The following is a 136,148-nucleotide window of genomic DNA, read 5'->3' as shown; positions in this document are numbered from 1 at the left end:
GAATCCACTGTATATTGTGTTAGTGCTTGTTATAAGCATTTATGAACCTTTATTATGTCTTATCATAAGGCTTATAATATGTTTTGTTTCTCTATCTCTCTGTTTTGTATTTTAATGAGCAATGATCCAAATGAATCATTACGATGTATTTAACCTTTATTTAGAACCAGTAAAGCAACATGGGTAACTCTTCTTTTCCGTGTGAGCTGGTCAGAGGAAGATGCAGCTCTCCTCTTCAACGTGTCTCTTCGGGATTTCCAGGTCATATGCAATCTAGTAGAGGGGGAAATCGGTCATTCTGAGCTGATGAGTTGGGAGGAAGTAGTGGGTCAGGCTTGAAAATGTGTCAGTAAATCCCATTGCATTGTTATTGTCTAGTTTCCAACATTTATTTTAATGGCTAGGCCCACATGTTGACGTTGTAGTTGATGTTTTTATACTTTTCTCAGGTACAGCTTAAGACTAACATTAACTGCCTTTTCACCATGAGGGTGTAGAGGAAGCATCAGATTCTTATGGTTGGTCAACAGGAGCGCATCCTCAGGGAAAGACACATCCTCATGGCAGCACATAGTCCATTCATCGTGAGGTATGCTCCCACCCACCAGCCTAACATACCTCAATATGATCGCGGGTTATAGGCATTGTACCTTAGGCAATGTTCCCGCGTTCGCAGAGATCCCATTTAAGGGAAATGCTGCATATATCAGATCAATCGGAAATTGACTTTAAAAACCGCAATGCCTTTAACCTACGATTGGATTGAAGCCCTGCCCTTATTTTAGACTGGTGAACTCACTATATGGTTATCAACTGGACAATACCTGTGTCTTCTTTGCCACCGCTAGGCTACACCGTACCTTCGGAGATGCGAAGTGCTTGTACATGCTGGCCGAAGCTTGTCTAGGTGGTGAGCTTTGGAGTCTACTGAATAACAGGTACTGCTAACGGCAGTACTGTCTACATATTATGTTTGTATATTTTACAGTATGGATTTTATAACTGAATTGATAGGATTTGAATACTTCTCCTAGGGAACAACATCGGAATATCCCATGAAACTTTCTGATCACTATTGTGCTCTTGCTTCTACATTTCAGAGGCTCGTTTGATGACAGCAGCACATGTTTTTACACTGCCTGTGTTGTTGAGGCCCTCATCTTCTTGCACCACAACGATATCATCTACAGGGACTTGAAGCCTGAAAATGTAGTTCTGGACCAGTGCGGATATGCCAAAGTGGTAACTTAGAGACTACAGTTCCATTTGATGCATTTTTAATCCACCCAAGATGAAGAAAGGGGGCATCCTTATAATAATATAGTAATTGTCAATTTCGTACATAGATACACAAACAAATACAGTACGTCCAAAGGTTACAGTTATATTATCATACATAGAACTGTTTCACTTTGGAAAATCTATGTTATAGATCCATTGAGATACCGAAAATCCATATTTATCACGTTTCAGGTAAGTCCCAGATGCAGACAACTTTGAATGAATAACAGTTTATTAATCCAACAGGGGCAGGAAAAAGACAGATCAAGGACAGGCAGGGGTCAGTAATCCAGAAAGGTGGGGCAAAGGTACAGGACGGCAGGCAGGCTCAGGGTCAGGGTTGGCAGAGGTCAGTAATCCAGAAAGGTGGGGCAAAGGTACAGGATGGCAGGCAGGCTCAGGGTCAGGGTTGGCAGGGGTCAGTAATCCAGAAAGGTGGGGCAAAGGTACAGGATGGCAGGCAGGCTCAGGGTCAGGGTTGGCAGAGGTCAGTAATCCAGAAAGGTGGGGCAAAGGTACAGGACGGCAGGCAGGCTCAGGGTCAGGGTAGGCAGAAAAAGTAAAAACCGGAAAAACTAGAAAACAGAAACAATCAAGAGACAGGAACAGAGGGAAAAACGCTGGTAGGTTTGACAAAACAAAACGAACTGGCAACAGACAAACAGAACACAGGTATAAATACACAGGGGATAATGGGGAAGATGGATGACACCTGGAGGGGGGTGGAGACAATCACAAAGACAGGTGAAACAGATCAGGGTGTGACAATATTCATAACTTGACTGTGCTTTGCCTTTCCTAGGTGGGGTATGGTTCTGCTAAGAAAGTGGGCTTGGGAAAGAAAATGTAGACGTTCTATGGCACGCCTGGCTATGTTGCCCCTGAGATAATCCTAAACAAGGGCCACAGTGTATCTGTAGATCTCTGGTCTCTGGGCGTCTTCGTGTTTGAGCTGCTGAGTGGAAGGTAATATTATTAAATAGTCTATTTCTCTCCAGAGTGTTTTGTCCCATTTTTGTTCTCTGTCATCTCTAAGTCATTCTACTTGATGTCCCTTCTCAATCTTTACCTTTCCAGTCTCCCATTCTGTGGCCCTGATCCTATGAATACGTTCACAGCTACCATCCGTGGGATTGATCTGGTTGAATTCCCTAAAACCATCAGTAAGAGTGCCTCAAATCTGATCAAGAAGCTCTGCAGGTGTGACACAGCTAAGCCATACAACAATGACTGCATACAGACATTCATTGTATCATACTACCTCAGCAATTAGTTGTGTGTCATAATGTCTCTCTGTCCTGGTCTCTCAGGAACAACCCCGCAGAGACTTGGGAATCATAGAAATGACTCCAAGGACATCAAGAAGCACAAGTAAGATGGCTGAAATGGGTTCCTGAGTGGTGCAGCGGTCTAAGGCACTACATCTCAGTGCAAGAGACGTCACTGCAGTCCCTGGTTCAAATTGAGGCTGCATCACATCTGGCTGTGATTGGGAGTCCCATAGGGCGGAGCACAATTGGCCCAGCGTCGTCTGGGATTGGCTGTGGTAGGTCATCATTGTAAATATGAGTTTGTTCTCGACTGACTTGCCTAGTTAAATAAAAAAGATGGAAACATCAGACTGTGGCACTGTCATCTATATAGCAGCAGGTTTGTTATCTTGTTCTTTCTTTCAGGTGATTTGAAGGTTTCAACTGGGAAGGACTTCACAAAGGCACAATATCTGATTATATGTAAATAGACAAATACATAATTTGAGCTTCATCATGTGAATACATTCAACATTTGGTTGTTAAATCATAGGATGTTTTAGAGCAGTTTAATTAATAGAACAATGTAATCACCTCCAGCATGTTTTTAGTTGAGATACAGTGTGACGCGCTTTACTCGTTCAATAGCTTTTTCTCTCACGATACTTTTTTTCAAGCTGACGTCAGTCAAAGAAGAGGGGTGGTTAGGGTGTAGCATGGGGTAACACTTTGGCATGTGGTGGCGGGTGAGTATTTCGCTTCTCATGCTGAAGTAGGGGAACACAATTTGAAGAACATTGGGTGATCTACATTTTACTCAGGTAAGAGGCGGTAACTCGAGACTTGTAAAACTATTTCTTTAAAGGTATTGGGAAAGTTCTGTACTCGCTACAAATCAGCTACAGTATGTAATAGTAACGCACTAGTAGTGACACTATTATTGGATACAAAGTATCCATCGTGGCTTAAGTGCAATACACTGTTATAACCTGTTCATCATTTCCATTCGATACAAGCTTTGAAACGTTTTGACGATTTTGAATTGTCCTGCTGCATTTTATGTCAATGGAGATAGAGGTGTCGGTTCTGAAGATGATGCATGTTGATTTATATATTTGGCATGGATGGGACAGAAATACGATTTTCGACCTCACCTCACCGACCTCACCAAAATGGTTTTAGTTTTAACATTGTGGCCTTTTGTTTTGTATGCTACAGCATTGGGCAAAACTCCAATATCTGCACAGTAACTAAAAAACACACTATTCTAAACTTTGCAATGCATGGTAAAAAAAAAAAGTCAGTTTCAAGGAAGGATATATATGTACTTCAGCACGTCTCTGTACTTTTAACTGTAGTTTATGGTGTGAAAAAAACTGCACAATTATGTGGTCGTTCTTTTCCCCAAAACAAACGTAATTTCTATACGGCTTGAGACCCATGGCATTTGGCCAGCTGGACCAAACCCATGTATAGCTTGAGTTCTTTGGAATTCCTAATTTTGCAGTTCATGCTGTACAGTCACTATAAATAATGTCTGGCTGCATGTCCCCATGTGTCTGCTTTGAGTTTGTTTTTGCAAGGGCTTTGTGCCTTTGCCGTAATCTTGAAGGCTATGTCTGTCTATGGAAACCACGGGCAACGTGTTGAAAGTTGTTCCATGTTGTTTGGAATGCACAGCCTGGGTAGGGCTGAGTTGGCACACTGGTAGTGATGGGTCGTTCGCGAACGAACTGCTGTTTTCGAACGGATCTTTTTGGTGAACGTCGGGAACGGAATTGTACCTGTGACAGAGTCGTTCATTTAGCTCCCTGATTTGCAAACTGCTACTGCTGCTTTCTGTGCTCCAGACAGCTATTATTTTTAGATAAATTACAAAAAACATTATCTGAAGATGGCAATTCCTCACTGCAGGAACACGTAGTGAGGAGAGTAGTGCTGAGCGATTAGTGCTTTTTGAGGTCGGTTCGATTTCGGTTCAATTATTAATAAATAAAGATTTTCGGTTTCGATTATTATTATTTTTTACATTAAATGCACTATGCATTATGTGGGATGAATGCTGTAGCAACACAGAATAAAACAATTAATTAAAGTCCCATGATGGTAGTGACTGTCCATGACTGCTTCCCTTATTACCATCAGTTATTGTCATTACTATGCAACAGGGTTGGTTATGGTTCCATTTGCCAATGCATAAATGTGCATTCGATGTTTATGTATTCCTATTGCTTGGTTGAATTTACATATCTATTAGATGTTATGCCATTGGCCATGTTTGCAGTCTGATCATGACATGCACTACAGTATTCTATTTTCCTATTTACAATGTGTACGAGTTCACTATACATGGCCTGATATATACAGTGCAATCGCAATGTATTTGGAGCCCTTCCCTTTTTCCACATTTTGTTACATTACAGCCTTATTCTAAAATGCATAAAAATAAAAAATCCTCATCAATCTACACACAATACCCCATAACGACAAAGCGAAACTGGTGTTTAGAAATGTTTGCAAAAAATAAATACAATTACCTTATTTACATAATTATTCAGACCCTTTGCTATGAGACTCGAAATTGAACTCAGGTACATCCTGTTTCCATTGATCATCCTTGAGATGTTTCTACAACTTGATTGTAGTCCACCTGTGGTAAATTCAATTGATTGGACAAGATTTGGAAAGGCACCCACCTGTCTCTATAAGGTCCCACAGTTGACAGTGCATGTCAGAGCAAAAACCAAGCCATGAGGTCGAAGGAAATGTCCGTAGAGCTCCGAGACAGGATTGTGTCGAGGCACTAAAATAATTATTTTAGGGCACTAAAAGAATTCTGCAGCACTGAAAGTCTCCAAGAACACAGTGGCCACCATCATTCTTAAATGGAAGAAGTTTGGAACCACCAAGACTCTTCCTAGAGCTGGCTTCCCAGCCAAACTGAGAAATCGGAGGAGAAGGGCCTTGGTTAGGGAGGTGACCAAGAACCCGATGGTCACTCTGACAGAGTTCCAGAGTTCCTCTGTGGAGATGGGAGAACCTTCCAGAAGGACAACCATCTCTGCAGCACTCCACCAATCGGGCCTTTATGGTAGAGTGGCCAGACAGAAGCCACTCCTCAGTAAAAGGCACATGACAGCCCGCTTGGAGTTTGCCAAAAGGCACCTAAAGGACTCTGAGACAATGAGAAACAAGATTCTCTGGTCTGATGAAATCAAGATTGAACTCTTTGGCCTGAATGACAAGTGTCACGTCTGGAGGAAACCTGGCACCATCCCTACGGTGAAGCATGGTGGTGGTAGCATCATGCTGTGGGGATGTTTTTCCGCGGCAGGGACTGGGAGACTAGTTAGTGTCGAGGGCAAGATGAACGGAGCAATGTACAGAGAGTTCCTTGATGAAAACATGTTCCAGAGCGCTCAGGACCTCAGACTGGGGCCAAGGTTCACCATCCAACAGGGAAACGACCCTAAGCACACAGCCAAGACAACGCAGGAGTGGCTTCAGGATAAGTCTCTGAATGTCCTTGAGTGACCCAGCCAAAGGCCGGACTTGAACCCAGTCGAACATCTCTGGAGAGACCTGGAAATAGCTGTGCAGCGATGCTCCCCATCCAACCTGACAGAGTTTGAGAGGATCTGCAGAGAAGAATGGGAGAAACTCCCCAAATACAGGGGTGCCAAGCTTGTAGCGTCATACCCAAGCAGACTTGAGGCTGTAGTCGCTGCCAAAGGTGCTTCAACAAAGTACTGAGTAAAGGATCTGAATGCTTATGTAAATGTGATATTTCAGTTTTCCATTTTAGAATAAGGTTGTAAAGTAACAAAATGTGAACAAAAAGGTCTGAAAACTTTCTGAATGCACTTTATATATATATATATACAGTACCAGTGAAGAGTTTGGACACACCTACTCATTCCAGGGTTTTTCTTTATTTTAACTATTTTCTACATTGTAGAATAATAGTGAAAACATCAAAACCATGAAATAATACATATGGAATCATTCAGTAACCAAAAAAGTGTTAAACAAATCAAATTATATTATACACTGCTCAAAAAAATAAAGGGAACACTTAAACAACACAATGTAACTCCAAGTCAATCACACTTCTGTGAAATCAAACTGTCCACTTAGGAACCAACACTGATTGACAATAAATTTCACATGCTGTTGTGCAAATGGAATAGACAAAAGGTGGAAATTATAGGCAATTAGCAAGACACCCCCAATAAAGGAGTGGTTCTGCAGGTGGTGACCACAGACCACTTCTCAGTTCCTATGCTTCCTGGCTGATGTTTTGGTCACTTTTGAATGCTGGCGGTGCTTTCACTCTAGTGGTAGCATGAGACGGAGTCTACAACCCACACAAGTGGCTCAGGTAGTGCAGCTCATCCAGGATGGCACATCAATGCGAGCTGTGGCAAGAAGGTTTGCTGTGTCTGTCAGCGTAGTGTCCAGAGCATGGAGGCGCTACCAGGAGACAGGCCAGTACATCAGGAGACGTGGAGGAGGCCGTAGGAGGGCAACAACCCAGCAGCAGGACCACTACCTCCGCCTTTGTGCAAGGAGGAGCACTGCCAGAGCCCTGCAAAATGACCTCCAGCAGGCCACAAATGTGCATGTGTCTGCTCAAACGGTCAGAAACAGACTCCATGAGGGTGGTATGAGGGCCCGACGTCCACAGGTGGGGGTTGTGCTTACAGCCCAACACCGTGCAGGACGTTTGGCATTTGCCAGAGAACACCAAGATTGGCAAATTCGCCACTGGCGCCCTGTGCTCTTCACAGATGCAAGCAGGTTCACACTGAGCACATGAGCACATGTGACAGACGTGACAGAGTCTGGAGACGCCGTGGAGAACATTCTGCTGCCTGCAACATCCTCCAGCATGACCGGTTTGGCGGTGGGTCAGTCATGGTGTGGGGTGGCATTTCTTTGTGGGGCCGCACAGCCCTCCATGTGCTCGCCAAAGGTAGCCTGACTCCCATTAGGTACCGAGATGAGATCCTCAGACCCCTTGTGAGACAATATGCTGACACATGCACATTTGTGGCCTGCTGGAGGTCATTTTGCAGGGCTCTGGCAGTGCTCCTCCTTGCACAAAGGCGGAGGTAGCGGTCCTGCTGCTGGGTTGTTGCCCTCCTACGGCCTCCTCCATGTCTCCTGATGTACTGGCCTGTCTCCTGGTAGCGCCTCCATGCTCTGGACACTACGCTGACAGACACAGCAAACCTTCTTGCCACAGCTCGCATTGATGTACCATCCTGGATGAGCTGCACTACCTGAGCCACTTGTGTGGGTTGTAAACTCCGTCTCATGCTACCACTAGAGTGAAAGCACCGCCAGCATTCAAAAGTGACCAAAACATCAGCCAGGAAGCATAGGAACTGAGAAGTGGTCTGTGGTCACCACCTGCAGAACCACTCCTTTATTGGGGGTGTCTTGCTAATTGCCTATAATTTCCACCTTTTGTCTATTCCATTTGCACAACAGCATGTGAAATTTATTGTCAATCAGTGTTGGTTCCTAAGTGGACAGTTTGATTTCACAGAAGTGTGATTGACTTGGAGTTACATTGTGTTGTTTAAGTGTTTGTCACGCCCTGGCCTTAGTTATCTTTGTTTTCTTTATTATTTTAGTTAGGTCAGGGTGTGACATGGGGGATGTATGTGTTTTTGTAGTGTCTAGGGGTGTTGTATGTGTATGGGGCAGTGTCTAGTGTAGTTGTCTCGGTAAGTCTATGGTTGCCTGAAGGGTTCTCAATCAGAGACAGCTGTCATTCATTGTCTCTGATTGGGAGCCATATTTAAGGCAGCCATAGGCATTAGGTTAATGTGGGTAATTGTCTATGTTGAACGTTAGTAGCTTGTGTGTGCACTTTCGTTTATTAGCTTCACGGTCGTTTATTGTTTTGTTCGTTTTGTAAGAGTGTTTCGTTTCGTGTTACGTCTTCGTCTAAGATGTATTTCTCTCACGCTGCGCCTTGGTCCACTCATTATCCTCAAGACGATCGTGACAGAATTACCCACCAAACAAGGACCAAGCAGCGTGATTCAAGGCAGCAGCAGCAAACGCAGGATTACAGGAATTGGGAGGAAATTCTGGACAGCGGAGGACCCTGGGCACAACCGGGAGAATATCGCCGCCCCAAAGCTGAGCTGGAGGCAGCGAAAGCAGAGAGGTGCCGGTATGAGGAGCTAGCACGGCAGAGCGGCTGGCAACCCCAAAAAGTTCTTGGGGGGGGACTCTCGGGGAGTGTAGCTGGGTCAAGTAGGAGACTTGATCCAGCTCCCCGTGCTTACTGTGAGGAGCCGAAGATGGAACCAGAGCCAGTCGAGGTGGAATTGGAGGTGAGTAAGGGGAGTGAAGCTGAGACTGTGGATGAATTAATGGGGAAATTGGAGGAGAGCGAAATGAGGGAAGTGCTGTTGTGGAGCATAAAGCACCGCATCCTCTTGAAGGAGCGTGTGTGGGATTTGATGTCACCGGGAACAGCTCTCCATACTCGTCCTGAGGTGCGTGCTAGCTGTCTGGTTAAGACAGTGCCTACACCACGCACTAGGCCTAATGTGCGTCTCCAGAGCCCTGTACGCACTGTTCCTTCTCCCCGCACTCGCCCTGAGGTGCGTGCCCTCAGTCCGGTACCACCAGTTCCGGCACCACGCACCAGGCCTATAGTGCGCTTTGAGAAACCAGTGTGCCCTGTTCCTGCTCCCCGCACTAGCCCTATGGTGCGTGTCTCCTGCCCATTACCACCAGTGCCTACACCACGCACCAAGCCTCCTGTGCGTTTCCAGAGTCCTGTGCGTCCTGTTGTTGCTCCCCGCACTAGCCTTGAGGTGCGTGTCTCCAGTCCGGCACCACCAGTTCCGGCACCACGCACCAGGCCTACTGTGCACCTCAGCAGGTCAGAGTCGGCCGTCTGCCCAACGGCGCCTGAACTGCCCGTCTGCCCAACGGCGCCTGAACTGCCCGTCTGCCCAACGGCGCCTGAACTGCCCGTCTGCCCAACGGCGCCTGAACTGCCCGTCTGCCCAACGGCGCCTGAACTGTCTGTCTGCCAAGAGCCTTCAAAGCCGCCCGTCTGTACTGAGCCTTCAAAGCCGCCCGTCTGTCCTGAGCCTTCAGAGCCGCCCGTCTGTCCTGAGCCTTCAGAGCCGTCCGCCAGACAGGAGCCGCTAGAGCCGTCCGCCAGCCATGAGCCGCCAGAGCCGCCAGCCAGCCATGAGCAGCCAGAGCCGCCAGCCAGCCATGAGCAGCCAGAGCCGCCAGCCAGCCATGACCAGCCAGAGCCGTCAGCCAGCCATGACCAGCCAGAGCCGTCAGCCAGCCATGACCAGCCAGAGCCGTCAGCCAGCCATGACCAGCCAGAGCCGTCAGCCAGCCATGACCAGCCAGAGCCGTCAGCCAGCCATGACCAGCCAGAGCCGTCAGCCAGCCATGACCAGCCAGAGCCGTCATCCAGCCAGGATCCGCCAGAGCCGTCATCCAGCCAGGATCCGCCAGAGCCAGCCAGCCAGGATCCGCCAGAGCCAGCCAGCCAGGATCCGCCAGAGCCAGCCAGCCAGGATCCGCCAGAGCCAGCCAGCCAGGATCCGCCAGAGCCAGCCAGCCAGGATCCGCCAGCCAGTCCGGTGCTGCCCCTCAGTCCGGAGCTGCCCCTCAGTCCGGAGCTGCCCCTCAGTCCGGAGCTGCCCCTCAGTCCGGAGCTGCCCCTCAGTCCGGTGTTGCCCCTCAGTCCGGTGTTGCCCCTCAGTCCGGTGTTGCCCCTCAGTCCGGTGCTGCCCCTTAATCCAGTGGGGTTAATTTGGAGGGTGGCCATTTGGAGGAGGCTACCAAAGCGGGTATTGACAATGGTGGAGTGGGGGCCACGTCCCGCACCCGAGCCGCCGCCATGATGGGGCCCACCCCGGACCCTCCCCTTTCTGTGTCAGGTTTTGCGGCCGGAGTCCGCATCTTTGGGGGGGGGGGGGGGGGGGTACTGTCACGCCCTGGCCTTAGTTATCTTTGTTTTCTTTATTATTTTAGTTAGGTCAGGGTGTGACATGGGGGATGTATGTGTTTTTGTAGTGTCTAGGGGTGTTGTATGTGTATGGGGCAGTGTCTAGTGTAGTTGTCTCGGTAAGTCTATGGTTGCCTGAAGGGTTCTCAATCAGAGACAGCTGTCATTCATTGTCTCTGATTGGGAGCCATATTTAAGGCAGCCATAGGCATTAGTGTAACTCTGTGTTGTTGTCTGTTCACACTGCTATGCTTTATCTTGGCCAGGTCGCAGTTGCAAATGAGAACTTGTTCTCAACTAGCCTACCTGGTTAAATAAAGGTGAAAAAAAAAAAAAAAAAAAAAAAAAAATTAGGTTAATGTGGGTAATTGTCTATGTTGAACGTTAGTAGCTTGTGTGTGCACTTTCGTTTATTAGCTTCACGGTCGTTTATTGTTTTGTTAGTTTTGTAAGAGTGTTTCGTTTCGTGTTACGTCTTCGTCTAAGATGTATTTCTCTCACGCTGCGCCTTGGTCCACTCATTATCCTCAAGACGATCGTGACAGTGTTCCCTTTATTTTTTTGAGCAGTGTATATTTGAGATTCTTCAAAGTAGCCACCCTTTGCCTTGATGACAGCTTTGCACACTCTTGGCATTCTCTCAACAAGCTTCATGAGGTAGTCACCTGGAATGCATTTCAATTAACATATATGCCTTGTTAAAGTTAATTTGTGGAATTTCTTTCCTTCTTAATGTATTTGAGCCAATCAGTGTTGTGACAAGGTAGGGGAATATACAGAAGATAGCCCTATTTGGTAAACGACAAAGTCCATAGTATGGCAAGAACAGCTCAAATAAGCAAAGAGAAACAACAGTCTATCATTACTTTAAGACATGAAGGTCAGTCAATGCGGAAAATTGTAAGAACTTTGAAAGTTTCTTCAAGTGCAGTTGCAAAAACCATCAAGGGCTATGATGAAACTGGCTCTCATGAGGACCACCACAGGAAAGGAAGACCCAGAGTTACCTCTGCTGCAGAGGATACGTTTAATTAGAGTTAACTACACCTCAGATTGCAGCCCAAATAAATGCTTCACAGAGTTCAAGTAACAGATACATCTCAACATCAACTGTTCAGAGACTGCGTGAATCAGGCCTTCATGGTCGAATTGCTGCAAAGAAACCGCTACTAAAGGACATCAATAAGAAGAAGAGACTTGTTTGGAAGAAGAGACATTAGACCGGTGGAAATCTGTCCTTCAGTCTAATGAGTCCAAATTTGAGATTTTTGCTTCCATCCACCGTGTCTTTGTGAGACGCAGAGTAGTTGAACGGATGATCTCCGCATGTGTGGTTCCTACCGGGAAGCATGGAGGAGGAGGTGTGATGGTGCGGGGGTGCTTTGCTGGTGACATCATCTGTGATTTATTTAGAATTCAAGGCACACTTAACCAGCATGGCTACCACTGCATTCTGCAGCCATACACCATCCCATGTGGTTTGCGCTTAGTGGGACTATCATTTCTTTTTGAAAAGGGACAATGACTCAACACCTCCAGGCTGTGTAAGTGCTATTTGACCAAGAAGGAGAGTGATGGAGTGCTGCATCAGATGACCTGGCCTCCACAATCACCCGACCTCAACCCAATTGAGATGGTTTGGGATGAGTTGGACCGCAGAGTGAAGGAAAAGCAGCCAACAAGTGCTCAGCATATGTGGGAACTCCTTGAAGACTGTTGGAAAAGCATTCTAGGTGAAGCTGGTTGAGAGAATGCCAAGAGCTAACCCTAACCCTAACCACCCTTTAACCTAACTCCTAACCTTAACCCTAACCCCTAGTTTAGCTAACATTAGTGAGCTAGCTAACGTTAGCCACCTAGCTAGAATTCATAAGATATCATACGTATTGCAAATTCGTACCATATGGTACATTTAGCAAATTCGTACCATATTGTACTTTTTGAACATTCGTAACATATTGTACGTTTTGCAAATTTGTCCCATACAATATGAATTGTAATCCGTTACACATCATTCAAAATGGGTGATGGACATCCACAAATTAATACAAACCATACGAAAAATAACATATCATACTAAATATAGTGTTTTGGTTTTACGTATAGAATAATCCAAAATGCTCTGAGACCAGGTTGCTAGAGGAGAAATCCTCATTCTGGTCTACGCAAATTTTTTCAATGTGTTAAAAATACTTCACTTTTTTTGGAAGTGGTTTAATTTCATGTAAAAAATGTATTCGAACTCACATTTCACGGTCTGTCATAATAGTAGACAACTTTTTAGCCTTTACATTAGATATGTTCTATTTTTCATGTTTTTTCATAATTTTTTTAAATTAAGCACTACTAAACAAAGAGCCGTTTGCGAGGGGAATGAATGGCTCTTTTAGGTGAATGGAGCCAAAATATCTGGCTCACCGATAAGACTCGAAATGCCCATCACATACTGTCCTGTCTCTCTCTCTGGTACAGTACAGTTAGACAGGGGAGCTACAGCTGTAGGATCTTAATTCGAGTCAGTTTGCTACAGCAGGATAATAAGCAATGCAGGACATGTGAATTATTATGTTGATTATAATTCATTATTATAACATTTTTGTTGAGGTTGCTACATTTTTCATAAGGGATAATATAGTCAGAAATGTCTGATTACAAACTTCAGAAGCCTTTTTAAACCTCAAATATACAAACATTTTTAAATTTCCAAATTAAGATCCTACATCTGTAAGGTAACACTGGACAGCTGAAGTCTAGTTTCCATTCATGCAGAGTGGGCTGTGCTGCTTTAGTACACAGGGGCTGTCAGAGTGCTTGTTTGTTTCAGAGAACAGGTTACTTTGGAGGAAGACTCTTGGACACTTGTCAGATGAAAACACAGTTGATTTGAAATGGTCACTGACTTGTCATGTTATGTTTGTTTTATTTACTGACCAGAGGAAAAACATGAACTCAACAGGAGTCAAATCTAATTAAAGATTAGAGCTGTGACGATAAACCAAAAATGTGCCTGTCAATCATGTCAGACAGCCACAGCCCTCACAGCTGAACCTGTGAGTCTTGTGTGCTTCTGATTGTTTGTTTGCAAGTGTTTCTTGTTAATATCATTCCAAATACTGCAGTAATGTTTTGATATAGTCAACAAGTTACTTGGCTATATAAAATATCCTTATTGGGGAAAGCAAAAATATATTAATCACTGAAAAGCTCCATTGCTGAAAGCTCCTCCACCACGCACTTGTCTGGTTGAAAGCCTCCTCTCCCACCCTGCCTCCCGACACAAGCCTCTCCCAACTGCCTGGACCCCACCTTTCAGTCTGCTACCGACTACCCAGGTCTGCCCCCCCTGTCTGGTACAGGTACCCCTGCCACTTGCCCCCTTCTCCCCCGAGCTTCGCTCACCACTCCAGCACCCACTTACATGCACACACTGTGGTCTCTGATTCAAATTGTATTCTTAGCCTGTGGACTTATGTGGACTTTTACTCTGGAACTTGTATGCATTTAGATTTTTATTTTATATTATATTATATTGTTATTTTATTGTAGCTTATTTCTTGTAGCTTAGGCCTATTTGTGATTAGTGTGCAACTACCTAGTCCTATAGACCGGAGTCTTAGAAAACGTATGGTTATTTCTCACGTTGATCGATAGGCTACAAACAAACATGTTGCTGTTTCTGTTGTCTACCCTTGACTCTTACACTGAGGATGATGCATTTAGGGCCTGATACTAGGCCTGTGGCGGTCACAAAATCGGTGATTGTCAAAATCAGCAAATAACTGTCGGTCTCACGGTAATTGACTGCAAATTAACAAACACATTTAGCATCTCCTGGCTCTTGGAACATTTACATTTTTAAAAGTCTAATAATTTCATGTAATATAGCCTACACCTTCACAATAAATCCATTCCATTCTTTATTTTAGACAGATCTAAAGAAACATGATGTGAAGACAATGGAGTCTATTTCAGAAGAACAGAATAGCATACTCTGAGTTGTCCTTATGTTAGGTCCTGATCTGGCTATGCCATATGGTTGTGGGCTACACTAGTTAATTTAGCAGGCAAGATTCACTTAGAATTCTGTGTAATGATTTTATATTATTTTATAGTATGAATAATACATATGAACAAAGCTGAATAAAATAAAATATATATTATATATTTTCTCCAAACGATGAGGGAGTGCGCACATCCGGCTATTCTGTGTTGAGCGGTGAACAAAGAAATAGGTGTCTCCTATACGCTTAATTTAGAGTTATTACTGTAACTTTAGTTGTTTCACAAACGTTGGGCTATATGTTTTGATTTTTAATACATCATGCAAGGCTGCATGATGCAACTCTAAATGATGGTTTGAAAAAAAGTTGCTTGAAAGGCATGAGCTCTGCTTTGTTTTTTTGCGCAGGCTGTACACACTCCAATAGTCTCTCATTCACAATTTGACAAGCACTTGATAATACCTCGAATTTCCCGGTGGCATCCCCTTTGTGTGGCCATAATGCACCCTAAAAAAATCCATGCCTTTTGCTGCCCTTCTCCCTGAGTGCTGCCTGCTTCGAAGCACCACGTGATCTGGTCTTTCTCACAGGCTACAAGTGAAGACAGACACATGCAGGATGAAACTGCGCGCGTCCTTATCCAATTCCAAGGTGCATATTGAAGATATTGAAATAAATTTGCACATTTACTTAGTAGGCCTAACGAATAGCAAAAGCTCTAGCCTATGTCAATCTACTATCCCCCATAGAACAAAAGTTGACCTATTATATTCTGTGTGAGAAATAAATATTCCAAACATAGTCTGGGACAGTTGTGGGATGCGATTGTTCCCAAATGAATACGACCACTAGCATCAAAAAAATGTTTTTACGTAATGAGTCTGAAGCAACAGATGAGAACGTTTAGCTTAAAATGTTGATAAAATATTAGGCTATTTCTTCACATATAAGTGCAGCAATGCGCACACGGCAGTAGGCTATAAGTGCGAATGTTCCACTAGTGGGAATACACAATTATCAAAAGTGCCCACAAATGTGATTATGCATGTAATGCTTTTATTATAAAGGTGCATTTTTATGGTGAAAATTATCTTCCCAAACTTGAAACTCACTCGCTGCTTATTTATTGCAGTTAGGCTCTACACCCCTTGTAAAGCGGATTAATGTGCTTAATTTTAAGAAGTTATTTGGACACTGTAGTTGTCATACAAACCTTTTCAAAACATATAGGCCTATGGGCTGGGCTACATGAGGTGTGCGGCTATTATATATATATTTTTTTTTAAATATGGCATTGTTTCTTGCCTTAAGCGGGCATCATTCACAAGTGATAATACAGTTGAAGTCGGAAGTTTACATACACCTTAGCCAACTACATTTAAACTCAGTTTTTCACAATTCTTGACATTTAATCCTAGTAAAAATCCACTGTTTTAGGTCAGTTAGGATCAGCACTTTATTTGAAGAATGTGAAATGTCAGAATAAAAGTAGAGAGAATGATTTATTTCGGCTTTTATTTATTTTGCCACAACTTTGGAAGTATGCTTTGGGGTCATTGTCCATATGGAAGACCCATTTGCGACCAAGCTTTAACTTCCTGACTGATGTCTTGAGATGTTGCTTTGATATATCCACATCATTTCCCTTCCTCATTATGCCATGTATTTTGTGAAGTGCACCAGTCCCTCCTGCAGCAAAGCACCCCCACAACATGATGCTGCCACCCTCGTGCTTCACGGTTGGGATGGTGTTCTTCGGCTTGCAAGCCTCCCCCTTTTTCCTCCAAACATAACAATGGTCATTATGGCCAAACAGTTCTATTTTTGTTTCATCAGACCAGAGGACATTTCTCCAAAAAGTACAATCTTTGTCCCCATGTGCAGTTGCAAAGCGTAGTCTGGCTTTTTTATGGCGGTTTTGGAGCAGTGGCTTCTTCCTTGCTGAGCGGCCTTTCAGGTTATGTCGATATAGGACCCGTTTTACTGTGGATATAGATACTTTTGTACATGTTACCTCCAGCATCTTCACAAGGTCCTTTGCTGTTGTTCTGGGATTGATTTGCACTTTTCGCACCAAAGTATGTTCGTCTCTAGGAGACAGAATGCGTCTCCTTTCTGAGCGTTATGACGGCTGCGTGGTCCCATGGTGTTTATACTTGCGTACTATTGTTTGTAGAGATGAACGTGGTACCTTCAGACATTTGGAACTTGCTCCCAAGGATGAGCCAGACTTGTGGAGGTCTACACATTTTTTCTGAGGTCTTGGCTGATTTCTTTTGATTTTCCAATGATGTCAAGCAAAGAGGCACTGAGTTTGAAGGTAGGCCTTGAAATACATCCACAGGTACACCTCCAATTGACTCAAATTATGTCAATTAGCCTATCAGAAGCTTTTAAAGCCATGACATCATTTTCTGGAATTTTCCAAGCTGTTTGAAGGCACAGCCAACTAAGTGTATGTAAACTTCTGACCCACTGGAATTGTGATACAGTGAATTATAAGTGAAATAATCTGTCTGTAAACAATTGTTGGAAAAATGACTTGTGTCATGCACAAAGTAGATGTCCTAACCGACTTGCCAAAACTATAGTTTGTTAACAAGAAATGTGTGGAGTGGTTGAAAAATGAGTTTTAATGACTCCAACCTAAGTGTATGTAAACTTCCGACCTCAACTGTATGTAATTCACAAGTGATAAGCTTATTGTCACCCATCAGACTATTCTTGATTTAATCTTGTCTTTACATATACTAAATAATATATGTGTGAAATTCGTTTTGATTTAGAATGGACCATTACCATGCACCTGTCTCGAAAACAGGGGCACGGAAAAAAGACATATAATCTCTGCACTTAAATAGCGAATGGAGGACACTTTTCCTGTGGTTCATTTTCATGCCAGCCAGGTAGGCTATACTCTTGTTGTAAAGACAAGCAATGTGCTTAGTATTAGGAAAGTTGATAAGTAAATATAGTAGGCCTAGCCTATAAAAAACTGATGGCATCCTCCTCTTTTTAATAGAGGCCATCCCTCTGTTTTCTCACGCAATTTCATAGCCTATAGAAATGTAGCGCAACATGAGCTCATGGGCTCTCATGAAGTGTTTGATTAGATTATATTTGCATTGATGTCAGAGTGATTAGAGGGACAATAGAGTGCTGAGTACCAGGCAGTTAGCAAGTTTGGTAGGCTACTAATGACCATCAGCAGCATCAGAGCTTATACAGCCACCGCAACAGCTCTACCCGATGCCCCTTAAATGCAGAGAACTTTAAGTGTTTATTCCATGTTGCGTTCTGGGAGAAATCATGCACTTGCCCCACTATCAATGACAAAGACTTTGGCATTGATGGCTACAATGTTTTTGGGTCAGATTGCAAATCTAAGGGTGGTGGTGTTGCTGTATACATAAAATACATGTTTTTGGCAACCATTCTGACTTACCAAACCCAAGCAATTTGAACATCTGTCTTTAAAAAAAAATCTTTGCACATTCTTGATTATTTTTGGCTCCTGTTGTTATAAACTCCCATCTGCTATTGCTGGCTCTCTGGATTGTATTTTTGAATTACAAGTCAGAATTTTGAACAAATTTAATTTCAAATTACTTTACCTGTTGTCCTCCGATTTCGTCCCGATGTCGGAGGTAATCTGATACAAAATATCCACAGGGAAGTGTTATCAACCCGACCTTCAGTACGCTGGTCTGCATATCGTTTGTATTTCCAGTTTTTATTTTCAATACTGATGCAATTCGCACGTGACAAACACTTTTACAATGTGGCCGAGCCTAACCAAACACTTCCAGCTGATTGCGAGGAAACGTGCTTCGGTCGACTACATTCGGTTACAGTTTACATATTGCGCATCACGTGCAATGCGTCAACAGATAAAAAATACAACAGACAGAACTTACTGGCGCTGCAAAATGTCGGGTAAACAACACTTTCCTGTGGATACATTATCTCCACCTCCTACCGCCAAAAGTACCAACATGTACAACCGGTAAAGTAAGTGTAAATATAATTTTATTCAACATTCTGCCTTGTAGAGACTATTGCATATTTTTTACAGCGACTTGTTTCTGACTGATAGTCATGGTATTTGGTATTTTATTAAGATCGCCATTAGCTGTTGCAAAAGCAGTGGGTCCACACGAAACATGAAACATAATACAGAATGACACAATACAGAACAACATTAGACAAGAACAGCTCAAGGACAGAACAACATACATTTTTAAAAGGCACACATAGCCTACATATCAATGCATAAACACAAACTATCTAGGTCAAATAGGGGAGAGGCGTTGTGCCACGAGGTGTTGCTTTATCTGGTTTTTGAAACCAGGTTTGCTGTTTATTTGAGCAATATGAGATGGAAGGAAGTTCCATGCAATAAGGGCTCTATATAATACTGTACATTTTCTTAAATTTGTTCTGGATTTGGGGAAAAGACCACAATGTCTTTTGTGGCATGTCTGGTGGAATAAGTGTGTGTGTCAGAGCTGTGGTGTAACATGATAACAGTCTGATGTTTAAGCATGGGTGTCCTGAACCTACACTGGTTGACATCCAACTCTGATCAACTCAAGTATCTGCGTAACAATGTAACAAGGTTGAATGTAAAGTGTCCTCTAAAATCCTCTTTGATTGATCATATTTTAACCAACACTCCACATCGTTTTAATGATTCTGGTGTTTTTACAAATTGTATAAGTGATCACTGGGCAGTTGCCTTTGTAAGGGATGGTAAAATTCCTAAACTACCTCCACGTATCATGAAAATGAACTGGAAGAAGTTTGATACTCAGGGTTTTCAACATAGCCTGGAATAGAGTTGAATTCAGCCCTGATGAATTAGCCTTTTCTTACTTCCATAAAGCATTCCAGGATATATACAACAAGCATGCCCCTTTCAAACGGTACAGAATTAAGGGCAGAGATAACCCTTGGTTCTCAGATGAACTATCTGAAATCATAAGGAAACGGAATGCTATTTGGGCTAAAGCAAGATGGTCTGATTCAGCTGATGATTGGATGGTTTTTAAATGCCTTCGGAATTAGGGTGTGGCTATGACAAAAACATAAAGCAGACCTCTACCTCAAATCTACTGCTGATAATATGAATAATCAGTATGAATAAAAAGTAGTGAAAGGTTTAGAATGCAAAAAATATATACAGCTCACTTAACAACTGCTGGTTGACCTTTATTCTGAACTCTTTTAAATCAAAATGTTCTTGATGCAGGTAGATTATTTGATAGGGTTAAAGGTAAACATGAGTACCCTGTGTAATTACCTAACACTCCCAAGCACTCCTTCTCGGCCTTCTCTTGTCTGAGGTGCGTAGAGCCCTGAAAGCAATTAATGTCAAAAAATCCCCTGGCCCTGATGATCTACAACAATAAACTGCAGACATCATTGTGCCCCTTTTGGATTTTATGTCCATATTGCCCAGCTCTATTATATATGTTTAACCTTATTTCAGATAGGTCCTTTTAATGAATACACCATGGACGTCTAATGATGGTGGTAGGAGTGCTGCAAAGGCCTCCTGTGTTCTTTGAGTGTGTGTTGACTAGAAGGGGGGTCTCTGCTCTGCTCTGTCTGCTCCTGGACAGTTCATCATCCCAGCAGCCCTAAATCGTGATGCATAGCTTGGCTCCTTTCTTCCTCTCCATTGCCTTCCCCTTCCCAAAACCTTCATTGTGACTGTGTTTTTCACGCTTAATTTGGGAATCACAGCCAGAAAACACCAGTGCATTTCACTCTCTCTCTCCCCTTACTCTCTCATTCACTAATCTCACGTTAGTATTGTTTTGTGGTGGCTTTTGATCACTGGAAATCTGGAAAACACTGCTTAATTTCTCTGCTTGATGAGGAAGTCCCTTACCAACCACATTCCCCCGTGCACCTCTCTCCTGTGGAACGGAGCCCCAGGTGTGTAGATAAATACGCCCCTATGTTATTTTAGTGCAAAGACAATGAGGATACCGATAGTGGATGCAATACTTTCCACAGACAAGTATTGCATCATCAAATATTCTTATTTACAAATTGTGTGGTTTCTGTTTTTGTCTTAGTGTTGCTCAATTTTTTATCTCTCTGCCTGCCAGCAAGAGTGAATATGTTTGTCTGTTATGTCTGTTAAATATTTGTTACTTCCTTTTGAAACTCTAAGCTGGTGCCTTACGGCAGCTTTTAATGCGTACCTTACTGAGCAGTATAGGTGATTCATTCCAGATTGTAGTGTTATATCTATACGTTACAACACAGCAAATATACATGTTAGAGGCCTTTAATCCCTCTTAGATATATAATTTGCTTAGTAACTGTTTGACATGTCTCCATTATTCTCTTTCTCTCATTTCTGTTTGGGAGTAAGTGCCAGGGAAGCACAATAGTCTCTGTCTGGCTCTGACAATAGCCATTATAAATGGGACTGCAGGAGGAAAGGAGAGAATACTAAAGTCTAGATAAAGAGAGAAAGATGGGAACATGGGGGGTATACTCTTCTCAACAAACTATTTTTCTTCATGTGTCATATGAAAGCCCATTTATTTTCTCTTTGTATACGTCAAAAGAGACATGGGGACCTTCCAAACTCCATCTGCAACTTTTCAGCAGGTATTGGCTTCTATTGTAGTGCAACACTTGGGCCAATTGTTGTCATATTTTTTATTTTATCAGCTAACAGCATTCAAATGATTTATTATTGTGGATGCTGGGCACAGTATGAATTATGCGACAATATCGACAGAGCAATCTAAGCATTTTATTTGAGTATTTTATATGTTCTGGCTTGATATTGTGCATTTGGAGAGGTCCTAGAACCTTTAAGAACTTTATGAAAAAGTAATGAGAAAAAGAATGATGGTCATTTTATTTTCCAGGGGCGTGTGCTGGGACATGGTCGGCTTGGTTTAAAGACTGAAGGAGAGGGGGTGACATCACTCTTTATCCCCTTTACTTTTGGAAGAAGAGGGAGGAAGTAGGTGAGAGGTTGAGGGGTATGGAGGAGGGGGTTTTATTTGGTGAAGTGAATTCCATGTGCAGATGGAGAGGAAGTGGAACGGTGGGCAAACTCATATTTTGGAGGGACATAAGATATTTTAGAAGACAGGAGGGTGTGAAAATGAAATGTTTTAGTAGATGTAAGTTGGTTTCACATTTCTTTGGGTTAACGTATTGTGGCCAGGATTTTTTCTCTCACACTGGTTTGGTTGTGAGCAATTACAGACTGGCAGGGAAACATGAGGGTGGACCTACTGGCCACCACACTGTCCCTCCCCCTCACCCCATCTCGCCACCAAACTCTGTTACTGTATGCATCTATTCTCTCGCTCACTCTCTCTCTCTCTCTTTTCTCCTCTCTCTAGCTCCATTTCTGTCAGTGGACACAGCATGACAGAGTAACCTCAATAGTGCCTCTTTCTGTTTAGCCAATCATGATTACATCTGAGTCCCTCTCCCCTATACACCCCAGCCATTCATTCTCTCCTCAGTCCCCCTGTCTGTCTGCTGAGCCTGAGGGCCAGTGTGCTTCAGCTGGGCTTTTTTAAATTATCAAAATGGGATGTTGTAGTATTTAGTTTTAGTGGCCAAGTTTGTTTGTTGTAATTTTGTTGTATTCATTTTGTATTGTATAGGATTTCAGTCACTTTAATTCTTATTTGTACCATAAAGATTGACCTCTCTCAGCCCCTCTTGTCCCAGAAACTGACATGTTGAATGCTATTGTATAGGAGAGTTTAGCTACTCTTTCCTGCATACAGCAGATGCTTTATGTTCTGTTTCTAAAGTACAATAGCACCTCAACAAGTTTGTTGAGAATTCCTGGATGTAATTTCTTCCCCTTCACGGATCCCCCCGGTACTGCTGCTCATTCCGTTCACCAGCTCCGGAGGTCTACGTCACCGGCCTTCTAGGCGTCACTGAACTGGATTCATTACTACCAACCCCGGACTGTCTTGTGTCATTACGCACATCTGGTTCCCATTCTCCCAGATTAGTATGTTATATATGTGCCCTCTGTTACAATGTCCGTTGGTCCTGGAGTACCTGTAACTGTTGTATCGGCTTCCATGCTACGTGTATTTGTACACTTGTTTTACGGGTCTCGTCCCGTGTATTATTTGGAGGTTTACTACACGTCGCTCTTTTGTTTGGGTGGAGAAAAAAACCTATTACGTATTCCTGCGCCTGTCTCCAATCATTAGACAACGTGACAGAATAACCAACCAAATAAATGGAGACAGCAGGGAAGACTGAGCTATCGACCATCGTAGAGACAGTCCAGCATCACAAAGACTGTCTCTCCAGAGCAACCATCCTGTGCTTGGAGGGGAATGTGCAGTCCCTCCAGTCTCCAGCACCGGTTCCGGCACCAGCCCCCACACCACGACCTGACTCTGTCCCATCTGAGCCGGGCCGCAAAATACCCCTGTCCCTCCCGGGGCATGTACCTCGCTCGACCTGTACCTCCCTCGCTACGCCGAGGCTGTCTCTGGGAGAGACAGGGTTGCCACCGTCATCTCAGCACTGACCGGACGGGCCCCGGATGGGGGGGGGGGGGGGGGGGGGGGGGGGGCACTGTCTGGGAAATGGGCGGACCCAAGGTCAAGTACTACGAGCGCTTCACCCTCCTCTTCCGCTCTGTGTTTTATCATCCTGTGTAGGGCCGAGAGGGGGGTGAGCGCCTATTCCGCCTACGCCAGGCATCTAGGACCGCCTCGGAGTTCGCCCTGGAGTTCCAGACCATCGCGGCCTTCACCGGATGGAACGAGTCGGCTCTGGTCACTGTCTTCCGCAGCGAACTGCGGGAGGAGGTATAGATGGAGTTAGCCTGCCCTGATGACAACCTGTCACTCGACCAGCTCATCAGCATGGCGATTCATTTGGACAACCTCCTGCGGTCCTGACAAAGACCTGCACGGAATCCGGAGCCCATGGCTACACCTGCTCCGTGGCCAGAGCTGATGGAGGTGGACTCTGCACGTTTGTCCTAGGCAGAGCGTAGGAGGAGGAGGAGGAATCTGGGCCTCTGCTCCTATTGTGGAGAAAGGGGTCATTTCTCCTAGACCTGCCTTCTATCCATAAATAGGCGAGGAGGTGACAAGCCAGGGAATTCTCCTGCTCCAACCCAGGTAGGATGCAAGATCTCCCCACCTTTTCTGTCAACTCAACCAGTGTGTTTTCCCATTACATTCCCTGAATACCCTAGCCCCTCACTCCCGTTAGCTCTGATTGATTCCGGAGCTGCCAGGGATCTTTTAGATAGCGCACTGGCCACTGCATTACGCATTCCTTTGGTTCCCCTACAGTCACCCATTCCCGTTCGAGCCCTGGATAATCATCCAATAGGGACAGGGCTCGTACATCACTGTTCCCGTTTATCTGCTGACCCATGACACTCATTTAGAACAGATCACCTTTTTGATTATATACACCCCACGCACCCAGTTGTTTTAGGTCTCCCCTGGTTGAGTTGGTATAACTCTGTTATTTCCTGGTCTGAGAGGAGACTGCTGGGTTGGTCGCAGGAGTGTCAGGGGAGGTGTCTCGTGGTGTCTGTCAACACCACTACGGTGGAAAGTCCGGACCACGCTCCTCAAGTGGAGTTACCAGAGGAATACCAGGATCTGCACCGGTGTTTCTCTAAGACCCAGGCTACACGCCTGCCTCCTCATCGCCCCTGGGACTGTGCCATTGACCTGCTGTCTGACGCAGCCCTCCTGAGAGGACATGTCTATCCCCTCTCCTATGCGGAGACCGAGGCCATGGAGACCTATGTACAGGAGAGCCTCCAGCATGGTTTTACCCACCCCTCTATGTCACCAGCCTCCTCAAGCTTCTTTTTTGTTAAAAAGAAAGATGCGGGACTACGCCCCTGCATTGATTATCGAACTCTGAATAAAGCCACGGTAAAGTTCAGCTATCCTTTACCCATCATCCCAACCATCATCAAACAAATGCACGGGGTGCAGTACTGCACGAAACTGGACTTGAGGAGCGCCTACAATCTGGTGCGCATTCATGCAGGCAACGAATGGAAAATGGCCTTTTCCACGACCACGGGCCATTACGAGTATCTCGTAATGCCCTTTGGCCTGCCTAATGCTCCTTCAGTCTTCCAGGCCTTTATTAACGAAGTGTTTTGGGACATGCTGGGACGGGGGGTAGTGGTTTATATAGATTACATTTTGGCCTATTCTGCTGACCGCGTCCAGCATGTCTCGCTAGTCAGGTCTGTGCTGGGAAGACTGTTGGAGCATGATCTTTATGTTAAACAAGAAAAGTATTTGTTTTTCCAGCGGTCCGTGTCCTTTTTGGGCTACCTCATATCCACAGAGGGAGTGGAGATGGAGGAGCAACGTGTCAGCGAAGTCAGGTCATGGCCCATCCCCAACAATGTGAAAGCAGTCCAGCGATTCCTGGGTTTCGCCAACTATTTCCGGAGGTTCATCCAGGGCTTCAGCACGGTGGTCGCACCTCTTACCTCCCTGCTGAGAGTTCGGTCACCAGTGGCTTCGTTGGACGGCGGAGGCAGAGAGGGCGTTCGAGACACTGAAGGCACGCCTCACCACTGCTCCCGTGCTGGCACATCCCAACCCCTCACTTCCCTTCATCATCAAGGTGGATGCCTCTGAAGTAGGAGTCGGGGCAGTGCTGTCCCAGTGCACCGGAACCCCTCTCTGCGCCTTCTACTCCAAGCAGCTGAGCCCCGCCCAGAGGAACTACGACGTCGTGGACCGGCAACTCTTGGCGGTCAAGAAGGATCTGAAGGCACTGGAGAGGTCCAAACACCCTTTCCTGGTGTGGACGGACCACCACTACAACCTGGAGTACATCAGGGCAGCGAAGAGGCTAAACCCGAGACAGGCCGTTTAAAGTCCTGTGGAGGGTAATGAGGTAACGTACTGTTTGCAACTCCCAGCTGATTACCGCATTAACCCAACTTTTCATGTCTCTCAGGCCAGTGGTGCCTGGTCCCCTCGCTGAGACTGGACCCAGTGACACCCCGCCTCCTCCTCTGGACATCGAGGGAGGTCCGGCGTACTCGGTCCGTGAAGTCCTGGACTCGAGGCGTCGGGCGGGGTGTCTCCAGTACCTCATCGACTGGGAAGGGTATGGCCCAGATGAGCGATGCTGTGGACATCCTGGACGCTTCGCTGACCAGGGATTTTCACCGTCGGCGCCCTGATCGACCCGCACCGCGTCTCTGTGGTCTCTGTGGCCCGGGGGGGGGGGGTACTGTCACGGGTCCCCCCGGTACTGCTGCTCATTTCATTCACCAGCTCCGGAGGTCTACGCCACCGGTCTTCTAGGCGTCATGGAACTGGATTCATCACCACCAACCCTGGACTGTCTTGTCTCATTACCCACACCTGGTTCCCATTCCCGCTGATTAGTATGTTATATATGTGCCCTCTGTTACAATGTCCGTTGGTCCTGTGAGTACCTGTGCTGTTGTATCGGCTTCCATGCTACGTGTATTTGTGCACTTGTTTTACAGGTCTCGTCCCGTGTATTATTTGGAGGTTTACACATCGCTCTTTTGTTTGGGTGGAGAAATTAAACACCCTATTACGTCTTCCTGCTCTTGTCTCCAATCATTAGACAATGTGACACCCTTTCAGTGTTACCCTCATTACATTTCTCTCATTCATTCAGGCAAATACACTCATTCTTTCTCTCTCATTTGTCTTTCTCTCTTTTTCTCTCACAGCTATGCATTTTCAGGAGTGGTTACAGTCCCTTCACTCCAGTGGGGGGGTTCGGGGACCTGTGAGGGAGGACTTCTGGAGCCTTCTCCCCTCTCTCCCTTCGTCATCGTCTTTCTCCCTTTCCTCCCTCTCTCGGTCCCCCTCCTCTCTGCTGGGTATAGGGGCTCTGGCCTCCCTCACTGCATACTGGCTGGTGACCCGCCGTCGGCCCATGCAGCCCCCCTGTGATCTCAATGCCCAGTCTATCGCTGTACAGGTGAGAGCATTATGTTCTGTAAGCTTTAAGTAGCAGCTGAGTGAGATTAGTACGGGTTATATTTATTCAGAACAGTCAAGTGCTCGTTAGTGTTATGGATAGTAGTTGTATTCATCATAGTGTTTTGGATTTCAGTTATAACTAATTAACATTGATTACATCCCAAGCCCTGTTTATACCTGGTTCTAACATGTGTTCTTTGTCCACATTCTGATTGTGCCAACATTTTTAAACAGGTGTAGATGATTAAGACGCATTGATCGGATTGTGATCAAATCTTCCTGACCACCCTCGGAGGTAGTCCTACACCATTGTCTGGATACCTTGCAAGTGTAGATGGATCTGGACAGTGAAATCATTTAAATAATCTTTATCCCGCCCTCTAAAATCATTGACAAGTGACGCCATTGACTTATGGCATCAATATGTGTTAAAATATTTCAATAAATATTATTGAGAAAGCATATTGTCAATTAATTTGCATACAGGGAGGGACCAGGATACGCAGTCACATTGCGGACACAGTGGATGGATAAGAGACACATTTTACTGCCATGTGTAGGTCCCACGGCTACAATGTGGGCACAATCAGAATATAAATAAGATCAGGACAAAGGACACGTTAGCCCTCGGTATAAACAAGGCTAGAGCTGAATAGGGAGAGTTTTTATGCAGTCTGTGTTGCAGGGAGAGCCCAATTGGAGGCGTTCAGCTTTGCTCAAGGACGATGCCCTGTTGGAGTTCTACTATGATGACACCAGGACAGCCTATGACATGTTCCAGAGAGGTCTGAGGGTGGCAGGTGAGCTAGCCGGACACAGTGGACTAACAGGCTCGTTAGGAGCAGACATGGACTATTTACCAGACATGCCAGAGTGTACCTGATGAGACTGTGTTGATGCACAGGGGACGGCCCATGCCTTGGCTTCAGGAAACCTGGGGAGCCTTACCAGTGGATCTCCTACACTGAGGTCTGTGGATCTTTGGTCATTATTACTATTTACAAGGAGAATACAAGTATACAATAAGTATACAAGCATACAAATATGCTCAAGCTCTATTCAAGGATTGTATTATTGTTTCTGTCTGATTGTTCTCTGTTTTAGGTGGCTGAACAGGCACAGGTGCTGGGCTCTGGGCTTTTGGGCAAAGGCTGCCAACCAAACCCTGAGCAGTTTGTTGGAATATTTGCCCAGAACAGACCAGAGGTACAGAAGGCTACACATTCCTTCCCTATTATTTTTATGTAGTGAAATGCCATGATGTTTAACCCTAAGGCTTCCCTGTCTGTTAGAGCACTGTCCTTGTAGAGACTCCAGCAATGTAGTGACCAAGCATCAGTTAGGAAGGAGTCTGGGATCTGTCGTTCTAATAGTGTTGCTCTGTCTCCCTCTGTTGGTGGCAGTGGATAATTTCAGAGCTGGCCTGCTACACTTTCTCTATGGCAGTGGTGCCCCTGTATGACACACTTGGAGAGGAGGCCATGGTGCATATCCTCAACCTGGGTAAGGCTGGAATACTCTGCTACAAAAGACTGATGTATGGGGAAATGTATATATAAATCAGTACACTCCCATACCACTGGCCTATAACTATTAATGTTGATTGTCGCTGTTTCACCTCCTAGCGGAGATCTCACTGGTGATCTGTGACAAGGAGGAGAAGGCAGAGTCCCTTCTGGGGAATAAGGAGAAAGGTGCAACACCCACTCTCTCCTGTCTGGTGCTCTTTAATGACTGCAGTGATGCCATAGTGGAGAGGGGCAAGAACTGTGGAGTGGAGATCCTAGAACTCACACAGCTCATGGTGAGAAGAGGGTAGCTGCAGACAATGTAAAGATGATGAATTGCTAGAATAGATGCCGGCTTCTTTAGTTGTGACATTGGATCAACACGAGAGAAGTCCCTTTCCATGGGGTTAGATTAGAAGACATCTTGATTACCACAGACTATCACAGTGTGACATGACCCTGCATATTGCAGGTACTTGGACGACAGAACCTCAAAGATCCTATGGTGAGTTTTCCTCTGAATGTTGATAAGGTCTCATTGACAGTTTTTGTTGCTTCACTGCTGTTTTTGATCCTGTTGTCATTCATCTGTCTTTTTGTTGCAGCCACCGAAACCCCAGGACCTAGCAGTCGTGTGCTTCACCAGTGGAACCACAGGTACCATTTGTTTTTATAGATCTCTGTGTGAGTCCTCATGTAGCCTACCCCCACTACTCTGCATGTTAATCATATACTAAAGCATTTACCCACGCTACTAGAGATGTGCCCATGGGGGCCCACTGACAACCTCTCATTATGTTATGAGATGAATTCTTGTGCTGCACAGAGCCGTGCAGTAATGCCCTCCTCCAAACTAAACTGTGTTCTGTTTATTTGGCCAGGAAAGCCAAAGGGAGCCATGATCACCCACGGCAACATCGCCTCCAACTCCTCCTCTGTTATTAAGATCCTGGAGGTCTGTTCTGGCTCCCTCTGTCTGAAATTCAGAAGGAGTTTCATGGCTAGCTCCATTTTCTCTCTATTTATCTCACTACATCTCTCGTTCCATCTCTCAATCTGTTCCTGTGATAAATGGGATGTTTAATAGAAATAGTTGACCCATTATTTTCCTTCTAAAAGATACTCCACATCTAATTGCTGTTGTAAAATCTAGATTGCATATTCAATTGGTATGCCACCTCTATTATCCACTGTGTAACCGTTGTATGTATCAATTCTTTCTCTCCATTTCACAGGGGTCATTTTTTATTCGGCAAGAAGACGTGTCAATCTCTTACTTGCCTCTTGCCCACATGTTTGAGAGGATGATTCAGGTAGCTCACCCTCTTTTGATTACAATAATAAATGTATGTGTCTGTCTTGGGGACTCAGGGCATGTCAGACAGTTCTTTAAATGCTCCTACGTCTGTCTCAGGTGTCCATGTTCTGTCATGGGGCCAGGGTAGGATTCTACCAGGGGGATATCTCCCTGCTCATGGACGATATTAAGACTCTGAAACCCACTTTCTTCCCAGTGGTGCCTCGCCTACTCAACCGTATCTACGACAAGGTCAGTCCAAATCCTATGATACCAAACATACTTTTTTTTTTTATATAGTATTTTATTTTCTATGCTCTCGTGTGTGAATGCGTGTCTGTGTGTAGATCTTAGGCTCTGTGACGTCCCCATTGCGCCGGGCAGTGCTGCACTATGCAGTGAGAAGGAAGCAGGCTGAGCTCAGCAGTGGGGTTGTACGTAACAACAGTCTGTGGGACAGGCTGGTATTCAACAGGATTCAGGTCAGTCACTGAACACATTGAACGTGGCCCAACGTCTCCCCTTTTAGAAAACTCTATTTGTTAGACGTAATGGGATTCTATTTGTTTTCCATGCATTTCAGGATAATTTAGGAGGTAATCTGAGGTTCATCCTGACTGCCTCGGCCCCCATCTCCCCCACCGTGCTCTCCTTCCTCAGGGCCACCCTCGGCTGTCTGGTGAGAATGCCTGCCTGGAGCTCAGACTAAGTGTGTGTGTTTGTGTTTATTTCTGATGGGAGTGTGGGTATGTGAGGTTTGATGATGTGGAATGTTCCTGCTGCTCTGTGCAGATCTTTGAGGGTTACGGGCAGACTGAATGCACAGCAGGCTGCACCTTCTCCATGCCAGGAGACTGGAGTGCAGGTAAGGGGTTGACTCTCTGACAATGGGGAAACTATCCAAGTATATCTGGAGACGACTAGTCCGTGATACCCATGTCTGCGTGTTGGTTATACTCTGAAACTCTGTGTGTCTCAGGCCATGTTGGCGCTCCCCTGCCCTGTGCAATGGTGAAGTTGGTTGACATCCCTGATATGAACTATTATGCCAAGAATGGAGAAGGAGAGGTGAGGTGGTTAAAAAGCATAATGGTATTACGGTGCTATTCTACAACATAGTGAGTCAGAGATAGTTACCCAGAAAAAGTTTATCCCCCTGGCTGTTGAGTATCGTATGTTATATTAAAACCCATTTAGTCACAATAGTGAGATTTTTGGGGGGGGTAATTTACAGGCTCTAGAGAAGTTAAAATTGTATTTAACAACAAATAAGTCATATTATGCATTATAAAGGTGTCTAGTATGATTCAGAGAAGTTTCGGATGATTTCTCAAAATGGTCACAAGACCACAAGCATCTAGAAGGCGTACTTTTACAGATGAATTTGACACCAGAATTCTGTATTCAACAGTTTGAAAAAACAAATTGGTGAAATGTTTTAATATGGTCTTTGTAAATGTAATGTTTAAAGGGTTGAGTTTACATTTATGCCTTCATTTTCAATAGAGTGAATCCATGATGCTCATGGCATATGAAAATATCTTAGCCCAATGGGAAAATACAGTGGCTCTAACTTTATATACAGTGCATTCGCAAATGCAATTTTTCCACATTGTTACGTTACAGCCTTCTAAATGTAAAAAATAAATAAAATGAATCCCCCTTATCAATCTACACACAATACCCCATAATGACAAAGCAAAAAAGGGTTTTCTACATTGTAGAATAATAGTGAAGACATCAAAACTATGAAATAACACATATGGAATCATGTAGTAACCAATTTTTTTTTAGTATATTTTAGATTCTTCAAAGTAACCACCCGTTGCCTTGATGACAGCTTTGCACACTCTTGGCATTCTGTCAACCAGCTTCACCTGGAATGCTTTTCCAAGTCTTCAAGGAGTTCCCACATATGCTGAGCACTTGTTGGCTGCTTTCCTTCACTCTGCGGTCCAACTCATCCCAAACCATTTCAATTGGGTTGAGGTTTGGTAATTGTGGAGGACAGGTCATCTGATGCAGCACTCCATCACTGTCCTTCTTGGTCAAATTGCCCTTACACAGCCTGGAGGTGTGTTGGGTCATTGTCCTGTTGAAAAACAAAATGATAGTCCAACTAAGCGCAAACCAGATGGGATGGTGTATCACAGCAGAATGCTGTGGTAGCCATGCTGGTTAAGTGGGCCTTTAATTATAAATAAATCACAGTGTCACCAACAAAGCACCATCACACCACCACCTCCATGATGGGAACCACACATCCGTAGATCATCCTTTCACCTATTCTGCGTCTCACAAAGACACGTCAGTTGGAACCAAAAATCGCAAATTTGGACTCATCAGACCAAAGGACAGACTTCCACAGGTCTAATGTCCATTGCTCGTGTTTCTTGGCCCAAGAAAGTCTCTTCTTCTTATTGGTGTCCTTTAGTAGTGGTTTCTTTTCAGCAATTCGACCATGAAGGTCTGACTCAAACAATCTCCTCTGAACAGTTGATGTTGTGATGTTGAACTTTGTGAAGCATTTATTTGGGCTGCAATCTGAGGTGCAGGTAACTCTAATAAACGTATCCCCTGCGGCAGAGGTAACTTTGGGTCTTCCTTTCCTGTGGTAGTCCTCGTGAAGCTGGTTGAGATAATGCCAAGAGCGTGCAAAGCTGTCATCAAGGCAAAGGGTGGCTACTTTGAAGAATCTAGTGTACATTTTTTTTTAAAGTAACACTTGAATGAGTAGGTGTGTCCAAACTTTTGACTGATACTATATGTATATATGTGTGTATGTATGTACAGTTGAAGTCGGAAGTTTACATGCACTTAGGCTGGAGTCATTCAAACTCATTTTTCAACCACTCTTGTTAACAAACTATAGTTTTGGCAAGTCGGTTAGGACATCTACTTTGTGCATGACAAGTAATTTTTCCAACAATTGTTTACAGACAGATTATTTCACTCATAACTCACTGTGTCACAAATCCAGTGGGTCAGAAGTTTACATACACTAAGTTGACTGTGCCTTTAAACAGCTTGGAAAATTCCAGAAAATGATGTCATGGCTTTAGAAGCTTCTGATAAATGATGTCAATTAGCCTGAGTCAATTGAAGGCCTACCTTCAAACTCAGTGCCTTTCCCATGACATCATGGGTAAATCAAAAGAAATCAGCCAAGACCTCAGATTTTTTTTTTTGTAGACCTCCACAATTCTGGTTCATCCTTGGAAGCAATTTCCAAATGCCTGAAGGTACCACGTTCATCTGTACAAACAATAGTACACAAGTATAAACACCATGGGACCACGCAGCCGTCATACCGCTCAGGAAGGAAACACGTTCTGTCTCCTAGAGATGAACGTACTTTGGTTCGAAAAGTGCAAATCAATCCCAGAACAACAGCAAAGGACCTTGTGAAGATGCTGGAGGAAACGGGTACAAAAGTATCTATATCCACAGTAAAACAAGTCCTATATTGACATAACCTGAAAGGCCGCTCAGCAAGGAAGAAGCCACTGCTCCAAAACCGCCATAAAAAACCAGACTACGCTTTGCAACTGCACATGGGGACAAAGATCATACTTTTTGGAGAAATGTCCTCTGGTCTGATGAAACAAAAATGGAACTGTTTGGCCATAATGACCATCGTTATGTTTGGAGGAAAAAGGGGGAGGCTTGCAAGCAAAGAACACCATCCCAACCGTGAAGCACGGTGGTGGCAGCATCATGTTGTGGGGGTGCTTTGCTGCAGGAGGGACTGGTGCACTAGACAAAATAGATGGCATCATGAGGGAGGACAATTATGTGGATACATTGAAGCAACATCAGTCAGGAAGTTAAAGCTTGGTTGCAAATGGGTCTTCCAAATGGACAAGCATACTTCCAAAGTTGTGGCAAAATGGCTTAAGGACAACAAAGTCAAGGTATTAGAGTGGCCATCACAAAGCCCTGACCTCAATCCTATGGAAAGTTTGTAGGCAGAACTGAAAAAGCGTGTGCGAGCAAGGAGGCCTACAAACCTGACTCAGTTACACCAGCTCTGTCAGGAGGAATGGGCCAAAAATCACCAAACTTATTGTGGGAAGCTTGTGGAAGGCTACCCGAAACGTTTGACCCAAGTTAAACAAATGAAAGGCAATGCTACCAAATACTAATTGAGTGTATGTAAACTTCTGACCCACTGGGAATGTGATGAAAGAAATAAAAGCTGAAATAAATAATTCTCTATTATTCTGACATTTCAAATTCTTAAAATAAAGTGGTGATCCAAACTGACCTAAGACAGGGAATGTTTACGAGGATTAAATGTCAGGAATTGTGAAACTGAGTTTAAATGTATTTGGTTAAGGTGTATGTAAACTACCGACTTCAACTGTGTATAATAAAATATGGTTTACATGTTATTGTTACTAATGGCATAAGATTTGCATAGTGACATTTGGGAACAAATGGGTTAATTTGGGAACAAATTGTGACATTTGGGAACAAATGGGTTAATTTGGGAACAAATTGGTTAACACTGTTCCTACCTTTATGCTTTGTTAGATCTGTATCCGTGGCCACAGTGTGTTCCGGGGTTACCTGAAGGATGAGGAGAAAACAGCAGAGGCCCTGGATAGTGATGGCTGGCTGCACAGTGGAGATGTGGGCCAGTGGTTACTGGTGAGCTGGGTTACAATATAGGACAAAATATGATCACTAGATACTCCAGTCAGTCAAGTCATATACATTTGCATGTGAATGTGTGTTCGTATGTTTTCCTGTTAGAACGGGACACTTCGCATCATCGACAGGAAGAAGCACATCTTCAAGCTGTCCCAGGGAGAGTACATTGCCCCTGAAAGGATTGAGAACATCTACATGCGTTGTGTCCCTGTGCTACAGGTCTTTGTGCACGGTGACAGCTTAAAGGTATGAGATACCGGTACTCTTATATTCACTATCAGAGGATAGTCCTTTTTTTGGGACATACCAGCATTCACACTGTTTTATGTTTTTTTTCCAGTCTCACCTGATTGGTATTGTTGTGCCAGACCCAGAAGTGTTTATTGATTGGGTTAAGGAGAGGGGAATCATTGGATCCTACAAGGAGCTCTGCCAGCATCCAGTATGTGACGTCACCGTAGCTCACACAATAGGTCATCTGCAACTTTACAATGTGTGCCGTTGTTGGATTGTATCAACTCAACAGGTACAAATTGAAATCTTGTCTCACTACAGGATGTGAAGAAAGCAGTGTTAGAAGACATGACAGCCATGGGGAAGGAAGCTGGGCTGAAGTCTTTTGAGCAGGTGAGGAATCAAATCAAACTATTTGTCACATGCACCCGAATACAACATGTATATGGTTAATTACAAGCCCTTAACCAAAAGTACAGTTCAAGAAAGAGTTAATAAAATATTTACCAAATAAACTAAAGTAAAAAGTAACACTATAAAATAACGAGGCTATATACAGGGGGTACCAGTACCGAGTCAATGTGCGGGGGTACAGGTTAGTATAAGTAATTTGTACATGTAGGTAGGGGTGAAGTGACTATGCATAGGCAATAAACAGTGAGTAGCTGCAGTGTAAAAAAACAAATGGGGGGGGGGGGGGGGGGGGGGGGGCGCTGTCTATGAAAATAATCCAGTGGCCGTTTGGTTAATTGTTCAGCAGTCTTATGGCTTGGGGGTAGAAGCTGAACCTTGAAGCTGAATACTTTCATACATTGACTTCGTACTTGTAACAAATGGTGCCATGGTATATGAAGACATAAAACATGGTGTAACAGGAAACTGAATACAACAAAGACAACACTGATAGTTTTGCCATCTCTTTCCTCACTGTCAGCTGAAGGACCTGCACCTGCATCCAGAGATGTTCAGTGTTAGCAACGGCCTTCTCACCCCCACTCTGAAGAGCAGACGAGTGGACATCCGCAGGGTCTTCCAGGAACAGATCACAAACATGTACAGCACAACAGCCATCTAGTAGACCTCAAACCAATGTAATACACTCACTCCACTGACATTTACATGAACTGTATGTTTCCTGTCACTAGACAAAGATATGCAGTTTGCTGGATCTCACTGTCTATAGTACTAAAAACTGAGCATGTAGCCAAGACAACAGACATTTCTACAGTACTTAGCTCAAATACTATCAAACACATTTGGTACGGTTTCGGGGAATTTCAGTTTGACTCCACTTTCAGTTCGACACCATGCTGCTTCTTGTACATCAGTATGTTAAATGTATTTTCATTGTTTACATATCATAGACAGGAACAACATTGAATGGGACCAAACCATTTTTGCTCCAATGTTGTCCACGCAGAAAACCTAGCCATAGAAATAGCTACAGCTCCACTGTAGAGAGCAGTGGGCAAGTAGACACTACCTGGGCCTGTTAATGGCCTCCTGGATCACACTTCCGTCCTTCTGATTAATATAGAGAATCTAAACCTCTGGGAGGCTGCTTTTGAAGTGTACATTACTTACTCTGATTCTAGATATGACAGTCTAGTGTTCTCAGTGAAACAGTGAATGAGTTACAGTAGCTCATTCCAAATCAGACCACCATCATTTATCCAAGGTTATATGAGGGATTAAAGTGAAATGTTACCCTTGATATCATTTATGTAGTTACCATTAAATAGTCAATTTGTAAATGGTAAGTATATTTTTAGCGGTAAACATTAAGAATGCTGATGAAATAGGCTCACTGGCCACTATTTTAACTAACAATTACCAACCATGTAGAAATATTCTTGTACGTTTCCCTGAATAAAGAAATGATGATTGTCATTATTCAGTTTTATTTAGTTGAACAATGAAGGAAACCCTTCTTCCAATCCATGTATTGCATGATTGTTCATAGAAAAAGTTGAAAACAACATCTAAACAGATGGTAACATAGCTCAACAAAAATGATAAAACCCACTCTTAACAGATTACATGTCAAGTTTCTCACTCAATAATAATGTTAAATTAACTAGAACCAGGCCTGTCAGAAAAGTTTAAAAAATCTACGCTAATTTAGTCAAATGCATTTTGTGCATAGCTGTCCACAAAGAAAAGGCAAGAGGTTTCCCTTAACATGAGAAATTGACAAAGAACGTAGATATGGTCAAATGAACAATGAACTGTAAGTGCCACTAGAGGGAGCAACAGCATTGGTTTTGGAAAACAAGTCCTCCAAACCTATGCGAAGAAGAACAAGAAGGGTAAAAGGACCATCTCAGTCTAAGACAATGTCAGATTATTCCTTAGCCTTTCAGAAGCAGGGGACGATTAGGCAAAAGCCAAAGAAAAATGTTGACACTCCTTTATACAGGCACCATCACAGATCTGAAAAATAATGACATTGACTTATGATATCCATAGTCAGGAAGCTGGAGTGGCTAGTGTTAAATACTACAGGTAACTTTCAATATCATTTTTACCTCAACAAATATGTTCCTGGTCCACAATACACAGGCTAGATCAGTGTGCATAAACCCTGAGGGGAAATATAGTGAATAACACAGAAATGGAGCGATTCAAATTAATGTAGCTTTTTGACCCACCAACCCGAGTCACATTTCATCCTCTAGTCCGCTTACAGTACTATCCAATTTGCTTCAATAAATTAATTTCCTGGTATACATAGACTTGATGAAATGCATGTTTTGGTACATACCTTGATTTGGAAATGACTAGAAAACGGATTCAAACTGAGTATGCAGCTTTGAGAAGAAAGGTGTGACCCACAGAGATCTTATAAATCTATAGTACTATTTGTAATTCTATGGTGTGAACCACAAATTAGTTCTTAGAAGAACGGTTTCATTACACGATTTAAAAAATATATACATATTGGCTTATGATAATAGCATTTAGCTGATGGCTTGGTAAATGTGGCAGTTAAAATTCTTTGAGTTGCTCTCAGTGTTTCTTTAGATGTTAGGAAAGGGTCAGGTGAGTGAATTGAGAGAAGAGTGAAGGAGAGAGAGAGAGGAGATTAGTGCAAGAAAGCTATTAATGATTAGGCTATGACCAAAGCGGTCCATTTTCACAGTGAGAAGGATCCTGAAAAAGATAAATCCATTCACTGAGGTGTGAAAGGAGGCAAGGCCAGAGGTTTAGAGGGAGCCCTTCCCCTTCTTGGTGCTCTCACTCTCTCAGTCATCAGCGACAATGGACAGAGCACGCAGCTCATTCAGCTTGGCCTCGTTCTCCCTCTCCCTCTGCTCATCAGTCAGCCCTGCCTGGTCGATCTGATCCGTCAACTCACTGAAGATATTGTGCATCTCTGTGAAGTACACCACCTGAAAGAGATAAGGAAAGAGTGGAATGGTTAGGGAAAGGGTCTTACGTTAACTGTTTACTTACAACATGCAGAGGCTGGTCCTGGTCCTACAGCCCTTCACCTCCACTAATGAAAAGCCATTCAGAAGTAAAGGAGTGAGCCCGGAGAACTAAAACAAACCCCAGAACATCAGTGGGTAGTGACCCTGCCTTTTCTCTTCCAATCTGAACATGAGATAGAGTGTTCGCTGAAAGCTTTCCTGACACATCCCACCCCTGCTTCTTCCCCCAGTTCATGAGTCAGAATCCCAGGAGAGATACTTTGATGATTAATAGACTTTAATCACATTACAATACTCCATAAGAGTGGGCCGAGAATGAAAGTACTGGGAAATACAACCCCTTGAAACCCACACACATTTCGATATTTATTCATGCAGCGATGCATATGCTACAGTGCACTTAAGGGGGCATTTCTGATTTATTTGCAAATGTGCACGTTTGTTCTGTTCTATATAGAGGTTGGAATAAAATAATAGCTGCTGCTGGCCGATTATGGGCGTTGATGGGCTGTAGGCCATAACAGAAAATAAATAGAGGCCATTTCAGATAGGAAAATGAAGATCTTTCCTGGGTAGACTAGGGAGAAGACTGTTAACCACATGCTACTATAAGAGCTTTGTCACAGGATGCAATATGTAGCCATTTTCAACTAATTACATCTGAACTGTGATCAAAGGACATTTAATTCAGTCCAAATGTCTTATCCACATGATGTGTGTGCCAGTGGCAGCAAAAGTTATATTAACAGAAGCTCTTTAGTTGGCTAACCGGAAGAGGAACCCGGTTTGAAAGGCCTCTGTGTGTTTATAGCGAACTCTGCCACCTAGACCACATCAGTGGGCCATGAGTATTAAGTTACCGGTGTATGTGGGGGTAAAGTGGATATTTTTCATTTGAAAAGTGGCTTGGTGAAAAAGCTATGGAATACATGTCAGTAATAATGCACACACAATCACTGTGTCCGTTCGGGCGTGAACATCCTTCTTGTCATCCAGTCTCTACAATTATCCCAGTAAGTCTACATGGACCACATATGAAAAGAAGCCAAATTCAGACTATTATTTGTAAGACCTCCGTGACGTATTTTTGAACAAACGTCCAAATACACACCCTTGTCCTCACCCTAGCCCTGATTGACTAAATATTGATTTAGACAGAGAGCTACGCCGGCTCATCAGACCTCAACTCTGATTATTTCACTAACAATATTTCAATAACATACAGTACGTTGGAGAAAAAGTAATAGAAATTTGGCATCCAATATGATCCCATCTCTATCAATCTAGTCTATCAATGGGCTCAGGTGCAAAATAACTCAATCATTATGACAGTAGCGTGTGTCAAAAGAACATAATTTCTTTCAGTTTGTACAAGTAGTACAGAACACCGTAACCAAGAACAACCACCGGGAATCCACACTCAGACAATGGCTCAATTATCCAGCATCTGTACAGGTGGACAGGCACATCCGATCACAGCAGAGCCGAGCAGAGCATTGCTTCCCATTCACAGCCGTTTCATGGAACTAGTGGTGTTCGAGCCTCAGAACAAAGAGAGGCATTGTGAGGGTGCTCTGGGAGCCATGCAGCATGTCCGGGGGAGAGAGAGGGGGAGTGGGAGTCCAGACTGCGCTTGCAGGGCCAGCTGAGGGGGTCTGGCCCGGACCCGAGGTCCACTGGGCTGCTGTGCTGTGCTGACTGACCACCCAGTAGCGGCTGTACTGGAGGAGTGGCTGTGTACGCCAGCCCAGCTCTGGAGTCTGTCCCTCTGACCCAACTCCACACAACCCCCCTAATTCACACTGCTAGGGTTAGAGATGAGCTATCTGAGCAAGTTTGAGTCATCAGCGCTCTGCCTCCATCAGAGGGCCCTCATTACTGTTTGAAGCTGCTTCAGCAGTGAGTCAGTCTGTTTGCAAATGACTGAGTAGTACAGGCTTGCTCCAGTGTCCATAGAGGACAGTGCACTGAAACAGGGACAATGTAACAGTGGGAAGGCCCAAAATCTGTACCCATTAATTTTCATCCACAACCAGTCTCTATTAAATCCAAATCTTATAGGGAATGATTATGCTTGTATAATCATCATTCTAGGAAGAGATAATGACACAGGGCTACTATGAAGGAGATAATCCTGATCAGCTAACAAGATTACCAGAGACCTAATGGCAGCTATCAAGTCCATAGAGACTACTTCCAGTGACACCATCTCCTGAGCAGTGAAGATTAGGCTCCGCTGCTGTTATACCCAGGAGGGCTCCATTCACTTAGTCTACTAGTAACAATCATCACATACAAGCCTACCCACCTGCTCTGCTATCATAGGAACGCAGAGGAACGTACAGAACTCCGTGTCACAGAAGACATCACTTTGGATTGATCAAAGGGCACACATATCCTTTGAACCCCCTCTGGGCTTGCCTGGCAGTATCATTGACATGTGGGCTGAGTCTGATAGGCAGCCGTCTGTCTGCCAGTGTTTTTGGGGGCGGGGCGCCAGCCTGGCCTAGTGACGTGGCCACTTCTCAATCTGATTAGGCGTGTGTCAGTCTTTAACCATAAGAGGAAATGACACGGCGGGGGGTGGGGGTAGGGTACGGAGCGTGGGCGACAGTGGCGGGCACTCGGCTCAGCTGCTGGGCTGGTTATAGCGAGGCGGGCTGACCGGGCTCCTAGGTTAGAAAGAGGCTGGAGCAAGACGGACAGACAGACAGACAGACAGACCTGGGCTTCCTGGGCTAATTAGGAAGGCGTGGGGCCGTCACTGGGGTTAATCACATTAAGACTGGGTGGAGGGAGACAGGGAGGATTACACGCACTCTCTTCTACACTACCACTCTCTCTTGCTCTGATGCTGGTCAACAGACGGCTAGGGGCAACACTACACCCAAATAAACAATCTATTAAAACGACTCAAATAAAACCCATTGGAAACTATTTGAACTGGGATTGGCAAGTTGTGAACAGGTTTTGTGTGTCAACTGAATGCTTATACCTAGGCCTTATAATTCATAACTGTGCATGCATGCATTATAAAGATGGCTCACCAGTGTTAAACTGGGTCGGTCACGAGTGTGCACCCAATCATACTATCTATAGCTCACCTGTGCCCGGATGAGTGCCTCAAAACTGGGCTGAAAGTAGTCGATGCGGCTGTGGTAGAACTTGGGCATCTCATCCAACAGCTGCTTGTTCTTGGATTCAAAGTCCTCCCTGACTGGTCTCAGCTCCTCCTTGGCCTGGACAGATTAGGGCAAACAGAAGACCGGTTGACACTTTAGCATACATACCTAGGGCTGTGGCGGTCATGTCAGCCGGTGATTGTCAAGCAAATAACTGCCGGTCTCACAGTAATTGACAAACATATTTAGCACACATGGCCTACAAGCCACTGATGTAGATCTTTGGAACATCTAAACTCAGCAAAAAAAGAAACGCCCCTTTTTCAGGACCCTGTCTTTCAAAAATAATTTGTAAAAATCCAAATAACTTCACATATCTTCATTGTAAAAGGGTTTAAACACTGTTTCCCATGCTTGTTCAATGAACCATGAACAATTAATGAACATGCACCTGTGGAACAGTCGTTAAGACACTAACAGCTTAAAGACGGTAGGCAATTAAGGTCACAGTTATGAAAACTTAGGACACTATAAAGGCCTTTCTACTGACTCTGAAAAACAACAAAAGAAAGATGCCCAGGGTCCCTGCTCATCTGCGTGAACGTGCCTTAGGCATGCTGCAAGAAGGCATGAGGACTGCAGATGTGACCAGGGCAATAAATTGCAATGTCTGTACTGTGAGACGCCTAAGACAGCGCTACAGGGAGACAGGACGGACAGCTTATCGTCCTCGCAGTGGCAGACCACATGTAACAACACCTGCACAGGATCGGTACATCTGAACATCACACCTGCGGGACAGGTACAGGATGGCAACAACAACTGCCCGAGTTACACCAGGAACGCACAATTCCTCCATCAGTGCTCAGACTCTCAGCCTATTGCGGACAGAGGCTGGACTGAGGGCTTGTAGGCCTGTTGTAAGGCAGGTCCTCACCAGACATCACCGGCAACAATGTCGCCTATGGGCACAAACCCACTGTCGCTGGACCAGACAGGACTGGCAAAAAGTGCTCTTCACTGACGAGTCGCAGTTTTGTCTCACCAGGGGTGATGGTCGGATTCGCGTTTATCGTCGAAAGAATGAGGGTTACACCGAGGCCTGTACTCTGGAGCGGGACCGACTTGGAGGTGGAGGGTCCGTCATGGTCTGGGGCGGTGTGTCACAGCATCATTGGACTGAGCTTGTTGTCATTGCAGGCAATCTCAACACTGTGCGTTACAGGGAAGACATCCTCCTCCCTCATGTGGTACCCTTCCTGCAGGCTCATCCTGACATGACCCTCCAGCATGACAATGCCACCAGCCATACTGCTTGTTCTGTGCGTGATTTCCTGCAAGACAGAAATGTCAGTGTTCTGCCATGGCCAGCGAAGAGCCCGGATCTCAATCCCATTGAGCACGTCTGGGACTTGTTGGATCGGAGGGTGAGGGCTAGGGCCATTCCCCCCAGAAATGTCCGGGAACTTGCAGGTGCCTTGGGTAACATCTCACAGCAAGAACTGGCAAATCTGGTGCAGTCCACGAGGAGGAGATGCACTGCAGTACTTAATGCAGCTGGTGGCCACACCAGATACTGACTGTTACTTTTGATTTTGACCCCCCCTTCGTTCAGGGACACATTATTCCATTTCTGTTAGTCACATGTCTGTGGACATTTTTCAGTTTGTCTCTCAGTTGTTGAGTCTTATGTTCATACAAATATTTATATATGTTAAGTTTGCTGAAAATAAACGCAGTTGACAGTGAGGACGTTTCTTTTTTTTTTTTCATTTTAGAAAGTCTAATAAATCTATCCATGTTATATAGCCTACACCATCACAATAAATCCATTATTTGTTTTAGACTGGTCTAAAGAAATATGATATATAGAAAATTGTTTATTTCAGAAGAACAGAATAGCATACTCTTGAGTTGTCCTTATGTTAGGCCCTGATCTGGTTATGCAATATGGCTGTTGGCTACACTAGTTCATTTAGCAGACAAGATTTGCTTAGAATTCCGTGGCATTATTTTATATTATTTTGTTGTATGAAGAATACTGAACTGAAGAAGAATTGAACATGGCTGAAAAAAATAGAAAGGATATTCTCTCCAAATGATTTGAGGGAGTGCGCACATGCGGGCGGCTATTCTGTTTTTGGCGGTTAACAAAGAAACAGGTACTCCTATATGCTTAATTTAGAGTTATTTATGCATCTTTAGTTGCGATTGGGACATTCTAAGGCTATATGATGAGACTCTAATGATGATTTGAAAAAAGTTGCATTAGCTCTGCTTTGTTTCTTGCACAGGCTGTACACACTTCATCAGTCTTTCATTCACAATTTGACAAGCACTTGATAATGCCTTGAATTTCCCGGCGCCATCCCCTTTGCGTGGCCATAATGCACCCGAAAAAAATACATGCCTTTTGCGGCCAGTGACTGTTGTGCCCTTGGGCTGAAAATAATAATTATAATTCCCTTCTCCTGGCTGTGTGCTCCAAAGCACCTCTCACCTCCACGGTTCTGTCAGATAGCTAAATTCTTATTAGCCAATGCCCGTCACATGATTGAGTCTCTCTCACAGGCTACAAGTGAAGACAGACACATCGGGGACGCAACTGTGCACGTCCTTATCCGAGGTGCATGTTTAAGGTATTGGAAGAACTGTCCACATTTACTTTTATCAGCCAACAAGATGAGTAGGCCTAACGAACAGCAAAAGCACAGAGCATATAGAAATGTTGTGCAATATGAGCTCATGGACTATCATGAAGTGTTTGATTAGATTTTCGATCACATTTGCATTGATGTCAGAGTGATTAGAGGGACAATAGAGTGCTGAGTACCAGGCAGTTAGCAAGTTTGGTAGGCTACTAATGACCATCAGCAGCATCAGAGTTTGTAGAAGTCTAATTAACATGACTAAACATGACTTTAACTGCCGTCATGACTCGTGACCGCCGGTGTGGAGGTAATACGGTCACCGTAACAGCCCTATGCATACCTCATAATCACTACTGGGGCTCAACCATAACATATCAGCTACGTTCTCAGAAATGTAATCCGTCAACAACAGTGAAAAACAACAGGAGAATGAAAATGTCTTCCCACAGAGAAGAATAGAGAAAAAAGAAAAAGCCTAATCACGATCACAAGTGAGGAGGAGTGGGTTATGTGGGAAGAGTTGGCTGTGTGCAGACCACGCCACCGCTGATCAGGAACGTGTGTGATGTATTAGTGGGTAGTCTGGTGGGCATTAAGAGATGATATCTCAATGAATAGGCAATGATATCGTGTGTGCTCGAGAGGAGATATAACATATGTAGAACAGAATCACCTGTGTGAAGTAATATTTATCTTAAGTAACTCCCCTGTGTGTCTGTCCTTTGTTTGTCTTTAAATGGCATGTTAGTGTTTGGTCAGAATCATTTCTCTAAGAGCTGTGAGATTCAAAGGCCAGGGACATAGGGGGCCTCTTGACTCTTTGTGCCACTGACAATGCTTTTCTCGATATGTGTGGGTGGCCACCCATGTGAGGGTGTGTGAGCCCAGGCAGCGCTGCATTGATATCTGTGAATGCTGCCCTGGAGGTCTCAGCGAATGTGTCTACAATACTAAATGACGTGCCCGTTTATGTGCAGCAGTGCCTTTTCAAAAGGCAATACTTGACAGCCTGGTCGCTTGTGTGGGTGAAAGGAGTGCACATGTACAGTTTGTTCATATCCAGTCAGCATTTGTACCTTGTTCATTTATTGATTGTATTCAAAACACTGACACCATGCAAGGCAAGAGCTTAAAGCCTGACTTCTGTTGCTCAACAGACAGATTTCAAGTGGACAACACACGTGCCAGCAGCCGCTTTTAGCACAGTTCTGTTACATATATAGTGTACCTGGTGTAGTTTGACCATGATGGGACCTGTCTTCTCCTTCTCTTCATACTTCTCTACCTTGGACTGTAACCTCTTGTAGTCCTGTAGAGCTTGCTCCCTTCGTTTCACGGCCATGTTGAGGCTGGGGAACACACTGCTGTACCTGAGACACACAGAGAATGAGATCTAGGCGCAGAGACTGACAGAGATACTGCTGGACCACATCATGGAGACAAAGTGACACTGCTTTGTACCGGAGATATACGTGGACATAGGCCTAACAAGAAACGATACTGCTGTGTGAACATAGACAGGCAAGAGCCCTGTCAGAGGAACAACTGCCTATTAACAGACAATCTGAATGATTCTTCCTACTTAATGCAATGTGCTCTCAATTCAGACCAATACATCTAAACCAATCATGCCAACTGAACCCTAGATGTTGTCTTGAAATAATAAGAATGTGCATAGAAAACTGCACTTTAAGAAAAAATCTTTAAAAAAATCTATGCTTTTTCTGAACCATTGAGAACTTTTTGAATTGGGGTTTACAAATATCTTTCAGAGGTGCTTGTGTGAGGTCACCTGGATCGATACGCATGTAACACAGAAAAGCGCCCTCAAGTAGGAGACCTCAGTGTAGACTAGATACACTGTCCTTGGTTGTTAATATTGAATTACTCTAGTGCAAATGGCATGAAACAATTCATTCGGTTTCAATTATGTTATTCAAAATGAAAATACATTCTTTCAGAGAGAATCCTTGTCTTAGGTACTAAAAATAGGAAACACTCATCTGTAACTTAGCAACAGGAGTCCATGCCTCATCCTGGGACTTACTTTGCTCCAACACACTGGTTCTGTGCGTTCTGCTTTTACTGGGAAATACAGTGCAGAAAAGCAGCTACGCCACTTCATTTGCAAGAGATTAATATTTTCCAAACTACAAAACAAATGGTTGCCAACCTGTTTAGTCAGAAAATCTAACCAAGTGTCACATTTGAGAGCACTTTAATATATTTTGTGTGATTATATATAGGCACAGTAAGACAGGTGTCATATTCACCATGCATGTTTAATTACACAGGTCTAATGCAAGTTTCATAACCTGATGACATTGCTTTGTTTTTCTATTAATCATCTGAGATGATTTCATACAGGCTGCAGATAGCTATAGCGTAGTTCCTTGGTATGCTACTCTCACTAGCGTAAAGTGTGCCAGTGATTCACTTTTTACTCAAACAATGAGCCAATCTTCCTTTCCCTCTACTTACTATGCAACAGGTGAAGGGAATTGACAATGGACCTGACAAGAGGTTGTGAAATCCAGTCTTCCTCAACACAGAGTAGAGTAAGCCCTGTGAAGGGGTGGGCCGGTGGGAGGAGGGCAGTGTGACGTGACCTGGGCCTCAGACAAGGTGTGGATTGTTTCCCCACAGGAAGTTGAGAAGGGAGCGGCCCTGTATCATTTTGGCGACGTCACAGAGCCCAGCCCCACAGCCCACGCTCTCCCTCCATTTATAAAACATCACTTTGGCTCAGTTTACGGCAGGCAGGCAGCGCAGAGTGGATGCCTTCCTCTAGTAGTTTACTATCTGCCTCTTGCTCCAGTGTAGTGTTCACATACTTCGAGTGCCAGGGGATTATGCAACCACCCTCTAGGCACGAGTGCACTCTGAAACAATTCCATTGGTCCATGACATTACACACCACACCGGCTCACTAAAAAGGCACAAAGGCTGATCGCATTCTCCTCCACCAGAGCACACCACCTCTGCACGGTGTCATGAGGTGCCATGATGTCTGATGACTACAGCAAAGCAATAGAGTAGTAATGACAGCATTTAGGTCACTTAGTCACCCTCACACATGATCACATTGTAGGTAGGCGGTATCTGGTAGTGGCGACAGTCAGTCCTTCCTCTTAATGATGTGACTGAGAGAACACCTGTGTGAGCCGATACAAGGAGTTGATCCCATCCTTCCACACTAATGATCTCCTCACTGTCCCAATGCTTGTATACCTAGAGGTAGAGCTCCAAGAGGATGCCAATGTGTCCGTGTTGTGCTCAGACTGTCTCAAGAGGAGCTCTGTGGGAGCCTGTCTGACTCAACTGTAACTCAGACATGTAGTGGCGTGATAGTGGCTGTGTTTGAAGGTCACTGTACACGCTGCGTAATGATAGTTTGGGCTGGATCGCTGGCTGGGTTGGACATTTCCCTAGATGTCTCTGGACTGACGTCCACATACTGACCGGTCAGCTCCAGACCAGCCTATATTTACTCCAGCCTTGTCTAGCCCAGGCTCTGCTGGACCAAGGGCGCACTACCACCGTCTGTGTGACTGGTCATTTAGGGTGTGGTGGCTGGCTGAAAATAGCAGGTGGACGAAAATAGCAACTGGTCGAGAGAGCTTGTTTATGACAAGCTGATCCACAGCTGGACCGACACAACCCGACAGTCAGCCAAGCCCCAGTCTGGACCAACCAGCCCAGCTGGAGCTGACCAGAGACCTGGGAGGAACCTTAGTCTGGCAGGCTCACTGACCGCTCCACTTAACACCGTCAATTTCACATTACTAAAATAACAAAAAGGTATCTCTAAGAATATGTTGACCTCCCATATCTCACTATGAAATGAGGGACTAACAGTTAAAGCCAAGATTACTCATAAATGATGCATATTTTGTGATTGAGTAATGAAAATATAAAGTATACGGAACAAAAATATCAACGCAACATGTAAAGTGTTGGCTCCATGTTTCCTGAGCTGAAATAATAGCTTATTTCTCTAAAGTGTTGTGCACAAATTTGTTTATATTCCTGTTAGTGAGCATTTCTCCTTTGCCAAGATAATACATCCACCTGACTGGTGTGGCATATCAAGAAGCTGATTAAACAGCATGATCATTACACAGGCGCACCTTGTGCTGGGGACAATAAAAGACAATGCAACAGATGTCTCAAGTTCTGAGGGTGGCATGCAAGTGGCATGCTGACTCCAGGAATGTCCACCAGAGTTGTTACCAGAGAATTGAATGTTAATTTCTCTACCATAAGCCGCCTCCAACGTTGTTTTAGGGAATTTGGCAGTACGTCCAACCGGCCTCACAGCCGCAGACCACGTATAACCACGCATGCCCAGGACCTCCACATCCAGCTTATTCCCCTGCAGGATCGTCTGAGACCAGTCACCTGGACTGCTGATGAAACTGTAGGTTTTCACAACTGAAGAATTTCTGCACAAACTGCCAGAAACCGTCTCAGGGAAACTCATCTGCATGCTCGTCATCCTCACCAGGGTCTTGACTTGACTGCAGTTCGGCGATGTAACCGACTTCAGTGGACAAATGCTCACAATGTTGCAAGGATCTGTACACAATTCCTGGAAGCTGAAAATGTCCAAGCTCTTCCATGGCCTGCACTCACCAGACATGTCACCCATTGAGCACGTTTGGGATGCTCTGTATTAACGTTTATGACAGCGTATTCCAGTTCTTGCCAATATCCAGCAACTTTACACAGCCATTGAAGATGAGTGGGACAACATTCCACAGGCCACAATCAACAGCCACATCAACTCTATGCAAAGGAGATGTGTCGCGCTGCATGAGGCTGCTACCCAAGAGAAGTTACTGGAAGTTACTGGAATTCGAAATTGCTTCAGTTTTACGTCTTTTGTAAGGAACAATATTTTCCAGTTTTCACGCCAGATACTGACTGGTTTTCTGATCCTAGCCCCTACCTATTTATGTAAGGTATCTGTGACCAACAGATGCATATCTGTATTCCCAGTCATGTGAAATCCATAGATTAGGGCCTAATGAATTTATTTCAATTGACTGATGTCCTTATATAAACTATAACTCAGTAAAATCTTTGAAATTGTTGCATGTTGTGTTTATGTTTTTGCCGTTTGTTGGGTCTTGTGTAGGCTAGGCTAAGTGTAAAAAGGGTAAAGACAGAGTATGTTAAATATGTGCCAGCAGAACCTCCGTTTTTATAGGGTAGGTTTTCTCCACCGCAACATGCCTTATGCTTTGACTCTGTTAATGGAAAGTGAGAGGACTAACGCAAGCTAGATAACTGATCCACCAGATATAAAGAGGCAAGCGCAGAAACCCCCCCAGATAAGGCGGGGGGGGGGGGGGGGGGGGTGTTGGCATGAGTCTAGACTGAACATAAAAACATACAAATAAAAAAACATTTGTGATTAAAACGTAGACTAGTTTATAGGCTACGTCATTTTGAGTCACCCCCTTAAACACATCTAATTGCTACTATTTCACAACAACAGAAATCCAACAGCACCTTGAGTAACTCCCAAAGCAGGCTAAATTAACCAGAGTGTCGGGGAAGTCCATTTCCCAGCCTTGCTAGCTTAAAGGAGCAGTGCTGGTTTGCCCTGCCACTGCTTGGACCAGAGCAAGCCTTTACGACAGAGCTGCCTTCAGTCTTACCCAAAAGAGCAATGGAGCAGAAAGGGTTCGGCTAGGAGGCCCAGATAACAGCAACGACTCATGCCCACACACTCCCCCTCCCTCCACATAAACAGACTGATGTCATTCACTGATTCCGCTGAATGGATGGAGAGCGAGACAGAGAGAGGGACGGAGAGAGAAAAGGGGGGAGAGAGAAAGAGTTAGAGGTATGGAGACAGGGAGAGAGACAGATAAAGGGAGAGACTGAGGGAGAGGGAGACAGATAAAGAGAGAGAGAGAGGTGAGAAGAAAGACTGACCTTTTTGAGCTCATTATTTCCTGGATGTGTTAATACAGTGAGTGTTAATGACCCTACTAAGTGTGGCCTAAATGTGAATACACACCGGCCGGCACGTACACACACAGCCCATTGAAGGGACAAATAAAACCCCCCATTAAGAGACTTTCCAGGCTCGGACCATTCTCTGCTCCATTTAAGATTCCACACGTTCTTGCAGATCGACACAAAAACAACAAAAGAGTACTGAGACTTCAGAAACAATGGTCAACATTCAGTTACTGGTGGACTAATGGAAGCTTAATGTATGGTGGCGTAATAGATCAGTCCTCTATACTTCGATGATTAATTACATTACGCTGTGCTTCAACGCCATATACAGCAAAAGGGCTGACGGCTTGTATTCCCCATCTTAAAACATTGTTTATGCATGCAGGACTAAACCTACTACTTCCTGACCTATTTCAATCTCATATAAGTGAGAGGCTAACTTCATCTGGCCTCAGAGCCCATCCTGTTAGTTCAGTGACTCCCCACAATGTGTTTGTCCAATGCGGTATGTGTGTACTGTCCTGAGACAAGTCCTGCTCTCCAGCCAATCTCCTGCCCTTGGCCCAGGAAGCTGGGCCCTCTGCCATATTCAGGGCCTGCCCACACGTCCGCCTGCCGCCCACCAGGAAGAGGAAATTAGAACCATTCCATCCTGTCACAGCTCCGGCACCAGAACACAAGATGAAGAGGCCAATAGCACACGCACACATACACTAACTCATAGCATTCTTATGTTCCATCAAAGTTCACTTTGTGAAGGGTTTGATATGAAAAGATCAGGGATTTCAGAACGATTTGTGGTTATAAACAAAAGTTACACACACATTCACCAGACAGACACTGGCAAGCGCATGAAGTCTCTCTTTTTCAAACACACACACATACACACACACACACACACACACCCACCCCACTCCAAAAAACAGCCTCCGGGGAGGGGTCAGCAGGAGGAAGTAGGACCTTAACAAGCACTACGGAAGACGGGTGGGATCCTTGCTCCCGGCCTGGCCACTCCCTCTACCGCCTCTGCACTGTGTGTGTGTGTGTGTGTAGTGTGGTGCTTGGACGGACGGGGGCGAGAGTAGGGAAGGGGAACCAAGTAAACTTTCTTCCAGACACACCACCACAGCAGCCCCATTCTCTCCCCAGTCCAGTCCAGTTTTACTATCGACTATGCTTTATTACAGAGCCTTCTGGACCGAGTGCTAAGCTCCCCTTAAGTGTGTGCTCCTTCCCACTCTACAGACAGAGCAGCTTTTAAGACACAGCAGCTGCTGCTTGTGATGTATTAAAAATATGCAGACAATAGGAGAGGTGCAGGTCCAGATAGACACTTACTTTTTCAGAGGATCGATCACCGTCTTTGAGATCTGGTTCACCTATGGACGAACAAACACGGGTCAAACGTTCATTTAAAAAGTGCAGTACTTCTCTTAAACTGAAAGGGAATGTCTTTATTACTTGAAATTTGTTGTCAAAGTGAATTATTTTAAGTCCCACTCATTAACAGCATGATAAAAAAAATCAACAATTGTGTATTTTCAAACAGAGCACTCAAGACAATAGAGGGGAGGGAGGTGAGGCGGGTTGCAAGAAACTTTTGTGACGTTGACTCTTTATTGTACACAAGCCCCGAGGAGAAACACCTGAATATTCATAGAGCTGAACAATACAAAAGGATGCAACTGTCAGGGGACGGACATGAAAGCTAAGCCCCACTGATTTCAAATCCTGCGGAGGGTGGGCTGCCTTACAAGATGAAAGTTCTTTGCAAACAAACATTTTAACAATAACAGTTTATATTTTCCTGCATTCTCCTTCTCGGAGCCAACAGGGGAAGGGGGGGGGGGCTTTGTTAAGTGGAAGTAAATGAACATCTCATCTAGAGGCCTCCAGCCTGGGTGCCAAAGTCTCATCGACAGAAGTTGGCACACATTTAATAAAGTTTACAAAGTCATTTACATTGCAGATTCAATATGACTCGTAGATCTACGTCTCTGACAGAACGCTACGTTAACCCGGCAAACAACTCCAGTGAAGAGCATCGTTCAAAACATTTCAATGAGGAATAAAAGTGTCAAGACAACTCCATGAGAACAATGAGCCTAGTACAACTAATCAATCATTCACTAGTTATTGGAAGGATAGTCAATCACAGAACATAAGAAGCAAATACTGTACAACAGCAAAGCATTGTGAATGCCCTGACAGTCTCTGAGAATATACACCCACACACACTCGCAAGGCATCTTTCCAAATACATAACGCGAATGAATGTAGTTTGAGAGAACCAATAACAAATAAGTACATGGGAATTCACATTTTCCTCCGTTTTACATATTCACACCATCCCCCCCTCCCTGGGAGAGTGAAAAGGCTGGAGCTGCGCTGCTGCCGAGGTGAGTGCATGCAGTAAGCAGGGAGAACAACACCAGCACATTTGCTTAAGCATGCTGGTGCCCTCTACCCTCTGCCCTTTCCCACAGAGAGGGGGGCAGGACTATTCAGCTGAGGCCCAGCAGTGCCTGAGGCCGGAGCTCTAGCAGCAGTCTCTGTGAGTGAGTCACGGGGCAGAGGCCATCCCGGCACACAGGCCTCCCAAAAATACACGCAGATCGCGGAGGAAATCAATACCCCTCCAAACGGAGCATCCGCTACTGCTCAGCCGCCATTTTCACTAGGGCTTGACTTCAGCAGCAGTGTGCCGGGGGGGCTCCGCGCCCTCCTCAGCCCTAGAAATAAACACACAGGCCTGGGCCACTGCTGCCTTCATTATCCATGCACGTTTTATCCGCTCGCTCAATCGCAGCCCCCGCGGCAAATCATCTCGTCTCAACACCAAGGCGAGCAAAGAATGTTTGCTTCTGTGTCTGTTTTGCTTGAGCAGTTGAGTCGTTGGTGGTGCCGTCAGAAGGAAGAACAGCCAGCTTGGAGGGAGAGCTGGTGGAGTATGATTCTGGTGAGCTGCGCTGGGCTTTAACATCTCTGGACTCCTGAGGTGATATTCCAAATATTGAACCAACTGACCAACCAAAGGCCTAGAAAAGCTTTGCCGTCAGGTTTCAACCAGTTTAACGAATGCCAAGCTAAGCGGCACAGAGAGACATACTGTAGCAGAACACAGTCATGTTAAACATCTTGTTGACTGAGACTGGCTGAAAAAGGAGGCCTCTAAACTCAAGTACCATTTTGTGATAACAGAAGGGTTGCATGTCAAAACTGTCTCTGAAGGCCACTTAAAAATCATGAAGAAAAAAAACAAGCAGGCTAATAATGTATTTTGTATTATTTTCTAACTGCTTCGCCTCCAGAAGTGAGAAGGTGTATTTGGCTCCATGCTGCCTGGCTGGAGCCCTGTCCAGCAGACCATGGCCATGAAGCCAAGCAAGGAAATTACACCCTATGGAGCCAGCCAACGCCTCCACTCCTACACACTGTAGAGCAAACCTGCACCTTTTGTTATTGACCTGCAAAACGCCAGGGATGTAAACAAATAAAAATACAATACCGCATTGACATCTAGCTGTTCCTGACCGTATGACTCAAAGCAGCTCAAAACCAATTGGAGATGATTTGGAAAGCTCAAGTAGTCCAACAAGATGAATGCTGTGTAGTGCAAAGCTGGCCTCCCAGGTTGTGCAAAGGTGAAGGCGATGAAGGTTATTAGCGTAGTCAAAGGGAAGAGGGCTCAGAGGAAAACAGTAAGAGATGTTAACTACCCTTTAGAGTCTTGACACTGTTTAACTAAGAGGGAAGTGGAGAAGGAAAGAGAAAAGCAGACTGAAAATGGATACTCTTAATTGCCTACATTTCATAACAGTTGGGTAGAAAATATTGGCAATGCTTCTGCTTTTGTAAAGATTCCAGAATTTGAGCTGAAAGGATTTTGATGTTAAAATGTATGAAAATGTTACTCATTTCCAATCTTCAGAAGACATTCCATATTAAAGACAGTCAAAATTGAAGGACTGTTCTTCTTGGCAGACCACTAAGAACCAACCCACCATAGATCATCAGCTGTGAACCACAAGCAGTCACCACACTTAACTTTGTCCAGTCATTTCAAATGACTACTGTATATCTTGATTACATCTGAGCACAGTTTACGTGGTGTATGTCTAGTCTTTGCTTGAAGAATGCCTTGTTGAGCGCTTGAAAGGAATTCACAGAGATCTTCAGAATATGTACAGAGATGGACATTGGTCACTCAAGGTAAAGCCATCAGCAAATAAAAGGATGCTGGGAAAACTAGTCAAAGGCACACTAATGGAAAAAGCACTCTGAAGTTATAGTAGAATCAGGTCTTGTACAATTTTTTTTCTTCTGCATTCTTGATGATCAGTGTGATTCCCTGTGTGACTGACTTCTCTACCTTAACAGAGTTGCCTCTCACAGTGCAATGCCCTGTAGAAACACACATGCAATGCCAACCCTATAATTTCCTTAGAAATTACCTGCAGCGATGATTTTAATCAAATATGTGAAGCACACATGGCAAATAACATAAAGGAGCTAAGAGCAGAAGTAGAATTGCTCACAGAGAGGGACTGGGGAAGATCATGCAGAGAACAGATCCCATTAAAACAGCCTGTGACATTCCCAAGTGAAGCTATTCCATAGTATGAGTTATTTTAAAAACACTAGTGAGTCACAAATGCATCCAATCTACAGCTCTCTGATATTCGACAAAGATGAGCAGCTAATAGACCAGTGTGTTGCTGGAGACGCTTCCAACAGACGAGAAGAGATCTTGAGTGAGATAATTTTTTTCTCGTTCACACAGTTATGCAATATTGACAATGATGAAAATACACTTAGGCCAATCAAACCCTTTTGGTTTCTGCCCTTTGAGTGTTTGAAGAGAGGGGAGCGTATGAGGCATACCTGTCAAGATACTGAATACAATGCCCATAGGTAGAGCTGTGAAAGCTAGGCTGGAGGAGGGTTTCTTCTACCACTGTATAGGCCTCCCTGCCTAAAAGAGTATATAGTTTATTTTGGTTTCAATAGACAATTTCGATGCACCCCACTTGGAATACAATCTAGGAGAATGACTCGGCTGTGGTGTGAGGCAGAGGGAGAGAAGCACGGACAGGTCCTGACACTGACCTTCTCCTGGTTAAAGGAGTCCATCCTCTTCATGGCTGTGTCCAGAGCCGTCATGGACTCCAGGAAGGCCTGGTCCTGTTCACACAGCGGGTTACTGAGCAGGTCACCTGAGATCTTCACTGCTGCCTTGGACATCGCTGAAAGACATAAAACAGGCAGGGAATATTAGTATTCAAATGGTAAACTGGTCCTGAAAAGAGGGAAATGGGAAGGAGAGATATAGAGAGAAAGAAAAAAAGCGATAACCGAATAGAGAACGGAGGAATGGAGAAACATACAGGTAACTGACAAAATAAAGGAAACACCTAAATAAATTGTCTTAATAGGGTGTTGGGTCACCACAAGCCGGAACACCTTCAATGCACCTTGACATAGATTCTACAAGTTTCTGAAACTATTAAAGGGATGCAACACCATTCTTCTATGAGAAATTCCATAATTTGGTGTTTTGTTGATGGTGGTGGTAGAAGCGGTCTCATGCGTCGCTCCAGAATCTCCCATAAGTGTTCCATTGGGTTGAGATCTAGTGACTGATATGGCCATGTTATTTGGTTTACAAAATTTTCATGCTCATCAAACCATTCAGAGACCACTCATGCCCTGTGGATGGGGGCATTGTAATCCTATAGCCATGGTAGCCAAAATAATGGCCTGCCCAGAATTTTTATACATGAGCCTTCCCCTGAGCATGATGGGATGGAACCACACCTGTGTGAAAGCACCTGCTTTCAATATACTTTGTAAATATATAACTTACTCAAGTGTTTCCATTATTTTGGCAGTTACATGTACAATCGGTATTATTAATGTTTGACCTGGTTTGACTATTTGGCCCAGACATGCTTGATGGGCATGGCTAGCAGCAGAGGTGAGCACCCATGCCAGGACTGACACTGTGTGCATTTGATAGACACAAAAGTTAAATAAGCGAAAAGGAAAAGTAGGATAGAGAAGCAGCAGCATCAGTTGGAGAGTCGAGGGGGTGGTGGGCTCGGCTGCTGTGATGAATATTCACAAAAGCACTGGGAATGTGTGCAAATGTTTCTATAGTGCCAACGCCAATTACAGTTAATCTGCACTCCTGCCACTTTATCTTAGACACAGAGCACATATCGGATCACCGCATCACTGTCAAAATAAATTAGCTGCACTGGGGACATACAGAGAAGTTGATAAGACGTAAAGTAAAATAAAAAACCCCACATCAAACTCAACTGAGGCCTCTGAGTTCTGAGGATCGGGTAAAAACACATTACATTTTTTTTTTAATTAAGTATGTTTAAAAAAGCAGCTTTTCTGTGTTGGAATAGTGTAGGCGTACCTCAACAACAAAATGGTGTGGCCGCATACCAATCATTACAAATATTAATGCGAGTAGACTGCTGATTGGCAAACTCAGCCAATGAGCCAACATGACATCATGTTCTATAAGGAATTATAAACTGGGTGGTTCAGCTGACATCTGTGGTGTATCAGACCATTTACCACAGGTATGACAAAACATTTATTTTTACTGCTCTAATTACTTTGGTAACCAGTTTATAATAGCAATATGGCATCTCGGGGGTTTGTGGTATATGGCCAATATACCACGGCTAAGTGCTGTATCCAGGCACTCTGCGTTGCGTCGCGCTTAAGAACAGCCCTTAGCCGTGGTATATTGGCCATTTACAACACCCCGTGTGCCTTATTGCTTAAATAGCAAGCATTTTTTTTTTATTGTCTGTTTGAGATACAAGTTTGAGGTGGGTTTTTTTTAAGTGGTTTTTCTCCAATGTATACTTTGGCCACAAATACGAGTACAGAATGAGTCAACAACATTATTTAGGTATGAGAATATGAACTTTTAAAAGTGTGATTTTCACTGGACAGTTCAATTTTAATTCCATAGTGTGTTCTATTTTTAGTTAGGTAATAAAGATTTGTGTTGCCAATGGTATAAATGGCTTGTGGTCAGTGATATCCTGACTCTATAAAGATTAATCTCTAATGACTTGTGGACTTGCCCCAGAAGAGCCCACAATTTCATCGTCTTACTTTAAATAGACTAGACAAATGATTGCCATTATGAAACGCTGTGTGGAGCACACTGTGCTGTGCAGGCAGGTCCACTCTTTGTTGTTTAGTGGCAGTTGGTGGAGAAAGGACCTGTGCAACAGATGGAATCCATTAATTATAACAAGATGTTGACAGCTCTGATACTTTGATGAGGCATCATCCCATATTACAGAGCACAAAGCAGAGGAAATGAAGAAGCCCCTCACTCCCCCATCCTTCCCCTCTCCACCCTCAGAGTAGATCGCTACCAGGGGCAATTTCTGCTACTGCTCCTCCCAAAGATACCCATTTCCATTTCCAAAAGCTCCAACAAAAAATAAATATCTTTCTTAGCAGCAGAAATGTAAAACAGAATGTAAGCTAAAAGCTATGAGTAGGAAGAGTGTGAGTATGTTTGCTTATTGCTTATTTTTAAGGTCTACTGAAATTAGGCTAACCTCATTTTCCAAAATTGCACAAGAGACATTGTCCCTGAAAAACCTGACAGGCAACAACAATTAAGGTGTCAGTGAATGTATGCCGAGCGTGTGAAAGAGATGAATTGAATGAGAGAAAGCTAATGATTTAAAGAAGATTTGTACATGATAGAAAAGATGATCAGTGGGAATGTTTTTTCCAGAGACTGATCAAAATATGAAACACTGTGTCAACAACACACCTATATCAGCCTCTGTGCTTTTCTTCATGTCTTTGTGGAGCTTCTTTGTCTGATCTTCCAACCTGTAAAATAAGGGAAACGTAGTTTTTTCAGTTCAGGTTCTTGGATATCACAATAATACAGCATTTAACATTTGGTAAGTATCGGTCCAAGTATAGTTAAGCATCTACAGAGCAAACTGACAGTGGGATCATGTGTTTGCATTCAGCAGCTAGGGTAGGCAGAGGGCAGTACAGAAAAAGGGTCCACTGTGTGCACCCTGAACAAATCACTAATGCCTATACAGAGCTCACTGACAGTCTTACTGGGATCTCAGTCCAACAAGAATGCTACAAATAACATCTACAAAATAACCTACAGTACATTCGGAAATTATTCAGACCCCTTGACTTCTTACAAATTATGTTACGTTATAGCCTTATTCTAAAACTGATTGAATTGCTTTTTTCTCTCAATCTACACATAATACCCCATAATGAGAAAGCAAAAACAGGTTTTTAGAATCTTTTGCAAATGTATTAAAAATAAAAAAAAATGAAATATCACATTTACACAAGGATTCAGACCCTTTATTCAATAGTTTATTGAAGCGCCTTTGGAAGCGATTATAGCCTTGAGTCTACTTGGGTATGAAGCTACAAGCTCAGCACACCTGTTATGGGGAGTTTCTCCAATTTTTCTCTGCAGATCCTCTCAAGCTCTGTTGGGTTGGATGGGGAGCGTCGCTGCACAGCTATTTTCAGGTCACTCCAGAGATGTCGATTGGGTTCAAGTCCGGGCTCTGGTTGGGCCACTCAAGGACAATCAGAGTCTTGTCCCGAAGCCACTGCTGAGTTGTCTTAGCTGTTGCTTAGGGGTCATTGTTCTATTGGAAGGTGACCCTTCGCACCAGTCTGAGGTCTTGAGCAGTTTTTCATCAAGGATCTCTATGTACTTTGCTCCGGCATCTTTCCCTCGATCCTGACCAGTCTCCCAGTCCCTGCCGCTGAAAAACATCCCCACAGCCTGATGCTGCCACCACCTTACTTCACCGTAGGGCTGGTATCAGGTTTTCTCCAGACGTGACGCTTGGCATTCAGGCCAAAGATTTCAATCTTGGTTTCATCAGACCAGAGAATCTTGTTTCTCATTGTCTCAGAGTCCCTTAGGTGGCTTTTGGCAAACTCCAAGCGGGCTGTCATGCCCCTTTTTACTGAGGAGTGGCTTCCATCTGGCCACTCTACCATAAAGGCCTGATTGGTGGAGTGCTGCAGAGGTGGTTATCCCATCTCCACAGAGGAACTCTGGAGCTCTGTCAGAGTGACCATCGGGTTCTTGGTCACCTCCCTGACCAAGGCCCTTCTCCCCGATTGCTCAGTTTGGCCGGGCGGCCAGCTCTAGGAAGAGTCTTGGTGGTTTCAAACTTCTTCCATTTAAGAATGATGAAGGCCACTGAGTTCTTGGGGACCTTCAATACTGCAGAAATGTTTTGGTATCCTTCCCCAAATCTGTGCCTCAACACAATCCTGTCTCTGAGCTCAATTCCTTCGACCTCATGGCTTGGTTTTTGCTCTGACATGAACTGTCAACTATGGGACCTTATATAGACAGGTGTGTGCCTTTCCAAATCATGTCCAACAATTGAATTTATCTTCAATCAAGTTGAAGAAACATCTCAAGGATGATCAATGAAAACAGGATGCACATGAGCTCAAATAAGGTATTTCTAAAAACGTGTTTTCACTTTGTCATTATGGGGTAGTGTGTGTAGATTGATTAGGAAAAAATTGTAAATTTTAGAATAAGGCTGTAACTAGGGATGCATGATATATCGGTGAACTAGATGTCTAGTTTAACGCCAATGTTGAAGCTGACGTCCATACCTATATAGTGTAGTTTGCGCTACACGTGCAACACAGCATTCATAACCTAGCTCACAATATCTGCTGTGTGGATCGAACAGTCAACAAGTCGAGCAGTCATTTGAAAGAGTAAGAAAATTTCAGCGAGAGAACTCAAAAGGCGAAATCCATTAAAGCCAAGATAATGGAATTCATTGCCCTTGACAATCAACCGTTCTCTGTCGTGAGTGATGTTGGCCTTCGCCAACTGGTCGAGCACCGGTACACACTACCAAGTGCGCTATTTGTCAGAAGTTGCCCTAGCGGAGTTACACAGTAATAGCGTCACTGCTGTTAGCTTCAAGACATACATACTATGGAACGCCGTTTGGGTCTTTGCGTGTCAAAAAAGATACAGTAGCACTGTCAAAGCTGTATAGAAAAAGTCTGCAAACAAGCAAACACCGGCCACGAACGATGTGTTTCCAATACCACGTTGGTAATAAAGCATCATTTGTTCGACCGCAACTTCTGGGGTAGCTAGCTTTAGCTTGGTACCTAGCTAGCACCAATACAACCAGCCTGAAAACAATGACCAGTAGAAACTGCAGTCATTTTCATTATTCTTAGCAATGATTTAGGAATCCTTGTGAGCAAGTATTAGCTAGGTTGCCACTTGTTGTTCGCCTATTGAAATTGAACTTCAGTTCATGAAAATAAATAGCTAGCCAGCTACTTAACCGTGTTGCCCAAAGCTAAGTGTGGCCCATAAGCAGCCAGCTAGCTTCATCTGGCTAGTGAGTCTCGACCGGACTTGGTTATCAGTTGTGAAACTAGCCACAATAAGGATTAGGCACAATAGTGGACTTTGAGGTTAGCCTTCAAAATCATTGACAGTGATGCAAATGAATACAAATAGTAGAGTTATGCCATACTTTTATTTTGAAGGCTAACCGCAAAGTCCACTATTGCGGCTGATCCTTATTGTGGCTAGCTTCACATAGATGGGCCCGACCACCATAAATCAAATAAAAACTGGTCTTATAAATTAGGGTTATTTTAGATGATGACAACTAGCTATATAGTTAGCTAGCTAACTATAGCTACTGAAACAGATTGTTGCTTTGCTATGTTTTTGGGGAAGAACCTTGTTTGCATCCATGAGCTAGCTAGCTTTTTTTTTTTAAATGACCAGCACTGTAGGTGCGCGAGACAACTTTACCAGTATCGTAGCATACGTATTGATGAATCGTTGTGGCATGAAATACAAGTGATAGTTATTACACATTGATTACACTATGTAAAAAATGTATGAACACGTCAAATTATTATGTGACATGCAGTCATATTCAGGTCCTGATTGGTCAACAAGCTTATTTGACACGTCAAAGAGTGTTATCTACTGGTCATTGTTTTCTTTTTTGACACGCAAAGACCCAAACTGCGTTCCATAGCAAAGACCCAAACAGCGTTCCATAGCAAAGACCCAAACAGCGTTCCATAGCAAAGACCCAAACAGCGTTCCATAGCAAAGACCCAAACTGCGTTCCATAGCAAAGACCCAAACAGCGTTCCATAGCAAAGACCCAAACAGCGTTCCATAGCAAAGACCCAAACAGCGTTCCATAGCAAAGACCCAAACTGCGTTCCATAGCAAAGACCCAAACAGCGTTCCATAGCAAAGACCCAAACAGCGTTCCATAGCAAAGACCCAAACAGCGTTCCATAGCAAAGACCCAAACAGCGTTCCATAGCAAAGACCCAAACAGCGTTCCATAGCAAAGACCCAAACTGCGTTCCATAGCAAAGACCCAAACTGCGTTCCATAGCAAAGACCCAAACAGCGTTCCATAGCAAAGACCCAAACAGCGTTCCATAGCAAAGACCCAAACAGCGTTCCATAGAAATCCTGGTTGAGATTGAAACGACTGAACAATGAAACCACACAGCAAGTAAGTGAAAAAAATAGGTTTGATGATGTTTTACTGGTAATGGGGACGCATGTAACTGTCAACAAAATAACTTTTTGGTCAGTGTGGTGTGTGTGTGTGTAACCTTTATTTAACTAGGCAAGTCAGTTAAGAACAAATTCTTATTTACAATGATGGACTGTCCTGGCCAAACCCGGACGACGCTGGGCCAATTGTGCCCCGCCCTATGGGACTCACAATCACGGTCGGATGTGATACAGCCTGGATTCGAACCAGGGACTGTAGTGATGCCTCTTGCACTGAGCCTTAGACCGCTGCGTCCATGTGTGTGTGTTAACTATTTAACTGTATTAGAATGCTTAAATGGGCGCAAAAATTTTTAATATCGATTATCTTTACCGTTTTGGGTTTTTTGGCAAGGAAAATATCGGATATCGGTATCGGCCAAAAATGTCATATCGGTGCATCACTAGCTGTAACTTAACAAAATTCAGAAAAAGTAAAGTGGTCTGAATACTTTCAGAAGGCACTGTATGAACTGGGACATTCAATAGGATTACAAATTGCATTGATTTTATATAAAACACATTATTATGACATCCCTTTAGCTAATTAAAAATACTAGGATTGCTTCATGTTTCGGTCAACTAAATTCTGGCATATAAGCATTTATGTCTTCAATCATCCCTCCACATTCATTCAAATGATGGGTGTTAAAATAGCAATTATGAGAGTACGGAGGCTGTATCGTGTGTCGTTCATTATATCAATTAAGGGAAACGAGGGACTGTTTAGCAACTCCCAGGAGACTGCTGTCACATTAGTTTTCAGGGATTCATTAAGGGAGGGGGACTGAAAAAACAACAATGCTTTTCCCATTTCCTTGTCCAATCTGTGTTATCTGACAGGGGGCAGGAGAGTGTGAAGGCTGAGGAGGGCTCTTCTGGATGTCGGCCAGGTGTGCCAGAGGTCTGTTCCTACAAGGTGTTAATGGATGCCTGCTGAAGCAGCTGCTGCTACTCACTGCTGGGTGCCCCAACAGTTTGCCCTCTACTGCCGCCAACAGCCAGCCTCTCTACACTCCCTGCTGCTATGGTATAATGCCATAGAAGTATGGAATTAGCAGCTGATCTCAGGTATAAAAAAATGAAAAATACTGCTTTGGGATTAGAGATGCAAGACTTAACGTGGAAGGCATTGGATGATAAAATAATTTGCCAAATTGGAGCCCGAGAGGTCTTTAAAATGACACTGGTTATATTTCCAATCAAATGAATAGAAATATTGAATTCAACAACAGTTCAAAGAGCTAGATGACAGACTACGTTCACTAAGAGTTCCTGATATGGATCTGAAGGGAGTGCCAAGACGTCTGTATATGCCTGCTCCTCTTACTCATCATGTGTAAGGTATATTGTGGTGCCATGTCTCCTACTCAACGAAACCTTGAAGCGCTCCCACTCAGTCTGCAGGCCCATCGGGGAGTCTCTTTAACCTAAGACACACAGCAGGGGAGGGCCTCCTATGTGCTAGCTCATGGAAGGTCTTGGGCAACAAGAATGCTTTGAACACTTCTCTACTTGGTTTCACACAAACAATCTATATTGTGTAACCCAACTCAGTTCTGCATGGGTCTGAAAAGAGAGATGTGAAAGATTGGGTCTAACATGATCTTTCCCATTGAAAACAATTATTTAAATGTTGATGTGGAAGCCTAAAAGCCCTTAGATAACACGCATGTGTGTTCACCTCCACAAATCAATGGAATATTTGCACTTAAAATAGCAGTCATAATGCTTTGTAGTCTGTGTCAGTTCAGTGTTCGTCTGCAATGGTTTTTTTTTGCTGTAATATTGATGCACAGTCAATACATATGGGAAACAGAGCACAAATTAAATCTTTAACAAACTTACTTTTGGAGCTTGTCATATTCTCGTTCAAAGTCTCTTTCAACCTGTAAAAACACATTGAAACTCATTGTTAAATACAACATCATCATCTTTCTGTTCAAGTCTGTTCAGTCAATGTTGTTCCATTATAGTCCTAACACGCGCTTACCAAATACTAAATATCCCTGCTATTGGAGAGACAGGTCAATTACACAGTAACAGAATTACGCTTTGACTCAGAATCTCAAATATAAAATATATTTTGATTTGTTTAACACTTTTTTGGTTACTACATGATTCCATGTGTTATTTCATAGTTTCATGTCTTCACTATTATTCTACAATGTAGAAAATAGTCAAAATAAAGAGAAACCCTTGAATGAGTAGGTGTGTCAAACGTTTGACTGGTAATGTATATGAAAGTCATTCTCCTCATGTTCCACAAGTTTGGAAATCACAGAGATACTATGCCTTAATTTCCCCCAAAATATAGGCTCTTAGCTATGGTTGCAAAGCTACTGGTAATTTACTAAAGTTACCGGAATCTTCAGTAATTTTGGTAAATAACAGAAAGGCAATCTACTGTAACTTTGGTCATTTATACTTGAATAACTTTTTTTAAATTATTAATATATACAGTAGCATTCATTTTTTTATATCTGTGTTCATATTGTCTATGAGTTTCTAGTAGATAAACCATGTGGTTCAAGAGAAAATAGCCATATTAATAAAAAAAGCACCAAATCAACAATGGCATTATTTTCTATTAACTCTGCAACTCTTCCAAATATTTACTTTTTTCACAACTGCCACCAGATTGACGCCAAAACATTGACAACAAATACATAGACATAGTAAAATAAATACGTTTGTAAAAAAAAAAATTAAGTATATTTGATATTTGCTGAAACCCTAATTTAAACACCAATGGTATTCATTAAGTTGATGGTTTATATTTAGGATAATATTTTACAGCTTTGTCATTCAATTTTTTTGAATTATTTCAGACATTTTACATGTGATAAGGCCACACAGAGGGCCAGCGATAATTACAGACACCTGTGATAATCTGAAGTACCCAAAAGGGCCACTAGATGTCTTGTGATAGATTACTTAAAATCCTTGAAAGATACCAAATTTGTGGTGGTTTACTGGTAAACTTCAAAAGTTTCCAGTAATATACCCTCCCTTTGCAACCCTAACCTTGGCTTTCATTTGACACCCAATTTGATATGGAACTTGTGCTCATGGGTCCTTTTCGATGGAAATGTCCAACAATAAACCCATAATCTGAGAACAGACTGGCTCCCCCTGGTCCTTGGACAATTAGAAGTCACTCCAGTTCCTCTAATTTGTTTCATGTTTTTAGTTCTAGAGGTCTGGTTGAAAGCCCACACGCTCCTCTGCCTCACATCAGACTAGACTGATTGAACAGGCCAGCGCTGATTATGGAGGTAGCAGGGGTTCCTTTTTTGTGGTTCTGTGGGCTTCTGGATAAACAGGCAGCTGCCAGTCTGTCACCGGAGGGAGGGCTGTCCACAGGGCTCCCTGTACTCTAGCCCACTCCCTGGGTCTGGCCTGGGATGTCACAGGAAGCTGCCCAGGAGCCTGTTCTTACTGTCTGCCACTGCTGGGCCACAGTCAGACAAATTACTGTGGAAGTGGTTTTCCCTAAGGAGGGTGCCCACTCACTGGCAGCAACCTCTGCCCCCTCATATGGTTTGGACAAATTGACACCCCACAGACTCACTTGCCCAGGTTCATTGATGAGGGTACAGTAACTTCTCTGACAATTTGCTGATGGTTACCTCTAGTACACTATGCTCATTTTGTGAACCTAGACTCATAAGCCTTATACAATATCAAGATATTTCTGAAAATCCAAGGGTAACAAGTTAAAAATATAGTTGGTCAGGATGAGGGTCTTCCTTTGGGTTTCCTCCACATTTTAAAAAAACATTTCTGAATGTGCTGATTATAGGCTCCTTTGGAGAATCAATAATTGGAAGTAGAAGCTGGGTAACTGCTGTCCATTAAATTCTGTGGGACCTGAAACATTGTGTGAGGTTTATGGAGTCACTCCACAGGCCACGAATTAAGCCTAACTCCTTCACTGCCCAGTATAGTGTGTGGATAGGGGTGCTCTCCCTCAAAGCTAAATCCATTTAAAAGCTAAACCTGAATTTGTCTTCCAGAAGAAAATGTCGATCCTCTTCCAGAGCCACCACGGCATTTCAGTCTTCGTCAGAAGGACACTCATATTTAAAACACATAGCATACATTTCTAACAACAAAATGCAAATGACTATTTTTAATTGGTTGGGCCAGAGTGCCTAGCCTTAGCCCATTGAGGTACAAATATCACGCTTGGATTGTTGCAGTCTGAAAGTCTCTCACGCATCAGTAAAACAGTGAGTTGTTGTAAGATCCCAGTATGCCTCTATACAACAAGCTAAATAAAGCCTGGTAGAGAGTGTCTAGCGAAATTATACATGATTTCATTATATATTGTCTGGTTTCATTGGTGTTGAAGGTGCAACACTAATGGAAGCTCTTATGTTGGTATGTTAGGTCGTTTTTGTAAATTAGGGACAGGAGAGAATACTGTACACTTACTGTTTTGGAAACAATCTGCTTTTTTGGTTGTCCAATCTTGAAGGGCATCCTAGAAGCAGACAAAATTATCAATTGGTGGGACAGACACATACATGTACAACCACATTCTGCACATCACAAAGACAATCTAACACATCCAAACACAGACATTTAACTGAAATGAGAGGCATTTTTAAAGGGCTGGTAGACCACAACAGGTACTCTGACTGGTAGGTAATAATGTGTTGTGAAGTGGGACCAAATGAACAAGTGTATCCTATGGCTAAGTCACAGCCAGCCAAATGCAATGCTGTTAACCCCTGGCCTTGTGGAGTGCGTTTCAGGAGCCCTGTGCCTTGACTTCCTGTCACCACATCTGGCTTCCATTGCTAGCGGATATCACTAATTAGAAGTTGCAGTTCCCTCTGCTCCTAGTGGCTTTCCTGCATCCCCCCCCACCAATCAAACACAGGCCCACATCAAACACAGGCCCAGATTTGATTTGATTTGATTTGAGATAATGGCCATAGCCTGACAGATTGCTGTGAATTGAGACTGCAGAGAGGCAGCTCACAATGCATCACTCTGCACTCCTTACAGCCCCCAGTCAGTCTACAGCCTAAGCCTATGGTTTATTAAAAACATCAACGCCAGTATGATGACAAGATCCAAGGTTAGCCTACTCATCGTTTGATAGAAGATTTCAAGATTCCCAAATTGTATTAATGGTGTAATGGTTATGTGGTTAGATTAAGCATTAGGCTACACCCATATGCAATTTTCCTCTATATTAATAAAATTCATGCCACTGCTGCCAAAAATTATGTAATAAAAAAAAAAAGGATATATATTTAAGTCCGAGACAAGCTTTTATATGGAGTCATTGGCTCAAATGACTGGAAGTCTATGGGAACAGCTAGCATGTCATTGCGCTAACACTAGTAGCAATGCACACTAGAGGTTGACACGGGAACAGGATTCCCGCAGATCCCACGGGATACCGGCAGGAATGGGAGTGAAGTTCTAGAGTCAAGTTCGGGACAGGATCGACAGTCCACAGGAACGAACAGCACATAAATAGTTCTTATTCTTACAAGCATTTCACTACACCCGCAATAACATCTGCTTAATATGTGTCTGTGACCAACACAATTTTATGAAAAAAATAATGTAGCCCTAATATAGTTTACTTAATAAAAATCTATAAAATGGTCATTTCCCCCATCCCCCCTATCATCAGCTCACTCTCACGCATCACTGCACAGTCACTACTTTACCTCAGATGCCAACATAGGCTTGCAAGAGAGGAATTGAGAGAGGAATTGCGTTCATCCGACTCTGGGTAAGTATAAGGTCTGCCTTCATTGCCAAAATCTCGTAATGTGGTTGTTATCAGCTCTGTGTGTAGGGCAGGCACTGTCTCGTGAGCGTTGAGCAGCTGCCAAATGGAGCAGTTGCTATGGCTACTCACACACAGAGCGCGGGACAGACAGACGAGCGGCTAACGGAGGAAGTTATTTCTGATTTCTGTGCGTAAAAATGAGCACAAATGATTTTTATCAGGATGGGACCCGAAAGTTCTGGGGTTATATAACTTTGAACAAAGTAAGGGAAACATTTTGACAGGATAAGAGACAGTAATGGATTTTCACTCCCCCGTGTTAACTCTAATGCATCCCCCTACCCTTGCCACCACTGCTGAAAAAAATCCAAGGGGAAACGCTGATACGTAAAATAGACCTACACTGTGACATCTGATGCTAGTTTTGATAGGTAATGGTATCTTTTCTTAATGTCATCAGTTTTTTATCCACCTGAAACCAACTTTCTAAACCATGTCTCGCTACATAAGTTGTTACTTAAATCACCAGAATGATGGAGAATCCATGAGGAAGAAAACTTGGTCTTTATATAGCCACTGCACATGGCTGTAGGATGTCATTGATGTGAAACTAACAACATCCAAGGCACATGATGGACGGTTGCCGTTGACAGGCTCAGTGAGGCAGCAGCTGCGTCAAAAGAAAGGTGTGTAGACTAATGAGATAGAAAGGAGAGGGTGTGAGGTAGGGCAGCGTTGTGCAACCAGGAAACGCCACTGATGTGTGTGTGGCAGTTCCCTTAGATGACGGCTCAATCAGAAATCCCAATACAGCCAAGGGAGGCAACAGTAAAATTGGCTTAATCCAAATTACAACAGAAAGGCTGTTTTCACTGACAGGAGGGAGTATTAAGTCCCTGTCAAACTAACCCTGGTAAAGCTCTAGGAGAAATATGATTTTTGATTCCCTTTCTGACTCCTAGAGTAAAGCAATGTTAAGAAAAAAAGAATGTATCCCATTCATAAACCACTGTGTCATATCAGATCAAGTCCAAGTTCTAAGGTTGAAATGGCTGATTTCAGGAGGAAAACATACTTTCACCTATGTCATACTTCTGATGAGCCAACACCATCATGGAAAACTACATTTTGTCACCCGCTGAAATTCCTGTGGTCCACAGGGTGACTCATCTTACTACATGCAACGCATCACCAGACCACTATGGCAGTAACTAGGCCTAACTATCTGAGCAACAATCTGGAGACTTCGCAAGGACTATTATGATATGTCAACTGTTTGTTAAACATGCAGTAACTTTCCAATAAAGAAGGGAAGATCATTAAGGCAACAAGGCCTGCTAGAGCTCTTGCAAAACACCCTGACTAGCCTAGGTTGTATCTTTAACCCTTCAATACAAAAGATCTTGGCCAAGTAGAACATGCAATCTAGCCCACTGTAAGACAATAGGTCATAGACTGCTGTTGTTAATAAGTATACTTAGCCTATGTGGACACTGCCTTATTTGCTCAAATTCCCAAAGCGATCCAGAGAATGGTAGGCTATATAGAGGGGTAGAGGAAGGAGGATGGTGTATGCTGTGGGAATCGTTTGTTATGTTTCTTCACACACTGTGCCATTTTAGTAGAGGCCTGTACATTTAGAAACTTTGGTTAGCAATAAGCCCTGATCCCATGACTTACTCAAAGAAGGGCAGGAAAGACACGGCTTGCAGAGAGCTACATTAGGTAGGCTAACTAGAGAGCACAACCTTCTCTCCTATGGACAGACTTGCAGCTTATTAGTCTAAGTGAACACTGCAGAGTGATTACAGCACGCCAAGCACAACAACAGCACAACATTGTGCTCAAACTACAATAGGTTAGGTCTAGATTTCAGGTTCAACAACTGAGAAATAAGATGGCATGTTTTGGGGAATTATTCTAAAGAATAAATATCAGGTCAAAAATGATCATGTTTAGCATCTTTGGATATGTTCCAATACTTGAATTCAAAACAGCAATACAGTGCTTAGCCTATAGGTCAATAAACTTATAGGCATAAGGCATACTTTCACTTCATTAATCAAAGAGTAGGCAAGGCCCAATTTAAAGACAAAGTCTTAGCCCTTCATTTTTTATATTTAGCCTAAATATCCTTACACAATTATAGCCCTAACTTTTTTATTTTAAAATTAAGCACAATAGTCCCAATTTTCCCAGAGTTCTACGGTGGTCCACACAACAATATGGCTGATGGTGTAGTAGGGATGTCAAATGTTCAGCCTGCTGCACAGACCCTATGAACCGTCTAGTCTAGGGTGCCTGGTTATATTTTGCTTAGGAGCATTTTTTTTTTAACTCTCTCCATGTTAAAGTAGGAAGAAATACACTTAGTGTAGCATTATTATGTATTTGGACATATAAAACCGGTGTTTTACATCAAAAAGCCATGACAACAGGAAGCAGCAACCGTATAAATCTCAATGTATGTTTTGGGAATATAAATGGTACTTAACATTTTCCAACAGGATTCTACTTTATCAGGTTAGTAAAATCGTGACAATACGTTTGTCCTGGCTAGGTGTAGGCCTATTGCTTAAAGGGGCAAACTGCAGGTGAAACAATAAAACAGGCACCCCACCACTGTTTTGGTAAAAAGCTGAGGGATAGGGCTGGAGAAACGTAACAACTCAAATTCAGGCCGAGCTACGGATGCAAGGACTGACCAACCATGATATCAGAATTATAGTTATGACTGTGTGTTTCTATACAGTGTTTACATTGTTTACAAACATTGGATTAAAGCAAGCTTATATTTTGGATTCTGATGTGGTAGGACAGTTGAACTCAGCTATGAGGCATTTATAAATTATATTCTTCAAGAATCAAGGACTAAGCTGTTTCCTTACAGACGTCACTCTAGTCTAGTCTAGACGTATGCATGCCCAGAGAAACAACAGTCTTATTTACCATCACAGCTATTGGCTCTGCATGATACAAATACAGAAATTATGCTGCTACAGCTAGAACAAATTAATACGTTGGAACTACAAATGTGTACGCCATCGGCAAGGGGATACAATTAACTGGGGCTATTGCATGGAGTACAGACGGCTGGTTGAGGACATTAGGAGTGTGATTGTTCTGATGACCCCTGAGTCAAATCACTCACGTCATAGAAGCTAGAGTGAGGGCCTGACTGGAATGCATCGGTCAGCAAAGTCCATAAAGGACTCTTTCACTGGACTGGACCTTATGCTCAGCTGTGCCTTCTGATGGAAGCGTGGCCTGCCAGCTATTGATCCTCAGCCTCAGCTGTGTGACGCTATCTTGATTATTTCATCACTGGCACATTATAGCCATGCAAATGGGGGGCAGTCACAGAAGCACAAGAAACGACCAAAGATCTCCACCCAATAAGTCTCCTACATATATCAAAGACAGGTCTGAAGGGGTGGGGGCTAGCTAATGTGTATGGAAAATGTACTGTTCTGTATAGCCTGTAAGGGTATCTACACATTTAGGCTACGGTGAAATGGTGGGTGTCAAGCAAGTTCCTCCTGCCTAGCTGGTAACGTTTCTTACCTAGCTAGCTAGCGAACGTTAGCTAAGAATGTAACTCCAAAGTTGACCATGTAAACATCGGATTTAAATTCCTTAGCTAGTTAACGTTTCTTAGTACTGGCACGAAACGATATCTGCTAACTAGATGGTAGGTTAGCTAAATTAGTTAATAGTTAGTTAGCTGCTTACTTACTCTAACAAGCTGAAGTAAGCAAGCCAACAGATAGCTTGCTAAGGTAGCTAGATTGCTAATGTAAATAGATAGCTAACGTTAGGTCGCTAGCTAGGTGCGCTTATGCTAGCGTTTGAAAATGAGTTGACGATTTTGCAAGGCAACTGGACCCATACTATTCGCTATATCTATTACGACATTAGCCACATAGCTAATTTGTATAATATATTTGTAAAAAGTTGATCAGTTCTAGATTACTTTACTGAAAGCTAAGCCACACAGCCTAAATTCGCTAGTTAACAATTGAGCTGTCGCTAACCCCCACAACGTCACTTGTCTAGGCAAACTGTTAGCTTGAAGGTGAATTCGTCTTTCGTTAAGCTAGCTGTTTTATCAAAATACATACCAGCTCATTTTGTCTGAATTTCTAATCCAGTTTCAATGGGCAGCTTTTCTCTCAGCAAACCTCATCCCCTTTCACACAAAATAATAGATTAAGTAATCAGGAAGTGGCTACGGTAGTTTGTGTTCACGTGGGGGTCAAGGGATTTTAACTACGGAAAGCAGAAAGGCCTGCACTGGGTAACATGGATATAAGAGATCGATCGAGATAAAACTATTTCTGTGGGATTCTCTCTTCAGAATGTCATTTTTTTTCAGTTTTAAATGTTATATTATAGTTTAGAAAATACATTTGACGAAATTATGCTTCTGATAGATTAGCTCAAATCAAGGAAAGATCAGAAATAAAAGAGATCCTAGACCTTGAGGATTTCGTCCTGGTCTCTGTTGATTTCAGCCCAAATGTGGAAGCATGGAGATAGTATATCTATATGGATGGAAGTATGATGCCATACCAGTGGGTCTAGGCAGATCCCATTTTTCTAAGTTATTTAAAACCTGTGTGCCTAACAAAATGGTAATTCCATAGTAGTCTACATCTGTTGATAGGCATATAACAGAATGTTTCAGGCCTATTCCTCCACCAAATCAAAGATAATTTGAGTCTGTGTACATTCTGAAATGTTTTAAATAAGAATGTTATCTTTTAAAATGTATATATATAATACTGAAAATGGTACGCACACAGTTTCATTTTCTTTATTCAAGTACTTTACATAGAAATAACAAAAACAATTGCGTTACAACAAACTGAAGTGCCAAGTTAACAATGAGGGGAGTACATCTCCCCACCACAAAAGGATAATACATGTCATTACAATATTCAGAATTTATATTAAGACCTTATTATAAGGTAATAGAAAAACATGAAGTAAAAACATCCACAACTTTTTCAACAAGACCTCTTGTTTTCTTTGAAAAGAAGCCAACAAAAAACAGTTCTCAAATCCTAGTGTGATTTTCCAAAATGTCCATATTTGTATTTCCGCAGTTTGCCCCATTTTACTAACGTTTAATGTTTTTATTGTAATAATTATTTCCATGCATAATAAAATTAAAATAATTGAGCACCACCTTTAGAACCTTAGGGTCGCTCTAAACATGTTTGAACCTTTTCGTGCACATGCAAACATGAAGATATAATGAAAAGGAAACAGGAGATAACAAATACAATTTTCCCCAAAACATTTGAGTGCCATCTGCCAAAGGTTAACTTACTCTACTTAATATGGACCACATTGACAATTTGTGGAACCATCCTCAAAATAAGCGTTTAGGATAGCAATCTATCATCAATTTCAACAGTTGCAGCATTTTTGGGTCATTAAGATGAGAAGAGCTGCAGGATTTTATCCTAGTACAAGAGTGGCCATGGAGGTTTTGTTTGGAATGTTTACTTTCAGTCTTTAATATTCTTGCACAAAGGCAGTAAATTAAAAGAGTATACGCAGACATCAGCACAGGGCTGTCTTGAGCCGTAAGCTGACTGAGGTCACATTTACGTTTGTTGCTTCTGTGGAGTTCTCATTGCATATTGTTCCTAATCACCCAACCATGCAACCTAATTTGGCACAAACATGACTGTTAAGGTTGGCTTGGGTCCAAGACTGAGCCCAGAACCATCAGGATGATGAGGAGAAGATATGAAGGGAGCTCTCTTATTTTAATCTCTTACACACTTAACGTATCCTCTCAAATCATACCAGAGCAAGACAAAAACAAAATGGAAATCAGTCTAGAAATAGTTCAGCTCTAATTGACATGGTAATGTCGACTACTGAAAGTACTGTGTTCAGATCATGTGGGACAAACAAAGCAGTATTGAATCATGATTCATGAGGACAGTTTTTACTTTCAGATCTTTTGACAGTGGTTTGATATTTAACAGTAATGTGAAATAAAAAATTTAAATTGTTATATGTAATATAGACCATGCTTTTACACTGTGCAATTTGCATTAATCAGAAATGTGACAGATGACATCCAGTTTACAATGTTGTAATTACATGTCTTTGGGTGACAGATAGAAATATGTTGGCGTATTCTCCTCTCTTCCGAGCACAACTTCCACTCTTCTCACCGAGATCTAGATAAACACAGTATTCTTTTAAACCAAATCTCATCCAATACCAGAAACTTAACATTTGAACTTTCAGATACGAGCATAAAGTCCACAGGGCTGCTATATGATCTCTGAAAACTGTCTTTGTTATTTTACTCTTACTGAAAGGCTTTTCTTGCTGAACCATGCTGGCTGAATGAAAAAGTACAGAATAATTCAGAAGGTATTTTGCTCATTCTCTATGGTTTTACATACCATGTACCCTTAAAAGAATGAAGACATCATTCTAATGCACAAGATGCTTAAACAACATTCCAAACCAGCAAATTATGTCTACACCAAATCCTTGGAGACGTTCGGTGTTCACTGATATAGATTATGTTTACCCTTTCCACCTGAGAGCCAACCCTGTCTCAGCTGTTGAGAATTATATCCCCTCAATCACCCAGAAAAGTTAAGATGGGTTCACTTGCTTGTGTACACACTTTCAACATTAAAGGCCAGAACTGAATGAAGAAATTCAAGGGTTCCAATCCATACGTTTTTTTAGACTTCACTTAGCTTATGGCAAATCACACTTCAATTGATACAGTTTTGATTCAATAGAGACCAGTGTTATTTGAGTGTCATTATAGATAGACTGTAATCATCTACATTCCACTTCTATATCCTTTATTTTTCCACTTTATTCATGAACAGTTATCAATTATTTTAAAATTCCTTCCATACATCGAACTAGCTCAAGCAAAGTCCAGGAAATAATAATAATTGTCACCAAGAATACAAGTGTCCTAAAATGCACTTCAATAAAGCCATTGATTTACATAATAAGTGATATGATACTGTTTGTGTGAACTCGCCAACACTTTCAGACAATGCAAGGGGTCTGCTAATTTACCCATTTACAGTAGATGAACTGGAGAAAGACTCTCTAAGGCCAAATTAATTGGAAAATAAGTGGACACTCGCCAGGAAGCCCAGGAATGAAAACCGGTTTGTACAGGAAAGAGGGAATATGGCCTTGGAAGCACATTGGAGAATTCTGTGTTCTCAGAGAGCAATGCATTTGTAAATTATTATTGTTGACATTTTCAATCAAGATTTCTGAAAGTTTTTACTATCAGGCACATCTGCTATGACAATAAGTAATCCATATCAAACACACAGAGAACACATTCGACTGTGGTGCAGAAATTATTTCACACAGGGCCTGATGGGACAGGAGGGGAAAATAACTGTCCTTTCAGGGGAAAGACATCCTAGAAAAACATCAAGACCACAGCTGACAAGAGCATTGAGCACAGTGAAGACAACAATCTAATGTAGTGGATCAATTACCAAACAGTTTGGATTCACATCCCTGCAATGACTGGTATTATCCATTATTAGCTATACCTATACAGTGTTATAATTAGTGAAACTACTTGTTTAATGGTTTTATAGATTTGACGCATTTGAGTGCATTTTTTAATCAGTATGACCTAAGAAATTAATTTTCTGAATCTAGAGCCAATCAAGTAGTGTATAGCCTTCAGTCAATGCCAGACCTGGCATTTGTAAAATTGTATATTGCTTTACTGATCAAATAAAAATGATGATTTGTTTTGCATACTGTGTACTAGGCTTATCTTTTTTCATATATTTGACTGAACTTTGGAATCCAATACATTACAGGTTTGTTTGCAATTGAAATACACACGATTTTTGTTCAAAAATGTTTTTTGTTTATTTTTCTTATTAAGAACACATTAGTGTTTCCTCAAACCACTTCCCACTTACAACCCTACAGTAGGTACAAATAATATTAGATCATTTTGAAATGGAAGATAAGGCACCCAATTTGGCACTGTCTCAATGCTCCAAAGTCTTTTGCAATGACTTGTTTTCACAGAACATCCTGCAGTATCATTACTTTAGAGTAAGCATTTTAAGACACCTTCTGCACAAGCATTCAGTCAGTTAGAAATGTGTGCATTTTTATATAGTGTACATCTAAATACACTTGCACACAAATGCACAATTTAATACTGAAGTTTCCACAATCTGAGTACACAAGTTTAAGTAATATACCTGTATACATCTCTCACTGTAGAAAAAATAATAATCCCTAATTTCTAAATTCAGAATCTCTCAAAACAGTAGGAGGTGTAAAAATGGAAATATCATGTAGATTCTATGGTAGTTCTTACAGGTGTTGCTCATCATAACAATATGCAAAATATTTGCGTCCCTTTCATTTGACAATATCTCTAATTACATGCATGTAGCTGGCAGGTCTCTGTCAGTGAAAGCGCAGATAAAAGGCCCTCTAATTCATCTCTGCTTTTATCCAGATTTGTTGTCGGCTTGCAATAGCTTACAGAGGCAGGCATTTCAATGTTTCAGTCTTTTTCTCTACGCTCTCAACATTTCATTTCAAGATTGGTCAAATGTGTCTTAAATGCACTTATAAATATGACCAAGAGGAGTCTTCGGAAGATAGATGAAAGCTACATAAAACACTCTTACTTAAAATATATATATTAACTTAAAAAAAACTAATATATATATATATTTATTTATCTTGGACATCTTAGTAGGCTATCTTTCATGGATGTGTGTAATTTGTAGTGAACATGTTGAAAATGTGTCATTGGTTCATGATTATTTACCATTAATGTTGCAATCCATTTCACTGAGTGTGCATCAGACCACAATAGTTTACCACCAAATACTGGTCCATTGACCACAGGATCATGTTTGGATGGACAAAGCCAATGATCCCTGGGCTTTTTAATGCTCATGTTTTGAGCTTATAGCAAAATACTTTTGAACCATTGAACTGTAACTGTGATGCAAATAATTGCAAAAATGCTACTAAAATCAAAACTATTTTCGAGTATTTTGCGGCTACCAATCTGCCTAAAATTAATGTCGGAAACATAGTTTATGTCTTTGTAATGTTTGGTTAATCACAGGCACAATTAAAAAAACAAACATAGTCATTATTATCCCCATATGTTTGGCACATTATGTTGAGAAACAATAAAAAAACAATATAATTAAATACTTTTTCAACAAAAGACAGGCAATCGAAAGTGCAGTAAATAAGGTATCAACAACAGTACACAAATACAACCAATTGCACTTTTAACAACCAGATGAAATAAATGCATACATCCCAAACATAGCTCACCTTATTCTACGCCTAGTTGTAATTCAGTCTCAACCCAATTGTACAAAAATGTTTGAATCCCTCCTCAGTCAAGATTCTTGGTGAATTTCTCAGAAAACACAAGACATGATATGACTTCAGAAACTTGAATTGAATTCTCAATGATATGCCATGTCCTCTTGGACAGCCGGTGCCATGATGCCCATCTGCTTGCTGGCATTCACACAGTTGTTGGCCCTCCCATCTATGTCCTCTCCTTACCCTACTCTTACAACAAAACAAGCCCATCTCCAAATAGAGGAGGGAAATATTACCTGGAATTAAAAATGAGGAGAATGTAAGAGAAAAAGTGAGAGAAAAAGTCATCTATTTGTCTCATTGTGGATAGGACCTTTCCTCAGTCTTATGTTAGAGCATGGTGATGATCCATCCTAAGCACAGGTAGTGACAGTCATGATGTTGCCACCGCTGGGCCCTCCACTGCCACCACAGGAACTGGGGGGTGAGCTGTGGCTGCCAGCTGCCCCACTCCCCTTGTCAGCCGGCTTCTTGTCCTTCTGCTTGAGGTGAACTTTGGCATGTCTCTTGCGCTCGTCACTCCGGGCAAACTTGCGTCCACAGAACTCACAGGAGAAGGGCTTCTCGCCCGTGTGCGTGCGGATGTGGGTGGTCAGGTGGTCACTTCGGCTGAAGGAGCGCATGCATATGCGGCACTGGAAGGGTTTGTGACCCGTGTGGATGCGGAGGTGGCGTGTCAGTTCATCTGAACGGGAGAAGCGTCTGTCACAGTTTTCTGCTGGGCAGGCATGAGGCCGCTCATGCACAGGGGTTTTGCTGGGTCGGTTTGGGTACTTCCGTGGTCGGATGGGTTTGAGTGTTAGCGTCTGAGGTGGCTGGTGGTGTTGAGGAGCAAGCTGCTGCCCGCCAATGAAACCTGGATGAATCTGCTGCTTGTCTTTGAATGCTCGAATGGTCTCAAGTGGTGTGATAGGTGGGGGGTTGACTCTAATTGGGTCCATGGACTGGAAGGGCTTGTGCTCCATCACGCCAACTTCACCCTGATGATGGAAGAGGTTGTAATCTGGGATCATGGAGAAAAGGCTCCCGTCCATGGAGGGCTTGGAGGTGGTGTGATAGTCATTGCCGGGGTAGCCGAGGGCAGTGCTGGTGGCAGGGCTGTGGTGGAAGGAGACCTGGTCCTGGTACAGCTCGCTGCAGGTGGAATAGGCGGGCAGTGGTGGACCGTACACTTGCTCCATGTCTGAGGACTGGCCGCCCATGCTGGCCCCAGAGGACGACGTCTGTGTGGTGATATTGCCAGGCGACGGGGAAACACCCAGGATGCCAGCACTTACTAAACTAATGATATTGTTGTCTGAACACCAGCCGGAGCCCCCGATTCCACCCGACGGAGGAGTGTCAAAGGCAAACTTCCCCAGATAGGTGACGGTCTGCCCACTGCGGTTTGACTGGAAGCTGGAGCCGTACTGGATCTCTGCGGTTCCCTTATCACTTCCCATCCCCAGATCCATGATATTATCTGGATGACAGGGAAACAAATGAAATACATTTTAATGAATAGTTCACCCAGCTGTTATAACACGAAAATGAAATACAACTAAAAGCAGAACCTGTTTGAAAAAACACACATGAAAGGGTGCAGTACAACTAGTGCAGAAAAGTTTTTATAAAGTCTAGAAGCTACTACGCTAGACTACGCTAAATATGAACTTGCTTGATTTCAGTCAGAGTCCTCGATTAGTCCGAAATTCAGCTTCTCTGCATATCTCTGCATATAGTCTGCCAAGAAAAAATCATAAAACAAAGCAGCCCAATACAGTTCATAGGAAAAAGTGAGCGGTGCTGCCAGACCTGCAAGTTTATCCACTGACTTGTGCATCTGAGACAGTGTTCTCTCTCTCAGATCCCACAAGCTCTCATAAATCAAGACCTAAACACCCCCTTTGATCCAGTCATTATATGTCTCACAGGAGGACAGCCACACTGAATGGCAAGATCTGATTTCCACACAATAGGGTGCAAGCCAGACACCACTGCTAGCATTTTCACAGATACATGCATGTCCAATGTAGCTGCGTGGGTTTTAGCAGAACGAGATATCTACTCAAAATGAGGAAATTCAACTGTAAAGTATACATCCTACTCAGATCATTGGGTCAGCTATGCACATCTGGTCATAGCAATGCACATTTGGCCATCTAGCTAAATGTTATGTCTACACTAACTTTCTTGCTCTTTTGTCAGTGTGTTTTTCACTAGTACTGTAGTAGTCTATCTTAGGTATTATATAATATCATATCAGACACCTGCAATGAAAACATCCAAATGAATGCAGTTTTGGCACAGTTTTGTGCAGAAAATTTTACAGAATTCATACATCAACAGAGATAAATCAGCCAATCATTCACGTCACAATAAATTATACACAGGGGTGCTTATATATTCAGTCCCAGTAATTACTGTCTGTTTACCAGAATTTGGCTAAGGGCAAAGCATGATGAAGCAAACAAAACCAAAATTACATACATTTCGCACAACTATTCAACACATGAGGTTATATTTGAATTCTTGTGGAGGTGAAGTTGAAGAAAACAAGCCTAAAAAAATTGCCAATGCTTAGGAGTGTGTTTCATCATGTAGGCTATTGAAATACAAGGCAGACACTATCTTGCTGTAATCTTCCTCAATATTTTGATTTGTTTGAGTTCAAATAAAATGTAAGCAGTGTCACAGTTGTTGCTCTAAATTGAGCTGGTGTTATAACTTTGGGGTAAATATTGTGAGAGAACACCACTTGCACAAGGGACTTAACACCTGGCTCTAGGTATTTCAAAAGGTTGCTCGTCATAGGGAATAGCTATCACAATGTGTGTGATTTGAATGAAAATATCCAGTCGGATATGATATGACATGAACATGTTAGATTATCATACATTGATGGCTACCTGGCAAACACTTGGCTAATCTAAGGTGTGAGGCATGTCAAAGGGTTTTCATCTCCATGACGTTTTTCAAAAATCCTATTTATTTCCGATTAGTTGTAAGAACAATGCTGTTTCTCTGAGTATCGAGAGGTGATAGGCCTACTTATATCAGAGCAAATGTCATTTTGCTACTGTACTAGGGCACCAGGACGGGTAATGATAGAACATATATCAATATTAGAATTAGACGTGGTTGGTGCTGTGTCTTCAGTCATATATTTGTAAAGGTTATCTACAATTTAGCCTACATTTACTTTGCAAAGTAATAGGTCTAACATATTGACAAATAACAAATATCCATAGATATTTGATAATCAATATCGATTATATTTGGACAATTGTAAGTATACATTGATGAACTTATAAACAATACTGACACTACAGATGGCTATATAATTACGCATTATATTTAATTAAGTTATTAAAGACTGTATAGGCCTTTATCTTTAGCTTGCGGCTAACCACAACTCTAACAACAAGTAGGCCTATTTATTGTCAAATGCATTCATTTTTGAGTGACACACTTTCAATAGGGTACCATAAAATTGTAATTCCTCGTGTGTTGATATACAGTTCCGAGGTCCAATTGAAATGTGTATAATATGGTACTGCTGGATCTAAATTTGAATAAAATATGTTGGTGTGTCTGAAGCATATTTGATCTGAAAACATGTATGTGCTGCTATCAAGGTTCGTTTCAATTATCATATTAAAGTTGGCCAACATGTTCATCTAAACTTCACTTTAGAATTGACAAACACTTGCATTCAATTTTAACAGAAGACATTATCATTTTATTTCACACATCTCTGAAAATGAAAGTTGCTGTCCTCTGGAGACTTGCATTCCAGTGAGAACCAAGACATACATTTGTATATGTAGCCTAATCATTATGGTCGTACAGAATGCTATAAGGCTTATAGCCCAGCATACTCGTGAGACTAGGCATGGGAAAGCTTGAAATGCAGCGCCGGTCGAACGCCCACTATATAGGGGATGGCCATGCCACCTTAGCCCAATCCAAAAACAATATCTAAATTGTCGACAAATATACAAAAAATTATTAATGAATTGATTAATTTAATGTTGACTAGACATAATGAATGTATGCAACTGTCGTTTTGGTTACAGTGGCACATGTATTTATGGACGATCAATCAACAAAACGATGGCTTTATCATGCTTCAGTTTAATTTAACAAAAAATATATAGGCCTTTCATACCAGGTCAATTTATGTTTTTGTTTTGGTGAATAGGCCTAGATGTATGATTTTTATCTATGAATCTTACGCCAATTCGTACGTTTGTATACTTACTTTCACTTTAAAGGCATGCCAATCATTTTGTGTAAGTTTTCACCAGAGCAGATAAGTTCATGATACTATTAATTACTGTTTGACCTTGCATTTAAATTGCAGGTTGTAAAATCGTGACGTTATCTCATAGGCTTGGACATCGTTAAACTACGCATCATATTTCTGGCATAAATGCTTGCCTCTCATATGGTTAACACTAACAGCACTTGTTTTACATGTCATCAAAATAGTAGTATCTAACCTTTGTGAAATATGTTATCAAAAACAAGATCAGACTCGATTCAAATGAGATCGAGTCAGTGCGTAACAGCCAGAAGCGCAAACAGGTGCCTAGAAGATGTTCGCGGCGCGCGAGCTCCAAGACAACTGTTGCGGTGCCTGCATGCGCTCCACAGCTGAGACGCGCTGTAGATAAAACAGAGCCTTGATAGAACAGACCCAATCACATCACAAACAAAGTAAACTATTCTTACCTGTATTCATTTGCGAGTAGTGGTTTATAGAATCCGTATTGGTGAAAATGTTCATAGACGTCGGAATGTCCTCTTCTGGGTAAAGACTGTCAGGAATCGTGTTAATTAAACTGCTCATGGTAAGAGGGAGCTTGTCCGCTAGTTTCCCTGTCATAGCAGTTATTTAGTCTGACATAAATGGCAACGTGCAGGTGTCCGAATAGATCACGAACAGTGTTTTCAAATCGAAAACACAGTAGATGATGATCTATAAGGGTTAGAGAGTGGAGGGGAAAAAAATCCTAGATGTTGTAGGCTATCCAAGTTCCCTTCAGAGACAGCGTTGATATCTCTCCGTTGAGATACAGTCGAACTGAATTGTCACAGGCAATTGTTATTAATCTAATCTACAATGATTCCTGTTTTTTGCTTGTTGGGAGTTTAAAGTCTGTGAATCAATGAAACCGTGGTGGTTGCACAAGTGTAGCGCTGATCTGTATTGCTCGTATAGGGAACTCCAGCGCTTGCTGGTATTAAATAGGGGGACGGAACATTTATGTGACGTAGATGACCATTTATGGATACACAAAGCCAGACCGTACATAACACGTCACCAATGGAAGCGCCTCATAGTGGAAACATTAGAGTCTGTTGCAGTAAGACAGTCTCAAGCGGCGGATGAGTTCCGTGGAGCGAAGCCTGTGTTGGTCTACTGTGCTACCTGTAGACGAACTCACATTTTATAAAGTTTTCAACCAATTGGCATAGCTTTGTAATGAAGCATGTTGTTTGATACGAGCTATTCGTGTTGTCCTTGAGAACACATTACACTTTTATCCTTTGTCATATTGGAACACTGACAACTGAACCACAAATCATAATCCTTCTGGTCAAAATGCCATTAGAATCATCATATCCATTCATGTGTAAAGCTGCTTTTGCAAAATCATCGCAATTATTCGTTGTGATATAAAAATGAAAATATACAAATTTGGCTAGACAACCGGTTATTGCACATTTGCATGGGTGACAGTTTTCAGCTTTCAACATATAGGCTAGTGAACATTGTAAAGGTAAGCTATGCTATAGCCTACCTACTGAACCAGTTGAATCCATACACAATATGCCCGCCGGAGACAACTGTGCGTAAAATTCTGAAGAGGGCATGTCAACTCTTCTCTTGAAAATGTTTTAGCGTGATTTAAGTCATGAATACTATATTCACATCTTAAATGTATGTACATGTACAGTATTATACACATGTATTGCATCATTACACATTATAGTTAAATAATGGCTTTATAGCCTACAAAATCCATACGAGGCAAATACAGTTTTATGGATGCCTACTCCAATTAAGACTTTTGATTACAGTGGGCTCAATGACCCCAACTTGTGTGTCTCTTGTCATAATGTTGCACCACACTGGCTTCATGACGTTGAGCTGTAGCCTATACAGTAGAGTAGTCCTGCTTGAACTCGTTCTCACTTTATGTGCAAAAAATAAATAATCATCCCCACACAGTGCATCATGAAACAACTAACTTGCACAACATAACGCATGGGGTTGAATTGTCCTTCTACACTCTAAAACCCTTTTCATGCACCAACATTGGTTTACAAAGACAGTAATTGTCAGAGTTAAAATCGCTTGTAAATATTGCAAGCGCTCTGTGAAGCCACAGGCTTGCTTTGACTGAAGTGGAAACTCCAAATAAGGCATTGATCCGGCACCGCCCCTCGAAGTCTGTATTTGGTTAGTAAAGTTCCGGTGAAGCCACTGGTAAGTGGAAAAGAGATCTGAACCACAGATGACACAACGTCATGGGTCATAATTCAACAATATGAGGAACCTGAGAGACAAAATGTTAAGTGTTTCTTACCCAATTAATAGACCCTCCCTTGTTTGTGAAGTGCTTCCTTTGACGACGTGTTGTGTATGGCCTACTGTAAAGAACTGTCCAGATTCTTAGGAAGTGTCCATATGGCAGTGTGGGCTTAGCAGGCTTGTGAACTCACCACTATAAGACACTGACTGCTAGGTTATTACTAAGCTACTACAAGCTATTACCGCTATACTATCACTCACTATTCACTAATGATAATAACAATATGGTCACACAAACATAACTGGCCATATGTGGCAATATGGGGCTCATATTAAAATAATTCTAAACTTTCAAACAATTCTGAGTGGTAGAAATAATCACATTTGTTTGAAAAAATGTAATGTAGTATGACATTTCTGGCCTTGAATATTTAAGAATGAGAGATTTAACAGTCTAGTATTAGCTCACAGACTCCCTTAATAAACGGAAAATAGGATGTGTGGGAGAAAGTCTGAATCATACTCAGTGTTTGGGGGGCTTTTACTAACAGAACGCACAAGGAAGTCCTGTGTCTGCTCCCTCTAAGGGCTATGTGGAACAGTCAGTGTGTAGGTGAGCCATGGGGGTGATAAGTTCAAATTGCCATCTGTGGATTCAGGGCCGACTCAAGCCTTTTGGGGGTCCTAAGTTAAATTTAGTTGGGGGACCCCCCACCCTAAGGGCAAAACATTTTAGTGCCCACCCTCTAGATGGCAGAGAGATACATTTGACGTTTTAGAGTTCATTTCATGCAAGTCTACACATTTTGCCATGTGTTGTAGAGAAAATGTTGTAGTTTTATGACTCATTTCATGCAATTCTACTAATTTTGCCACGACTTATGTCATTGTAATATGACATCTGAGTGAGAGTGACTAACAAAGTCAATGTGGGTCCCCTGAATGTCAGGGCGCCTGGGCATGTGCCCTGTGTGCCCGGTCACTAATTCGACCAAGATTACTACTAAGTTTAGATAGTTGTGATAACTCGCCAATATACATCATTATTTTTGCTGACATGGGTTAATTGAGTGACTGACAATGACTGACATAAGCGAAAAACTGCTGATGCACAACCAAATTTTGAAATTGCACCTTCTATATTCTACTATTCTAAATTGCAACAGTAAGTTGAGACCCTGACTGATTTCCAAATTCCTTTTCTCTTATACCTGGAACCAGCCCTGTGTGCATTATTTTTTAGAGTGTCCTCACTGTACTGGAAATACAGTAAGATCAGGGATATTATGGTTATTATCTGTGTTTGGATTTCCTTTTCTTTCAATTTAGAGAAAAAAGTCTGAGTCTGAAAATTCATGTGAAAGGAGATGAATCGGGCAAAAGGTGTTTTATAATCCAGATGTGAATGGGAATATATGATTGAATACCGTATTTACCAAAGGCACTCTCCCAGCTGATAGTTCATAGGCCTTTAGCAGAGGCCCACAAAGATGTATGCGTCTAGTAGTCAAGGTGGGAGTGTCTAGTAATAACGCAGGTGGAAAGCAGTGTCATTGCACCTCCCTCTAGTTAATGACTAACCCTTGACGGTTATTTTATGGATAAAAACCGGTGAGGGTATTCCCTTTGAACTAGAACACCAAGAGGTCCTGACTCCTTGCGCCTCCAACGCCTTTCCTCTGGGGAACCCTTTGTTTGGGGTGGAGAGAGGAAACTGGGCCGGAAATAGCCGCCTGTTGTATTTCCTAGACGTCCAGGTACATGAGGTGTCACAGTAAGGGAAGCAGTATGCATGGTGGAAGTGATTCGTTACATCACCGGATCAAAGCTCCCTGTCTGGTTTGCATATGGGGATTCCATGGAAGCACCGGCTTGTCCAAGATGGTTATCTAGCTCATTTGAATACAGTGCCACTATGGATATATAATCAAATTAGTTCACTTTTTTCCATCTTCATGGGGGCCAATTCAAATGTCTGTTCCTTGTTGTATCCAATGAACAGTCTAGCTTACTTATCCCTTACAAGAAGAAGATTATTTATACAAGTTATGAAACAACAATGAAAGTTGCCAAATACCATATCTTTATTTTATTATATGGGTTCTAATACTGACATGTATACATTGTGTTGCTGGGTATGATAGCTCATATTGCTAAAATAATACGATTTGCATACATTGGTATCATAAATCACAGGGAAAAGGCTACAGCCCTGTAAAAACAAAACAGCAAGGTTCCTAAAAAGTTGTATAACAATGTCCACTTTGGGCCTAATCTAATTTCACAGTCCATGGTGAGGATGGATGGCTAGATTTGACACAAGAAACCCTATATGATATCAGAGGATAGAGGTTTGACATCTATTGTAAACTTTCGGCACTTATAGTTATGACCAGTAACCACAGCAGGCAGTCTGAGAGCGTTTTAAAATGCCTTGCCTTGAAATACACACACCTACAGCCCCAGGGTTTCTGTGATGAGTCAAAAATAATATTCTTCCCACATAGCAAGAAAGTATGTGTGAGTGTCACATGTTAAGTGCGTTTTTTTGACTACAGAATAATAATATTATTGACTTATCCCAGAGATGGCCAGTGACAGCATGTAGGCTACAGTATGTGTCACTGTAAATCCCTCTTCTAAATTAACATGAGTTGGAAGATGTCCAGGTTAATAGCACAAACCATCTGTCTGAGGAGAGACAGACAGACAGAAGCCTCCTCTGCTGCTCCTCTCATAGTCCAATGGGGCTGGAGGACTGGGCCAGCCTGCTAAGGTGAGATGTCAATGTGTAGAGTTGAGAAGATTTGACTCTTGACATACGTGAAACAGATGGTACAACATCTCACATTCTTACCACTCCTCCTTAGCAATAAAGTAATGAGCTGGAGTAGAATCCCAAGTGAGAAATCTTTTGCAGGTCTCAAAGTTTACCAAAAGAAGAGAGAAATGGAGACTCATTCAAATCATTATGCATATTAGATCACTTGCTACGGTTAGGCAATTGAATTGATTATGCAAATTCCTTTTAATTAATGTAAGTTTGAATATATTAAGCAGTTATTAAATTATTTTCCCATATTATCAAGGGATGTGAGAGCTTTTTTTTCTGAAAATGCAATATACTGCACATCCTGATCTGAACTACAGCTGTCACTTTTTCTTAATCATAATATGTTAACCCTCTTGATAATTGGAGCTGAATAAACATATTTGTTGGCATACAGTGAAGCTGAGTGTCAGAATACAGCTTTTAGTTGTAAGCTGATGGTGGAAGAAATGGCTGTTCCATGTAATCAGACTGCACCTTACACTGGACTAGACTAGATGTATAATGATTAGAAGTTAGAACTCTGTATGTGGAATATTTAACCTGTGAGCTGTGCGAATTATATTGTATTGCTTAATCACATACACTGAGTACATTAAGAACACCAGATGAAAGCTATGATCCATTATTGATGTCACTTGTTAAATCCACTTCAATCAGTGTAGATGAAGGGGAGCGACAGGTTAAAGAAGGATTTTTAAGCCTTGAGACAATTGAGACTTGGATTGTGTATGTGTGCCATTCAGAGGGTGAATGGGCAAGACAAAAGATTTAAGTGCCTTTGAACCAGGTATGGTAATAGGTGCCAGGCGCAAAGGTTTGTGTCAAGAACATGCGATGCTGCCGGGTTTTTCCACGCTCAACAGTTTCCCGTGTGTATCAAGAATGGTCCACCACCCAAAGGACATCCAGCCAACTTGACACAACTGTGGGAAGCATTTGAGACAACATGGGCAAGCATCCTGGTGGAACGCTTTCGACCAGTGGAGGCTCCCCAGAGGAGGAAGGGGAGGACCATCCTACTCAGTGAATTTCATAAAAATGTAAATTGTAAAACATTTAAAAGTTATATTTTTTAGATAAAACTATACTAAATATAATCATGTCACCAACAATGCCAAGCATGTTTTAATCAGTTACCAACGTAACTGATTAAAACACACTATTTTGCAAATAAGGTCTATAGTGGCCTCAACAGCACTCTGTAGGGTAGCACCATGGCGTAGCCAGAGGACAGCTAGCTTCCATCCTCTTCTGGGTACATTGACTTCAATGCAAAACCTACTAGGCTCATGATTCTCACCCCCTTCCATAGACTTACACAGTAATTATGACAACTTCCAGAGGACATCCTCCAGCCTATCAGAGCTCTTGCAGCATGAATTGATATGTTTTCCACCCAATCAAAGGATCAGAGAATTTATCTAGTACTGAAAGCATAAGCTACAGCTAGCTAGCACTGCAGTGTATAACATGTGGTGAGTAGTTGACTCAAAGAGAGAGAAAGACAATAGTTGAACAAATTATTTTCTTCCAAAATGAAGGAGATTGTCATTTTTTTTCACTTTCAGTTTCACTTACTTAGCTAGCAAATGCAGCTAGCTAGTTTAGCCTACTAAAACACCCTGCTCAAACAGAAGGATGTTATGTTAACTAGCTGGCTATGACTGCAACACAGCACTGGAACTCTTCCAAGTCAAGGGAAGCTTTTGGTATTACTAATTTATTGCCACCGGGGCCCGCCGGTGTTACTGCTTACTGACTGTACACTAACGTTACTGCATGATTGTAGCGGGTTTCCTAACGCGTTAGTTCAATTAGCTATGCTGACTATGATGTTACTTTATCTAATATGTTGACAACGATGCAGGCTGTGTGTAGCGGTTATGATATGGTTTGGCTTGGAATGGTTTTCCGCCTGGTCACATACAGCTGATGTGTTGTGCATTGAAGTCCACAAGCAAAAGGAAGACAAGGAATACAACGTTGCCGCTATGAAAGAGAACTCTGTTTACGCGTGATCAGGGGTGTTTTCATTCCGCCAATTCTGTTGAAAAACGTTTCTTATACAGAAGCAAACGGGGATAAACGTACAGTACATTAATTTGTCCAATAGAAACTCTCGTTTGCAACTGTTGGACTAATGATTACACCCTATATCAGCTAGATGCAGGCAAGAGTGTGCAAGGCGGTCACCTTGATTACAAATTTGTCTCTCGACCTGTGTGCACCTACATTGTAAACCTTTATTCATAGGCTAGGTTGTAGCAACCTCATGATGTGTATAGGGGAAATTGTAGTATCATGTAGTAGCCTAAACCTTTCGCTGTTACATTGAACTGGGTGAATGGAATATGAATGAGAGTCATCCAATATGCTGTAATAGAAATAAAGCCATGCTCATAAAAAAAATGTGCCCTCCCCCATCTTAAACGGCACTGACCGCCACTGCTTTTGACACCTTGTAGAGTCCATGCCCCGACAAATTGAGGCTGTTCTGAGGGCAAAAGGGGGAGGGGGGGTGCAACTCAATATTAAGAAGGTGTTCCTAATGTTTGGTACAGTCAGTGAATATATCTATGAACATGAATAACACACAAAAAAGGTTGCAATTGATCAAGGTATACTGAGATCATATAGAATGAATTGTGCTGTGCTTTGTGCATTTTGCATTGTTTTGGTTGTGTTGTTTGTGGACTGGACTGCTCTGAATACTAAGTCTGAGAGATAAACAAAGGAAATACAGGACAATTGATCAATGATCTCCCAGAGTTCATTGAGAGGGCACATAGAGGTTTACCAAGGCTGGCTTAACCACCAAAGGAACAAAAACCTCTATTACCTACTTCAGCCTAGCCCACTGATGAGACACCAAAATAGGGTCAATGAAACCACCAACAAAACATTGATCATCAGAACATCAAAGTCCCTCATGTAAATCCACCCTTTTTCAGACATCTGGGGTATTAATACAACCCTATCCCTGGAGGAGAGGTGCTGGTCAGATGCCAATATTCCTTACGGGGGGGGTACTCTGACCCACCCTCTACAAAGACCTGTGGAAGTCTGAAAAGTGTACCTCTGTAGTCAAAGGGTTGAAAAGTTTATCCACACCATCCTCTAAAGACATGCCAGGTGGGCCTGTCCAAAGTTCAAAATGGGTTCACAATTTTAAAGTTAATTTCAAGAACACATCAATACACCATGGCCTTTATATAGTCTTCCAGCTGATGGTAATTGCTGCATATTATCTCAGCATCTTTCACACGAGTGATAAGTGGTCAATGGAAATATGATAAACACATTCACAAACAGAATGTTCCATTCACCACAAAACAACAGAAAAAAACAGCAGCCCCTCCCCTGTCCTGTCACTCTGTCAATGTCTGCTACATGGCTAAATAGTGCTGAAGAGTATTTTGGTTCAAGTTCCACTGTGGCTTCCGGCTGTGTTGCGGTCTCGGTTTCACCTCCCACTTCCTTATTTGGCCCTGACGTATTTCCTCCCCTGAATTAGAATCTTTCTTTCCACTGTTTTCACACTCAGTCCTGATATCAGGTTGTCTTCCCTCTCTTTTCAACAGGGTTTGGAAACTAACATGAAACCCCCCATCAGATAGTCAATTTCCTTCAATTTCCAACTTCCTTCAACCCCAAATCGGGTGACAGAAAACTCTGACTGCATCAAAATCTGCTTATATAGTGCAACACACACAAAGGGGAATTTGATATTAGATTTACTGTACCTAGAAATCAATGATGCAACCTATTACATTCCAAGAATTTTAACATATTTCTATTTAAAGCAATATTAACTGTTCATTTATACCTATGGTTATTCAGTATGCCATTTTGACATTATAAAAGGGCATTTTGTCAGTGGATAAAGTACGTTCAAATTGCAATTTGAAGGTACTTAATGCATAAGCAGATAATTCATGATCAATCATTCTAGTAAAACAGTCTACTCTTCATGTGACATGCACCTTATGGATCAAGAAGATGCAAGGTGAGGAAAGTCAGGTTGTGTCTAACTTTAGTTCATGTGGTTTTGGGTGAGGAACTGTAGCCATAGGCCTTGGGGCGGCAGGTAGCCTAGTGGTGGTTAGAGCGTGTAGCCTAGAGTGTTGGATCAAATCCCCGAGCTGACAAGGTAAAAATCTGTCTTTCTGCCCCTGAGCAAGGCAGTTGACCGACTGTTTCCCGGGCGCCGTGGATGTCGACTAAGGCAGCCCCCCGCGCCTCTCTGATTCAGAGGGGTTGGGTTAAATGCGGAAGACACATTTCAGTTGAAGCCATTCAGTTGTACAACTGACTAGGTATCCCCCTTTCCCTTTCTCAGACCAGATCGTTTGATGAAAGCCGGATGGTTCCATTTGCCTGGGTCAAGAGATGATAGGAGAAAAAACACTTTAATATCAGATATGTTCCACAACAAAAGATCAAATCATAGAAAAAAAATCTTCATGGCATTAACTGTAAACGTTGTCAAAGTATAGTAATTATATGTTATTACTGATTAGATGGCCTACCTATCACATACTGTACTTTCAACCAAATACTGCTTTATTTAGTACACTGAGTGAGAGCGAAAGCTTGACTTGAGTAGTTTCCAAGAATGTGCATCCTTAATGGACACTTTCTAACAGTGCAGCACTTGTCTCTGGGATGTGAGTCACTGAGAACAACACAGCTGAAAATAAAACATGTTGCTGTAATGCTGGAGGTGGGAACGCAAGGACTTTTTGGCAAGAAGATATGATTGATACGTTTTTCCCCTCCCCTTTAAAACAAACACCAGACGGCAGTCCGGCTGGTATGACAATATCACTTCATGGATTTTGACAACCACCTCATTCCCACCAGCTCCACCTCCCTACACAAAGCAGGATTCCAAGACAACAAACTGCTCTCAGTTTCTACTTTAAGGGCAACCCACTGGGCACACACTGGTTAAATCAACGTTGTTTCAATGTCACTTGTCGTCGTATTGGGACGTAAAATACGCTGGGTTTGAAAAAAGTAATCAACCAGTACCTATTTTCATCTCATTTCAACCAGCGTTGTAAACATTGGAATTAGGGGAAAACTTAAACACATTGACTTAACCTGACTAACAAGTTACATCAATCTAATTTTAACATAATCATCAGAACTATGAAAACGTTAAAATTGAAAATTCAACATAGAAATGTTAAAAAGATTTTTCATCCAAAATTCAGTTGGGTGGTTGAAATTATGCTGAATTGTAGATTTGATTAGACATAATTTACACTACATGGCCAAAAGTATGTGGACAACCCTTCAAATTAGTGGATTCAACTATTTCAGTCATACCCGTTGCTGACAGGTGTATAAAATTGAGCGCACAGTCACGCAATCTCCATAGACAAACATTGGCTTTAGAATGGCCTGTACTGAAGAGCTCAGTGACTTTCAATGTGGCACCGTCATAGGATGCCACTTTTCCAACAAGTCAGTTTGTCAAATGTCAAATGTCTGCCCTGCTAGAGCTTGCTAGTTGCTAGAGCAACTGTAAGCGTTGTAATTGTGAAATGGAAACTTATAGGAGCAACAATGGCTCAGCCGCAAAGTGGTAGGCCACACAAGCTCACAGAGTGAGTGCTGAAGTGCGTAGCGAGTTAAAATCGTCTGTCCTCGGTTGCAACACTCACTACTGAGTTCCAAACTGCCTCTGGACGCAACGTCAGCACAAGAACTGTTCGTTGGGAGCTTCATGAATGGGTTTCCATGGCCGAGCAGCCACACACAAGCCTAAGATCACCATGCGCAATGCCAAGCATCAGCTGAGTTGGTGTAAAGCTTGCAGCCATTGGAGTCTGGAGCAGTGGAAACGCGTTCTCTGGAGTGATGAATCACGCTTCACTATCTGGCAGTCTGACTGACGAATCTGGGTTTGGCAGATGCCAGGAGAACGCTTTCTGCCCGAATGCATAGTGCCAACTGTAAGGTTTGGTGGAGACGGAATAATGGTCTGTGGCTGTTTTTCATGGTTCGGGCTATGCCCCTTAGCTCCAGTGATTGAAAATCTTAACGCTAAGGCATACAATGACATTCTAGATGATTCTGTGATTCCAACGTTGTGGCAACAGTTTGGGGAAGGCCCTTTCCTGTTTCAGCATGACATTAACCCCAAGCGCAAAGTGAGGTCTATACAGAAATAGTTTGTCAAGATCGGTGTGGAAGAACTTGACTGGCCTGCACAGAGCCTTGACCTCAACCCCATTGAACACCTTTCGGATTAATTGGAACGCCAACTGCTCTTGTTGCTGAATTGAAGCAAGTCCCCCCAGCAATGTTCCAACATCTAGTGGAAAGCCTTCCCAGAAAAGTGATGGCTGTTATAGCAGCAAAAGGGGGACCAACTCCATATTAATGCCCATGATTTTGGAACGAGATGTTCGACGAGCAGGTTTTGACATACTTTTGGCCCTGTAGTGTATATGACCTTTTTTCAGTGTTGATGGTAAAATGGTTTGTTTGAACAGCATCAGTGTTTCAACGTCATGCTATCAACCTAAATAAAGAGTATAATTAAATAAAATGTGAAAACACAGTCCAATGATTTCTGCCTGAACAGTGACTCCTACTGGTATATGAGGGGTAATGCACTTCAGTGAGATCAAGTCTACAATCCAGATAACTATCTCTATGTACCCTGTGTTCATTTCAGCTGAGCTATCATGCCAACACATTTAGACATTGATTAGCTTCCATACTCATTTGTGTAGACTACCTAAATAACATTGAATAGTTGAAAGTAACTCCTCTAACTTTTCTTACACAAGCTGTATGTGAAAGTAAATTCAGAGTTAGGTTGGGTTTATGTAGGCTACATTGGCATCTGATTTGCCCAACAAAAGACACCATAATTTCAAAGTGTAGCAAGGTATTCTATCATTCATCCATGTTTGATTGGATCTTTGGAAGTTTAGAAGTACTGTATTTACCATTAGCCCTATAAATAGGATGCCAAAATCATGATATTAATAATACACATTTACTTGGGCAGAACTGCGTTAAAGCTGTCAAATCCACAAGCGGCACCCAGTATTATACCTAAAGCGAACATTTCCGTTGCGTTAAGAGAAATCCCACGCAGCCTTGTTTACAAGTTCGAACACTGGAATGAATGTGAGATGTAGGCTAGCCTAATCTACACCTCGATTAGGCTGATAGAAATCCTTTCAGAACTCAGGGATGGCTGTAGTTTCGTGACAAGGACCACACAAGCAGCTGCTCACCGATTTGACATCTCTAATGCAGTTGCATCTCCGACACCGCCAAAACAGCAACTATGCGGGTGTCGGCTATGGCAGGTTAACACTTGATCTGACTGAATCTAGGCCTTAGTCTTGGGTGACCCTTTTCTTTACAAACAAAGCTTTGGGGTCTGATGAAGGGATGGGATTGTTGGCTTGTATTGACAGCTACAGTCGGAAGTTTACACACACCTTAGCCAAATACATTTAAACTCAGTTTCACAATTCCTGACATTTAATCCTAGTAAAAATTCCCTGTCTTAGGTCAGTTAGGATCACCACTTTATTTTAAGAATGTGAAATGTCAGAGTAATAGTTTCATCACATTCCCAGTGGGAAATTTACATACACTCAATTAGTAATTGGTAGCATTGCCTTTAAATGGTTTAACTTGGGTCAAACGTTTTGGGTAGCCTTCCACAAGCTTCCCGCAATAAGTTGGGTGAATTTTGGCCCATTCCTCCTGACAGAGCTAGTGTAACTGAGTCAGGTTTGTAGGCCTCCTTGCTCACACATGCTTTTTCAGTTCTGCCCACACATTTTCTATAGGATTGAGGTCAGGGCTGTGTGATGGCCACTCCAATACCTTGACTTTGTTGTCCTTAAGCTATTTTGCCACAACTTTGGAAGTATGCTTGGGGTCATTGTCCATTTGGAAGACCCATTTGCAACCAAGCTTTAACTTCCTGACTGATGTCTTGAGATGTTGCTTCAATATATCCACATAATTTTCCTTCCAAATGATGCAATCTATTTTGTCTAGTGCACCAGTCCCTCCAGCAGCAAAGCATCCCCACAACATGTTGCTGCCACCACTGTGCTTCACGGTTGGGATGGTGTTCTTCGGCTTGCAAGCCTCCCCCTTTCTCCTCCAAACATAACGATGGTCATTATGGCCAAACAGTTCTATTTTTGTTTCATCAGACCAGAGGACATTTCTCCAAACAGTATGATCGTTGTCCCCATGTGCAGTTGCAAACCGTAGTCTGGCTTTTTTTATGACAGTTTTGGAGCAGTGGCTTCTTCCTGGCTGAGCTGCCGTTCAGATTATGTCGATATAGGACTCTTTTTACTGTGGTATAGATTCTTTTGTACCCGTTTCCTCCAGCATCTTCATAAGGTCCTTTGCCTTATTTCTCCGATTAATTTGCACTTTTTGCACCAAAGTACATTAATCTCTAGGAGACAGAATGTGTCTCCTTCCTGAGCATTATGACGGCTGCATGGTCCCATGGTGTATATACTTGCATACTATTGTTTGTACAGATTAACGTGGTACCTTCACGCGTTTGGAAATTGCTCCCAAGGATGAACCAGACTTGTGGAGGTCTACACATTTTTTTCTGAGGTCTTGGCTGATTTCTTTTGATTTTCCCATGATGTCAAGCAAAGAGGCACTGCGTTTGAAGGTAGGCCTTCAAATACGTCCACAGGTACACCTCCAATTCACTCAAATGATGTCAATTAACCTATCAGAAGCTTCTAAAGCCATGACATCATTTTCTGGAATTTTCCAAGCTGTTTAAAGGCACAGTCAACTTAGTGTATGTAAACTTCTCACCCACTGGAATCGTGATACAGTGAATTATAAGTGAAATAATCTGTCTGTAAACAATCGTTAGAAAAATGACTTGTGTCATGCACAAAGTAGATGTCCTAACCGACTTGCCAAAACTATAGTTTGTTAACAAGAAATTTGTGGAGTGGTTGAAAAACGAGTTTTAATGACTCCAACCTAAGTGTATGTAAACTTCCGACTTCAACTGTATTTTAATAAGAGCTCTGGGTACTAAATTTATAATAATAACTGAATAAGATAGTTTTCATGGACAGTGTATTGTAATTGAAGCCTTTACATTCACTGGTAAAGTACACACTCTATAATTGTATCATTTCTATTTCTATCATCTGTGTAGGCCTGACATATTTGATACAAAGGAAAATAATCTTGAAGAAATAAGGCCTAAGTAAATAGATAGAGATAGCTAGCTCTGCATTTTCAATTGGAGGGAAACCCTGTCAGCTTCAAAGTTGCAAAGCTCACCACATCCTGGAAAGAGCCGCTGTGTGTGTATGTGTGTGAGAGTGTGTGTGCGTGCATGTGCGTGTATGTGTATGCATGCTTGCATCGTTGTGTGTATTGTACGTGTCTATTTGTATGTGTACTCACGTTTCTTTGTGTGTTTGAAAGACAGAGCTTGAGAACAACCACAACCTCTTCATTCTATGAAAGGTAGTTAAGCTCATCGTTAAGCTGAATCATTTCCTCCCATGCTCTGGTATTTCACTGTACAGTATAGCGACTTAAACAGCTGCTATAACAGAAATAGGGAAATAACTATTTTTTGAAATTAGAGCCAAATATTCAAATTCTCCCAATCGGTTGAGAGAAAGCTTTTAGAGTTTTACCCATTGAGGGGTCTTACTGTACCTGGATGGATCAACACAACCAGGCTGAGATACAAACATCAGTCCTGCTGACCTCTCACACTGGAGCTGTACTTTCTCTCTGTCGACTGGTTCCTGCGTCAGGCCACCACACACCTCCAGTATAGAGTGTAACTGTTATTATCAATTATCAAGTCTACAAGTAAAAGTACAGAATGATGTGAATAAATCTGATCCACCTACTGTATTGTGATGTGGTTCCTTCTGTCTCCGGGCATTGAGGGAGGGTAGCCTGACACTGTGTCTGAGGCCCTGTCGGATGATGGCAGGTTCTGAGCTCAGCTGGTGGAGACGGTGAATAATAACTGGAGGCAGATTAGTCCCTGAGTCTTTCCAGGTCCACTCTGTGCATGGGAACAGGGCCTCTGTAATTGAGTGAGGGTAATAGGAGTTAAGTGACCTGCAGTTATGATGTGACATGGCACGAGCGGCCCCTACGGCCTGAGCACCACTGGAGATAATGTGCCGCCTCTGCAGATCCCGACCCTGGTCTAGCTGACCTGTACCAAGTCGCACAGACCCACACCCCATGGAACCACACACTTAAAGTGAATATGCAATAGAAATAAACTGTTGGTTTTATAAACTATGATGGAAGTGATGGGTGAATAAAATAACTTTAACAGGAAATTATAGTAGTATAGTATAGCCTTTATTTGTGCACAAAGCACACTCGCTTCTGCTAAGTCAAACAGAGGATGTTCCCATGTGGTGAGGCAGTGTTTTCTTGTTTTAAGAGCATATTGAAGTGAGACTTGAGAAACACTGTATGTCAGAATGAACATCACATTTTGAAGTAGGGCTTGTGAAGCCTACCTTTTTATATGGCCAGAACCGTCTACAGCTGTGCCTCATTCTTTCATTGGGCACAGATATGAAACACAAATGACAATAGCTTGTGTTGTCATGCAGGCAGGGTTGGCTTCCTGCTAACCACCCAAATTTACACATGACCTTTAAATAGGTTGGTGTCTGTTTCTGCTCATTTCAGGGCAGCGACATCTTTCCACCTCCCCAATCTGCCTGCTCATGGAAAGGACAGATAGAACCTGTGGGCGACGCTACTCTGTTTTCCCCCTCCCTCTCCAATCTCTTTCTGGCCATCTTGTTTGTGTGATGCAGGAAGTGCAGGGCTGTGTCGGGTGGTAGAAGGTTTCAGAGAGCTAGCCACATTCTAGTTGTTTCAACTAATTATTATTAAGTACAGCCTTTTTTAGTTCACTCAAATTTTCAGTCAGTGCTACCTAACTTAACATTTTTAGTTGGCCCAAACTTAGCTCCAACTTGAGAAAACTTAGGCAACAATTCAATGCTCATCTTGTCTCATATGTTCATTGAACTAGAAATTATTATTTTGGCATCTTCACAAAAAATGGCTGTGGAACTAGTTACACACACAAACAGTGCTTTGACATACAATGTTTTTAAATGAGATATTTCACATACATAATTACATTGTGCATGTGTATTTATACAGTAATTCTTATTCAACATGTCCTCACCTGGGATTTGAACTCACAACCTTTAGGACAGAAGAACTCTGCCTAGAAGGCCAGCATCCTGGAGTCGCCTCTTCACTGTTGACTTTGAGACTGGTGTTTTGTGGGTACTATTTAATGAAGCTGCCAGTTGAGGACTTGTGAGGTGTCTGTTTCTCAAACTAGACACTCTAATGTACTTGTCCTCTTGCTCAGTTGTGCACCGGGGCCTCCCACTCCTCTTTCTATTCTGGTTAGAGCCAGTTTGCGCTGTTCTGTGAAGGGAGTAGTACACAGCATTGTACGAGATCTTCAATTTCTTGGCAATTTCTCGCATGGAATAACCTTCATTTCTCAGAACAAGAATAGACTGACGAGTTTCAGAAGAAAGTTATTTGTTTCCAGACATTTTGAGCCTGTAATCGAACCCACAAATGCTGATGCTCCAGATACTCAACTAGTCTAAAGAAGGCCAGTTTTATTGATTCTTTAAACAGAACAACAGTTTTCAGCTGTGCTAACATAATTAAAAAAGGGTTTTCTAATGATCAACACAATGTGCCATTGGAACACAGGAGTGATGGTTGCTGATAACGGGCCTCTGTACGCCTTTGTAGACATACCCTTAGAAATCAGCCGTTTCAAGCTACAATAGTCATTTACAACATTATCAATGTCTACACTGCATTTCTGATCAATTTGATGTTATTTTAATGGACAAAAAAAATTGCTTTTCTTTCAAAAACAAGGACATTCTAAGTGACCACCAAAACTTTTGAACGGTAGTGTATATATACAGTACCAGTCAAAAGTTTGGACACCTACTCATTCAAGGGTTTTTATTTATTTAGACTATTTTCTACATTGTAGATGTCATGCCCTGATCATAGAGAGCCCTCGGTTCTCTATGGTGTTTAGGTCAGAGCGTGACTGGGGGGGTTATCTAGTTTATATATTTCTAGGTTGGTGGTTTGTGTGGTTCCCAATTAGAGGCAGCTGGTAATCGTTGCCTCTAATTGGGGATCATATTTAGGTAGGCTTTTTCCCCACCTGCATTTGTGGGATATTGTTTTGTGTTTGTGCATCACGTAGTCACGTTTAGTTGTTTGTTTATTGATATATTTTGTTTTGTTTAAGTTTCTCTTTGAATGAAATATGTGTAACTAAACATCCGCTGCGCCTTGGTCCCGTTCTTACGACAGCCGTGACAGTAGAATAATAGTGAAGACATCAAAACTATGAAATAATACATATGGAATCACGTAGTAACCAAAAAAGTGTTAAACAAATCAAAATATATTTTCGATTTTAGATTCTTCAAAGTAGCCACTTTCAGGGTGGAAATGACCGGACCAAGGTGCAGCGTGGTAAGCGTACCTTTCTTTTTATTATGAAAGTCACAAAAAACAACCAAAAACGACCGTGAAGCTGACTAGGGCTATACAGGACACTAACACGGACAACTACCCACAACTAAGGTGGAAAAACAGGCTGCCTAAGTATGATTCCCAATCAGAGACAACGATAGACAGCTGTCCCTGATTGAGAACCATACCCGGCCAAAACATAGAAACATAAAAACATAGAAATAAACATTGTTTTTCAATCACTCCACAAATTTCTTGTTATCAAACTATAGTTTTGGCAAGTTGGTTAGGACATCTACTTTGTGCATGACACAAGTCATTTTTCCAACAATTGTTTACAGACAGATTATTTCACTTATAATTCACTGTATCACAATTCCAGTGGGTCAGAAGTTTACATACACTAAGTTGACTGTGCCTTTAAACAGCTTGGAAAATTGCAGAAAATGATGTCATGGCTTTAGAAGCTTCTGATAGGTTAATTGACATAATTTGAGTCAATTTGAGGTGTACCTGTGGATGTATTTCAAGGCCTACCTTCAAACTCAATGCCTCTTTGCTTGACATCATGGGAAAATCAAAAGAAATCAGCCAAGACCTCAGAAAAAAAATTGTAGACCTCCACAAGTCTGGTTCATCCTTGGGAGCAATTTCCAAACACGTGAAGGTACCACGTTAATCTGTACAAACAATAGTATGCAAGTATAAACACCATGGGACCACGCAGCCATCATACTGCTCAGGAAGGAGATACGTTCTGTCTCCTAGAGATGAACGTAATTTGGTGCAAAAAGTGCAAATCAATCCCAGAACAACAGCAAAGGACCTTGTGAAGATGCTGGAGGAAACAGGTACAAAAGTATCTATATCCACAGTAAAACAAATCCTATAATGACATAACCTGAAAGGTTGCTCAGCAAGGAAGAAGCCACTGCTCCAAACCCTCCATAAAAAAGCCAGATTACGGTTTGCAACTGCACATGGGGACAACGATCATACTGTTTGGAGAAATGTCCTCTGGTCTGATGAAACAAAAATAGAACTGTTTGGCCATAATGACCATTGTTATGTTTGGAGGAGAAAGGGGGAGGCTTGCAAGCAAAGAACACCATCCCAACCGTGAAGCACGGGGGTGGCAGCATTATGTTGTGGGGGTGCTTTGCTGCTGGAGGGACTGGTGCACTTCACAAAATAGATGGCATCATTTGGAAGGAAAATTATGTGGATATATTGAAGCAACATCTCAAGACATCAGTCAGGAAGTTAAAGCTTGGTCGCAAATGGGTCTTCCAAATGGACAATGAACCCAAGCATACTTCCAAAGTTGTGGAAAATGGCTTAAGGACAACAAAGTCAAGGTATTGGAGTGGCCATCACAAAGTCCTGACCTCAATCCCATAGAAAATGTGTGGGCAGAACTGAAAAGTGTGTGCGAGCAAGGAGGCCTACAAAATTGACTCAGTTACACCAGCTCTGTCAGGAGGAATGGGCCAAAAATGCACCCAATTTATTGTGGGAAGCTTGTGGAAGGCTACCTGAAACATTTGACCCAAGTTAAACCATTTAAAGGCAATGCTACCAAATACTAATTGAGTGTATGTAAACTTCTGACCCACTGGGAATGTGATGAAAGAAATAAAAGCTGAAATCAATCATTCTCTCTACTATTATTCTGACATTTCACATTCTTAAAATAAAGTGGTGATCCAAACTGACCTAAGACGGAATTTTTACTAGGATTAAATGTCAGGAATTGTGAAAAACTGAGTTTAAATGTATTTGGCTAAGGTGTATGTAAACTTCCGACTTCAACTGTATATGTAGCTTGTAGCTTATGCCTATCTCCAGAGAGATCCAGAGAGATAGAGATATGCTGTGGCATAATACGACACCGAAATGCATTTCCATTTCTTTATGTCAGATGGCTACTGCGTCTGCTATACAGATAATTTGCTAATTTTCGATCCGAATATTTTGTATAATGAACAAAAATTGGAACGCAACATGGAACAATTTCAATGATTTTACTGAGTTACAGTTCATATAAGGACATCAGTCAATTGAAATAAATTCATTAGGCCCTAATCTTTGGATTTCACATGACAAAATTATTGGTCACAGATACCTTAAAAAAAAGGTAGGGGTGTGGATCAGAAAACCAGTCAGTATAGGGTGTGACCACCATTTGCCTCATGCAGCGCAACACAGCTTCTTCGCATAGAGTTAATCAGGCTGTTGATTGTGGCCTGTGGAATGTTGTCCCACTCCTCTTCAATGGCTGTGCGAAGTTGCTTGATATTGGCGGGAACTGGAACACGCTGTCGTACACGTCAATCCAGAGCATCCCAAACATGCTCAGTGGGTGACGTGTCTGGTGAATATGCAGGCCATGGACAAACTGGGAAATTTTGAACTTCCAGGAATTGTGTACATGGGGCCATGCATTTTCATGTGGAAACATGAGGGGATGGCTGCGAATGAATGGCATGACAATAGAGCTCAGGATCTCATTAAGGTATCTCTATGCATTCATACTGCCATTGAAAAAATGCAATTGTGTTCGTTGTCCGTAGCTTATGCCTGCCCATACCATAACCCCACCTCCACCATGGGGCACTCTGTTCACAACATTGACATCAGCAAACCACCCGCCCACATGACACCATACATGTGGTCTGCGGTTGGACATACTGCCAAATTATCTAAAATGACGATGGTAGACAAATTAACATTCCTGCAGTCAGTTCTGGTTGACATTCCTGCAGTCAGCATGCCAAATCCACACTCCCTAAAAACTTGAGACATCTGTGGCATTGTGTTCTGTGACACAACTGCACATTTGAGAGTGGCCTTTTATTGTTCCCAGCACAAGGTACACCTGTGTAATGATCATGCTGTTTAATCAGCTTCTTGATATGCCACACCTGTCAGGTGGATGGATTATCTTGGAAAAGGATAAATGCTCACTAACAGGGATGTAAACAAATTTGTGCACAACATTTGAGAGAAATACACTGGGGTCTTTTATTTCAGCTCAAGAAACATGGGGCCAACACTTTACATGTTGAGTTCATATTTTTGTTCAGTGTATAAAGATAAGCATTATATTGTTAGATTACAAGAGTAACTCTGGTAGGCCTGAAACAGACTTCCTCACATCAAGTTCAACTGTCGGAGTAAGTTTGAGCGCCGGGGTGCACTACCTTCATATTATAGGCCTGCAGTAGCTAAAAATTAATAATAGCCACACCATACCAAACCTTCCCAAACATTTCTAAACTTTATTAGGGTAATATCAAAAGTTAGTCAAGCCATTGTTTACAGGGAAAATATGGGCAGAAGAGTGAACGTAAACCAGGGAAAAAATGCACAACCCTCCCCTGTGCTCAAGAAAAAAACACTGAACAAGCAAAAAATAAGTTTGACAACCCCCCCTATTTTTGACCACCTCTCCCCCCAAGTAAATGTTGATCTGTCACTTACTTGAGTGTACTTTTAACAGAGATTATATTTACTTTAGAGTGCACAGTGTAGCAATACAAGTGAAATCAGTCATTGACACAGACATGATGGCGTAGCAGGAAGATCGGTATGCTGAGAACCAAGAAATTGTGAGTTCAAATCCAAGGTGAGAAAATGTTGAATAATAATTACTGTACAAAATCAAATTAATTTATATAGCCCTTCGTACATCAGCTGATATCTCAAAGTGCTGTACAGAAACCCAGCCTAAAACCCCAAACAGCAAGCAATGCAGGTGTAGAAGCACGGTGGCTAGGAAAAACTCCCTAGAAAGGCCAAAACCTAGGAAGAAACCTAGAGAGGAACCAGGCTATGAGGGGTGGCCAGTCCTCTTCTGGCTGTGCCGGGTGGAGATTATAACAGAACATAGCCAAGATGTTCAAATGTTCATAAATGACCAGCATGGTCAAATAATAATAATCACAGTAGTTGTCGAGGGTGCAGCAAGTCAGCACCTTAGGAGTAAATGTCAGTTGGCTTTTCATAGCCGATCATTAGGAGTATCTCTACCACTCCTGCGGTCTCTAGAGAGTTGAAAACAGCAGGTCTGGGAGAGGTAGCACGTCCAGTGAACAGGTCAGGGTTCCATAGCCGCAGGCAGATCAGTTGAACAAAAGAATCATGTGTGTCAAATTTCTGAGTTTAATACATTTTATGTCAAAAGCACTGTGTGTTCCACAGCTCTTTTTTGTGAAGATGCCCAAAAAATTACTTCTAGTTGAATGAACATCATGTAAAGTTTTCTCAAGTTGGAGGTAAGTTTGGGCAACTAAAACTGTTAAGTTCAGCTAACACTTTGATCGAAAAGTTGAGTAAACTAAAAAAGCCTGTGGAACCAGTTACTTAATAATAATAATTAGTTGAAACAAGTACAAAAATACAAATTACAGTCCAGAGGGAGACTGAGAGAGGTAGCAGTGTGGGTGGCGCCCTTGTTAACCTCTTAAAGTAAGTGTTGAACCCTATGAACTAGCATGCACCCTGCATCAGAGAACAGGCAGCGCAGCATTTAACAGAGGAAGCTTCAAAGGGGATTTCTTGTGTGGTTAATGCGATTACTCATCAAAACATTGCCGATCCACATGCGCCTCTGACCGGCCTCATTTCAAAACTATTCACCCACTTAGCCATCTGCATGATCTCTAAATGCTATGTTTTGTTAAGGACCTTGCTGTGGATACCGCAATGCTCAAGCTCAAGGCAGCTGAAAACGGGCGAAGATTCGTGACTCCAGCAGCTCAGGCCTGGTGCAACTTCAGCTCCCTGGCTCTCCTGACTGCAGGGCTCTGATTAATGACAGAGGTTGTGGGTGGGTGGGAGACACAGATCTGCCCATTACTACACTACAACGTTGCAAATGGCTTCAATTACTGTGGAGTGTGCTGCGCTGGCAGTAAGAGGAGTACTAGGAGTGAGAATGAGAACCATCATGCACCATCCATCAGCTCTGTGAAGACCAGAGAACACCTCGTTCACACAATGTGATGCTCCGCCACAACTCCTTCACTACACAACGCTGATGGAGGAGAAGACAGTGTAAGCAGAAAAAAGGCAATAATCAAATTTGACAGGAATTTGAAGTCAAAAAGTGTTGGTAAAATTACAATTGTACAATGTACAAAACAAAATCAGGAAGATAAAGCACTTTTCCTGTTGAAGGTTTCTGTGGAAGTGAAAAGAGCTGTGGACAATGATTCCCCCCTCAAAGGTCCACTCCAGTTTCCCCTACAGCATTGTTATAGTATCACCCCAAACTGACAGACTGGACTCAGCGGCATTGAACAGTAACATGTTGAGGCTTTGCCAATTGGCTGCAAAGTGACACCAGGCCCTGTCTGCCCACGCCTGCCCTCGCCCCTGGCTTGTGAAACCCCTGGCATGAGGGAACATTCAGACAGGAACAGCCAAAGAGATGGGGATTCCCCAGCATCACGCCCCCTGTGTCTAGTGCAAGGAGCAGATTCCCCCTCAGCTACTTGTGTAACAACCAGCTGTCTCAATCCATCGACTGACCCACATTTCCTAACCTACACACAGGCGGCACAGTAGACTCCCGTGGTTCCTCACGACCAGACCTGCTTCACCTTTTACCACTCAAGCCCCTTGTTACTTTAAGTGGCAGTCATAGATTAAAACAAAATGACAACTGATTTGCAATGAAATTGAGTCAAGGATTGAGACACTGGAAATGGAAAATGATCATTAGGAGTCTCCCACCCACGGCTGAATGCTTTCCCTCCGCAAATCACATCAATTAATGTCATGGGCTATGAGAAATGCTCTCTGTGTCATACCACATGGAGTGAGGACAGACGATCGTCGGAGAACATACTTCTCGGGGGTGGAGGGGATAGATGGGATTCCCCCTGCTTCTCATGTCTGTCTGTGTGGAGTACCATCCTCATGATCCATGTTTATACTGTAGGCCTATAATACTCACCACAGGTCAGGTAGGCCTTCCTAGAGAAAAGACAGGCAGATAGTGATACAATGTCTAGTATTCAGCCAACTCTAGCCAACTGTTAGAAGATGAGACTTTTATACTCAACCTGTGTATTATGTGCTCATATCTAAGCCATGTTTTCCCTGTGCATTCAGATGACATATTTGATCATATCACAGTGGAGCATTAATTCGCTAATTTCATTTCCTTTGGAAGGAGAGCAGAGTTGCAGAGAGGAAATGTCTTGGAGGGAATCAGAATCATATGGGGATTAATGATGGGTGGATCCAGTCTCACCGCTGAATTTGATCACTGAATGTTGTATGTTCATGGGAAATGGTAGCTACTACAACTGGCTAGTAACGAAAACCTTATCCTGATCACATTGAGCCAACTCACAGACATCAATCAGAGCTTTCCATCTTCCATTGAAAGAAATACAAAAACAATAGAGAGCTCCAGCTTCATTACTCTTTAGTTATCACAATAAGGAATTATTTTACTTATGCAGTTCTCACTGTATGAGCACTTATCCATGACCCTTTGTTAGCCATTAGTATTGACTATATTGTTACAATAATGAAGTCAATTCCACACAAAATGCAGTTATTTTCTTGAAATATTCTAAATAGTAGAGTATTATTCAAACCATTCATCACAATTTATCTCTTTAAACAATTTTTGACACAGTGAATACCTTGATAATATGAAAGATTTTCAACTCAACCTCCCCAAATGCAAGTTAAATAAAGAAAATGCTCAAGAGTGCATCTACTTTTAGAGTTCTTCCTGCGGTTCTACTGTACACCAAACAAGCTTCACTCTAATGTGCTGTGATTGTTTGCTGACAAAGCTGTCAAGACTTCAAACAGAGCAGAGACTGGATGCTCCGCTCATTCAGGCCGCCATCCTTGAAGTCTCAAACCACCCTGATCTCTTCTCAAATCACTCAGCACGCCCCTGAGCAGAGCAGACAGCCGGACACACCCCCTGTGAGATGTATCCAAGCGCAATCATTTTTTGGTAAAAAAAGAATGAAAACATACAAATAACAAAGCTCTTCTGGCAGCAGCAACTCAAGGCCTTTTTTGAAAGATACTTGAATAAATAATTAGTATTAACTGCAGTGTTTACCCCAAACAAGCCTACTGAGAGACAGCAATGGTACTAAGGAGACAGGCTACACTTGCAAAAATACTGTAGCTATTCATATTATTGAGTAGGCTAAACTATAGATTCATTACTATCAAAATGACCAGTATTACCAACATTTCAGCATGGCCTCTCTCAATAAGAGAGATGAGAGAGGAAATAGCTAGAGAGCTGGTCAGGAGGAGGACTGGGCAGAAGACAGAAGCCAATGCATGCAGGTGTGCGTGGGATCCCACAGCACTCAGCCTGACCCCCGCAACAGCAATAGCTACAACACAATGACTCACTAACCTCATTAGCATTTTCCTTATTAAGTTCAAGCACTTTGAGAAAATAGTCTTCGGAAACTGGCTCAAAATGCTTTGATTGAGCGCTCACTTTTATTTGTGTAGCTAGTTATTATACCCTTGACAGCAGACAGCCCAGAGGAAACAGCAGAGAATCATGATAAAACATTTAATGGCTAGGGAAAATTTTATTGTTGTTTTGATCAAAATGTTTAAGGTGGAATTTGGAGCTCAGAGGTGTACAGTCTCACTTGAACTAACATATTTAGGAATGTGAAGTTATTAAGTAAAAGTGAATGGAGAACGCAGAGACAGGGTCTGCAATGGCAGGGTTATGCATTTCGCACTGATAGTCTGTCCAGTAGTGTTGTTATTATACAGAATTACACTACTAAAGTGGGCAGCTGAAGTATTGAAAGATTAAACAAGTGTGAATGGAGTGTTTACCTAGGGAGGACTTCTCCTCTTTGGTGAGTGGGAGGGTTATGTCTGACGGCTACTCCAACAGCAGCGATGTAGACCATAGTTTTCTGGGGGGTTGGGAGGGACGGAAAAGAAAGAATAACTTTTGATTAAAAATAAATAGACAGGGACAGATAAAATATGATGTAGAAGACAATATGACATAGAAGACACCATGCCATTTGATCACCCATTTAATATGCTTCTTAATAATTGTTAGTATGCATAAAAAGTATTTGCTCGAAGTAACTCAACAAATTATTTGCCTTTTCTTTCGCTTTCATTCTTTTCCATGGGCTATAATATCATGTCTTTGAAGCTCACAATGAAACAGTCTGAAGCATTGCCTGTTGAGCTCTGTTAGGTAGCCTAGTGGTTAGAGTGTTGGGCCAGTAACTAAAAGGTTGCTGGATTGAATCCCAGAGGTGACAAGGTAAAAATCTGTCATTCTGCCCCCTGAGCAAGGCAGTTAACCCACTGTTCCCCAGGTGCTGAAGACGTAGATGTTGATTAAGGCAGCCCCCCGCACCTCTCTGATTCAGGCATTCAGTTGTACAACTGACTAGGTAATCCCCTTTCTTTGCATTGAATGGAATGACTGGGTGAACATCTATGTGACCAGTGAGGGGAAGATGGGGGTTGAGAGGGGGGACGATAAGACAAGTGACAGCCTTGAGCAGGTTGACCAACCACATCAGCTCGCTACGTGCCCCATCATTAAGTGATCTTATTGGACACTGAGGCCATGGTGCGCAGAGACTACTGATTAGGAGAACATCACATGGCTGAACCCCCACTGTACTGCCTATGCATTATACATCATAATACTGTAAGTGGGGTTTGATTTGAAATACAAGCAATGCACTACAACAAGTATATGGTAACCAATAGTGGCTAGCCATACTGTATGATGGCTCTACAATAAGTAGACATTAGGACTACTTGAAGTCCATCAAAATGAAATATAAAAATCTTACCAGACAATTTTCTGGCTTTAAAACCCCTCTCTTCAGTCCGTTTCCATGTGAGTTCAGGAAAAGATATGGTCAGTTTCTTGGGGGTGGTAATACTACACATTAGACTATGTGATACAAGGGGTTTGGTGAATGTAAGGTTATATTATAACAGCAGGGCCAAGGGAGTGATTGTGAGAAGCCCATAATTTGTCACCAGAGGGCTGAAAATCCCAGCTTGTAGGAAACTGGATTTAAGACTCAATTGTTCACCAGGCTCCCATCTTTACTAGATCTGGGCTTAAATGTGTCAATGCACACTACATTTGGGATCTGCAATATTTAATATCTGGATACTAAGACAATTCCCAGGCAAATTAAGTCTGTGATTGGATTTCAGGAAAGCAAATTCCCATATTATTAATTGTATATTAGCTTCTTGTTGCCTAGAAACCGGAGTGCATTCAGACTGAAATGAACTGAGCATTTATTGACATAAGCATGTATGTTCAATATTTTTCTGGTTAACCTCCCATATCCTCAAGAACCACATGTTCAGACAATTCACCGCAAATTGCACTAAACGAATGCTTGCTTAATAAACCTGGTTTCTTACTGTTGTAATGCTGCATGCTTGTGTGGGAGGTATAGTTGTAAATATGTTGTTTCTGGAAGTGACTAAAACCCACTTAAGGTGAGGATGGAAGTCCCCATCATACTCTTCAAGTTTTGCTTCAACTCTCTCTCCTGTTATGTCTTGTCTACTGTTCAATACACACAGGCTCCCCCCACAGGGTATTAAGGGTATAACACTAAAAGAGAGCACACTGTTCTCACCCAATGTCAGTGGATATATAATTCATGCATGTATATTGAGAAATAACAATCCTTTTTGGTGTACAACGTGGATCCCTCCCCATTTTGATTTTCATTATGCCAGCCAAAAAAAAAGAGAAAAAATTTAATGAATGAATGTATTCAATAATCTTGGTGAAAGAAAAAATCATACTGCGAAACAAAAGGCTTAAAGTTACTATATCCAAATACATGTATTCTCTCAGATATTAAAGAATGATAGTATATCTACACCAGGAAAGCCTGAGGAGTCATGTTTTACTCATTACCTGATCTGATTCGAATTCCTATATCCATATATTTATTTAGCCATCTATTCTTTTCATCATGGGGGTAGATCTATTTAGCATTTGACGCAGTAACGTAGCTGCCAGAAGACAGCACGTAGCCACCCTGCTTCCCCTCACACTGATTGCATGCTTCATTAACCAGAGGACCCAGGACAATCAGGGGAGGGCTCCACCACCCAGCTCTGAAAGGGCCAGGGCACCCCTCTGATTGCAGATCAGCAGCCTATGAAATATGCAGGTTTGCATTTTTCATCATGAATCTTGTTCTGGAGGCAGCTCTGTAGAGTGGTCACTAGCTGGAACAGCCACAAAGTCATACAATCTGATTTTAAACCTAACCCTAACCTTAACGCTAACTTTTACCACACTGCTAACCCTAATGGCTAATCCTAAACTAAAATAAAGACCAAAAAGCACATTTTTGTCTTCAGGAATTTTTACAATGTAGCCAATTTTGACTTTGCAGTTGGCCTATCTAAGGGGAAATGGCTCAGTTCTGCCTCCAGGACAAGACTCATGACAATCAACGTCAACCTATGAGAAATACTGGATGGGAGGACCCATGGCTCTGACCTGAGCTCCGTGGCACTGGTATCTTAATAGTGGCAGTGTATACATATGATTATGGCACAGAGACAGTCGAAAGAGGGAGAGTTAGATTAGATGCTAATGGTTTAGCCATTAGTGCTAAACCAAATAAATAAGTGCAGTAGATTTATGTGGATGGAGATCATCAGCTGATTAATGTGCAGTACGATATATCACGTTCTAATTTCCTATTTAGGAAAGTGAAATCAAATCAAATCAAATGTTATTTGTCACATGCTTCGTAAACAACAGGTGTAATGCTTACTTCAATGAACAGTACCGATGTACAGTACTTCACTGTGCAGTATGTGCCTACTTCGATCATTTCAACAAAGCATATGCTCAGTTGCCTGCAGAATTTGCTGTCTAAGCGTCACCAACTAGAATCAAGATAACATGTCTTTATTTTTTGTGCAATATGATCACATCAACAGTAAATCAATGCATATCAACTGAATGTGCATTTTTAGAGCTGAGACAATTGTCTGAATATGCTCAGTAAAATACATAAATTGATTGAAATTAAATATACTTTTTAGAAAAAACAATAAGAAAACAATTGTGTATTGAGATTTTGTTCTGACACATACAGCAGGCTATGCTAATATGACCATCACAGAGTTACAAACTAAAATGATCTATTCAAGACTTCCGTTGACTCGTTAATGAAAGCCAAACCAATTAGCCTAAGCCATGTTTAAAAATGACACATGTAAACTAATCAAATAGTTATTGCATATTTTGACATTAAATCATGATCAGTGTTGTACTGTTTTTTCCTGGAAAGGAATCACTATATAGGGCCAGTGCCCACAGGCTGATAAGAAACGCTTTCTTTTGATTCATTTCAAACATGAGTACTTGTAGCTTCATCCACTGATCAGCGAGAAAAGCTTTATTTAGAATAGCCAAAGACTGAGTTCCAAAGCCTGCTGGATCCAAACTCATTGCCATAGCAACAGGTAGTCAACATTTGAGAGCGCAACTCACAGTTTCCCACTTGTTCTTCATGCTATGTTCTTACTCACCCTCGATAGAACAACTCACTGCCCTTTAACTGCACAAGGAGCATGAAATTAACATAAAACAGTTTCAACTATGATACACAAGCAAGGTGCCATAATACAAAGTCAAATACCATCATCTTTTTCATGGTAAAATACAGTATGTGACTGTGGTCAAAGTACACACCACGCATACGGGCATGCATAGGCTATTTAACCAACTGATGCTGATATTCACCAGCGGTATAATACTCAGATATTCAGTGGTTTAATTTACTCTCCATAACTTTTTTGATGTCAGAGCATAGAGGGTTGGGAGTGGCACAGCAGAGTGGTGAGGTCAACCTAGACCTCTTGGGGACTAACACCTATATGCATGACATTCTCACATGCTGGGCCAGCCTCCCTATGGGGACCTAGTGCGTGGGCGTGGCAGAACATGTGAAAAGGCTTGGTCACTGACTGACTGACAACTTGCTATGTTAATTATTTTCATGTTAAGAAGAGGAGGGGATAGCACCACTGAGAGATGAAAAGTGATACTTGATTTATCTTATTATAGAAATAATAATGTATGGCATTTATGAAGTACTTTTCACCATAGTCTCAAAGTGCCTTATTCTCACTTCAAATCACCTCACCCACCACCCACGTTTTATCAATTTCTTCAGTGTCATTAGTATCATAGAGGCATGTATGTGGTCTACTATACAGAAAAAGGTTCTCATATAGTACATAAATGACAGTGTTGTAAAGGGGATTGAAATGTCACAGAATTTATGGAGCTTATCTTCTATCAAGGACATCAAATGACGAGTATTCAAGCTCCAGGTAAGAATATCTTAACAAATAAATCATTTATTAGTTCAAAACACTTTAAAAGCTCTGGGGTTGGCGATAAAAACGATGGGTGTATATATACAATATGCCATAAAAAAGGCTCAAACATACAAAACAGTAATCAATGTAAACAAAAATAATAATAATACAAATATCAAAACTGAGAGTTGATGTCACAAGTGGCTGGCAACCCATGGTTAAAGAGCTACACATCTGACATTGATGAAGAAGCAGATGCAGTCTTACAAAGAGGCATAACACCCTTCATAAGGAACAATGTATTGCACTGTGTATAGTGTGTGTATAGTATGAAGTGACAGGATAAGTGATGGGACTAAAACAGCTTTATAACAAAGAGAAAAGCATTCTGCATCTCATACAGTTCATACAGAGCACCTGTAAAAAAAGAGAGTACAAGATAGAGATATATCAAGTTGGATCAGTGCAAAACTATCGACACCCTGATGAAAATATATGCATATTAGCCAGAAAACATACTTGAACAAAGTATTATTCAGAACTCTTGGTTTTTTAATCTGTGGAGTCTAAGTACTTCCTTCTAGAGACACAAAAACTGCTTTATACTTTCAAAAACACATAAAAACAGAAGCAGATTGCATACAGCTCATGGGTCATGACATTGTTTTGCCAATGTATGATAGTCATATGACCTCTTTTGCATCTTGTATACCCGATTTCCTCGCACAGTAGGCTTATAAATTACATGGATGTGCATATGATTATACTGATCTGAAGTGATTTGCCCTGCTGTGCAGATTTTGCATGTGTATGTACAGCGGGGTCCGAAATTATTGACACCTTTGATAAAGATGAGCAATAATGACTGTATAAAATAAATAATTAAAATACTGAGCTACATTATATGCTAAAAAAATGGGGAAATTATTTTATTTTATATTAATACAATTGCTCAGAGAAAGAGATTTTGTTAAACTTGTTAAAAAAAGAAAAAGAAAAAGGTAGGGTTCAACATTATTGCCACCCCTAAAGATTCTTATAAATAAAGTAGTCAAAAGTTTAGTATTTGGTCCCAACATTAATGTGGATGCTACCATGATTATGGGTAATCTTGAATGAATCGGAAATAATGATGAGTGGGAAAGTTACAGAGGGTCAAAGATCATGCTAACCTCTCACTATTATGACCTAAGATGTCGCCGTACTGGATGGCCGACGTTTTGCGAGCTCCAACCCAACGCTGCTATTTTGTGATTATTTTGGCCTTTATTTTTACTTTATTTTCACAAAATGTATCTGCTATCATTTCTTATAACCGACAAGAACTTTTGAACATCAGATCAGCAGTTACTTACCCCAATTCCGGCATCAACTTCGACTCATCAGCCCTGAGCTATTTTTATAATTCTGACCCAATTTACGGGGTACCCAACAGGAAACGCCGGTGTTACAGAGGCAAGAGAGGGGGAATCCTGGCGAGATTAAGGCAAAAGAAAAACCAGCCACCTCTTCCCTCTATTCTATTGGCCCAATAATAATAAGATAGATGGATGACCTTCGGTCAAGGATTTGCTACCAACGGGACTCTCGTAACTGCAATATTCTCAGCTTTTCTGAAACATGGCTTTTAGACAAGATACCCCATATGGCTATCCAACTCGATGGATTCTCCATTCACCGAGTGGGCAGGACAGTAGAGCCAGGGAAATCGAGAGGGGAAGGGGTGTGCCTCTTCATCAATGATGGATGATTGGCTGAAAGAAATTGATGATTAAAATATTGTAGTGGCTGTTTTGTTAGACTTCAGTGCAACTTTGACATTATTGATCCTAGTCTGCTGGTGGAAAACTTGTGTGTTACACCCCCTGCTATATTGTGGATGAGTAAAGCCAGTGTGTCTATGTATGCGGATGACTCAACACTATACACGCCACCTACTACAGCAACTGAAATGACCGCAACACTTAACAAAGAGCTGCAGTTAGTTTCAGAATGGGTGGCAAGGAATAAGTTGGTCGTAAATATTTCAAAAACTAAAAGCATTGTATTTGGGACAAATCATTCACTAAACCCTAAACCTCAACTAAGTCTTATAATGAATAATGTGGAAATTGAGCAAGTTGAGGTGAATAAACTGCTTGGAGTAACCCTGGATTGTAAACTGTCATGGTCAAAACATATTGATACAACGGTAGCTAAGATGGGGAAAAGTCTGTCCATAACAAACCGCTGCTCTGCCTTCTTAACAACACTATCAACAAGGCAGGTCCTACAGGCCCTAGTTTGTCGCACTTGGACTACTGTTCAGTCATGTGTTCAGGTGCCACAGAGGGACATAGAAAATGACAATTGGCTCAGAACAGGGCAACACGGCTGGCCCTTAAATGTACACAGGGAGCATTAAACATTAATGATATGCATGTCAATCTCTCATGGCTCAAAGTGGAGGAGAGAGTGACTTCATCACAACTTGTTTTTGTAAAAAGTGTTGACAAGCTGAATGCACTGAGCTGTTTAAATTACTAGCACCCATACATAAACCACAAGACATGCCACCAGAGGTTTCTTCACAGTCCCAAAGTCCAGAACAGACTATGGGAGACACACAGTACTACATAGAACCATGACTACATGGAGCTCAATTCCACATCAGGTAACTGATGCAAGAAACACACACACAGGTAGAGAAACACGTATACGCACACAAACACAAGCTCACACACTCTACACACACGTACATTGCAATATTGTTGTATGCTGGTATTATACATTTTGTATTGTAGATACTGTATGTAGTAGTGTAATAATGTTATATGATGAATTGTTTTGTCTTTTGTTTTATGTGTAATGTAGGTGCCTTAATGTGTTTGGACTCCAGGAAGAGTAGCTAAAGGGGATCCCTAATAAATACAAAAACAACAAATGGCGTGACTCGAGCGCAGTCTCAACCCATTGTTCACGCGTCTTGGAATAGCTGATGGTCAACCCTTCTACCTTCCGAGGGAGTTTACAGCTGTTATCATTACTGCTGTATTGTCACGCCCTGACCTTAGAGATCCTTTTTATGTCTCTATTTTGGTTTGGTCAGGGCGTGAGTTGGGGTGGGTATTCTATGTTCTATGTTTTCTATTTCTTTGTGTTTGGCCGGGTGTGGTTCTCAATCAGAGGCAGCTGTCTATCGTTGTCTCTGATTGAGAACCATACTTAGGTAGCCCTTTTTTTCATCTGTCTTTGTGGGAAGTTGACTTTGTTTAGGGCACATAGGCTTTAGCTTCACGGTTTGTTTTGTAGTGTTTATTGTTTTGTTCGGCGTCTTTTCTTAAATAAAAGAAAATATACGCACACCACGCTGCACCTTGGTCCTCTTCTTACAACAGCCGTGACATGTATACATTCCACCTGGCTCTTAACGAACTGCACGAGGCTATAAACAAGCAGGAAAACGTATATCCGGAGGCTGCCTTCCTTTTGTCGGCAATTGTCATTATGACATGTGATTGCCAACTTCAATCCTTCACCATTAGGGATGATAGAGTCTTATACCACTGTTACTCTGTCCACAAGCAAGCATGCAAGACCCTCTCTCCTCTCTCATCCGCCATTTGGCAAATCAGATCATGACTCCGTACTCCTGCATTCTGTTTACAAGCAGAAGCTCAAAACAGGAAGTACCCGTGACTCACTCTGTTGAGAAAGGGTAATCAGAATCATTATGCTACAGGACTGCTTTGCTAGCGCTGATTGGAATATGTTCTGAAAGCTGAGCTAAAGGACAGGGCTACCGCACACAGGGCCATCGCAGACAGCCCTGAGAATACAGCTGAGGACAGAACCAAAAAGTCCCGCTATGACCTCCACAGTCGTCAAACGAGCAAAAGGACAATATAGGAAAAAAGTTTAATCATATTACACAGGCTCCGATGCCCGTCACATGTGGCAGAGGTTACAGTCCATTACGGATAACAAAGGAAGACCCATATGGTATTGAAACTGATCCTGTATATAGCTTCTTACTTTCTCGTGTTCATCTTATTTCTTATTTTTATTTATTGTGTGTTTTAGTTCTACCTTAGGCAATGTTTTTGTATTACATTGATATTGATTACTGCATTGTTGAAAGAAAGGCATTACACTGTACTTGAAACTCTTTCAACTCTATTACTAATAACACGGGAGGTAAGCATGTCTTGGGGGTATGATCTTTGACCCTCTGTAACATTCTCACTCATCATTATTCACAAATCATTTACGAGTATCTGCAATCATGGTAGCATCCACAATAATGTAGAAGTGTTTAGAAACATATTATATTCTTAATTACAATAAAAGTGACTCCAAAATGACACAATACATTATTTACCATTCATTTCAATTGGGCACAAAATAATCTGAAACACAACCAAAGCTAACTGCAAATCCATCCAAGCTTGATGTAGTCATTGCGTGCTAGGAATATGGGACCAAATACTAAACTTTTGGGTACTTTATTTCTAAAACAATCTTTAGGGGTGTCAATAATTTTGACCCCTACCTTTTTGAGAAAAAATAAATAAATAAATATTTATTTTAATTATTTTATTTATTTATTTTATTTTAAGGGGTGGATCAGCTTAATATTGCAGAAAGAATGTTGCTTCCAATGTAATTGTCTGCATCATTTCCAATCCCCCATATTTTTGGGGTAAATATATACTGTATATCCATACACGCATGCATACATATATACATACACATACCTATATAGACATACATACTTTTTAAAGAATATACCTTTATTATTACTCCCACAAACCCTACCACCGATCCCCCAATTGGAGTAAACTAATAAACACTTCTGCTTTTACCTTCAATTTATACATTCAGCTCCATTCAACCCCTCCCATCTATCTCTCAACATCATCCATTTCGGATTTCTATTTGCCATATATTTTTCAACTGTGCTGTGATGCTTCACAAAATAACTGAACCTTCCTATTCTCATAGCTTCTACAGATTGTAAATTAAAAATAAACATTTTTGCTGAAATAATTATATTATTGATTGATTGACTATGGCTCTTCAAATCACCCAGTATTGCTATCTGTAGCGTTAGTTCTAGGCAAATTCTTCAGCCATTCCTGGACCTGTGACCAAAAACGAGCTACATATGGACAATACCAAAATAAATGATCTAATGACTCTGCCTCCTCACAGCAGAATCTGCAGAGCTGGGAAGATTGTATCCCCCATATACAGTGGGGAAAACAAGTATTTGATACACTGCCGATTTTGCAGGTTTTCCTACTTACAAAGCATGTAGAGGTCTGTAATTTTTTATCATAGGTACACTTCAACTGAGAGAGACGGAATCTAAAACAAAAATCCAGAAAATCACATTGTATGATTTTTAAGTAATTCATTTGCATGTTATTGCATGACATAAGTATTTGATACATCAGAAAAGCAGAACTTAATATTTGGTACAGAAACCTTTGTTTGCAATTACAGAGATCATAAGTTTCCTGTAGTTCTTGACCAGGTTTGCACACACTGCAGCAGGGATTTTGGCCCACTCCTCCATACAGACCTTCTCCAGATCCTTCAGGTTTCGGGGCTGTCGCTGGACAATACGGACTTTCAGCTCCCTCCAAAGATTTTCTATTGGGTTCAGGTCTGGAGACTGGCTAGGCTGGCTAGTATATAACATTCTATTAGTTGCAAGAATTTTGTATAGTAATTTAAATTGAAAAATTCGAAGTTTTGAATCCGGCGTTGTTTTGCGTATCAATTCATAAACCATGTGCCATGGAATGGGTACATCGAAAATCTCTTCCCAACTATTTTGCGATTTATATGGCACAGCTGTCAGTTTTTTGGTCCTTAAATGAAATTGGTATATGTTTTTATTTATCACACTTTTCTTTAACCATTTATGTTCTTTAGTACAGGGCCGACATACAAGTTCCTTACTTTTTTCCCCTTCTACTTGCCTCTTCCATTTTTGTGGCAATGCTGCAATTAATTGGTTGTAATTTTGGGGAGAGCAGACATTTCCATATGTCTGTGTTAGCTGCATGTGTGATATAACTCCACCAGTCCTATTTATGATATCATTCACTAAAATTATACCTTTTGTAAACATTTCTTCGATAAATACAGTTTCTTTTATCAATTAGTATATTTGAATTTAACCACAATATTTGTTGCACTATTTGTTCCGTCCTTTCAGGTGGATTAAACTGAAATTGCAACCAACTTTCTAAGGCTTGTTTAAAAAATAAAGATATTTTGGAGATTATTTCCTTTTCAAACAACCGAAAGTGAGCAGGTGTAATCTGAATAAAGGGGAAAAGGCCCTTCTTGAATATAGGATGAGACATTCGTACCAATTGACTAGAGAACCAGTTTGGAATTAAGTATAACTTTTGTATGACTGATGCCTTTAGTGAGAGGTCTAATGCATTAATATTTAATTTTTTTTTTTTTTTTTTTTTTTCATATAATTTAAAAAGGAGGTCACTAGGTGTAGGCAAAACCATAAGCAAATAGGTAAACTGTGATATAACTAAAGAGTTAATCAGGGTGATTTTTCCACAAATAGACAGGTATTTTTCTTTCCATGGTTGCAAGATCTTATCTATTTTTGCTAACTTTCTATAAAAATGTATTGGAGTGAGATAATTTCTTTCTTTTGGGATTTGTATACCGTTTAATTGGTAAACTACATGGTAATGTAAAATGTGCATTTTTTTAGTGATCCAATACGTAATATGGTACATTTATCATAATTTGGTTTTAATCCAGAGAGGATAGCAAAAGTATCTAGATCCTCTAAGAGGCCGTGGAGAGACTCTAATTGTGGTTTTAAAAGAAAACATGAATCATCAGCGTACAATGACACCTTAGTTTTTAAGCCACGGATTTCTAATCCCTTAATATTATTGTTCCCTTAATATTATGATCTAATCTTAACAGCTAACATTTCGATGGCAATAATAAATAGATATGCCGATAGTGGACAACCTTGTTTTACTCCTCTAGATAGTTCTAAAATTTTCTGAGATGTAGCCATTATTTACTATTTTACACCTATGGTTACTATACATAACTTTAACCCATTTTATAAGAGATTCCCCAAAATTGAAATATTCTAGGCATTTATATATAAACTCCAGTCGTACTTTATCAAAAGCCTTTTCAAAATCAGCTATGAAAACCAGGCCTGGTGTCCCCGATATTTCATAGTGTTCTATTGTTTCCAGTACTTGTCTTATATTATCTCCAATGTATATATTACTTGTTAAACAAAATCTCTTTCTTTGGGCAATTGTATTCATATAAAATAATATTATAAAAAAATTGAGCATACAATATAGCTCAGTATTTGAATTATTACATTTTATACCGTCATTATTGCTCATCTTTATCAAGGATGTCAATCATTTCAACACCACTGTAGACATGGCTCGTTAAAAAGGTGTAAAGTCAGTTTATACCTCTCTGAGTATGACCTGGCTCTGTGCTCATAATGTGAAGAAAAGGTATGGAGAGGAATCCTCTGACAGGACACATCAGGTAGGAGGCTGGGTGGGTGGACGATGGAGGGGGTGATCAGGAATACCCACTTGCCAAACCTCCCCTCTCCTTGTCTGTGTGGGTGAGTGCTTCCCTTTGTCAGCAAGAGTTACTCATGCTCTGCCTGCCCCCCTCCCTGCAAAATCCACCACCTCTTCCTCCCCCTCGCTCGCGCGCCCTGCAAACCCACACCTACGACAATGAGCACCCACGTCCTTCTAATGCACTTATGAGGGCAACATTCTTCCTTTTACTTGCAGTCAGGCTAACAGACGGGGAGAGAGAGCATGACAGATGGTGTTCACAGCTCTATTTCTAAGGCTGGACTTGTACCGCCACCACCACCACCACCACCCCTCCACCTTCCCCCTATCCCACTCAACCCAAGCCCATTACTGACTCCTTATCTTCACCTCTCTCTCTCTCTCTCTCTCTCTCTCTCGCTCTCTCTCTCTCGCTCTCTCTCTCTCTCCCTCTCTCGCTCTCTCTCTCTCGCTCTCTCTCTACAACCCCATTCATCGCAGGGTTATTGTGAATTAGTATTCAGTGTCTCACTGGGAGGATCACAGTTTGCAAATTCAATTATTGTTCCAAACTAGCTTATTTACAAGTGAAATGTAGAAAAAAACGATTACATAATCTGAATAAATCACAGAAAATGACTTGTATTTGATTACATCAATAATAGAGATTAAACAGAATTTCTGATACATAATTGTTTTGAGAATGGTACCACATCAATCAGCAAGTATAGTCTTCATTAAATATTTGTTTTGAGAATGGTAAATAATTTAAAGAATCACCACATCAATCAGCAAGTATAATCTTCATTCAATATTTGTCTCTTTGCTAATACGGTAAGAACCAATTCTTCCATTTGGGTATCAAATGGGGGGGGGGGGTAAGGTTACTCTGGCATAATTTACTCAAAGATTTGAACAAGGTCGTGTTGTGAGCCTTCATTTCTTTTGGATAACCAATAAGAACATGGAAAATCACAAGCATAGGTTTCTGCAAAAAAGAAAAAGGTACATTTGGAATTGTAGAATAAAACATTTCCAAGAGATCATTTCTTTTGTGAAATAAATGACAGAATTTCACATAAAAATCGCAAACACAGCTAATAAAATTTATCAAGAAGCAATCCTTTGGCACTGTAGAGGAATGGCTTCGGCGGGACAGAGGTGAAAGGGAGACAGTGGGGGAGTCGCTCCAAATCTGCTGCAATGCATCATCAATTATACAAATGAACCCCCCTTAACATGTCCTCCGTTGGACTAATGGGTTTTGGTAAAGAAACTAATTTGGCCATGGTAATGAGCTGATTTAGGAACACAAACAATTCAGTTATTAAGTGAACTCAACTCCATCACTACTGACACTAGCTGACACACTGGTTAATGTACCAAACCCCACATAACCTTAGTCTGGAGATTCTCATTAGCACTACCACCATGGTACTCAAACCACTGACTTAAACTACCGACCAAACTCAATATTACAGTAATCTATTAAATCTAAACTGCATATATTAGCAGCCTAAATATGACTTAGATTAGTGGACTTTGTCAATGAGGCTACTTTATATCGCCAGAGCTCACAGCTTATGCGTCAGGCAACCAATTGCCTCAGGAACCACACCTGTGTGGAAGCACCTGCTTTCAATATACTTTGTATCCCCAATTTGTTTTGCTTAATCTAAATAATTGTATGCGTCAGGCAAGCAATGAAAATGTAGAGGAGGCGGGAATACCAAACAGAGCAGACGGGAGTAGATGTGTCACATGACAGGATTCGAAAATATTTGAGGGGAAAACGTGAGGGAAGAAGAACAAAGTTCTGCAGGAGCGAGCAGCAAAAGGCAAAACAAGTTAAGTTGAAACTAACTAGCAAGTTCTTAATTTTTCACATTAATGTCCTGTTTCCAGCTAGTCTAAATAATTTATTAAATACTAAATGTGATGCGAGCTAAAGTTAGTTAGCTAAAACATATTTCTTATTTTTTTTTGCAAATGTTAGCTAGCCAACATTTGGAATAGCTAGGCAGCTAGCTAGCTCATCAGTTTTAGCCTAATGTTAGCTAGCTGGCTTACTAGTAAAAAATTTGGCCACATCTGCAATCCTCATGCCTCCTTGCAGCATGCCTAAGACACGTTCACACAGATGAGCAGGGACCCTGGACACCTTTCTTTTGGTGTTTTCAGAGTCAGTAGAAAGGCCTCTCCAGTGTTCTAGGTTTTCATAACTGTGACCTTAATTGCCTGCCGTCTGTAAGTTGTTTGCATCTTAACGACCGTTCCACAGGTGCATGTTCATTAATTGTTTATGGTTCATTGAACAAGCATGGGTGTCACGTTCTGACCATAGTTCTTTTGGTTTTGTCTTTGTTTTAGTGTGGTCAGGGCGTGAGTTGGGTGGGTTATCTATATGTTGTGTTTCTATGTTGGGTTTGTTGTTTGGCCTAATATGGTTCTCAATCAGAGGCAGGTGTTTGTCATTGTCTCTGATTGGGAACCATATTTAGGTAGCTTGTTTTGTGTTGGGGTTTGTGGGTGGTTGTCTTCTGTCTTTGTGTTCTCTGCACCAGATTGGACTGTTTCGGCTTTGCCACGTTTGTTATTTTGTATAGTGTTCACGTTTATCGTCTTTTTATTAAACATGTTGAACACAAGCTACGCTGCGTCTTGGTCCGATCCCTGCTACACCTCCTCTTCAGACGAAGAGGAGGAAGGCTGCCGTTACAATGGGAAACAGTGTTTAAACCCTTTACAATGAAGATCTGTGAAGTTATTTGGATTATTACGAATTATATTTGAAAGAAAGGGTCCTGAAAAAGGGGCGTTTCTTTTTTTTGCTGAGTTTATATACTTTATTATATTCTACTGTATTTTAGTCAATGCCACGCCGAGATTGCTTGTTCTAATATTTATAAATTTCTTAATTCCATTCTTTTACTTTTAGATGTATGTATTGTTGTGAAGTGTTAGAGCACTGTCGGAGCTAGGAACACAAGCATTTCGCTACACCTGCAATAACATCTGCAAAAAATGTGTATGTGACCTATAAAATTTGATTTAAACGTTGTTTTCCCGTTTTTTTTTCCATCAAAATGTGTTTTTTGCATTCTGGAACAACTTTCATGTGCCATAACAAATCAAATCAAATTTGATTGGTCACACATATTTAGAAGATGTTATTGTTGGTTTAGCCATGTTTGGCTGAGATAATGGATGGGCTGGACATACCGAGATAAGTTTGGATTGGTCTGCCATGTAGCATTATTCTGCCTATACAATGAGTTGCTCAGTATGTGTAGATAATCCTTAATAATTTTTAAAATATAACGTTAGCCATGGAGAACTGCAAAATGTTGGTACTGCTCTCAATAACATTGCTGCACTGAATTTAGCAGGCAATATCGACAAAGATCAGTGGGAGAAAGTTGTGACGGACTACTTTCTGTACAAAGTCAGTGTGATCCAGAGTGACTTGACACAATGCGGGCCAAACAAGCTGTACAAGCAAAAACACGTTGTTAAAAGGGTTCCAGCCTGCCATGAAGCATCCATCCATGTATGCGGGTAAAAGTCTAGCTACATTTTCTGATATTATACGTTTCTAATTTTGTCAGTCTTTTTCATTGCAAGTTTAAAGCGTATTGCTAGCTAGCTAACATTGAACCTAGTTGGTTAGCTTTAGCTACCGACTTATATAAATGTGATATTTTTGTTGTTGGTTAAGGAGCTAGGATTCTTACTTACTTACAAGCGTAAGTAAGCATTTCACTGTAAGGTGTTGTATTCGGCGCATGTGACAATAAAATTGTATTATTTCAGTTTATTTATTTTTTGAAAAAAACTTTTTTTTGTACTTTGTCATTATGGGGTATTGTGTGTAAATTGATGAGGGGAAAAAAATGATTGAATCTATGTTAGAATAAGGCTGTAACGTAACAAAATGTGGAAAAAGTCAAGGGGTCTGAATACTTTCCGAATGCACTGTGTATATAATATTCTATTGGTTGCAAGAATTTTGTATAATAATTAAAATAAAACAATTCTAGGTTTTGAATCAGGCGTTGTTTTGCGTATAGTTCATAAACCATCTGCCATGGAATTGGTACATTGCAAATCTCTTCCCAACTATTTTGCAATCTATAAGCACAGCTGCCAATTATTTTGGTCATTATCACAATTTTCTTTAACCAATTTTGGTCTTTAATGCAGGGCTGACAGACAAGTTCATTATTTTTCCCCCCCTTCCACTTGCGGTAATGCTGCAATTAGTTGGTTGTATTTTTTAATTTTTTTTACTTAGAGTGATGCACGGCTGCGTCAATAAACTCTTAAGGATTAATGTGGATGCTACCATGATAATGGATAATCCTGGATGAATTGTGAATAATGATAAGTGAGAAAGTTAGAGGGTCAAAGATCATACCCCCAATACATGCTACCCTCCCTTGCTATTGGTAATGGTGAGGTGCGCATGTCTTAGGGGTACGATCTTTGACCCTCTGTGTAAGCGTAGGTAAGAATACAAATGTTGATGTGTTTTTTTCATTGTGTGTGTGTGTGTGTGTGTGTGCATCCATGTCTGAGTACAGCTAGCTCCTAGAGCAGAAACATCAAGATAACACAATACAATTCTGCTTTTAGAGCAGTAAAGTCTAGGCCTAGTTGAGTTTACCCGAGCTGCTCCTTAAGCAGCAACATGAAGATAACACATTAGCCTAGAGTTCTGTTCTAAGAACAGCAATGTTAATAGTTTACCTAAGCTGCTTCTAGCACAGCAACATCAGAATAGCACTGTACAGTTCTGCTCTTAGGGCAATACAGCCTAGATCTACTTGAGCAGCAGTACTGATAGTTTACCTGAGCAGCAACATCAAGATAACACAGTACAGTTCTGCTCTTAGAGCAGCAGAAGTCCCAGTTGACTCAAACTGGTCTTAGAGCAGCACTATTTACTGTGGTTGACACAGTTATTTTCCAAGAGCAGCAGCTCTCCCTGTTCATTCATGCTGCTAGTAGAACAGCAACATAAATGATTTAGCTGGCTAGCTAGTTAGCCTGCAGGCTTAAATGGTTTACTACCAAGCTAGCTTAAACCAGGTTAAACCAGTTGACCTAACTCGCTAGCTAGCTTGGTAACTAAGGCTAAACTAGCTAACATTAGGTAGAAAAAAACATTTTAGTAACTAACTTTAGCTTGCATCACATTTAGTATCTAATCAATTATTTAGACTAGCTAGAAAACAGGACATGAATTTGCTAAATTAAGAACTTGGTAGCTATATATAACTTAACTTCTTGCTGCTCGTTCCTGCAGAACTTTGTCCTCCTCTTCTTCCCTCAAATATTTTCGAATCCTGTGATGTGAAACGTCTACTCCCCTGCCTGCTCTGTTTGGTATTCCTGCCTCCTCCCACCTCCTCTCCATTTTCATTGTGTCACGGATACCCCCTGGTACTGCTGCTCATTCTGTTCACCAGTTCCGGAGGTCGACGTCATCGGCCTTCTAGGCTGCACTGAACTGTGTCATTACGCACACCTGGTTCCAATTCCTCACTGATTGTGTTTGCATATATGTGCCCTTTGTTTCCCCATTGGGCTTTTGATTATTGTCCGTTGGTCATGAGTACCTATGCGTTGTCTCAGCCTGTGCTGCGTGTTTTGTGCATTGTGTATTACGGGTCTCGTCCCGTGTCGTTCTACAAGGTGTACCCTCGCTCTTTTGTTTGGGTACATCCCAGTGTTTTGTATATGTGTTTTTTTATTTTTTTAACCCAGATGTATTCCTGCGCCTGTGTCCAAATCCTTTACACCAGCGTGACACATTGGTTGCCTGATACTACCAATCATAATCATTTCTGCCCTGAGGATATGTTTGAGTAAGTAAAACTCCCATCATTTCGCTCATACCTTATTACTAGAGAGGAGATGGGCCCAGGGGTGTAATTTAATGTTAATTCAGTGATGATAATTCACCTCCATGTCTTCCTCTTGAACTCTTTAGTCTCTGCTAGCTAGCGATGAGTCTGTAGTGCAGTGCTGATTAGGGAAGCCCCCAGCCTTAGTTCCCAAGATAACAATCATTTAGACTGGGGGCTGGCTGACTCATTTGGAGGGAATCCTGGAACGCACTCAGCTGCACACTCGCCCCACCCCCAGCTTCATCAGCACAACAAGCAAACAGGGAGCTGACATGTCCCCACACAGGGCTTCCTACTGCTGGGGGTGGCCGTGGAAAATCCCCGGCTCTCTCTGATTTCAGTACCAGGAGCAACTACATCACAGCACACACAGGGTTGGGCAACCACTACATGGTTACTGCCTGCACCCTGCAACCTACAGTATAAGCCTGTATCTAACTGCAGGCCTAACTGTAACATGACCCAGTTACAGGCACTTCCTACCTACGATGTTTAGATCATATAAAACTGTGTGGATAAAATAGAAGAAGAGGAGGAGGAATGGAGAGAGGGTAGGGGGGTGGAGAGGAGATGGGGTGGAGGAGGAGGTGTAGGACAAAGCTCATTCTCATTAGAGAACAAAGAGTGTACAATTAAATTCATGATATACTGCACATTACATGGAGAAAAAAACCCGATTAAAGAAACGTGTTGGGCCTGAATGTGGAGGGGAAGGAGGAAGAGGTGGACAAGGCAGATAATGGCGGAGATAGTGTTTTTACTACAGGTACCTCTATGTACTGTATTTGTACAAGGTTAGGAGGATTCTACACTATGATATCAACCACTATGGTATTAAATATCAACACAAATAGAGATTGTGTTCTCTGTTAGATGCTTATTACTATATTTTTTACTCAATTTATAGTTATAACAGTGCCGCAAATGGTGCTGCCACATGCTACACAGTATATCTCTGAAAATACAAAAAATACAACAATCTAGCACAGTACAATCACAAAAGTCAAAAGATAACATTTGGTTGTGTTGGGTTCCCGTGGTTATTTCTGTTTATCTCTGCTGCGTGCCTCATTCACGGTTCTTTAGTCATTACCAGTTGAGAGCTGCTACAAAGGGATTTAAGAGGCAGCATTACTGTTTTGAATCACTGGATGTTTAATTCTTCTATTATAATTGAGCTAGGAACAGAACAGAGGTTATGGTAACTGCTGGAAATCTGTCCCACTTCACAGAGAGGTTAATGAACCACACAGTTCCTATGGGAGATGGAGTATGCTGTTCATTTGACAAACGTGGGAAATAAATGCTTTTATGCTTTTATTGACGGTGACCAAAAACGGCCTTTGCTGGAATTAAAGGTTTTAGTCTTTTGGGTGCTTTGCTATCTGAAGCATAACAATGATGTGGAATGCATTTATTGGAAGAAATTAAGTACATAATTGTTTGAATGGCAATTACAGGCTGAAATATGTCTTCATTAATTCAAAAAAAAATCTGAAAACATACAATGCACATTGTACAGTAGGTGATGCAACCACTATGTCTGCTTTGAATACATTTCAGGTAAAATGGGTCATTTTTCACAACATTGTTTAAAAGTATGCATATTTCCTCAATCCATTTACTGTGCAGGGCTAGGTTATTATAGTGGGGCAGCTAGACTAGACTGAATGATGAAGGCTAGTGGAATTAATAGATATGATACCTACCTGCGATGGATACAAAGGTGTTAGGCCCGGGTCCAGCTAACACGATATGTACTTAAACAGTATGCACGATTAAGAGCTTAAATGGATTATCTTCCTACCACTCAAAGTGCACTGATCGGGATAACAATAGCCTCTCTCTCCACCGCCATTCTCTCCAAGCAACGCTGTATGCATTGTTTCCATATAGCCTGCACATAATGCCTTGTATGTGCACAGTCCACTGCACAGCTTTACCAGAGGAACACACAAGATTCAGTGCTCCACAATCCCTCTTAACCTTTGACCCGTGCTCATTGTTACCTGTGAGCAGCACAGTGGTGAACATGTTGTACTCTCTTACTGCACAGCCCTGCGAGCTGTTTGTGTTCTGCAAGGATGGCGGCCAGGGGAGGAGGGAAGGAAGAGAGGGAGCTATTTAATCCCCCCCCAAAGGAACTCCCCTCTCAACCCATATCATGAACTCGCAGGCAAATCGTATTGCTGCAAGGCACACCACACACACTGTGCTGTCTTTTTAATTTCATCAGCTGAAAGAAATCTATACAGTCCTTTGGAACCTCACAGAGCTGCAGAGAGAAGTGATCTACATTACCCTGGAATGTAAACAGGTTCCTCCACCAACTGTAGCATAAAAATACACCATTGTAACAAAGAAACCTCTTGGGTATGATAATGGTCAATAGTACAGATCAGAGGTCTTTGCAGATTTTACAGTCAGTAGAGCTATAATGTATTGATAAAAAAAAGTTTGTACATCATTATGTCAAATCTATGTCACTGCATGTATTATATACCAGACAACTAAACAATAAACAGTATTTCATAACCTGATGGATGTCTTCTATTTAACTGCACACATTATGTGCCTTTTATGCATAACACCAAGGGAGCTGTTATCCATATACTTTACATGGCATTATAAAGCCTCTACACCTGCTTTATGTGTCATCACGGACCTACCAGAACTGCACTTCCTTCCTGAGAAAGCTAAAACAGTGTTGTGACTAAACCCCATGGAGGGAGTCAGGGGACAGTTGGCTGGTAGGGACAGGACAGAACGGACAGGCTGGGGTTTCACAGCCGCCAAGGCAAGGCAATCTGCTGTGAACAGATCCATGATCTGCTGATCTGTTGACTCACTGCTCACTATCTGAGGCCAAGCTTTTCATTTACTAATAAAGACGTATACCATGCTGCAGTAAGTGCTAGCACTAACACTCTGAAAACAACAAAGGTCAAATTACCAAAATAAATGATGTGCGAGAGCCACTAACATAATCTTTTGGATTCAATTTTTTATCTTTCAGACTATATAACCTCAAACCTAGAAAAAGTAAATAACATTTTGAAGCAATTTTTTGTATATTCAAGATGCTGCCTGTAACTCACAGTAAACATTTTACTGACGAGATTGACTTGTTCTACATCTTAAAATTTTAGAGACATATTTAAGTAAAAAATATGTGCATTTTCATTCTAATTGGCTTACATTCTAATACAAGCCCTGTTCTCTAACGAATATGTCAACATTATGAAATGTTGTTTTAACTGCAAATTAACTATGATCAACAAAATATACTGTGCATCTTTGCATGTAGGCTATGAAAACTTGACCACTTTTCGTTTGAGTATTTTCATATACAGTGCATTCGTAAAGTATGCAGACCCATTGACTTTTCCACATTTTGTTACATTACAGCAATATTCTAAAATGAATTAAATATTACATTTACATAAGTATTCAGACCCTTTACTCAATACTTTGTTGAAGCACATTTGGCAGCGATTATAGCCTCGAGTCTTCTTGGGTAGAACGCTACAGTTTATCGCATTCTTCTCTGCAGATCCTCTCAAGCTCTGTCAGGTTGAATGGGGAGCGTCGCTGCACAGCTATTTTCAGGTCTCTCCAGAGATGTTAGATCGGGTTCAAGTCCAGGCTCTGGCTGGGCCACTCAAGGACATTCAGAGACTTGTCCCGAAGCCACTCCACTCCGTTGTCTTGGCTGTGTGCTTAGGTTGGTTGTGCTGTTGGAAGGTGAACCTTCACCCCAGTCTGAGGTCCCGAGTGCTCTGCAGCAGGATTTCATCGAGGATCTCTCTGTACTTTGCTCCATTCAGCTTTCCCTCGATCCTGACTAGTCCCCCAGTCCCTGCCACTGAAAAACACCCCCACAGCATGATGCTGCCACCAACATGCTTCACCGTAGGGATGGTGCCAGGTTTCCTCCAGATGTGACGCTTGGCATTCAGGCCAAATAGTTAAAACTTGGGTTCATCAGACCAGAGAATCTTGTTTCTCATGATCTGAGAGTCCTTTAGGTGCCTTTAAGCAAACTCCAAGCGGGCTGTCATGTGCCTTTTGCTGAGAAGTGGCTTCCGTCTGGCCACTCTACGATAAAGGCCTGATTGTTGGAGTGCTGTCGAGATGGTTGTCCTTCTGGAAGGTTCTCCCATCTCGACAGAGGAACTCTGGAGCTCTGTCAGAGTGACAATCGGGTCCTTGGTCACCTCCCTAACCAAGGCCCTTCCCCCCCAATTGCTCAGTTTGGCCGGGCGGCCAGCTCTAGGAAGAGTCTTGGCGGTTACAAACTTCTTCCATTTAAGAATGATGGAGGCCACTGTGTTCTTTGGGACCTTCAATGCTGCAGAAATGTTTTGATACCCTTCGCCAGATCATCTCAAGGATGATCAAAGGAAACAGGATGCACCTGAACTTGATTTGGGGTCTCATAGCAAAGGGTCTGAATACTTCTATAAAAAAGTATTTTTATTATTTTTCATTTTTGTATAAATTTGCAAAATAAATCCAAAAACCTGGCATTATGGGGTATTGTTTGTAGATTAATTTTTTATCAATTTTAGAATAAGGCTGTAATGTAACAAAATGTGGAAAAAGTCAAGGGGTCTGAATACTTTCCAAATGCACTGTAATCATCCTTGATTATCATGCCACACATATTCTAAGAGGTTTGTGGATATTTTGGGAAGGCTTAGGTATTTAAGTATATAATAGACTAGCAAGCATCCACTTCAGTGAGTGCTATTTTAGGTGATGGTTGATGGTGAGATTTTTGTATCAGCATGCCTTCCTCCCTCCTCTTCACCTCACCCTAAGAGGAGTCACAGTGCTCCCCCTCACAGAATGGGCTTTCCTCTGTGGCCTCTGCCTCCCTTTAACTCCTCCATTCATTCCCTCTATCCCTCCTTCGTTTCCCTTTCTCCTGCTCTCCATATCTGTGGACCAGCTTACACAAGAACAGGTAGGCTGGCTTCATTGAGCCTCCACCTGTTCCCTGGATACAGCGCTCACACACTGACGACTGCCAAAGATCCTGCTTTACTGACTAAGGGGGGAGGGGGATGACAAATACAACAGCTTGTGTGGGGGAACATTGTCTGTGGCTGTGAGTCGAAATCCTTTCAGGAAAAACAGGATTTTATACACAATGATTGTGGGTGTGAAGAAAGGGGGCACATATTAAAAGAAGCGTCTTTATGTATGGAGCTAGTGGTTTTAAACAGTCGTTTGCATGGAGATGGTCCAATCTGTTTTTCAACTGTCTACACTATGACAGACTGGATTAGAGAGGGCTTTTAGGGCTGTCCTTTATGTTCTTAGAGAGTTACTTTAATACTTCCAGGACAATGTGCTTGGCGAAATTGAGATAACACACTGATATACTACAGTATCGGGGATGAAATAACTACTATTTCAAATCTTCTAAAATGATGCACAGTGATAGAGACCAACTACAAAATGCAGAGGCCAAAAATATCACGTCACAACAAAACTACTCAGAGACTCAACTAGACAAAAAACGCCTAAAACCTTCAGATTCACAGATGCCTATTCCCAGCTCCTTTCTCATCCTTCATGATCATAACAAGTGTCTCACAGGAACTCAAAGGCAAAGCTGCTCTCATTCCTTCTGCAGCGAAACCTTCTCAGTCACCTCGCAACAGCAAACCAGAGCAGGCGCTGCTGGGAGGCCAGTTGTTATAGTGATGGAGAGGCTGCAAAGGTTACCAACACGAGTACTGTGTGTGTGGACGGGGGATGAATCTGACAAGGGAGCGGAGGATTCTTATGTAATGCCCCCTTTAGGTAGCACAGAGCAAACTGCAGCAGCGAACGGCAGCCCACACTGCAGCATAACCTGTTTGTTAATATGCTTACAACAAGGACAAGCTGCTTGTAGGAGCCATAGTATGATTATTGCATTTAACCTGTGCACTTTTTAATTGTAGACCTCATTCCAAGATTGACATTTTTACCTGCCATGCATGATTATGAACCCACACAGTCCTGCACGCACACCTCATTCGCCAAATCACTCACACGCATGCACGCACACACAAACGATCATGCACTACACTTAATAATGGCCTCTGAATGGGTGGGTGTGTGGAAGGAGGGAGTGGCTGTGTGAGTTTGGTGAGGCGATGACTTCCTCATGATGACCTCCAGTTAACAGCACCTCTGACATTTGTCTGGCCAGAGAGAACAGCAGGATGGAAACCCCCTCAACACTAAGCACCTCCAGCTGGACAGGGATGTTAAGGGGCTATTGCTGACTGACACCAAGGGAAGTGTCAAATATTTCCAAATCAAAAAGTAAGTGCTCAACACAAGAACAATTTCTGTCTGGGTTTGATTCATACTAACCATCAATACAATACTAAGCATTGGCTTCATATGAGAGTGCACTTCATTTTAGCACATTAGTCTTAGAGGCATTACAATGCACAGGAGGCTGCTGAGGGGAGGACGGCTCATAATAATGACTGGAATGGAGTAAATGGAATGGTATCAAACATGGAAATCATGGGTTTGATAAGTTCGATAGCATTTCATTAATTCCGTTCCAGCCATTACTATGAGCCCGTCCTCTCCAATTATGGTGCCATCAACCTCCTATGTTACAGTGAGTGTTCTGAAAGACACATCAATCTCTGTATCGAAGATATAAAAACCAGATGCTTACTCAATTGAGCAATGCTATTCTAACAATTTTCCCACGTCTAAAATACAAAGAATGTTCTCAAGGAATAACAGAGGTAACATAGGAATTACAACATGTGTATAAACGTGTTTAAACTAGAAAAGTAGACATTACGTTTTTATTTTTATGACTTGGCATTGACGAGTAATTCTCTCAAATTTTTGAAAACCTTACACACACGAACGGTTAACTTAGGTATGTGCATGTTTAGCAACTTTTTGAAAAAAGAAATCACATACAGAAAAAATATAATTGTTAAATTCCTTTGTCATAAGATATGGATGTCCCGTAAGGTTATTTGTGTTTGTTGGGAACTGAAGTGCTCTACTGGATTAAAAACATACTGCATATGTTTGGAAATCTGTTTCCCTGGGCGTATGAGTGGAGTGAGTGAGCGTGAAGCAGCAGCTTGCGTCTCCTCCAAGAGAGAGGGCAGACACTCTCATCATTAGCTGGGCTTCAATGTGCTCCTCTACCTGCTCCAATCTGCACAGCTAGGCTCCACACTGATGCCAGACAGATGTTCCCACCACGAGGTGCAAAGCACGGAGAGGGAGAAGGAGCGAGAGCGCAGCAGAGAGGCAGAAGAATCAAAAATTCAGCAGAGAGCACAATAACAGTTAAATTAGGAATAATAGCAATGGTTCTTTGTTCTCGGGCTGGTGCTAAGCAAGGTTTGCTTGGCCTTTGGCTAAATATTTTTGGGGCATCTTTCTGGGAGGGAGTTGTCTATCAAATATATTTTTAAAATTAAAGTGCAATCTGGATAATTACATGAAATAAACCACAAAAATATTTTCCTGAAAAATATTTAGCTAACTATAGCAGAGGTTATAAAGGATGTCTCAACAAATGTATACAATTGAGTTGAAAATACCTCAGTTTACTTTCATAGAGACCTAACAAAACAAACTCCTACAGTATCTTCCTTGGGTCAAACGATTAAGAGGCAGAAATTCCTCCTTGACAGCCACAGCACAGTCTAACTAAGACGAGTACATGAGCGTACTTGGCACGCTGACTTCTTGAAAAGCACTGTCCATTAGGGGGAAAATATAATCCTATCGTCAGTCAAAGGACATCTTGAGGGGCGGAGTGCAGCATTCCTAAAGGCTACAACAGAGTACACAAACACAACAGCAGCTGGTCTGACACCATCACAATACTTCACTGTTTGTATTTGTATGTTCTAGAGGGGCCTAAACAGATTCACATGGGTCAGTTAGTCTGTCTGTCAGCCATGTCCTTTACCCCTGTTTGTGTAAGTCATGCCAGAGGTCTGGGTCTGGACCCTTGGATTCTCCCATGGAAGGTAACAGTCACTATGTGTACAGAGGTTGGCTTGGTGCTGCATATAAATAGTGCATTATTAGCTTCAGGTTGTATGCTATCATAATATCTGCAATCCATTAAAACCCTCTGAGGTCTATCGCCCGCGTGGAAATTGGTGATATCATCACGTTTTATTAAATAAAACCCTGAGTGTTTACGCTAGAGACTGGGCTGTGTAGAAATCCATTGAATCCGCCGGTGTCAGCCATTCGACTATGCGGTAGACAGGCGGTTCAGAAATCTGTGTTTGCCAGACAAGAGAGGATGCCGAAAAGTTACTTTTCACGAAAACGTCTGTGAAGTCCAAGCTGTTTTGCTCTACGACGCCCAGAAGCTTCACGGGAGTCGTCTCAAGTCAGTGACACCGACGTCCCCACTCTAAACAGGTCTTCTAACAAAATCGTTTGTTAAGGCTGAACAGTTTGAGCTACAAAAATGAATATGACCCCCCCATCGAAAGCTGAGACTCTCAAGAACGTGGGCTGTTTTGCGCTACGACCCCCATAAGCTTCACAAGAGTCTTCTGAAGGTAACCCAGTACTGGGTGGCCAAAATGAACAAAAGTTAATAGGGGGTAGAATGTGCCAAAAACAAAGGGGTTAAATATGGGTCCCCCCCAAAAAGAGCTTTCTTATATCTCTAAGATATAGGACAGACACATCAAAACATGCTTCCATTTTATTTATTTTTCGATTATCTGTTTTGCCATGTATGAACGTGTTATTCAATGTGTTTCTATGGGCTAATAGCAGTAAGGCTATTTCATCAAATCATTAAAAAAAAACAATCAAATTGCTAAATGATCCAAGGTATAACCATCTTAAAACAATTCCATATGTTAGCTTAGTAGAACCTCCCTTCCCCAAAGGCTTAGACTCAAAAGGGTGCTGTATATCACATAAACAATAATAAACTACAGTTTTTTCTAAGTTTCTGTATAACTTGGCTGAGCTGTGTAAAGTGCAAACTGTAGCTGGAGGATGAGGGTTAAAAACCAAAAAACTGTTACATCCAACAACAGTGTATTTACATAAGCAAGCTCTTTTTAGATACTAATGACTTGCTTGTTAATTATCGCTGCAAGACAATACAAGAACATCAGCATTGATTAAGACTTTGGGAGAGAAGAGAGAGGGAGGGAGAGGTACACAATCTGGAAGCCAAGTTAGTCACAGAGAGAACAAGCTGTTGAGGATTGTCCATGATTGATGCAAAACACCGCAAACTGTTTAGGGTATGCTAAATTTCATTTAGCTTAAGAGGTCAATTGGAGTGAGCAATAAACTGGGGGATATTTCAGCTCATCAAATATACAGCTATAAACCCATTCACCATCTGCTCAAACCAAATCACATTTTTACTGCAAGTTGATACAAAATAAAGTGAGAACCCTATTTTCAAAATGTAATTCAGCTCTATGTACTCATAAAACATCACTGAAAAATAAAATACTAATTTGAAATGATCTACTCAGCATACCCTGCATTGTCAGAGCAGAAGAGCAATTGACTATATATATTGAAGTCTAATAGTTTTTCACTCCTGAAAAACGAATCCGAAATATGAATTGATGCAATTCAGATCAGCTTGCATAGAGAAACAACAGCTAAGAGGACAGAGAGGAAGGGAGCTGTAGGGAGCAATTAAAGATGCGAGACACAGCGATACACAACGCTGAGACAATTGGAGCTGAGAGAAGGAGCCTCCACAGACACAGAGGGCTGAGTGAAAGAGCACAGAGACCTGAGCCAAGAGAATCACAGAACCCTGAGATGTACATTTCATGATTCCACTTCAAAGATAAGAGGTTTAAGCAGCAATTACACAGCTCCATCACATGAGTAATTAACGGTTGTATGGTAACAGGCAGCACCAGCTAATAACGGTTGTATGGTAACAATAGTTGATAAATATCAAACATCATCAAAAAGCTTTACATGTATTTTCTTCATTGTCTCAATGGACGAGGAAAGACAATGAAAACAGAGAGCGACAGAAATGTTAACTCAACTGTGTTGTTTCAAATTAATAAAGTATGTCGACATTTAAAGTAGCCCTCTGAAATACAAGTGGATTTTGGCATGGGAGCTGGCACAGGATGAAGAGACATTCTATCAGCAGATGTGCTAGCGAGAGGGAAAAACGGGTCCTTTAGATACAGTAAAGACTCAGCCCTTTGAGTGAGCCAGCATGTCTTTGCTCTGTTAGCATGCTTTCTCTAATGAGGCCTCAGTTAAGAAGACCATTCCTCCATACATCCTTTCAGATACTTAATATCCTTTGGTCTGCGCTTATGGACTGCCCTCTTCAATTTAAACCCCAGGATTTTAATGGGGTTCAAGTCTGGAGACTGAGATGGCCATTGCAAAATCTTGATTTTGTTGTCAATTAACAATTTCTTTGTGGATTTTGATGTTTTCTTGGGGTCATTGTCTTGCAGGAAGATCCACCTGTGGCCAAGTTTAAGCTTCCTGGCAGAGGCAACCACGTTTTTGGCTAAAATCTCTTGGTACTTGGTAGAGTTCATGCCGTAGATGTTAACAAGGGCCCCAGGTCCAGTGGAAATAAAAGAGCCCCACAACATCTAAGATACACCACCATATTTTACAGTGGGTATGAGGATATGTTCTGCATATGCATCCTTCTGTCGAGGCCAAACCCTCCACTAGTGTGCGTGGCCAAAGAGCTATATTTTCGTCTCATCTGACCATACAGTGCCTTCGGAAAGTATTCAGACCTCTTGACTTTTTCCATATTTTGTTACTTTACAGCCTTATTATAAAATGGATTAACTAAACATTTTCCTCATCAATTTCAAACAACACCCCATAATGTCAAAGCAAAAAAGATTTTCAGATTTTTTTGCAAACGTATTAAAAATTAAAAACACAAATACCTTATTTACTTAAGTATTCAGACCATTTGCTATGAGACTCGAAATTGAGCTCAGGTACAACCTGTTTCCATTGATGATCCTTGAGGTGTTTCTACAACTTGATTGGAGTCCACCTGTGGTAAATTCAATTGATTGGACATGATTTGGAAAGGCCCACACCTGTCTATATAAGGTCCCATAGTTGACAGTGCATGTAAAAACCAAGTCATGAGGTCGAAGGAATTGTCCATAGAGCTCCGAGACAGGATTGTGTCGAGGCACAGATCTGGGGAAGGGTACCTAAACATTTCTGCAGCATTGAAGTTCTCCAAGAACACAGTGGATCCATCATTCTTAAATGGAAGAAATTTGGAACCACCAAGACTCTTTTTAGAACTGGCCGCCCGACCAAACTGAACAATCTTTGGAGAAAGGCCTTGGTCAGGGAGGTGACCAAGAACCTAATTGTCACTCTTACAGAGCTCCAGAATTCCTCTGTGGTGATGGGAGACCTTTCCAGAAGGACAACCATCTCTGTAGCTTTCCACCAATCAGGCCTTTATGGTAGAGTGGTAGACGGAAGCCACTCCTCAGTAAAAGGCACATGACAGCCCGCTTGCAGTTTGCCAAAAGGCACGTAAAGGACTCTCAGACCATGAGAAACAAGATTTTCTCGTCTGATGAAACCAAGATTGAACTGAATGCCAAGCATCACATTTGGAGGAAACCTGACGCCCTCCCTACAGTGAAGCATTGTGGTGGCAGCATCATGCTTTGAGGATGTTTTTCAGTGGCAGGGACTGGGAGACTAGTCAGTATCAAGGGAAAGATGAACAGAGCAAAGTAGAGCGAGATCCTCGATGAAAACCTGTTCCAGAGCGCTCAGGACCTCAGATTGGGGCAAAGGTTCACCTTCCAAATGGACAACAACACTAAGCACACAGCCAAGACAACGCAGGAGTGTCTTTGGGACAAGTCTCTGAATGTCCTTGAGTGGCCCAGCCAGAGCCCGGACTTGAACCCGATCAAACATCTCTGGAGAGACCTGAAAATAGCTGTGCAGGGATGCTCCCCATCCAACCTGACAGAGCTTGAAAGGATCCGCAGAGAAGAATGGGATACACTCCCCAAATACAGGTGTGCCAAGCTTGTAGCGTCATACCCAAGAAGACTCAAGGCTGTAGTTGCTACCAAAGGTGCTTCAACAAAGTACTGAGTAAA

The 136,148-nt window shown here is 42.0% G+C and overlaps 3 protein-coding genes and 1 pseudogene across 3 annotated transcripts; 2 read left to right on the top strand and 2 right to left on the bottom strand.

Moving 5' to 3' along the window:
- The first annotated feature begins 455 nt into the window (after positions 1 to 455).
- Positions 456 to 3,018, top strand: LOC120062871 (annotated as a pseudogene).
- A 15,417-nt stretch (positions 3,019 to 18,435) lies between these two features.
- Positions 18,436 to 36,260, top strand: LOC120063220 (long-chain-fatty-acid--CoA ligase 1-like). Its single transcript, XM_039013447.1, has 21 exons — positions 18,436 to 18,548; positions 26,269 to 26,522; positions 27,210 to 27,324; positions 27,429 to 27,493; positions 27,629 to 27,730; positions 27,928 to 28,027; positions 28,150 to 28,328; positions 28,505 to 28,537; positions 28,638 to 28,689; positions 28,914 to 28,987; positions 29,268 to 29,345; positions 29,447 to 29,581; positions 29,677 to 29,811; positions 29,913 to 30,008; positions 30,122 to 30,194; positions 30,309 to 30,397; positions 33,866 to 33,982; positions 34,088 to 34,231; positions 34,326 to 34,427; positions 34,541 to 34,612; positions 35,154 to 36,260. Exons 2-21 carry the CDS (start codon positions 26,271 to 26,273, stop codon positions 35,292 to 35,294), a joined length of 2,154 nt encoding a protein of 717 aa, XP_038869375.1. The 5' UTR covers positions 18,436 to 18,548; positions 26,269 to 26,270; the 3' UTR covers positions 35,295 to 36,260.
- Positions 36,104 to 71,066, bottom strand: bin3 (bridging integrator 3). Its single transcript, XM_039013448.1, has 9 exons — positions 70,926 to 71,066; positions 65,484 to 65,532; positions 62,892 to 62,932; positions 57,228 to 57,289; positions 54,512 to 54,648; positions 50,741 to 50,781; positions 44,655 to 44,796; positions 40,758 to 40,892; positions 36,104 to 37,611 (listed from the first exon to the last, which is right to left on the bottom strand). Exons 1-9 carry the CDS (start codon positions 70,931 to 70,933, stop codon positions 37,465 to 37,467), a joined length of 762 nt encoding a protein of 253 aa, XP_038869376.1. The 5' UTR covers positions 70,934 to 71,066; the 3' UTR covers positions 36,104 to 37,464.
- Positions 71,067 to 74,634: 3,568 nt separating this feature from the next.
- Positions 74,635 to 81,377, bottom strand: egr3 (early growth response 3). The gene is made up of 2 exons (XM_039012807.1): positions 80,932 to 81,377; positions 74,635 to 77,677 (listed from the first exon to the last, which is right to left on the bottom strand). The coding sequence occupies exons 1-2, from the start codon at positions 81,083 to 81,085 to the stop codon at positions 76,569 to 76,571; spliced, it is 1,263 nt and encodes a 420-aa protein (XP_038868735.1). The 5' UTR covers positions 81,086 to 81,377; the 3' UTR covers positions 74,635 to 76,568.
- Positions 81,378 to 136,148: the final 54,771 nt, after the last annotated feature.

This window comes from Salvelinus namaycush, chromosome 18 (genome assembly GCF_016432855.1).
Source record: "Salvelinus namaycush isolate Seneca chromosome 18, SaNama_1.0, whole genome shotgun sequence".
Classification (NCBI taxonomy): domain Eukaryota; kingdom Metazoa; phylum Chordata; class Actinopteri; order Salmoniformes; family Salmonidae; genus Salvelinus; species Salvelinus namaycush.
Note: the sequence above shows the minus strand (reverse complement) of the source record. Positions and strands in the feature narration are given on the sequence as shown.

Bases quoted from the DNA above. Each gene is read 5' to 3' on its own strand.
- LOC120063220 (XM_039013447.1), top strand. From the start codon at position 26,271: ATGCATTTTCAGGAGTGGTTACAGTCCCTTCACTCCAGTGGGGGGGTT. The intron at 28,538-28,637 runs GTGAGTTTTCCT...TTTTTGTTGCAG, and splicing joins AGAACCTCAAAGATCCTATG to CCACCGAAACCCCAGGACCT. The intron at 33,983-34,087 runs GTGAGCTGGGTT...TTTTCCTGTTAG, and splicing joins ATGTGGGCCAGTGGTTACTG to AACGGGACACTTCGCATCAT.
- bin3 (XM_039013448.1), bottom strand. The intron at 57,290-62,891 runs GTAAGTTTGTTA...CTTATTTTACAG, and splicing joins GAATATGACAAGCTCCAAAA to GTTGGAAGATCAGACAAAGA. The intron at 40,893-44,654 runs GTACACTATATA...TAATCTGTCCAG, and splicing joins TCATGGTCAAACTACACCAG to GCCAAGGAGGAGCTGAGACC.
- egr3 (XM_039012807.1), bottom strand. From the start codon at position 81,085: ATGACAGGGAAACTAGCGGACAAGCTCCCTCTTACCATGAGCAGTTTA. The intron at 77,678-80,931 runs GTAAGAATAGTT...CCTGTCATCCAG, and splicing joins CTACTCGCAAATGAATACAG to ATAATATCATGGATCTGGGG.